Source organism: Triturus cristatus, chromosome 4_1 (genome assembly GCF_964204655.1).
Source record: "Triturus cristatus chromosome 4_1, aTriCri1.1, whole genome shotgun sequence".
Lineage (NCBI taxonomy): Eukaryota > Metazoa > Chordata > Amphibia > Caudata > Salamandridae > Triturus > Triturus cristatus.
The window spans coordinates 1,295,323,605-1,295,467,783 of record NC_140585.1 but is presented as its reverse complement, the minus strand read 5'-3'; positions in this window follow the sequence as shown (position 1 = coordinate 1,295,467,783).

Here is a 144,179-nt window from a genome sequence, read left to right as displayed (position 1 = left end):
GCAGACAGGCTTATCTCAGAGTAAACGTTTAAAGCATTTGTAAAAAACACACGCAATAACGCAGTGAATACACTATACATGGACACCATACCAGTTTAGAAAAAAAAGTATCTTTATGTTAACCAAACTAGACAAAAATAACAACAATCCAACATACATATATCAAAATATCACTTTTTGAATGATTAATGCAAAGATAAAGCTCATAGACCCAAAGAGCTCCAACTAGAGCTATTACACCGTCATGACAGGCACAAAGCCAAAGTACTGAGCTGACCGCGAGGTGCACTGGCCAGCCACAAAGTCACACTGACCCCAAGTAGCAGTACCTTGGAAAACAAAGTCGACAGATGGTGCACAGTGTCATGGAGGTGAGGTGTCAATGGGCAAGGCAAGACAGGGTCCTTACTGCCACAGGTGAGGGAAAGTGTCAAGTCTGCGAGTAAGCAAGGTGTCAAGTAAGGGCTGGCAGAGCAACAGAGGGTGTTAGCAGTGAGGCATTGGTTCCATTCAGCAGTGTGGTGTTAATTAGTCCAAGAAGTCACCCACGTCAGTAATCGGCTCTGCAATGACAAGATGAAGGCGCTCTCAGTGATACATGTCAGTGCGAGCGCTGGCGTCAGAGAGGTTGATAACTTAAAGGCCTCGCCATGCATCCGCGTGCGTCGGAGCTGCAGTGCCGCCGGGGCGGTGCATCATGCACTTCAGGGGTGGTGCCCACAGACTCGGCGGCGGTTGTGGCGTCACTGTGGCATTGCTGACGGCATTAAGATTGTTTTTCTTGGGTTGCAGCACCAACCACACAATTCCAAGGGCCCAGGAGCTGGAAGTGGCACCTTTTGCCAATCAGGAGTCCAGCAGAGGAATCCAGGTGCTGTTTAGCAAGTTGCAGGTGATGTATTTGTGTCCCTGAGACTTCAGAACAGGCGTCAAGCTCTACTTCAAGCCCTTGGAGAATCTTCTCAAGCAGGATACCACAGCAGGGCAAAAGTGAAGTCCTTTCCAATGCCCACAGACAGAGCAGAAACTGCAGGCCAACCCAGCAAAGCACTCACAGCAGAGAGGCAGTACTCCTCCTGACAGATCTTCTTCTTGGCAGGGTCCTCTTAGTCCAAAGGTAATCTAATGTTCTGAGGTTTTTAGTCTAATATTTATACTCAATTTTCTCCTTGTAGTCTCTGTTGCAAGTGTCTCTGAGCTCAGTAAAAACCAGTGCTGTCCTCCCATGTCCAGCTTCTCTACAGGACGTGGAGAAAGCATTATGCAAAGCAGACACAGCCTATTCAGGTGCTAGTGAAAACTCCTCTCACCACTCTAAATGCTGAAAGGTCTATTCAGCCTGGCTATGAGTCACCCAGTGAAGACAGAGCACACCTCAACTCCCTTGTGACTGTCTATAGTGAATGCACATCCCCAGCACCTGGCACTCCGAAACCAGACGATGAATACACAAACAGGCATAGGCACACAGGATGGTTAAACAAGAGAATGTACACTTTCTAAAAATTGCATTTTCAAACAGACAACTTAAAAGCCACATTACCTGAAAGGTGTTTTATTAAATTCTGAGTTCAGAGAGCCTAAACTCCAAATCTCTAGTTTTTCCTAATTGAAAGCTACACTTGTAAAATGTTACAAGGCAGTTCCAGTGATAGCCTATGGGAGAGCTTGTTCTTGCAATAGTGAAAAATGAAATATACAGTATTATACTATAAGGACATGTAAGACACACCTGTAAATGTCCTTCCTTTAACATACACTGCACCCTGCCCATGTGGGTACCTTGAGCCTACCTTTGTGGTAACTTACATGTAAGAAAATGGTAGGTTAGGGCCTGGCAAGGGGTCCCACTTTCCAGGTCAACATTGCAGTTTACAACTGCATGCACAGACACTGCAGTGTCAGGTCTGATACACATTTGAAAGGCTACTTTTGTGGGTTGCACAATCAGTGCTGCAAGCCCACTAGTAGTGTTGGATTTACAGGCTCTGGACACACACAGTGCACTTTACTAGGGACTTGCAAGTAAATAAAATATGCCAATCATGGATAACCAATCATAATCACAATTTACTCAGAGAGCACTTGCACTTTCACACTGATCAACAGTGGCAAAGTGCCCAAAGCATCTTAGCCAGAAAAAACAAAATCCAGCACACAGTCAAAAATGTAGGATGTAGAGACAAAACGTCAGGGGAAACCACACCAAGGATGTAAAGTCTAACACCCACCCAGGATTTCTTTAGTAGGGTAGCTTCTTTTAGGGCTAATTTTGTCTCTTGTAACAGTATTACATCACTCTTGTATTTATGTGTGTAATCTAGAATTTTCTGTATTTTTGTTGAGTGGCTTAAGCCATTAGGAGAGTGACTCTTTAGGTTATGCATGAGAAGGCATTATGAGTTAGTTTGGAGTTGACTCATGTGTCATGTGGGTAGGAGGGAAAAGGAAGGAGGGGTGAGAGAGAGGTAAAGAGGAAGGAGGAAAGAAAGAGAAAAGATATGGGGGAAAAAGGTATATAGCATAGAGGTAGTGTCAGAAGATGTGATATATTGCTGGGTAACCAAATGAGGATGAGGTACCAAGCTGGCTTGAAGTAGGGAATGGGTGGTGGTGACCATGGGTGGAGGGGCCTGGAGACACGGAGTTGAAGGCCGTTCCCTTAGTAGGATTGAGAGTGAACAAAGGATGTGAGTTAATCAGTGTAGCCATGTGACATTCTGCTGGGATTATTTCTGTATAATATTGCATATGAGGTGCATTTGAGGTAATTCTGAGGTGAGTCTGTAGTTTCGAGGGCAGTTAAGTTGAGAGCAGTTGATTGGTTGCTCTTGCATGTAATCATGTTTATCTGTGGTTATCAGGTAGAAGTGAGTGAAGGTAGAATAGATAAAACCTGGTAAAAATACATCAACACATCAATTAATGGAATTAGCAATTATTAAAATGTACTTTGTTACTATGCAAACAAGCAATTGTTATTGAGGTGTATCCCTAAGATTGTAACTTGAACCCACTAGGCATGTGTCGGAAAATACCCATGAGGTCCCAGATGTCTCAGTGTACAGGGTAACTTAATGCCTGAGCATACTGACATTGGAGCGTAACAGCAAAACCGGTGAACAAAAGTTAATTAAAAAAAGTTAATTAAGTTATAAAAGTTTTTAAGTAGGCTTTTGGATAGACTATTCGGGTATGTAGTTATACTGTTCTAACTGGTATGTGCACACCAAGGGGAACAACCTTTACAACGCAACTTTTACAACGCACTGCCATTACAACGAAACTGTTACAACGCAAATGCATTGACAACGCATGCCATTACACCGCAAGTCTTTACATCGACTTGCACTAGATGGCGTGCTAACATTAAAAATAGTGTAGTTTACTATCCAAACACCTTCCCTACTGTTACGTGGACTGGAGTTAGAATAGTAAATTACACTTTTTTAATGTTAGCACGCCATCTAGTGCAAGTCGATGTAAAGACTTGCGTTGTAAAGACTTGCGTTGTCACTGCATTTGCGTTGTAAAAATTTCGTTGTAACAGCATGCGTTGTAAAAGCATGCGTTGTAACATCATACATCCGCACACTAATGTACACATTATGTACACAATATGTACTCATTAAGAGTTGCAAAACTTTACGTTCTGTGTTGTGTGATAAGGAGGTCTAGTGTTAGAAAGGTGTTGGTTAGTAGTGGTTAGCGGAACAGGCTAGCTATCAATATTGTATAACAGCAGCTCGGGCACATAGATTTTTAAGCAGACTACTAATGCATTTTAAATGCGCAGTTATAGACAGCCTTATTGGTACTATAACCGTGTTGGTTTTTCAATGTATTATGGTGGCAAGTGCGCTGTTCTAGCCAATATTCAAGTCCTGAAGTTCGGAGGGTTCTGAGGGCAAGCTTTCTGTGCAAGGCTGTTAGGTGTTGGTATTAGGGATTACAGCCGGTTAGCTGGTTAGTGGAGTAAGGTTAGTTAGTCATTTAGTTCTGAATTTTCTGTTAGATTTTAGGAGCTCATCTTCAGATCCTGGAGATGTCGGCAATAAAGGAGTCCAGGTCCCTGGGGTCTTCAAAGATGGTGGTGTTTCCATTGTAGATTACCTTGAAATGCACTGGTCCAATGAAGGAGAATTGTATTGTTAAATCCATCAGAGTCTAACGTTGGAATGCTTTCCTCTTTTTGACAGTGTCTTTTGAGAAGTCTTAAGAGATTCCAGTGGGGGAGTCTTGTCATGTGATTCCCTTCATTGTCTTTAACTGGGTGAGGATTGCCTCAGTGTGCGAGTAACAGAGGGGGGTAAAGAAGAGGCCCTGTGGAGCTTCAGAATTCTTGGGGGCGTAGGATGGTACTATGTGAGAATGCAAAATTTCAAATTCTTTCGCAAAGTTTTTTCCAAGGACTTGTGGGATCCACTTTTCTATGAATGCAGCACAGGAAGAGACTTGGTTCTCTCCTCCTTCTGCAAGCATAAAACACGCAAGTTGCCCCTTCCGTTTCTGTCCTCCAGTTCCATGAAACTCTCCTCCAGGCAGGCCATCCTTGCAGAGGATGTTGTGATTGCTTAATTAGTGTTGAGTATTTGGTCTTCCAGCTGACCAATGCTTGTTTCTCCTTCTGTAACTCTCTCTCCCATCACAAGCATGTTGTGTTTCAGGGATATTAGGCCAGTTTGCATAGCTTCTGTGGTAATCTTTGTGGATTGCTCAAGGGTGTGGAGTTTGTCGACCTTTTGCAGAAATAGCTTGAAAGTTGCACTATTGTCTGCTTTTGATTTGATGGGGGAGTCCGGGGTGGGAGGCTCTTGAAGCATGAAGAAATCCACATAATGTTAATAATATGTTTTTTGTATACTTGAAGTGTAAAAAAGGTGAGTTCTTGAACATAGGCTAAATATATCAGAATCCACTGATTTAATGTCATTATTAAAATTTCTTTACCATCTTGCCATTTGTGAAACATGAGAATATCCACATAACGGTATTCATTGGATTTGTGATACCTGCCATTTTTAACAAGTGAACCATCAGGATATATATTTGATCTGCATTCTTTTGCTGGTTATTCAATTGTTAGCAAGTAACTTCTACCACTGTGCCTAACCATCTTCCCCCCACTATCCTGTAAAATCCTTCTACTTGAAAAATTAGTTTGAAGCCATTTAATTCATACTGTAATTTGTAACATCTTCTGCTAGCTACAGGTTGTGCGTGGAGCCCAAAAAAAGTTAAAGAGGAAACAGCAAAAGGTTACATAGTATCCTTAAGTGTTAAAAACTGGGAAGGGTTCAAACTATGTTACAATGATAAGAAATGTAATAGCACTAAATACTGTGGCTCTAAAGGACACTAATCTCCAAATAAACTCAACGTCACAGGCATGTCTAAAAAAAGGTCTACTTTAAATATTGGGTTGTAAGTGAATACTCACTCGCATAGACACAAGAGCCAGAAAATATCTACTGCACAGTTGCCACATGTCAAAGTCCAGGCATTTAGGAGAGGCACTCCATGAAAAACAAATGGCGCGCTTCGAGTGGTAGTTCAGCAATATTTCCTGTCAAGAGAACAGTGGCCCTCAAGAGAGTGGCTCAAAACATTGATTTTTCACATTAGAGATATGGGTTAGGGTTTGGCTGCAGACAGATTCTGTAGGGCAGACATGTTGTTTCAAACATATATAGAATTGGATTTGAGTCGGCTCCTTGCTGATAAATGGAGTGTTTGGTTTTCTGTCTCACTTTCCTGCTGCTGAATAATAGCTTTCTTCCTTATTCTTGTGTTTGTTCCACCCAGGGGTAAAAGATGGAGCAGGACCCTACTGTTCTGAAGTTCAAACTGTGTCTGCTCCACCTTCCGCATCCTTGCCATTTCCAGAGCACTGCCGGCACAAGCAGCAAATGTGCTCTTTAGCACCGATGTCTGCTCAGGCACACACTTACCTCCCACAGACACCTGCCGCCTTAGAGTACCACCACTGCATGATGCCACCCCCACTCTCGATGTATCCCCAAACAGTTACATTTGCTTGGATAGTGCTCTGTGCTAGGGCAAAATGTGAGGTATTCTTTTGTGCCAGAAACCATCCCTACCATACTCTGTCACTAAGCAGAAAGTAGAGGGCGGATATATATCTAAATTAAAGCATACTGTCTCACTATACTTTCCACACACAAGGTTTTCCTTCAGCACCCAGTAACTCAAATTCTAATCACAGCTTTTCCCGAAGGCACCCTGGCACCTGGGTGTCTGTAGAATGGTTAATAATGTTTTGGTAGTGGGTGGGTGTTTTATGAACATACTGCACGTCAGTTAGCATGTGATGTCATCAAGAAGCCCAAGGCTCTGCTACAGCATTGTTGTTCTGTGATGAGACTTTAGGGAAGTCTAAATGAAGCCCTTCTTCTGCACACAGGCCTTTCTGCCAGTGTAATGTGTCATCCATTCTTAGTGGTGAGGCAGGACTCTTTAATCAATGCAGGATGCCTATTCTGGTCACGCTGTATTAAAATTGTTCTTGCCAATGCTCTGTTTCTTTTTAGACATGGCTGTTCTGCTTCTGGATGATTTGGTGAAAGTTTTGCAGTATGTTTCCATTAGTCCATTGGTCCAATCTCTTTTGGTGCAGTTGGAGAGGGTATTAGGCATGGGTATGCTGTTACTAAAGTGTCTCAGGAAAAGTAGGAAATTTGCCCTTTCAGGTAGGTGGTACTAAGGAAGGTTGACTAGGTAGTGCTGTTCTATGATGTTCCCCAGTGGAGTCGAAATACCATACCATTCAGGGCTTGAGTCGGGGTACCACGCGGGTGGATGGTGTCCCCCCCCTTATTTTACCGGGAGCTCGATAACTGGAGCAAATGGAGCCACACATTCACTCTTTGACTTCTCTGGGGCGAGATCGGAGCTCATTCAGAACGCTGCCAACGCGCTGGCTTCTCTGATGCAATCGCATCTAAGGGGTGAGCGAGGGGAGGCAATGAGTCTAATGGTGCAAGCCACCTTTCGTGACGTCACTTCATGTCATGACGTCAGCGTCCCCCCACTTCTTTTTTTAGGACTTGTGACCTGATACCATTATACTTGGTAATTTGTCGTAGATATTTTTGGCACTCCTTGTTAAAAAAAAAAAAAAAATGGGTAGCTGCTGTATTGCAATCACACATCCTAAAGCTTATAGTTATAAACTTATATAGTACAGTGGTGCTCACATGGTACCTAATGCCTGCTAGCATAGGGTGCACATGGATTATTAAACAGTGGGTTTATGATTTCTGAATTATAACTTTTGATACGGAAACACACTTTACAAAGTCCAGCAAACAAAAGTCAACAGCTGAATTGTGTTGAAAGAGTGCAGAAGTGTTTATTCCAGAGACAATTCATTGCAAAATTACACATGGTGCTTTTTGTGAACATCAGTGGCACCCAACATGTGCTCCATCACAACTGCAACTATTCCAAGGCTGCAACAGTATCCAGAAATGTATAATACATTTGCAACCTTATCTTAACAAAGCAAAAATGTATCATGTCCAAAGTTATCAAGCAGGAATATAGAGAGACAGGAAAAGTCTCATTAGAGATAACTATAGGCATTTATGACAAACAGTCTAAACAACCAAATAAAGTGCGGAGTGAGGTAAATAAGGAGTAATGGTATTAATAGAGACTCATACATTACTATTTAACCCTTTCGCTGCGGCGAGAATTCCGCCGCAGCGCTGGGGGGTGCGGGGGGGCAGCGCGGTGGCGCTGTGCTCATGACGGAGCCACTCCGTCATGAGCCACGGTTGAGCTGTGCTCATGACAGAGCGGTTCCGTCATGACTCCGCCCAGTTGCGTTGTCCCCCCGCACAGGCGGGGAAACAGCGCCGCGGAGCGGCCGCCAACGGTCGTGGCAGGACGGAACCGCTCCGTCATGAGCACACGGCAACCGTGGCTCATGACGGAGCGGTTCCGTCATGAGCCGGGAAGGGGTTAAAGAATCGATCCAGTTCTTCTCCTGAGAAGAATCCCATTATTTATAAGGGGGTACGAAGCTCGTCGACAACATCGCTTGGAAAACAATCCTGCAGAATAAGGACTGAATAGTGGGAACATTGGTAGATTCCCAACCCCACTTACACCAAGTCAGCTGTCCCCAGTAGTTATCAACAGCAGGAAAAAACTTTTAGAATAAGTGACTCATTGCCTTCGCTGGTTGATTTAATGATGTTTCATGATTAGATGACTGGTTGAAAAAGTTCTTGTTTTGAAAATCGTACACATGAAAAGTCACAATTGTTTGCAATTTTCTTCTCTTTTCTTTGAAACTTTGTCACAGTTGGTTATGTTAAATGTGTATAGTAGTTTTAAGTGTATACAAAAATGAAGAAGGTGGTCCTTCTATGACATGTTATGAACTACAATATTTGTTGTAATAAATTATGGCACAAGAGTGAATAAACACAAGGGCCAAGATAATTTAAGTGATTGGACCCTGTTTTGAAATAATTCATCTTTGAAAAAAGGCAGCTAGAACATATTTTTTCAGTTACATAATAGAGAGTCCCATTCTGACTGCCCTTCAGGGCTCGACTCCTTTGTATACGTTAACTTTCTAAAAGTGACATTTTCAGAATTGCAATTTAAACTCTGACTTTACTGTAAGTTTAGATTTTAAATTGCGATTCCAGAGACCCTAGACATGAAGAGTTATCTCTTCCCAATTGTGAATTACACTTATAAAAAGTAATAAGATAATCCCAATGTTATCCTAAAGGAGAGACAAGACTGGCAGTAGGGAAAAACCTAACTTGAGAGTGTTTAACTACCAGGACTCGTGAAACTTAAAGGTACATGTCCAGCCTTTTGACTACATTGCACCCTGCTCTGTGTGTTGTGTTGGGCCTCTATTGGAGTGAGTTACACAAATACAAAGGGAAGGTTTGGGCCTGGCAAAAAGGTTTATCTTGCCTGCTCGAAAGGTCAGTGTAAACTGGACACACATGCTCTTGAATTGGCAGGCCAGAGCCATGGTTAGAGGGCTACTTAAGTGGGTGGCACAATAAGAGCTGCAGGCCCACTCGTAGCCTTTAATTTGTAGGCCCTGAGCATGTGTAGTACACTTTATTAGGGGCTTCAAAGTAAATGAAATCTGCCTATTGGGAATTAACCCATATTACCATGTTTTATAGAAAAAGTACATGCACTTTAGAACTGGTTAGCAGTGGTAAAGTGCTCAGAGACTCAAGGCCAGCAAAAATGATGTTAGAAAAAGTGGAAGAGGAAGGCAAAAAGTTGGGGGGAGACCATCCTAAAGCTGTCGGGTCTAGCAAATGTTGTTGTAGTAGCTGTGTTTATGTTTTGTATGTGATAGGAGGCTATCTCGTTTTACTCTGATTATTTTCTTTTTGGCCATGGTTAATACCTCCTTCAAATAGCACTTAGAAGGAACAGTTCTTCCAGTGCTCCCAGTTCTTTGTGAAACAGTTGATCATCCCTACAGTTTCCTCTAAGAGTTGTTTTTTCACCAAAAGGTAAAGCTTTGATCTGTGAGATAGGGTGTGCACATCAAATTGTACCCCGTATGTTTCCTGCATATTCTTGATTCAATTGTTTCCCCATCCACATGTAAAACCACATCCAGATATTCAATTTGTGATTTGCTATAGTGGTGTGTGAAAGAAATGGTATATTATTTCCTACAGAGGTTCTGTACAAATACCAATTGTTTATCTATGTTACCAGTCCAGATCATAAATGAATCATTGATATATCTGCCCCAATATAATACATGTTCTGATAGTTCTGGTGGACAGAGAGTCCAAATGTGAAACGTGAATCTTGAGACATACTTTGTAAGTAGTAATTTTTTACTTTTAGTGTATGACTATATAAGTATTAACACATTAGGTGATTTCTCTTATTCCTTCTGGTCACCTATGGGTTCATAATGTAATCTTATTATTATATTGGACTACATGGTAGTACACACTTTTTTCACTTTGAGATCTATTGGTAAATACATGCAGATGTGCTTTCATAACATGCATTGGATAATAATGCATGTGCTTTTATTGTCTTTTATGACATGATCCTCACAGGTAATCTTTCTGGGCAGACACAGAGGGGCATATTTAGAAGGGCATTGCACCACCAGAGTGTCACTTTTTATGGTGCTCCGGTGGCACTGTGCCATGCTCCATATTTACAAGGTGGCGCTAAATCACTTTGCGTGACTTAATGCCACCTTGTAGCTACAGCCCTCCTCGCCGCAGTTTTCTGTGTGTGCAATGGGTGCTACTGTGGGCGTTTCCATGCAGCGCCCATTGCTTTTTGACAGTGCCCCAGATTTACAAGGATCTGTAAATCTGAGGCAGCACCAAAAATTAACTCCTTTAAATGTGGCGCTACAAGGAGAAATAATTTTATTTCTTCCTGTTTGTTGGTCTTTCTATGTGTTCTGCGTTCTGCAGCACACAGAGAAGGAGCAAAATTCCATTAATGATTGTTTTTGTGCAGGAAGGTGTCCCTTCCTGCACAACAACAATCGTCCCTGCAATGCAAGCACCCTGGGTGCCTGTGCTGGCACTTGGCACATTTTTTAGCATCAGCACAAGGGAAAACACAGGGGTGCACCATTTTCTCATAAATATGGGGCATCCCTGCATTTTTTAAATGATGCAGCGTGGCGCTGCTGAAATGCCTTCAGTGCCACAGTGCACCATTTCGTTGTAAATATGCCCCAAGGTGTTGAGACTTTTTCTGTGTCTCTATTCGTGCTTGATAATTTTGGACATGATACGTTTTTTATTTGTTAAGATATGATTGTAAATGTATTGTCAATTTCTGGGTACCTTTGCAGCCTTGGAAATGTCGCGGTTGTGACTATTCAGGTGTCAGCTGCCATTGTTGTATAAAGCGCACAATGAGGCTGCAATGGAATTTTGGACATTTTTGACCGCATTTAGAATAAACACTATTGTACATTTTTGACACGATTTAGCTGTTGACCTTTGCTTGTTAAACATTGTGAAGAGTGTTTCAGTATCAAAATGTATGATTTTCACACAACAAACATTGTGGGTTACCTTGTCTTATCTAACTGAGATCAGAAATCTAAGGTATGGCATTTGGTTATGTCAATCTTGTCACTTCTTGTATTTACAGCATTTCCATCGAATTGAGTGATCTTTATTGATCCCACCCTCAAAGAGTAGTTACCCTGAAATATTAAGTTACAATAATAGGATGTGGCCAAATGTAACTGAAATGTTTCTGTGTTTGATATTTCCCTGTTCAGATTGAAGATGGTCTAGCAGTGTAGCAGCTGCAAAGAACAGGTGGATTGATTTGCATTCGGGTTGAACTGCTCTCATAATGTCAGAGACAAGCTAATCAAAAAATGAGATATGCTGACCAGTGAAATTCTTGGTATATTAGAAGCGTTAAGTCAAGTACTTTTATCACATCTTCTTATTTCCATACCATTTTCTGTGAACCAATCCTACCTCATACACCTTGTATACATTCTAGTCAGTTTGATAAATAAACCTCTTCTCTTTTCAGCATGAAATGTTAGTCATTGTGCACACAGCGCGGAAGATTCTAAGGTCTTTTGAATTTTTGGATTAATCATATAGCCTATTGACGCATTGAGGTAGAAATGAATCACACCATGTTTTCTTAACCTGAAAATCCCTGTAAAAGTCAAACTACTGGTAACACAAATGCATATGTGGACCTATAACGTGTGACAGAAACGAACTAAAACTTTGACCATTTGATGTCACAGTTTTGACCTGTTCCTTTCATGTGAAATAGGCCCACGAGAATGTTTACCTTTTCAATATGCAAAAGTGTGGGAATCACTATCATGGGATTTCTGCCAATGTCCATAACATTCAATGATTCTCGTCATATAAATGAGAAAGACTTGTGTTCTTCTTAGGTCCCTTCCTCGGATAGCTTTAGCGGTCTGTCGGCCAATCTATTTATTTTTAACATATATTACATATACATAGGGTGGGCTTGGGTCAGCCCTTCATTGATGAGCGACAACTTTCTTGTCTGCTCATAAATCAATGGTTTCCCTCCCTATTCTTGTTTGTTCTGCTCTGGAGAATGCCAGTCTCACATGGCCAGATGTACAAAAGCTTTATGCATTCCTTAACGGGTTAAATCGCAATTTTGGCCCATTAAGAAATGCAAAACTGACTTTTATTATGTATAAAGGCCAAAAAACTGTTGCAATTTGTGATTTTTAGGGAACCCCTATTTGCAATTCCTAAAACACATGTACAAAGCATTTTCTAAATTTGAATTGGGCATTTAGGAAATGCTATTATGATTGACTCAACGTCAATAGCAACCATGTGCAAAATTTTTAAAAAATGCTTTTAAAAAGGCATGAAGCGCACATATGAAATGTGCACTGTGAATTTTGAGATGCCTCCATGGGAACTTTAAGCTCAGAGGCACCCTTGGGTTTGGATTTTCTAAATTGCGATTTCCTATTAGAAAATCCAAATTTTGGAAATGCAAAATATTTCATAGTTGGCAATAGGGGGATATGGAGTAGTGTTTCCTGTTTGCAATTTCTTAATAGCGATTCCTATTTTATAGAAATCACTATTAGGAAATCGCAAATTTTGCACATACCATTTGGCATTTCTCAAATAGTGATTCAGACGGAATCGCTATTTAGGCAATGCAACAAAAAGAATTTCGTACATCTGGCCATAGTGTTCTTATCAGATGAGTTGTATACTTTTCCCACATTCCTCCGGGCTCCTTTAATATCAATATAAGCTTAATATTCTACACTCCATTGAGAATGTGTTTCTCTACATTTTTCTACATTTTTCTCATGATATGGCTTCTTTCTCCTCATACACCCCATGTTCCTTTCAATGTCCCCTCTCCGATGTTCCTGGGCATAATTTATTTGCTTTTATATTTTTTTAGGAGAGCCCAGCATCAGCACAGTGCGTCCTGGTCACTCAATCCATTGTGCTTCACGTACACTTGTTTTTAATTTTTTTACACTTTGATTCACCGTCCCAACATAGCCCCAGTGTTAGACCTGGCTTTCTCAGCAGGTTCACAACCAGACTGTTTGCTTTTTGGCCTCCTGTTTTTGACCTTGTTTTTGTTGGTTTTAGGACTCTGGCCACTTTACCAATGCTATTCAGTGCTAAAGTGCATAGGCATTCAATTTAAATTGTGTTTATGGATTGGTGTTCCCATGATTGGCTTATTTAGTTTAGTAGTAAGTCCCTAGTACAGTGCACTTTGTGTTCCCAGGGCCCGCAAATCAAATGCTTCTAGTGGGCCTGCAGCACTGATTGTGCCGCTCACACAATCAGCCTTTGAAGGGGTTCTCAGATCTGCCACTGCAGTGTCTGCACGCAGTTGTGACTGCTATATGTCAACCTGGCCAGTACACCCACTTGTCAGGTCACAAACCTTCCCTTTTCTTACATGTAAGGCACCCCTCAAGTAGGCCCAAGGTACCCCAATGGGCAGGGTGCAGTGTATGTGAAAGTTAGGACATGTACTGGTGTGTGAGAAACATGTCCTGACAGTGAAATACAGTGTATTTCGTTTTTTACTATTGAAAGGCTATCTGGCCCATAGGATAGAATGGGAAATACTTTGTAACATCTTACAAGTATAACTTTCCATCGGGACAAGATACAGAAATAGAGTTTAGGCTTTTTGGACTCATAATTTATCAACACATCTTTAGCAAAGTTGTTTTTCAAATTGTGTGTTTAAAAATGCCACTTTTAGAAAGTAAGCATTTTCTTGCTTAGCCATTCCATGTGCCTCTGCTGGGATGTGTATTGACTGCCTGGATTTGGCATGACAGGGGCTGGGGATGTGCATTCACTGCAGACAGCCAATGGGGGGGGGGGCTGAGGTGTGTCCTGCCTTCCCTGGATGACTGCAATTAGAGTAGTGGGAGGAGATTTCCATGCACCTGAATGGGCCCTGTCTCCTGTGCACAATTTTGTCTCCACCTCCTGCCAGGAAAGTGGACCACAGAGGGTACAACTGGTTTGGACTGAACTAAGAGACTCTCTGTCACAAGAGAACAAAGGAACATGTTGTATAAATATTGGGGTCCGACCCCAGAACTTTATATTACTTATGGACTCAAGAAGAACCTCTGTCAAGAAGAAATGTTGTGAAAGCTGAAGGACAAGTACTGCCCCTGTGATGTGTGCAGTTTGGGATTGGTCTGCAGTGGCTGTGTCTGCAAAGGAGAGGACACAGACCGAAGTGTGCTGTGTATCCTGCTGAAAAAAGATCTCCAAGGGCTGGGTATAGAGCTTGCCTCCCGTTCTGTAGTCTCAGGGGCACAAAGACTTCATTCTGTAAGTTCTTGTGCATCTGGAACTGCTGTTTCAACTGCCACACAGGAGAAAAGCAACACCAATGCCAGCGGGCAACACAGAAACCTGCAACGAAGCCATGGACACCGCTCGTGAAGTGCACAATGCACCGCCCAACTTGCTCCCCATCCCAACGTCTGCTGACACCACACCATAACGACTCTGATGCTGTCACCGAGGCCGCTGCCTGCATTGGAGCCGAGGGCACTGCTCGTGATGCTCATGACGCACCGCCTCCCTCACACTGCAACTCCAACGTCACCAACGAAGGTGCCTCATCCTCACGGGGTCGATACCTGACGTGGGTTACTTCTCGAATCCATTGACCACGTACCATCGTAAGGAACCGACACCTTGATGCCACTGTGAAATCTTCTGCCCAGCAACAGTAAGGAACCGATGCCTCACCTCCCCTGTATCGCAGTAAAGAACCAATGCCTCACCTCCTCTGTGGTCGTTAGGAACTGATGCCACCCGGCACCAATGAAGTATCACCTCCCCGACACCATGCACCAGCTTTGTTTTCATCGTTTTCAAAAGTTCTGTTCTTTGGGGTCTGTGTGACTCCGGGCCCGACACTGCGCACCACGCAGTCGGCGCTGTAAATTGGAACTTTCATCTGTCACAATGTCATAATAGCCAAAGGTGGAGCTATTTGTTGATACAAGCTTTGTTGTTGTGAATAATCAGTTTTTGGTGATATTGTGATATATGTATGGTGGATTTTTGTCGTTTTGGTCTTGTTGTGTTTAGATAATGAATTCTTATTTTTCTAATCTGGTGGGGTGACCATTTATGGTGTTTTCACTGTGTTACTGTCTTTGTGCGCAAATGTTTTACACACTGCCGCTGAGCTAAGGCTGCCTGCACGTGCCAAGCTACCAAGGAGGTGAGAAGGGGGTCTATGGGCATAACCTCCTTACCCTTACTAGAAGCAAGGGTATCTACTTGGACACAGGTGCAAACCATGGCCAACTAGAGACCCCCATTTCTAACATCCAGCCATTTTGCATCAATAAATTCAAAATTGTAGCCTGTATCAAGATGCATGTGCAAGTGTCACAATGCGCACATGCGTGTGAGTCACCATACATGTGTGCACATGTTTCACAATGCACATGTGCTTATTCGGCACAGTGCATTCAAATGTAGCAGCAGCCGTCCTGTAATGAGTTTTCTTTCATTAGGAAAAAAAAAACATTCCAAGATTGCCATCCTTGCGTGCATATGCATTAATGAAAGCACATTCACACGTCTGGATAGAGCATTGGCAAAGCCATTAGCTCAGCCATTCAGCCAGAGAGTTTTTAAGGCATGGGCAAAGAGGGCCCTGGCTCAGGGCCCCAGCCTTTTAGGGGGCCCTCTGATAGAGCCAGCTCTGTTCTTTCCATGATGACCTTGAATAATTCTTAACAGATTATTTTACATACCGTTTTCATTTTAATGTGAGTGATGTATTGGAGTCAATCAATCAATCAAGGCATTTGTAGAGCGCACTACTCACCCGTGAGGGTCTCAAGGCGCTGAGGGGAGGGGTGCTTCTACTGCTCGAACAGCCAGGTCTTGAGGAGGCTCCTGAAGGTCAGCAGGTCCTGGTTCTGTCGCAGGTGGTTGGGGCAGGTGTTCCTGGTCTTGGCGGCGAGGTGGGACCCTTGACCCTCTGGGCCGGTCGCTCCACACACTGTGCACACTCCCTGTGAGTGAGCCCAAGCACCCCCCGCTCTGCCGAGTTTGCCGCTGCCCTGCAGCTGAGTTCCTGGGCCTCTTTATTCTGTATTCTGCCCCTGCATTTTGTTGTCTGTATTTCGTAATTGGTTCTATGCCTCTGCATTTTGTATTTTGTTTTCCTGCCTGTGTGTCTTAACCTCCTGCGATTGTTTCCCCCTGTTGCGCCGCTTCTGTGCCCCGCCCCTGCCGTGTTTCCCGCCCTTCTCCCCGCTCCCCGCCACTGCTCCCCTGCGGCCCCGCCCCTTTTCTTTTTGTATCCCTTCCCATTCACCGCCCCGCTCCCGCCTCCCAGCTGCTCCTCCCTCCCACTTCGCCATTTATGGCAGAGTGCACACGTACGCGCAGCGAGCACGTGCAGCGGGCGCACCGAATGTGCGCCGAAGGCGCGGCAAAGGCAAGCCCGCCTACGCCCGTCCGCGCCTGGACCGCGCCCAGCGCCAGAACCCCTGGCCCCCGCAGATGCCATCCCACCCGCCAGACCTACGACGCCGCCACCCTCAACGCACTCAACACCGGCCGGACCCCCGGCTGCTACCGAGCCACCCCGAGACGCAGCCACGGTCCCTTCACCTGAAATTCCTGCAAATTCGCCTGCATCCGGACCTGTACCGCACCCGCCAAGCCGAGCACCAGCAGCAACCACCTGAAGTGCATCCTGCTCAACACCTGCTCCGTCCACAGACACGCCGTGGAACTCTGGAACCTGCTCGACACCACATCTCCAGACGTCGCCTTCCTCACGGAAACATGGATGAACGCCTCCTCAGCGCCCGACATCGCCATCGCCATCCCGGACGGATTCAAGATCACCCGGAGGGACCGCGTCAACCAGACAGGAGGAGGCATCACCATCGTCCACAAGAACACCATCCGCATCACGACCAGCTCCGACGACACCCTCACAGCCGCCGAACATCTTCACTTCCAGATACACACCGACCCCAAGACCATCCTCAGAGGCACCCTCATCTACAGACCTCCGGGACCACGCACACAATTCAGCGAAGACATTGCAGACTTCATCAGCCCACACGCCCTCTCCTCCGCTGACTACATCCTCCTAGCGGACCTCAACTTCCACCTGGAGAACAACAATGACAGCAACACCACCACCCTGCTGGACAACCTCGCCAACCTCGGACTCAAGCAACTGGTGAACACTCCCACCCACTACGCCGGCCACACGCTTGACCCAGTCTTCTCCTCCAGCAAGTACATCTCCTTCAGCCACTCCACCGGGCTCCACTGGACAGACCACAGCTGCGTCCACTTCAGCTTCAGAAGGACCACAGCCCACCACCACCCGCAACAGGTCACCCGCCAGAGCTGGAACAAGATCATCACCGACCAGCTCACCACTTCCCTGAACCAGAATCCTCCCACCAGCTCAACGGACCCCAAACAAGCTGCCAACAACCTCACACAGTGGATCACCAACTGCGCTGACAACCTCGCACCCCTGAAAAACCATCCCAGCAGGCCCGGCAACAAGAAAGCTTCCTGGTTCAACGACGATCTCAAGAACTCCAAGAAGAACTGCCGCACCCTCGAGAAAGCCTGGCGCAAAGACCCGACTACAGACAACATGACTGCCCTCAAACACGCCACCCGCAAACACCACCAGCTGATCCACACCACCAAGAAGACAGCATTCAAGGAATGACTGGACAACAACTCACACAACAGTAAGGAACTCTTCAGCATCGTCAAAGAGCTCTCCAACCCCGGTGCCGGAACCAACGACATCACCCCATCGCAAGAACTCTGCGACTCACTCGCCTCATTCTTCCACAGCAAGATCGCCGACATACACAACAGTTTTGGCGCGCAGACCACGCACCCAACCACCGAACCGACGCCCCCCACCACCACCCTCCGCGCCTGGACCCCGGTCAGCACCGAAGACACCATCCACACGATGAACACCATCCACTCCGGGTCACCAACTGACCCATGCCCCCATCACATCTTCAACAAGGCCGACTCCGTCATCGCACCCCAACTCCGCGACGTCATCAACTGCTCCCTCAACACCGCCACCTTCCCGGAGAGCTGGAAGCATGCGGAACTCAGCGCCCTCCTGAAGAAACCATCAGCAGACCCCACGACCTCAAGAACTACCGCCCCATCTTGCTCCTCCCTTTTCCTGCCAAAGTCATCGAGAAGACCGTCAACAGACAGCTTGCCGCCTTCCTCGAGACGAACGGATCCCTCGACCACTCACAGTCCGGCTTCCGAGCCAACCCCAGCACCGAGACCGCCCTCATCGCAGCCACTGACGACATCCGAGCCCTGCTCGACAACGGGGAAACAGCGGCCCTCATCCTCCTGGACCTCTCCACAGCATTCGACACTGTCTGCCACCGCACCCTAATGCAGCGCCTCAGTAACATCGGAATCCAAGAGAAGGCACTAGAATGGATCATCTCGTTCCTAGCAGGAAGAACCCAGAGAGTCCGCCTCCCCCTTTCAGATCCAAGGCTACCGAAGTCATCTGCAGCGTTCCGCAAGGATCATCACTCAGCCCCACCCTCTTCAACATCTACATGAGCCCCCTTGCGGCCATCGCACGCCAACACAACCTCAACATCATCTGCTACGCGGACGAAATCCAGCTGATCCTCTCCCTCACCAACGACCCAGCCACCGCCAGAACCAACCTACATGAAGGGATGAAAGACGTAGCCGAGTGGATGATGAACAGCCGCCTGAAACTGAACTCAGACAAGACGGAAGTCCTCATCCTTGGATCATCACCCTCTGCCTGGAACGACTCCTGGTGGCCCCCGGCCCTGGGCAACGCACCCAAACCAACGGACCACGCACGCAACCTGGGCTCCATCCTGGACTCCTTCCTCTCTATGACCAGACAAGTCAACGCCGTCTCATCATCATGTTTCAACATCCTACGCATGCTCCGTAAGATCTTCCGATGGATCCCCACCGAAACCAGGAAGACGGTCACCCAGGCACTCGTCACCAGCCGACTGGACTACGGAAACACCCTCTACACCGTAACCACAGCCAAACTACAGAAAAGACTCCAACGCATCCAGAACGCCTCCGCACGACTCCTCCTGGACATCCCCCGTCACAGCCACATCTCCGGACACCTGAGAGACCTGCACTGGCTCCCCGTCAACAAGAGAATCATGTTCCGACTCCTCACCCACGCACACAAGGCTCTCCACGACCTGGGCCCCAGGTACCTCAACGACCGCCTGACATTCTACACTCCCACCCGCCATCTACGATCGACCAGCCACGCCCTCGCCGCCATTCCACGCATCCGAAGAGCCACCATGGGAGGAAGATCCTTCTCCTACCTGGCAGCCAAGACATGGAACTCCCACCCCATCCACCTCCGTCAGACCCAAGACCACTTCTCCTTCAGGAAGCAACTCAAGACCTGGCTTTTCGAGCAGTAGCAGACCCCCCTCCCCAAGCGCCTTGAGACCCTCCGGGTGAGTAGCGCGCTATACAAATTTCGTGATTGATTGATTGATAGAATGATCTGCCGCCGCCGGTCGTTCTGTGGATGCATGGAACGGTGGCGAGGGCTAGGTCGACGGAGCGAAGCTGGCAGTTCGGGGTGTAGAATGTGAGCCGTTTGTTGAGGTATGTCGGTCCAGCGTTGTGGAGTGCTTTGTGAGCATGGGTGAGGAGCTTGAAGGTGATCCTCCTGTACAGACATTTGGCAAACAAATGTCTGTTTTTCAACTCCATACAACATCCATAAATGCAGTTTATTTTAGATCATAACAGGACCTCACATAGGAGAAATGGCAGGGGATCACAAAGATTATTCGCAGTAATATTAGTGAGATGCTGCTGGATTATGATAATGAAATCACACATCACTATCCCTGAATATTAGATGTAAATACATTTAAAATTTGGACGAGTGTGCCTGTACACTCTCAGTGACCTGGCCAAAGAGAGCATGAAAGAGCTGAAATTGGATTATAAATTCAAAGCTGTTACTAAAAGGGACCCCCAAAATATGTTTGGCCCAGGGCCCCCGAAATTCTTAATATGTCTCAGCATTCAGCACCGAGACCTATTGACTTTGCCAGTGCTTGTCATATGCAGAGTCAGCCTGCTGCATGAGAAAGTGAAGGATTCAAAAACTTTCCTATGCATGATGTCTGGTGCTAATAGGTTCTCTGATGTAGACTGGCATTCTAGGTTTCATTATAACAACTCTTCAGAAGCCACTTTTAGCCAAATACTGCATTGTGAGATATAGGATGTGATGTGATTGTAATAAGGTAGTTCAATTTTTAGCTATGAATCCCCCTGCTAGATATTGATCAGTTTGAAGCCCACCATAATGAGTATTTTGGTTTGTACAGCTGTCTGATTTACAATTAATCAAGATCATGCAGAGGGGGGCGTGGCACTCCAAGGTAGCTTTTGACTGGGATAGAAGAAGAAAGCTCGAGCCTTCCTTTCTTTTACATAAAGACAATTGCTGCCAGCTTCGTCCCACCTAATAGAGTAAATGAGTAGAAACCTAGCCACTCTTGGCTTGAATTATGTATAAAGACTCACACTTTGACAGAAGACATTAAGATAGACCATGCATCTCTTCCTTTCCTTTCATCTTATTTTTTCTAGTCGTTGTCCTCATTGCTTGATAACCTAGGGGGGTCATTACGATGGCTGAAGGCCCGCCACTGAGGGCCTTCAGCCATCTTCAGTGGACCCCCCCTAAGTGTGGTGGCGGCCCTTCCACCATCGGAAAGCAATTTTCCCCCACCACATTACGATGGCAGGGGAATCTAACCGTGACCATGGTGGGCGCAAAGACCACCTGCCACGGATCCGCCACAGTGAATTGATATGTTTGCCTGTCGGATCAGTCTGCATACGTAAAATGGTGGCAGTGCCTAGCAAGCACTGTCTGCCAAATTACGATGCTGTGTACAGCGAGCCATTCCAAGGCGGCAAAACCGCCATGAATAGGCGGGTGGGATTGGTTTCAGGGGCCCGTTGCGGGCCTCCCTTGTGTTGGGGGAGGTGTGGGTGCACTGGGTCCTTTCACTACACAAAGTGGCAGGCACCGTGTGGTGCTTACCACGTAGTAGAGTGAAATACACCACCTGAATTTTTGACATTGCGGCGGGTGCTGCAGTCAGCAGCATCCGCAGCAATGTTAAATTGCAAGATGCCACTGCCATGGTGGTGATTGCATCCTAATTTGGTGTGCGGGACTGCCGCATGCATGGCGGGCGGTCGCAATCACCACCACTATGGCTGGCGGACTCACGTACCCCCGCCATCGTAATGACCCTCTTAGTGTTTATGCACTGTTGTAAAAAATTCAATAAATAAAAGTTCAAAAAAACAAAAAGACCTTGCAAAGCTTTGTGCATTGAGCTTCTGAATTCTGCCACTTGCCTGATTTGGGAACCAAGCAGTTAGTTTTGCAGCGGTGTTATGGCCCGGGATCTTCAAGCCGATATAAAGTTTGTCAGTGTCACTTTGGACTTTTTGAATGTTAATTGGTGTTGGGCCACTGTAGTACCATCACCTTAGAATTGTAGAAAGCCGGAGATTTTCAATATGAATCTTTCCACTCAAACAATCCTCTTGGGCTTTTTGAACATGTAAATCTTAAATCCACAATGTCCAGCGGCAGGTAGCATTACACTGCAGGTTGGAATATGAACAGCATTAAAGAGCTTTGATGTCACCAGTGGGATGTCTCAGCCAGGGGAAGAGCAGCTGGCCATTGTCACAGTAGTCGCTGTGGGAACAAAGCTTGGGATTGAAGGTGCCAATAAATCTCTGAAAGGTGGTTGTATTCTCTCGGAATAAAAACTGGGATTATTGAATAGAGGTTCCCTGCCAAAGAAATGCCGAATAAAGACAGTGGGCCCTTGCAGCAAGCATACTGTACCAGAAATATTGGTGGGTCGCTTATTAATGGGGAAATAGCCCTCATAAAAGGCAGTCTGTGAAGGATGTTGAACAGAAAAAATACGTTTCTCAGAAAACGTGCTTAATGGATTGGAAAAAATAATTTTGAGCTGTTTCTTTCACTATAAACAGCATCAGAGCCCCCTCAGCGGACATACAAAGATTGATGAAGGGCGATAATTCACAGAACAAAAATCAAAGAATGTCACTTTTGCGTGATTATGATCACAGCATGCCTATCCTCTTTTAGAAAGGCAATTTCTTGATTGCAGATTAAGTCCAATTTTAGCAATCAGTCCCACGATGGAAATTAGCACATTTTTCCGTGTTGACCTCCGAGGTCACAGTTGCAGCGCATAGGGGACACCAATAGAAACTGAACAGATGGAGCCTACAGCAGAGGACTCCATTTACTGCAGGTTTGTGGACATGACATTCACCCTGGCATGTGCTTGAAAGAAAGTACAGCTTTACAAGGTCAGGTGTCAAGACGTTTCAGTTGGGATTACCACAAGACCAGAAAACCTCCTAAAACAAACTGAGGATATAATAGCAGTGGTTGCAGTTTCATAACGAACTATGCTTGTTTTTACACGATCATTATCAGAGGAACAGAGGTGATACAACATAAGAGAAAAGAAACCCACATTCTCTTCATTTTCAAGATATAAACACAAGGACAAGTAAAATAAGTTTACCTTTAAAGTAGACCTGGGAGAAATTTAAATTGCACAGGTACAATTCGCATAATTTCAGGATTTTCGAATTAATGCTGGTTATATAACATTCCTAAAATTATGCCAGTATGTCACGTCATGTAATTACATGCTGTTAGTCGCAAAATTTAACAGCCACACGAGGAAATAACCTAAATGGTCAGAATGAACCTGCTATTGTTCACGCCACTTGTGGTTTTCACACTCATTTTTACCACAAAATGCATCTTCATGTCAAAAATTGACGCAAATCGAAATTCATGCTAAAATATAGCACTAAATGATGGATGTGCATTTTGATTAATTACGCATAATTTTGTGTAATTATCTAGAAATGTTACATAACTACGCAAAAGCTAATTGCACAAATTTCGTACAGCACTACTTTCAAAAGCCATATGTTGTTTCCCTAGTTTCATGGTTTCATGCGTTATTTTCTTAAGCTGTGTTGATGATATGTTGGTAGGCATTCATTCAAATATTCATACCTTATATGAACGTTCAAACATTGATGAAGCAGTGTACACAGAAGAGATAGTTGCCCGAATAAGGGAGTAAGACAAACAAATTCCACACAATCATGCTTCAGAGTCGGCCCTACACACAAAAAATTCAAAAGTGAAAGAGAAGTTCAACCTCTGCTCCACATAAAGCGTACCTTGAGGGGGCGGACAAAGTTTTAGCCCAGTTGCAGCTTTTGAGGCGTGAACCAAAAATACAACTCTTCAAACTAAAAAGAGAGCTTGCGTTGCAAACAACGAACGTTGTCTGCACAAGCCTTCAAATCCCAGGGGCAGATTTATGAGCCCCTTGCGCCTCATTTACGCCGCCGTTGCGTCACTTTTATGACGTAGCGGCGGCGCAAATCCTGCGCCATGCTGCGGGGTATTTACAACGTGACGCATCTGGCAGATGCGTCACGTTGTAAAGCCCTGCGCCACATGTAGGCGTTCTGGAGCAGGGGGGGGGGGCGTTCCGGCGCAGGAACGCCTCCTAAAAGTGGCTGAGTGAAATCTACAAGATTTCACTCAGTCACTTTTAAGGCCATGCTGCGTCAAAAGCCTGCGCCTGCTTGAAGCAGGCGTAAGGATTGATGCAGCATGTATGGGATAGGGCACCCCCGAGACTTGCTGGAGCTGCGTCGTGCTTGCGACGCAACTCCAGCAATGCGCCGCCTTTCCGACAGGAGATAAGTCACGCATCTGCCCATCCGAGTGCCATGGTGCGCCGCATTGTAAATGCGGCGCATCAATGGTGGCGCACGGGTGGGCAGATGCGTCGCAACACTTCTGGCGCATCTCTGCTGATTAGCAGAGATGCGCCAGACGTCATAAATCTGCCCCCCAGTATTTTATTTATTTATTTTAGAGTGCAGTGCAAAGTTTTAACAGTACCTTCATTGAATATCACGGTACAGAAGGGGATGCTTAACGCTCACTTCTGTCATATTCTACTACCATTTACTTAAGACACTCGCTGCTGGAATTCCCGAATGACTTTTATAACCTGAGCTGATGTCTCCCAACCACAGAGGCAAGGTACATCTTTGCTTTAGAGTAATACCGGTGCACGAAGGCCAGGGTGCCAAGCTATGTGCTAGTGGGAGTTAGAAGCAGTCGCGGCTCCTCGATGGAGTGCTGCGGGACGGTGGGGCGGGGCAGGTGAGGGGCAGGGTGGGGGGTAATAAACTCATGCATACAGCCGATCAGAGTTAAGTACATAAATAAATAAAACAAATTACATTGCGCGCGCTGTGGCGTTGCAACGCGCAATGTAATTCATTTAATTTATTTATTTATTTCTGTACTTGACTTCGGTCAGCCATATGCCGGAGTTTACTGACCCCGCCCTGCCCCTTCCCGCCCCACCACCCCGCAGCACTCCCTCGAGGAGCTGCGACTGGTTAGAAGTTTAAAACTGTTCTAGTCTTTGCGCATCCAAACAGAGGATATAGGTTCAGGAATTAAAATTAAGGTTAATTCTTGCTTACAAAACTATATCATAATATTGTATCCGTGATATTGAGTATCAACTTATCTCCAATATAAGTGCACGTAGGGAAGCATATATTTAATCTTCTTAACATATCTGCTTACCTTGGTGATATGTTAGTAGTCAATGTAATGAATACAATATTTCGACAGGCTGATGATACAGCTACGACATTATGGTTTAACACTTGTGTCTAACCTTCAAAGGTGGTCACCATGTTTGTGATGTTGGGGCCCTAGGCCCTCATGCTCGGAATGACGGACACAGGACACGCTCTTGGTTAGTGGGTTAACTGGCCACGAGCACGTGCGCTCGGCCCTTTTATTAGCCTAGTCACCTGACCCAGTGACGTAGGTGGTGGGTGGGTGTAAAGTGTATGACTTACACATGTGAACACTAGAACGTGTCCATGCGAGGACACTACATTCCTCCCAATTTTTAATAACATAAACCCAGAGTCAATGTTCAACCTAGGGGAGAGAGAAATATATATACAGATGTAATACAGTGACTAAACTTCTGCAGAGTCACTCACGCTTCAGCAGCCTGGAGTCACCGACGATGTTCTTCCTTTGCCGGACGATGTTCTTCCTGTCACGGACGATCACCAGTTCACTATGGCACCAGTCTGGGCGCTCGATGGATTCAGTCTGTTTGACGGCTCTGCCTTGAAGTTGTTCTCACAGTCTTTTCTTCGATTTACTTTCTTGGCGACAAACACAGTTGAGTTCTTGTGGTTCACCGCTAGATGTTGCCGTTCATCTTTTAGTCCAGTCCTTTTCTTTATCTGTGGCGTGTGTTCTGTTTTGCAGAAAGACGGGTCATTCGCAAGACACCCCTCTCACCAGGATGCCCCTCTCACAGGTGTTCCCCTGCCACGGGATATCCTTGAGGCCCTCTTCCTCAGATCTGGCCTGGGTTAAGTGTCCTGTATCGTGTTACTCCCATGCCGATAAGTGCGGGTGCGGAGGAGACGACAGGTCTCACCTCAGATGCCGCAGTCAGACCTGGAGGGTGGCTGTTGGCTCCTGTCTTTAGCACGCGATGTCTTCATCCTCCCGGGACCTTTGCTGTAGGGCGGCTGACGACCATCTCTCGTCGCGGGGATACTCTCTCTCACCGGCATCCCTGAGGCCTTTGCCCCTGAGTCACCACGGCTGGCATTGACCAGTGTCCGTGTAACCCCAAAGGTGGGTGTTCCGAATGGTCCAGCCTGCTCACTTATGCAGATTCCGGGTGTGCTGAAGGCATCGTCAAACAGATGGTCTTTTCTCCGTGCCACGGGGGTTCTTCAGGACTTGCGCACTGTGTTCTGACGCTTGTCACCTTCCTTGTCTTTGAGGTGTGAGTAGTCTTGCCACACTCTTCTCTCCTTCCTCTATTTCTTTCTCCGTGAGGGTGTCATGTCACTCTGACTTCTTCTCCTTCTTCTTGCAGTGGCAACCGTGCCACTCAGATCTTTCTTTCCCCTTTTTCTTTAAGTGGCAGACGTGCCACTCCGATGTCATCTTCCTTCTTTTCTTGTAGTGGCAAACGTGCCACTCCGATATCTTCATTCTTCTTCGCTTCACGACCTACTCTGGACCATTTCTGTTCTCCTCTTGGTCTGGCCAGGCTTCTCCATGCAGCGCGCGCACTCTGCACGTGTTCCCCCTGGTCTTGTCCTCGTCCGAGAACACTCTCTTCATCATCTCAGCATTCCGAGTTAGGGTCGTGACCTTCTCTTCATCTTCTCCTTTTCACCAATTACTTTGGTTGAAGTTCGTGGGGCCATGCTCATGGTCCGCTTCGTTCTTCTCCCTTTCACCAGTTACTTCGGTTCTTCTTGAGCTTCTTGGACCTCTTGACGGTCCGCGCTGCCGATCACTGGCAGGATATCTTCGGTCTTGCGTCAGACCTCTTGCTTTGTAGCTTCACTGACCCGTGCGTCGGTCACCTCCTTGTGCAACTCCTGGCAAGTCGGCTTCTGTGGTGCGACCATTTGGCAGGTCGGCTTGGCCTTTGTGGTGCGACCGTTTGGCAGGTCGGCTTGGCCTTTGTGGTGCGACCATTTGGCTGGTCGGCTTGACCTTTGTGGTGCGACCGTTTGGCAGGTCGGCTTGGCCTTTGTGGTGCGACCATTTGGCTGGTCGGCTTCACGAGGTGCATCACGTCGTGTGACTACCTGTGTCCGCTGCCTTGTCAGGCGCTGGTGCGTGCTACTCTTCGTACCGTCGTGGTACATCTTCAGTGTAGCGTTGCTCCTTGTACCATGATCTCTTGACGTGGTGGCTTCTTGGCGCCACTGGGTGTGGCTCGACATCCTTGCCCACCAGTGTTGGATACTTGCTGCGCCCATCCTCTTCAGTGGGTTCCTCTCCTGTAGGCGCTGCAGTGTACCTTCCGCGTCCGGGGTACATCTGCGCTGAGTCCGTTTGTTCGCTCAAGGGTTCGCTCCACTTGATGCGGTGACAGTTCCTGCGCTTCTGGCGCATTCCTGTGCGCCTCCGTCGCGTTCCCGTGCGCTCCCCATTGCGCATCAGTCAGCCTTGCAGTACGTGCCTTGCTGCCTCTTCTTTGCGCTGCGATCAGTCGGTCTCCTGTGGCTGGATGCCCTTGGCTTGCTGCAGGCTTGTTTGTTTCTTTGTTGCTGCAGTACCACCAGTGGCCACTGGGTGGCAGTGCAGGGTATGCTCTTCACTTGCTTCATTCAGCAGCAGCCTTCTCTGCTGCACATGTTTTCTTTATTGTCCTTTTCTCTTCTCCAGGCAGAGTGCAGACGGGCCAGATCTACAGCAGAGCAGTGGAGGGCAGGACACGGGCTGGACAGCAGGTACGTTTTTCATTTACTTTCTTTGGAGGCAGGGGGCACAGGCTTGGGGACTGCTCAGAGGGAGAGGCTTTGTTCAGTGTTTGTGCGAGTTGGGGAGGGTGTGGCTTCCTCCCGCTGATTCTCCCGGTACATTCGGGGCTTCAGTGGGCATGTAGGCAGTCATTGTGCTGTTCGGTGACGAGGCATCACTCCATGGGGCATAATGGCAGGCAAGGCCCTCGCGCACATGTTGTGGTTTGCCTTTGGCGGCACTGGCCGCTTGCCTGCTGTTCTTTTGGTGCCGCTGGGGTCCTGCAAGGTGGGGGTCATGCTCAGATGGTCGGCGGCGGCCATTCTTTCTTTTTGCAATCGCCCTCCCTGCCCGCGGCAGCTTCTTGCAGTCTTCGCGCGGCAGGGAGGGGTGTCGGCGTGTTCCCTTATGCGGGGTAGGCACCCGCTGGTCTACTTTGTACGGTGCTCCCTCAGATGCGGGGTAGGCTCCCGCTGGCTCCAGCTGACCGGGCTCACAGTCCTTAGTCGACTTCGGCCGCCTCCCTGCATTTTCGTGCCGGTTGAGTCTTCCCGCATCGGGGCACCTCGCGCTTCCCCGCGCTCATTTTAAAATCGCACTTCGAGGCACCGCCAGCCAACCGCTGACCGCACTTTGTTCTTCCCGCCCTCGGCAGCTCATTCATTCCTCGCTGGCCAGGGCGGGGAAAAGAGGTGATGCCGCTATGCTTGGCAGTGTGTTAGGGCAGGTACGGGGTCGCTGCTCTGTGCTGCGGGTGGGCTCCGCTTTTACTTTCAGTTCTCCCACCCCCGCGGCAGGTCCCTTCCCTTCACGGACCATGCGGGGGGGTTTGCCGGTGCCGCTCGCTTCTCCTCACTGGGGCAGAACGGGGTGGGCTCCCGCTTTCGTTCCGCTTCTCCCGTCCCTGCTGGGCTTCGCTCAGCGCGGCTCCTCACCTTTTGGCCGGCGGGCCTTTTCTCTTTCCGCGGGTGGGCACCGCGTGGTTCACTCTACTTGCGGGGGCCGCAGCCGATGCGGGTGGGCACCGCTCGGCTTGTCATTACTTCCGGGCACCTCCAGGCACAGCGGTAGGGTCGGGGTGGGCACCCGGCCTCCCCCTGCAGAATGACGGCGTCGCGGCCGATGCGGGTGGGCTCCGATCGGTCCGCTTGTCTTCGGGGCGCTTCCCCCTCCACCAGGGTCACAGCGGCAAGCGCCTGAGGCGCGGGGTGAGCTCCCGGTCGCCTCGGGGCACGCTGCGGGCTCCGCCTCGCCCTGCCGGCTTCTTTGCGCGTCGCGCCTTCTTGCAGAGGGGGGGTGTCCTCAGTGGGAGCACTCCTCTCCCCCTCACGAACAGCAGGGCCGCTGCGGCACGCTGGGGCTCACATCCTTCGTCGCCAATGTGATGTTGGGGCCCTAGGCCCTCATGCTCGGAATGGCGGACACAGGACACGCTCTTTGTTAGTGGGTTATCTGGCCACGAGCACGTGCGCTCGGCCCTTTTATTAGCCTAGTCACCTGACCCAGTGACGTAGGTGGTGGGTGGGTGTAAAGTGTATGACTTACACATGTTAACACTAGAATGTGTCCATGCGAGGACACTACACATGTTTCTCCACTTACTGTGATTCACCAACATTTCAGTGAATTGTTCTGGACTTGCACGATCTCTTCTGCGCTTGGCTCACTAGGGCTCTGGATGTTTTGATACCTGTTGTAACAACGAAGATCAACCCTCGAGTGTCAAGCCCCTGGTATGACGATGCTTTGCGCGCTCTGAAGGGAGCCTGTAGACGGGCGGAGAGGGCCTGGCGGAAGACATATGGGGCTGAGTTAAAAGCTACATATGTCGCGTCCGTCAAGCTCTACCACCGGGCCATTTGTCGTGCCCGAGCGGCATTTTATGCCGAGGAATTCCGGAATAGCACTAACCCGTCGAAGGCCATCTTCAAGGCGGTGAAAGATCTTATGTCTAAGCGGGCTATCTCTATGGCTGAGAGTTCTGTCACACACTGTGAATCCCTCGCTTCCTACTTCTTGGGGAAAGTCCAGTCTATATATCGGACTTTCCCGAGCACTGGTACAGCGATGGGTAGCCCTAAGGAGACACCTCACCAGCCCGCCCTGCTCTCACTTCCCCCCCTTACCTTGGAAGGGTTTGACAAACTTGCTACGCAAGTTAAATCTGGGTCTCCATCTGATCCAGTGAGGCCTGCTCTCTTTCGAGACCAGACCTTTGTGGGGCGCGTGGCTATACGCTCTATTGTCAATCTCTCCTTAGAGACCGGGGTCGTTCCCATCAGTTGGAAGCGGGCGGTGGTGTCTCCGATTATTAAAAAATCATCTCTTGACCCGTCTAAGCCGGAAAGCTACCGTCCCATCTCGCTGCTGCCTTGGCCAGCTAAGTTGACAGAGGCCCATGTCAATCTGGCCCTGTCTGAATACTTAGCCCGGTCCAATGCCCTCGATCCCACACAGAATGGCTTCCGTGCTGGCCACAGCACGGAGACTGCCCTTCTGGTGATGGTGGAACATCTCCGTGCAAGGTTGGATGCTGGTCAGACGGCGGCGCTGATTTTGTTAGATCGCAGCGCCGCATTCGATACTGTATCCCACAGCATCCTCCTTGGGCGGCTCGAGGAGATTGGTATCGGCGGCCTGGCGCTGCAATGGTTCCGCTCCTTCCTAGACAACCGCTCCTTCTGTGTTTCCATCCCACCCTTCAAGTCCAGGTTCCAGTCTCTGGCCATGGGGGTTCTGCAGGGATCCTCGCTGAGTCCCACGCTGTTCAATCTCTACGTGAGACCGCTGGCTGATGTCGCAAGGCAGTGGGGCCTAACCATGGTCTCATATGCCGACGACACACAGCTGGCGGTTACTCTCAGCGGGGATGCGGAACAGGATGCCCCCAGGTTTCAGTCCGGACTGAAGGTGGTGGCCAGCTGGTTGACAGGTAACTGTCTCCAGCTTAATGCCACAAAAACAGAGGTTATGGTTGTCGGGAAGGGAGTGGAGCTCTGGGGCGATCAGTGGTGGCCTTCGGAGCTGGGCCCCACTCCGACCTTAGTGTCGGAGGTGAAGAACCTTGGGGTCTGGTTAGACGCTGGTCTGACATTTATAGGGCACACCAAAAAAATCGCAGCCTGTTGCTTCGGTCTACTAAGAGGCTTACGGCCGGTGCTTAAGTTCTTCGATGCCCCTACCAGGCAGCTTGTGGTCCAGGCAACCATCATCTCCCGTCTGGACTACGCCAGCTCTTTGCTGGTGGGGGCTAACCAGGCTGAGTTAACCCGTCTGCAGCGGGTGCAGAACGCCGCTGCGAGAGCCATTGTTGGACTTCCTAAGTTCTGCCCGGTGTCTCATGTCATCCGCTCCTTGCACTGGCTTCCGGTGAGGAAGTGTATTATCTTCAAGGTCTTGTGTCTGACCTTCAAAATCCTTAGAGGCATAGGCCCTGAGATCCTGGCCAACTCCATCTCTTTTTATGTTCCCATCTGCAATCTTCGATCTCAAGGTCAGGCTCTTGCTGTTGTCCCCAGATTTAGGCTCAGCAGGATGGGGGGCCGGCCCTTCAGGGTGAGAGCCGCGTCAATTTGGAACACCCTCCCAGTTGAAATTCGGCTGATAGAGGACTTGCTGCCGTTTCGTAGAGCCATAAAAACCTTCCTATTTTAGCTCCCTTGTTTTAGTACTTTTCTGTTGCATCATCTCCATGTTGTGTTATGACTGCTCCTTGTCTCTGCGCCGGGATGCTCCTTTGCTGGAGTCGCTGTGCGCTTAATAAATTGTTATAACATAACATAACATAACTTGCTGAATTCTCACAAAGCAATTGAGTGTTGTTGGTGAAACTTCAATGGACCTGACCAATACAGATTTGTGTATTCGCGAAAAATAACTGTACCCAGGTTTTGCTAAAAAAAACACACAGTGCAACAGTTATGCAGCTTCCCCCTTAGGCATTATTTCAGGCCACTTTATGTATTATTGTTTACCTTATGTTTTATTTATTTATGTATTATTTTATTTTTTTATTCAATAAAATCTTTTGAAAAAAAAACTAGTACAACACAAACATTGTTGATTGCACGGAACAAGGCCCTCCCCGTAACTTACATCAACTTTGCAGTTCATTTACTGCATCCTACTATTTCCAAAGGGTATTTGGTAGTAACATCCTTTTTTGCGTTTGCTCTACTGTGAGACACAGTCACATATCTGCTGGTTAGTAATTTTATGTGACCCAAATTTCCAAGAGTTCATGGTGGACCATATTAAAGCACATATATTTCAAGTTTTAGCAAATGGTCTCTTACTACTGATGTGGGTACAGAGATAAGCTGTTTTCTTTTGAAATAGCCACAGATATTCTCCGATTTGCTAAACAATTCTCAATGAAACAAAGCATCGAAGAATTCATGATGAACTGTTGAGATTATTTACTATATTCTGATATACGAGTCAATTGTTCAGGTATGAGCCTTTTATTAAATAATGAGAGGCCGAACTGTTCAATCGAGGTAAAAAACTTTAGCTTTGTTAGACTAATATTGAAAAAAAAAATGCTTAATTAGTGAATTATGAAAGAAAACGATAGTGAACGGCATCAGATGTGGCTCGTGCTAGAAAGACCACAAGTTGGGGCAAGTCAGCATGCTTGTTGTGGTTAAAAAAGAGGTGGTATGGTCGTTGCTGGCATTGTCCTTAAAGGCACCGCATACCTGAAAAATACTAACTCCACACTCAGTAAATAAAGAACTGGGTATTTTATTGTGTTTCCGTGTGGAAACATAGCAGGAGTAACATGGCAGGATCATTGTTGTTCATGATCCTTTCTGCAGGGCCATTCCCAAACATTTTGACCTTCCTCCTATTTTTTTCTGAATTTGTTTTTGTTGGCCCTGGGACTCTGTTCACTTTACCACTGCTAACCCGTGCTAAAGTTCTTGTGCTCTCTCCTTTAAACATGTTACTAGTGGTAAATACCCCATTGCCATATTGACTTTGCAAGTAAATCCCTAGTGAATTAGTACTATATGTACTCAGGGCCTGTAAAGTAAATTAATCTAGTGGGCCTGTAGCACAGATTTTTCCACCCACCTAAGTAGCCGTTTAAACATGTCTCAGGTCTGCCAATGCAGCCTGTGTGCTCAATTCTAAGCTGCCATTTTGACCTGGCAAATTAAACATTTTGTTAAGTCCAAACCTTCAATTTTAATACACATAAATCACCCATAGGCAAGGCCCTGGATGGCCCAGTGGGCAGAGTGCAGTTTAATAATAAAAAAATGGACATGTACTTTTTAAGTTTTACATGTCCTAGTAATGAAAAGCTCTTAAATTTGTTTTTCACTACTGCGAGGCCTACCGCTCCCATGGAGTAACATTGGAGTTACCTTATTACATTTAATAAGCTCCAAATGGAAACAGGTAACTAGCTAATGTTTGGTGTCTTTGGAATTGCAATTAAAAAATCTCCATTAAGTCGGATTTTTAATTACAATTTTGAAAGCTGGCATTTTCCTGCCTTAGCCATTTAGTGCCTTCAGACTCTACATTGGATGAGTGGGTGTAACTGAAAGTCGGGTTTTGTGTTCACATAATAGAGAGCTTAGATGTGCCTGGATGGGCCATCATTAGCCAGCTGGCAGGGCAGGGCTGGTCACTGCCCTACTTATACATGAATAGGCTGTGCTCTACCTCCACCAGTTGATGACAGTCACAGAGGATGGAAATTGGGGGGTTGAGGTGGAGGAGCACGATCAGGACCTGGACAACAGCCCTGAAACACAGCTTTAAGGAGAGAAGGATGATCCATCACCTGAGTTGGAACACCCTACCAGAACAGGAACAGTGTGTCCTCACATAGTCTGTGCCCAGAGGGGATGGGGAACAGGAAGGCAGAGGGAGCGTTCTGGCCACAGATAGTCCAACTCATAATGGAAGAGAAGGAATTGGCCATGGAGGCCGAGGAAAGGAAAATGGCTCATGAGAGGAGACTCACAAAGATGGACATAAGAGATAGGCAAGCAGGGCCCAGCAGCAATGGTGGCAGCACACACTCAGTGGCTGAACGAGAACAGAAGGTTTGCATATGTTAGGATCTGGTGGCCAATTAGGTAGTGGGAGATGAAACAGATAGATGTTTTTCTACTTATGAGTTGAACATGAGGGTGCAGAAGATACCATATCAGCACTGGGGGGGGGGGCTTGTGGAAACATAGGCCTCTAGTGGGATGGGATACACTCCTTACACTAGAAGTAGAGGATCAAACTAGGTACACCCTATGAATGCCATACGTCTCGCTCAATTTGGACTGACTCCTGAGAAGTACCACCAGTGATTCGGGACAGCCACAAGCACCCAATGCAGGCATGGGTGGATTTCTCTACTCTGACAAGGCACTGAATGGCTGGGTGAAGTGCAGCAAGGTTATTGATTACAACAGACTGCACAACGTGATTCTCAGGGAGTACATGCTCTACATTTTGTTTACAGAGCTTCTCCATCACCTGGTGGACAGCAGGCTGACTGACCCCAGAAAATCTACTGAGTAGTAAGACCTCTGGGTCAGAACCAGTGTGTCAAAGAAAGTAACTGGGGGTGACCCCAAGAAAGGTTGTGCAGGTACCCCCAGCAGAGTGAGGGAGAGGCTAAATATGATCCAGACAAGTCCCAGAGTAAGGTAGGGAGAAATGGTTCCCAATCACGTTCTGAGAAACAGGGGGGGTAGTTCTGGTGGATGGTGACCCAGTGTGCCCTATGTTTAACCTTCCTGCTTTGAGTGCTCTAGTTAGGACACAAGTAGGGAGACTCTGTCTTTTCTAAGAAGCCATTCACTGGTGAGACCTCTACAGGTGTGGTCAATGGCCTTATGGGTAGGTAGTCTCCTGCGACAGGTCATAGGCCATGATCTCCCTTAGCTGGGGATAGACTCAGATGATGATCTTGTGATCCCTGTGGGTGGGAGTCATCACGTCATCACTTCTACAAGGTGAAAGTGAAAGGGATCCTCTTCACTGCTCTGAGGGACACAGGAGGTAAGCAGACCATGATACTGAAATGGATAGTTTCTCAAAAGCAGTACACCAGAGAGGTGTGTAGGGTAACTCAGGTCCAAGGGCAGGACGTTTTCCACAGTATGGCCCTGGTATCTCTGGAGTGGGGTGGGGAGGTCACCCAGAGGAGGTTCATCGTTAATATCCATATGGCCTTAGATTGCATTCTGGGAAATGAGCTGCCACCGGTGTCAGGAGAGTTGAGAGGAGCAGCCACCTGGGTCACCCTGATAGTTCAGTATTCTGGAAGTACCAAGCAGAGGGTACAGGAGCCTGGATGGAGAGGCTGGGAGACAGAAGATTTACTCGTCCTCTGTTCTGCCTCAGGGTACAGACCCTGGGCTATCTTCCTCCTCTTATTATTTATTCAATTAATTGTTGTTGTCTTTAGGAGTCTGTGCACTTTAACACTGCTAACCAGTGTTAAAGTGCATGTGCTTTCTCCTTTAAACATCGTAGAGGTGGATTATACCCAATTGGCATATTTAATGTACTTGAGAGTCCCTTTAAAAGTAGTACAATCTGTACCCAGGGCCTGTAAAATAATGCTACCAGTGGGCATGCAGCACAGAGTGTGCTGCCCAGTTAAGTAGCCCTTTAAAGATGTCTCAGGTCTGCAATTGCAGCATATGTGTGCAGTTCTAAACTGTCATTGACCTGACAAAATAAACCATTTACGAGGCCCAAATCTTCCTTTTTAATACATATAAGTTACCCCTAGAGTAGGCCCTGGTCAGTCTAGAGGACAGGGTGAAGTGTATTGAAAAAGTTGTACATGTACTTTTAAAGTTTTACAAGTCGTGGTAGTAAAAAAATCTTACATTTGTTTTTGACTACTGCAAGGCCCACCTCCTAATATTGGAGCTACCGTATTACATTTAATAAGCTACAATTTCCAAATTGCAATGCGTAAACAGTTATGTCAAATGTCAAATGTCTTTGGAACTGTAATGAAAAATCCTCTCTTTTAGGTAAAGTAATACAGTTTTGAAAATGCAACTTTTAGAAAGTTTGCTTTTTCCTTCCTTCCTTCCTTCCTTCCTTCCTTCCTTCCTTCCTTCCTTCCTTCCTTCCTTCCTTCCTTCCTTCCTTCCTTCCTTCCTTCCTTCCTTCCTTCCTTCCTTCCTTCCCTCCTTCCTTCCTTCCTTCCTTCCTTCCTTCCTTCCTTCCTTCCTTCCTTCCTTCCTTATTTCCTTCCTTCCTTCCTTCCTTCCTTCTAGTGCATGCAGACTGTCTCTGGGTCACATGTGGGCGTAACTGACAGTTGGGCTTTGTGTATTCCTCCTAGACAGCCACACATAATAAAGAGCTTAGGTGTGCCTGGATGGGCCATCACTGGTAGGATGGTAGGGCAGAGTTGGGCACAGCCCTACTTACACTTTGATACGCTGTGTCCTGCCTCCACACAAAGGACTGCATACCCCCTGTTGTTACTCTGGAGCCAAGGCAGGGGAGGTAGGAAACCTCTATAAACTTCTCCCACTTCAAAGGAGGCACCAGGCATAAATATTGGACCTCAAACACAAACTGTTCAGTACTTTTCTAGACCTGTATGTACTCTTCGAACGGGAAGGATTGCTGCGTTGCTGAAATGACTGCCATTCTGCTGGACTGCTGCCCTGCTGGACTACTGCCTTGCAGGACTGCTCTTTGCTGGATTGCTACCTTGGTCTCCTGTTGCCCTCCTGCCAGGGTCAAAGGGATTTGGACCTGCACCTGAACCCAGGAATCCCAGATTGACTCCAAGGGCTATTCTGTTGGCCTCCTGTTCTGAGTCACAGGGAAATAGCAGGCTCTCAACCACCTGAACCAGCACCCAGATCTAGCTCGAGCAAGTCCCTGACCCCCAAGTGGAGCATCTCAGGTCCTGGACGCCTGATGTGGTGTCAGAGAGGGTGAATGGACATTTCTGGGCTCTTTACAATCGCAAATGGGCCTGTTGTTGCCAAAACCCTGTCACATGCACTGCCATCCAAAGTTCAGTCAGCACAACCCTTCACACTACAGCATCAAACCCTAATGGGGAGCGCAACCATGAAGCTCAGGCCCGACTATTCGCGATGACAATGGGGTTTTTATGATACAGCGATGACCATTTGCAATGCATGACCTGATCTTTGGACTACATCGGCGATCGTCCGCGATCCTTCCCTGCTCCTGGTGGCCCCCTCCACCGCGAACAGGAGCCTTTGCCCTCAACAGAGAAAATAACTTGTCCGCAGGACTCACCTGGTCCCTATATCCAATCTGCACTCCATCATTGCCAGCCTGTACTTGTAACTGTCTCCCAGTCACGCACAACCAGATAGCCACTACTGGTGCTTTGGGCGTTTTGGTGTTATTTTCAATTAAATATTTAAAATTACATATCTGCAGTTCTACTGATTGGATTTTTGTTATTTCAGTCTTGATTTATGCATTAGATCTTGCTCTATTGTTCTAAATTGATGTTTTTTTTTTTTCTGTGTTGTGTTTTCACTTTATTACTGATTGAAGTACTGCATGAATACTTTACATATTGCCTCTAAGTTAAGCCATACTGCTCTGTGCCAAGCTACCAGAGAGTTGAGCACAAGTTAATTTGGGGTTTGCTTGTGACTTCACCCAAAAACACGTTGTTGCTTGAGTAGGGCTTTACCCCCCTCAACCAGCAACCCAATTTCTTACAATTATCAATACATGGATATCGGAAATGAATCCATGCCATTGTTGATGCCTATCTCATAGCTTTTAGTGCAACTGCAACATTTGTTCCCATACATATGAATCACTTGTTTTGGTGCCCCCTCGTGTGCTTCCAGCACCGTTCGCCATAACTCAATAGCTGAATGTCGTTTCTGTACACAGTGAGTGATCCGTTTAGTGTAAATCTTGGTAGCCATAACGTACTGTTATTTTCCAAGACATATTTCTCCACCTGTGTCGCCTGTATACAGATCGGATTTCAGCTGCATTTCAAAGTATATTTGTAGCATTGAAAGTGTTAGAGTTACTCTGGGCTCACTGTTCTACAGTTTATCTATGTGATATATTGTTACATGCTTCACATTATTGTTTGTTGAATTGTGAGGGATATTTGTTTTTTCCAGCCAGATTCGACAAGTTGGCCCTTTAAATTCAAAGTTTTGCCTACATTGTTTATTTTCCAGTGTGTGTGTGTGTAGATATTCATCTTTATTTTTTGTGCAGGAGATTGTAGATTGAGGCTGACAAAATGTTTCAAGGAACTCTTCTCTGTTAGTTTTGGGAACAGACTTACTCCTCTGCAGGTTCTCCTATTGCTCAATTTATCAGTAACTTTTGCTAATTGTTTAATAACCTTTTTTTAACATTTATGTAGACTCTTACATATTTTCTGTACTGCAGACAGTTTGAAAGTTGCATCTCTAAAGTGTTCTGGTTATTTATTTTGGAGCATACTATTTTTAAACAATTGTTATTCATTGAATGAGTGAATTCAAGCTGAATATCCTTTTTTTTAGCCATCTAAGAAAGCATTTGAGTTCCTGTCCAGATCCAAACCAAACAGCATCATGAATTTATTTTAAATTTGAATATTGTCACTGCAATTGATTTGGTTCTCTAATTGGTCTAAGTTCTCTGCCAGTGAGGGAAGTGTTGGCCCCATTGAAGTAGGCGTAGATATAAATCTGATCCTAGAACAACAACAAAATGACCTAGTAAAAACAAGTCTCATGCAGTCAATTTTGAAGTTAAGGGGCATGTTGCGCCATTCTGATGATCGCAAAGTTTTCAGCGTGGTCTTAGCATGCTGTAAAGGGCCTCTATGTTCAAGCTCACCATTTTTATAAAAAAATGTTTTTATTGAGTTTTCACGATCATATAGATACACGGAAATAGTGAAGCAATCCCTACGTAAGGAATTGTGAAGGGTTACATAAAGCGTACAGCACCAAATCATAAGGTATACATATCGTACATATATCAATGTGTCATCGTACAATCAACCAATAATAATGAACAACATTGGAACTGCGATGGGGAATGATGCAACCAGGACTTTGGAGGGGGAGGAATGGAGGTAGATTGGAGGGCAGTGAGGGATGTATTGCATTAAACAAATAACCACAGAGTTATAGGCAGGGCAGGAAGGACGGCTAGTGGTAAATTTGCATGATGTGCATTATTGTGGGGAAGGGGGACATGGGGCTAAGAGGTAGACTTGAGTGTTGAAAAATGATGGTCGAGATGCTCGCAGGGGTCTCCCTGTGTTGGTGCAGTGTGGTATCTAGCTACTAAAGATAGATAATTCGGTGACATGAGTGGTAGGAATTGTGACAGAAGGTTTTCCCATTCCTGGGATACGGGGTGCCTGCAAAGGTGGTGTGGTTCCTCGTACCGGAAGGCGGTTCCCTCTGCTGTTCCCCATTTACGTACCACACCCTGCCATGCAGCTAGTGGCATATCCATATAAATAATTCCCTATTAATAATGATTTACATTTAGGAGTAATATGTTTAGGCCTGCATTGTGTCATTTATGAAGGTGGGTGATACTACATGGAAAGAAAGGGTGGAGGAGAAGATGGAGAGGATTGAAGGAAGAGTTTGATGAGTGGAAGAGTGTGAAAGAAAAAATGGTGAAGATGAGTGATTGGTATAAAATCAGACTTCCTTGTCGGGGGTCTGGGGGATCCAAGTTTACCAAACCCATGAGAATGATTGAACTGTTTGTGCTTATGATATTCAAGATCAACCATTAGGTCCATCATCGGTCCCAAATTTGACAGGAAAATGGAGCATTCTATCATGGAATGCTGCCAGGCTAAAAGCCGAACTCATAGATACAGACTGGGGTACTTTTATTGACAATTATTGAATTGAAGATTTCCCCCCGTGTGCTAGGTTAAGAATATGGGTGAAGAACTCTTTAAATTGTACAATCAAGGTATTGCAAGTCTCCTCTCCCGACATACTTGGTCTTTCTCTCCAAAAAGGAAATAATTGTATTTTTCTTTATATTTTTTATAACAGTCCCTTGAGTGTAAATAGGGAATCTCCTACTTTGGTGATTTTAGATAACCATCTTAGCTCACTACCTCCGGAAGCCCTAGTGATAGGTGCAGACGACTTTATTGTGACATACGAACCGTTGGATAAACATGACCAGTCTTTAACTGAGGATGAAAATATGGTTTCGAAGGGTTCCCAAAATAGGCTTCACCTCAGTAAAGAGAAGTTCTAAGCTGGCCCTCCAGTTTATGGTATTATGCTGAGATCATGATTGAGGGCATGCAATGGGAGGTCCCAGTCAGACCAGGATGGTGCCCTGCCCTTCAAGCACCCCAATAGTACGAGCAGAATCAATTACATAATATAATCCCTGCATGTTTGGTCTTTCATGGTTGACATGATGGCAATCGAGAGGGGCGACAGTGACCATAATGCACTGAAACTGATGTGGACAGGTCTTGTTTGACCGCAGAAAGATGCAATTAAACCCAGTTCACTGGGATATTTATCTATCTCTAACAACAAAAAGGCCAAAAGTGGGAATTTGTGTAAGTTTATCCGGGTCTCTTGAAACAGGCCTACTTAAGAGTGGGAGATGCTCTGGAAAACATCAGCAAAGACACTCAACCAAACTCTGTAGTAAAAAAGCATGAGGACCTGTTTTCTAGATTGAGGAAGTTGATCTCTACCCAACCTAGAAAAGTGAGAAGGGATTGCCCCACATCACACCCATGGTTTAACACCCAGCGAAGTAAAGTTCCTACTCCTAAATCATATAAAAACTAAGCAGAGACCAACATAACATCCCTGAGACCCGTAGGAAATACAAGGAAGCCATACTGTGAGCCATTGCTGATTGGGAAGAGGAGGTTTGGTCTGATCTGACCAAAGCAACAAAATCATGGGATACAAAAACATTTTGGAAAATGTTATAGCACATAGTAGTTCCCCTTCAACCAGCCATCTAGCCTTCAATGTCAATGGGTTGATCATTTTGGGAAGCTTTACTTTGCTCCAGTCAATGTGGGAAGTAGTCAAGGCTGTAGTGGTTTTTAATCACATAAATGTTTACAGCCAACTAGACCAGCAGGAACTAAAAAAGTCTAGCCCATAAACCCTTTATGGGCCATTCCAGTTGGGGGAACGGACGGCGATACTGACCCCATTAGTATGTTAGGGAACTTATAACCCCTACCGATAACTAACCTAGACTCCCTAAGGGCCTTGAACTCTATCATCCCAATAAAAGCGACAGGCCCAGACTGTATTATATCTGACTGCTATGCAGCTGAAACAGATATCTGGGCAACCTATCTAAACGTCCTAAGGAGGGCAATTCTCAAAGGGATTGCTATTGCAGAATCCTAGTGCAAAGCTTAAATCATCTCAATTTATGAAAAAGGGCAGCGAGATGAGGCTGCAAATTACAGACCAATTAGTCTTTTAGACGGGCTCCAGGAGCTTTTTTGCTGGCAAGTTTTAGAGAAACTAACTGACTGGGCCAATCTAAATAATATTTTCTCAGACTTACAAGCAGGTTTTAGGCCAAAAACAGGCACCCTTGTGAGATTCTTAACAATAGACTGGAAAAATATAGTCCTGGGTAAAGGATGTCTTTATGTCATCTTCATGGTCTTAAAATTTACTTTCGATATGGTCCAGCGAAGGAAACCTTGGAAAATCATAGAAAAATGTGAGTCCCAGCTAATATTTTGGATATCCTTATAAGGATCCACAATAATATTATGGCACAAGTTAGATAAAGCAAGAATGGGGAATTAACAGATGCATTTAGTATAGAAAGGGGAGTACTCCAGGGGTGCATTCTAGCTGCTACTCTCTTTGCACTATTTGTAAATGATCTGGATGACTTTTAAAATTTCCCCCAAAATGGCGCCCTAAAAATTAGGTCTACATAAATTCTGATACTATTATTTGCAGATGACACGGCCTGCAAGCAATTTGAATCACTTTCTTCAGTTCTGTACTGATTGGGGTCTAGAGATAAAGATAAGTGTTAGACGGACCGGGAGGGTCGGCCGAGGACAAGGGGAGAGGTCTCCGGGGAGAGCCGTCTCCAGCGATCGTACAGACCAATAACTTACCCCCCACAGACAGATACCACACCAGGAGATGAGTTAGCGTTCTTTATAAGCACTTCTTAAGCTACGATGAAAAGGTACAAGGAGGTCTGGACTCAGGGGTCCCCTCGATTCAAGTCTCTCAAGATGGGAAAAGGGGGTAGCGGGATAGTCTGGTTACCAGTCTGGTAGTTGAGGTGGTATGGTGGGTAGCTCACAATCCTCGAGCTTGGTGGTCTAGCTGGTACGGGCCGCGGCAGCGCCAGCAGGTCCCAGTGAAGATGGTCGATACACGGTCCGCGGCAGCGCCAGCAGGTCCCAGTGAAGATGGTCGATGTACGGTCCGCGGCAGCGCCAGCAGGTCCCGGTGAAGATGGTCGTTACAACGGGCCGCGGCAGTGCCAGCAGGTCCCGACGAGGATGGATGTTGCAGAAGGCCGCGGCAGCGCCAGCAGGCAGGTCGATAGTTCACAAGATAGGGCTACGGCAGCGCCAGTAGTCCGTCAAGGCTGAGTTCTCTCGGTGTCTCTCGACTCCAGGATACAACTGCCTTCCTGCTCCGGAGCTGCTCCAGTTATAGGGCAGGTGCCCTTTGATGTCCGGACCCTCGCACTTGGAGGTCGGAGGGTCCGGGATGAAGGTGTCCAGACACCCAGCGGGGGGTGGAGCCGGTGCCTGGGGGAGCTGGAGGCGATCGTCACCTGGCGGGGGAGAGTCCTTGGCGCTTCGTTCTCCCATTGACCTGCCAAGTGGTCCGCTCACCTCCTGGGTGGATGGTGGTGCCGGGATGTCGGGCCGGCCAGGCCCAGGGTTAGGGTCGGGGGGAGGCCACGCGGCCTCGTGGCGCAGGGCCCAAGATGGCGGCTTGACCCTTCCGAGGGAGCCGGTGGTGGCTTGGGCCCGTGATACATGGAGGTCCGAGGGCAGGAGTTCCGTCGGGAGACGGGGTGCGGGTGATTCTCGTGGGTCGCGCCTGGGGGGCCGGGGCTTGGGCCCTGTCATGCGGGGAGGGAGCAAGCCCTTCGTGTGGCCTGTCCAACATGCGTCCCCCCCAGCTGAAGGCGGGGAGAGTCACCCATCTCCTTGGGGACTCTCCTCGTCGAGGCGGAAGAAGCGGGACAGGCCATCTGCGTTGGCGTGGTCTTGGCCCGGTCGGTGCTCCACGGTGAAGTCCATTCCCTGCAGGGAGATGGACCAGCGCAATAGTTTTGGGTTTTCCCCCCGCATCTGCATCAGCCACTGCAGGGGTCTATGGTCGGTTTGTACCCGGAAGTGGGTACCGAAGAGATAGGGCCGGAGCTTTTTGAGGGCCCACACCACTGCGAAGGCTTCCCTCTCGATGGTGCTCCAGCGCTGTTCTCGGGCCAGGAGACGTCGGCTGATGAAGGCCACCGGCTGGTCATGACCCTCGGGGTTCACTTGGGAAAGAACCGCTCCGATGCCGTGGTCGGAGGCGTCTGTCTGTACTACGAATTCCCGACTGTAATCGGGGGCCTGGAGCACAGGGGCGGTGCACAGGGCGGCCTTCCGCTTTTCGAAGGCCACTTGACAATCGGGGGTCCAGTTAATCCGCTTCGGTTAGTTCTTGGACGTGAGACCCGTGAGGGGCCCCACAATGCTGCCGTAGTCCCTCACGAACCGCCGGTAGTAGCCGGTGAGCCCCAAGAAGGCTCGGACTTCGGTCTGGGTGACGGGGGGCTGCCAGGACTGGATGGCAGCAATCTTAAGTTGCAGCGGGGCCACCAGCCCGCTCCCCACCTGGTGCCCCAGGTAGGTCACGGACCCTTGACCAATTTGGCATTTGCCGGCCTTAATCGTGAGGCCGGCCCGCTGGAGGGCCTGTAGGACCTCCTGGAGGTGGAGGAGGTGGTCGGACCAGTGGCGGCTGTATACAGCGATATCGTCCAGGTAGGCAGCGCTGAACTCTTCGAGCCCCGCCAAGACCTGGTTCACAAGACGTTGAAATGTAGCGGGGGCGTTCTTCATGCCAAAGGGCATGACCTTGAAGTGGTAGTGGCCATCGGGGGTAGAGAAGGCGGATCGTTCTTGAGCCCGGGGTGTGAGACCGATCTGCCAGTAGCCCGCTGTTAGGTCGAAGATACTGAGGTAGCGGGCGGCCCCCAGCCGGTCGATCAATTCATCCGCTCTGGGGATAGGATGAGCGTCGGTTCGGGTGACAGCGTTCAAGCCCCGGTAGTCGACGCAGAATCTCAGTTCAGGTGTGGTGCTGGGGGCAGCGGCTTTGGGGACCAATACAACCGGGCTGGCCCAGGGACTGTCCGAGGGCTCGATGACCCCGATCGTGAGCATTTTGGCCACTTCCTCTTGTATGCAGGCCCGTACCCGATCTGGTACGCGGTAGGCCCGGTGTCGGATAGGGGGACTGTCCCCGGTGTCCACGTCGTGCAAGCACCAAGGGGTGACCCCGGGAGTGAGGGAGAACAGTGAAGCGAACCGCAGCAGGAGGTCCCGGCAGCCCTGGCGTTGCTCTGGGGTGAGGGCATCGGAGAGCCGGACCCCGTCCACGGAACCGTCGTTCTCCTGAGTCTTCAGGAGATCCGGGAGGGGTTCGGAGTCCTCCTCTGCTCCACTGTCTGTAGCCATCAGGAGGCTGAGTTCTGAGCGCACAAAGTGTGGTTTGAGTCTGTTGGCGTGGAGGACCCGAAGGGGGTTCCGGGGGGTCCCCATGTCGATGAGGTAAGTGACGGGGCTTTTGCGCTCGACCACCTTGAAGGGCCCCGTCCACTTATCTTGCAAGGCACATGGTTCGGTGGGGGACATCACCCACACTTGTTGTCCAGGTTCGAACTCGACGGAGGAGGCATTTTGATCATACCATCTCTTCATGTCTTCCTGGCTGGCCTCGAGGTTCGCCTTGGCCATCTCCCTGAAGCGCCGGGTCTGATTACGTAGGGCCAGGAGGTACTTGAAGACGTCTGGAGGGGTCTTTAGGGGGGCCATCTCCCAACCTTCTTTGACTAGGCTGAGGGGCCCTCGCACAGGGTGCCTGTACAGGAGTTCGAAAGGGCTAAAACCGAGGGACTTCTGGGGAACTTCTCGGTAGGCGAAGAGGAGGCACGGGAGTAGTACATCCCACTGGCGACGGAGGGGCTCTTCCAATCCCCCAATCATCCCCTTGAGAGTGCGGTTGAATCGCTCCACTAGTCCGTTCCCTTGGGGGTGATAGGGGGTCGTGAATCGGTAGGTGACCCCGCACTGTTGCCAGAGGGACTTCATGTATTTGGAGATGAAGTTCGTGCCTCGGTCGCTGACGACTTCTCGGGGGAAGCCCACCCGGGAGAAGATCCCCATTAGGGCCCGGCCAACCACCGGAGCTGTTACAGTTCGTAGAGGCACCGCCTCGGGGTAGCGGGTGGCGTGATCCACCAGTACCAGGATGAACCTATGTCCTTGTGCCGTGCGGGGGTCCAGGGGTCCCACAATGTCTATTCCTACCCTCTCGAACGGGGTGGTGACCACCGGGAAGGGTTGTAGAGGGGCCTTCAGCTTACGGCCACTCTTCCCGCTGGCCTGGCACGTGGGGCAGGACCGGCAGTGGTTCAGGACGTCGTTCCGCATCTTCGGCTAGAAAAAGTGGGTCACTAGGCGACTGTAAGTTTTGTCTTGGCCCAGGTGTCCAGCCAGGGGGACATCGTGGGCCAGGCTGAGCAGGAAGTCTCTGAAGCGGAGAGGTACCACCAGTACTCGACCGGCCCCTAGCTCTGCGATTCTCTGTTCGCTGTATAGCAGGTCGTTCTCCCAGTAGACCCAGTGAGTTCCGGTGGAGTCCCCTGCGCTCTGGGCGCTGGCTTGTTGGCGGAGTCCCTCGGGGGAGGGGCAGGTCTTTTGCTCCTGGCGGAACTGTTCTTGGGTGGGCCCCCCTTCTTGACGCCACTGAGCCAGGCCGGGGACGTCCTGGGGTTGCGCGTCCCCTTCGGTCGTTGGCTCCGGGGGGTTGGCCTCGTCGTTGTCTTCTACTAGGGCGACCGGGGGCAGAGGTGCTGGCCATTCCAGTTCTTCTGGTCGGGGAACGGCACGGGCGGCCATGGACCGGGTGGTTACGCAGGCCCAGTCCGGGAGGCCCAGCATCCCCAGGTGCTCTCTTCTCTCGACGGTGGCCCACGGGGAACTCTCAAGGTCATTCCCCAGGAGGCAGTCCACGGGGGCATCATCCCGGACCGTCACTTTCAACAGGCCGGAGACCCCTCCCCATTCGAAGGGGACGCAGGCCATTTGACACAGACTTTCGGAATTGTCGGCTGAGCGGACGGGGCAGAGAATGTTCGGCAGGATCTGCTCGGGTTTCACCAGGTGACAGCGGACGGCCGTCACACTGGCGCCTGTGTCACGTAAGGCCTCGGCCCGATGCCCATTAATGGTCACCCACTGACCGTATTTCCTGGTGTTGGCGGGTAGGGGAGCCCGCGGGACTATGTCTTTTCCCCCTAGGCACGCTAGAACCATGGCGGCCGGTTCCCACTCTTGCTGGGCCGGCTCATACTCTTCCTGTTCCTCTGATAGTCGTTCTTCCCCCAGGGCGGCGGCAGCTACCTGGCGGGGCTTGGGTGTTTGGTTCTGCGGGCAGCTCGGGTCATTGGCGTAATGGCCGACTCGCTGGCATCGGTGGCACGTGACATTGGCTCGGAACCCTGGACGCATCGGGGGGTTTCCCCGGCCGGCCGGGGGCGGGGTGCTGGCCACGGGTGTTGCCGGGAGGGTGTCTCTCCCTCGCCCCTGGCCTCCTCCTCCTCCTCCCCGAGGACGGTGCTGGCCTTGGTAGCTTCGGTTCTGCTCGTGCGGTCCTCTCCGGCCCACTCGGGTGCTCTCCCATCGGTCAGCTTCAGCGGCGAGCTGCCGGGGGTCGGTCAATTTACTGTCGAGGAGGTGCTGCCTGAGCTCGACGAAGCAGTTGTTCGACAGGTGTTCCCATACCATAAGGTTAAAGAGTTGTTCGTAGGTCGTTACATGGCTCCCCTTGATCCAACCCTCGAAGGCTCGGCTGAAATAGTTTACGTACTCCACCCAAGTTGTACCCGGGATCCGGGTGCAATCTCTGAACCTCTGGCGGTACATCTCGGGTGTGAGGCCGTAGCGGGTGAGGAGGGCAGCCTTCATGTGGTCGTAGGACGACATTTGGTGATCTGGGAGCTGCAACAGGGCATCGCGACCTTTGTTGACGAACCTCCCCCATAGTCCAGCTCCCCAATCACTCCGGTCGATCCGGTGGGAGGTCATGGCGATCTCGTAGGCTTTGAACCACTGCTGTATGTCGTCTTCTCGGACATACTCTCGGACAACATCCTTGGGGATGTGGACTTTTTTCTCGGTTGCCCCTGGGGTGTGCGGTCGCTCAGGCACCCCCGGTTCTTTATTCTGTTTCCGAAGTTCTATTTCCGCCAGTTTGCGCTCGTGTTCGAGTGTTATTCTTTTTTCCTCAAGCTCTCTCTGTCTCTGTTTTTCTTCTCGCTCCTCTCGGAGCCGCAGATGCTCTAGATTTAGTTTCTGCTCGGCTAACTTTAGTTCACCGTCCATCTTGAGTCGTGCCATTTCCAACTCGTGTAATCTGGTCCTTTCTCTTTCCTGGATCTCCTCCTGCGAGAGGCCCGTTCCCCGCTCCTCGGGAGCCGTGGCGTTCCCCTCTGGTGCGACACTGTTTTGGTCGGAGGATCCGGTGATCCCAGTTTCTGCCCACGACTCAAGGGCGCGCTTCAAATCATCTTTGGTACTCAGGCCGGTGGTAGCAATGCCTAGTTCCATGCAAAATTGTTTAAGTTCGCGGTGGCTATATTCTTCCAACTTATCCATTTGGAACTTTTCATTGGAACCGCTATCTTTGGCTGACATCGTGGTTTTGTCGTGGGGTGAGCTACTCTCTGTACGATTACGCGTTGATTCGGATCGCGCCGCTGGCCACCAATGTTAGACGGACCGGGAGGGTCGGCCGAGGACAAGGGGAGAGGTCTCCGGGGAGAGCCGTCTCCAGCGATCGTACAGACCAATAACTTCCCCCCCACAGACAGATACCACACCAGGAGATGAGTTAGCGTTCTTTATAAGCACTTCTTAAGGTACGATGAAAAGGTACAAGGAGGTCTGGACTCAGGGGTCCCCTCGATTCAAGTCTCTCAAGATGGGAAAAGGGGGTAGCGGGATAGTCTGGTTACCAGTCTGGTAGTTGAGGTGGTATGGTGGGTAGCTCACAATCCTCGAGCTTGGTGGTCTAGCTGGTACGGGCCGCGGCAGCGCCAGCAGGTCCCAGTGAAGATGGTCGATACACGGTCCGCGGCAGCGCCAGCAGGTCCCAGTGAAGATGGTCGATGTACGGTCCGCGGCAGCGCCAGCAGGTCCCGGTGAAGATGGTCGTTACAACGGGCCGCGGCAGTGCCAGCAGGTCCCGACGAGGATGGATGTTGCAGAAGGCCGCGGCAGCGCCAGCAGGCAGGTCGATAGTTCACAAGATAGGGCTACGGCAGCGCCAGTAGTCCGTCAAGGCTGAGTTCTCTCGGTGTCTCTCGACTCCAGGATACAACTGCCTTCCTGCTCCGGAGCTGCTCCAGTTATAGGGCAGGTGCCCTTTGATGTCCGGACCCTCGCACTTGGAGGTCGGAGGGTCCGGGATGAAGGTGTCCAGACACCCAGCGGGGGGTGGAGCCGGTGCCTGGGGGAGCTGGAGGCGATCGTCACCTGGCGGGGGAGAGTCCTTGACGCTTCGTTCTCCCATTGACCTGCCAAGTGGTCCGCTCACCTCCTGGGTGGATGGTGGTGCCGGGATGTCGGGGCCGGCCAGGCCCAGGGTTAGGGTCGGGCGGAGGCCACGCGGCCTCGTGGCGCAGGGCCCAAGATGGCGGCTTGACCCGGCCGAGGGAGCCGGTGGTGGCTTGGGCCCGTGATACATGGAGGTCCGAGGGCAGGAGTTCCGTCGGGAGACAGGGTGCGGGTGATTCTCGTGGGTCGCGCCTGGGGGGCCGGGGCTTGGGCCCTGTCATGCGGGGAGGGAGCAAGCCCTTCGTGTGGCCTGTCCAACAATAAGTAAAACAAAATATATGATATTAAACTCCCATAGGACTTCCCAAACAAATGTATTGGCAAACAACTTCCCCTTGGAGAGAGTTTTTCAGTTTGTTTACCTGGGGATAACTGTGTCCCACAAATTAAGCTGGAAGCTCAAGATAAGCAAGTGTGCTCTTAAACTCCAACAAAGAGTCTGCGGGGAATTCTCATGCAGGCCAAAAGATTGAAATCTAACCCCAGCCTTAGAACTATTTAAAATGAAGGCAAAGAGTGCAGCCCTCTACGGAGTGGAACTGTGGGGTCATTCAAACATAAGGCAATGAACTCAGTCTGTCTTTTTGCTAGGCAGTTACTCAATTTCCCACAGAGTATCCAATACATCCCCTATTGATGGACCTGGGTTAGTATCCCATTTCTTTTATTATACAATTGAGGCCCTTATTGTTCTGTTATATACTCTGCACAACCCCTGAATTGAAGCCTTATAGACTGCCCTGCAGGCATCTTTTGAACACCCCAGGCCATTTCAGGATATTGTGGCTGTTATACCTAACAAGTATGTTTAAAGCTCTTGCCCTGGATTCCCTCTGGGACAAACCAGAAGAATCCTTTAAAATACCCAAACGCCTGATAAAAAAGCGGTGCAGGCAACCCCTGCTCCCAAAGGAAAAGAGCACACTAATATAGTGGGCCTCCATTGACCCAGAAACCAGGAGAGACGCGTTTTGGCCGTAACAACAGCCTTTGTCAATCTGGTGAGCGCCATTTTTCTCATTTATTATATAGTGACAACTTCATAGATAAAGTAAAAATACTTAATGCTGAATCAAAATAAAATACAATGCCTAATACATAAAAGTACGTTGCAAAATGTGCATAAATAAAATCAATCATGTGGTAACACTGTATGGTCACTTAAACTTACAAAATAGTAATCAAGGACGTAAACTGCACCAATTATCCTTCTGTTGCCAATACAAGTGTGCTCCCTTTATATATACCAACATCACATTGCACATTATTATGAAATATAAAATAACGTATTTTGTACATTAAAACCACTTCTATTCATTAAAAATGACTAGCGCAAATCACCTCAAGTAGCACTCATGTCATATGGGCTGTTTCTATTTGTATCGTGGTGTAGACGTTAATTGCCTTGACTAATTACATATTCTGCTTGCCACACATTTGCTGAACAACATAGTTCTAATACAGTTGTGTCGAAATACATAAAATCCTCTTTGGCTCAGAAACAAAGTTAAGTAATTGTGCATGTTCTTCCAAGATGTAAACAGTCCTGTGTACAATTGACATCACTTAGAGCCCTCCAACTGCCACACCACTGTAAAGAAATCTCGACGGACTACTAGTCCCATAGTGCCAGAGTGAAGCATCATCATTGTTACATAACCAGGTAAGGCAAGTAATGAACATGATTACAATACATATTGTGCTGCACTGTTTAAATATAGACAAGCTATGAAAGTCAATGCAAAATAAAATCTCACTGATTTTGAATTGCTCTCTCTGGAAAAATGAGACAACCTTCGAGTTTATTATGTTCAGCATGGAATGCGCTTATAGAAGTAGATCCAAGGCATCCTGCTTCTCATCACCGTATAAATATCCAGCTGGGGAAATCTCAAACTAGTTCAACATCCCAATGTAAATCACCTCGCGGGGTCGGGGGAGATTGATAAGCACTGCAATCCTCACCAAACAAAGCAAATGCTTATATGGGGCCCAGTCAGCAGACCTCCCTCGGCCTGCTGAGTGAAGCTGTAGTGTGCATGGCAAAACTCCGTCCCCATGCTGAAAATCGGATGATTTCCCCACGCCACTTCTATGTCTCCCATAATGCCCATCCTTCATATTACTTGTCCCAAGGCTTGATCTGGGGCCTAGTCGGTAAAGCACTTCCATGCTGACTCCTCCAAGACGCGGTTACTCCAACTGCCCAAAACAACTGCTGGTGCATGAAGAACATCAACCGCCGATGTTCAGTAATAATAAGCACATCCCCTGCTCCCAAAGGAAAAAAGCATGCACACAAGGATTGCAGGAATACGGCTTATTTATTATAATAAGGGGCCTCCCTCGCCCCAGCAACCCGGAGAGACGCGTTTCGGCTTGAACGACATCCTTTGTCAATCTGGTGAACGCCATTTATCTCAGTTAATGTATAGTGACAACTTCTTTGATAGAGTAAAAATACTTCATGCTGAATCAAAACATATATATATATATGGATCAAGACCGCGAGGAAACAGTCGAAACTCGTAATGCTGGTCACTAGCTATGTATCGACTGGTTGCTACGAATTTTGAATAATGAAATAAAGCACTGCATTTTTGAAACTACACCTGGTGATCCATACCTGTTGTATCCTTGCCATAGGAGGTGGTGAGTCAGGATCGTGTTGCTATATATATATACATATATATATATTACCTACTGGCAGTCGCCAGTAGGTAGTTATAGTTAGGACCTAGTTTCCATAGGAAAAGCGTTTTTTGTTTTCCCAATAACTTTGACGCCGGTTGACGAATCTTTGTGAAATTTCCAAAACTCGTGGGGCGCTCTGGTTAGCTCCTATCTTGAAAGTTTCAGGGTGATTCGGCAAGCGGAGGCCAAGAAAAAATGGTGGTCCCAAAACGTGTTTTCTCCGTGTTATTTCCCATAGGAAACTTTAGACACTACTACAGCCTGAACTGCTGAACGGAATTACACCAAATTTGGCAAAAAGGTAGCCCTTGGTTCAGAAAGAGACCTTTTTTAAATGGCGTAATTCCATTAAGTAGTTGCTGAGAAAATCAAAAAATAAAAATATCGATATATAGAGGCACGGTGGATCCACACACCCTGCCGATCATGAGCTGCATTCTAATTGGTTGCCAACACTTCAAACCAGGAAGTGTTGGCAGCCATCTTGTGCCACGGTAGAACCGAGGCACAAGAAAAGAGAAAAAGAAACGCACAAACAAGAAAAAGGGGCAGGGTAGTAACCCCCTGACCCCCTAGGCCTGTTTAGGGGATCCCAAAAGGGCCCCCAGGGCTAAAAAATCTTTTTTTAAACAAAAATAGGCGAGATGCGCGTAGGATCCGCAGATCCGACCGCGAAAATAGAAAAAAACGAAGCGTGGGCTCCCACGCTCCATTTAATTGATGCCAGGTCCCGGGGGCAGAAAGAAATGTGTGGGGGGGCTCCAGTCCCCCCCACAGCCCCGGGGACCACCACCCTCGGCGCTTGTTTTTTAAAGATGGGGGTCCTCTAAGGCCCCCCAAGCCCTGGGGACCGCCACCCCCCAGGGCTCTCAGTAATTATAATCACGGGGGCACACTGCCCCCCCGCAGCCCCGGGGACTGCCACCTCCCGGGGCATATTTTTTTAAAGTTGGGGCCCACAAAGGCCCCCCAAGCCCTGGGTACCGCCACCCCCCAGGGCTCTCAGTAATTATAATCACGGGGGCACACTGCCCCCCCAAAGCCCCGGGGACTGCCAACCCCGGAGCTTCTTTATTAAAAAAAAAATATACCTGTATGGGGGGCTTGAGCACCCCCACACGCCCCAGGGACCGCCACCTCCCTGGGGCACTAATATTTAAATGTGGGGGTCAATAACAGACCCCACAGCCCCGGGGACCACCACCCACCGGGGCTTTGTCAATGTTGGGAGGGGACCTCCTGGAGCCACTGATGGCCCTGGGGACCGCCACCCCCCAGGGCTGGCTCCTCCAGTGTCCCGTGGTGCTGATGGAGCGGGTAGTACAACATTTTGTATACCTCCCCCATTTCAGCATGTTCATACTAATTAGAATAATCTATTAATTATAATAATATTAATGTGTTTTGAGTGGTACTTAATTAACTATACTAATGTATGAATTGCACGTTGTATTTGCATTTGAATTGCAAAAATAACTTGTAAACTAATATACGTATGCATACTAATACTAGAAAAATAGAATATTGCATGATATATGTTGCTTTTGTGATGTAATTGTAAGTTGCACCAGATGACATCATTGGGTGAATATGAACGCTTTAAATGTCGCCATTATGCGAGATAATTACACACACATAGGGGAATTAGTGAGGGTTAAACAGTTTATACGTTATTTCCATGTTTTAATTATTTGTTTGTGTTTGTTTCGCTTAAGTTGACCAATTGGGCCTATGTAAAAATGGCCGCCCTACGGACCACGACGAGACAGCTACCATTCCATGAGGTTTCAGACCAAGTGCGCATGCTCCGGGCTCCTGAACAATTGGCCTCAAGATGACCTACACAGCATGTTCTCAGACAAGGTCGTGACTGGACTAGGGCCAAGAACTTTAACAATGGACAAGTTTTATAAGCCGGATGGATCAAAGCAATGCCAGCTCCCGCAGGATGCGGGAAGCCAGCTGGGACTGTGGGGGCATTGGGGCTCCCCCCACGGTCCCCATCAAAGTGGCCAGGCCCCAGGGGATGGGATCCCCGGGGCCAGAGGTTGCCCGGAAGGGGTGCCACCCGGCCCCCCCTCCCCAAAAATAATTTTGGAAAAAAAGAAATCATGCAAAGGCCGGCCCCGGGACATGGGGTCCCCGGGGCCATAAATGGCCTGAGGAGGGGGACCACGCAGCCCCCCTCCAAATATATATATATTTTTTAAAACACTGGCCATGCCCTGGGGGATGGAGTCCCCGGGGCCAGAAGTTGCCCGGGAAGGGAGCCACGCGGCCCCCCTCCTGCATAATAAAATAAAATAAAAAATAAAACGCAAAGGCCGGCCCAGGGGATAGGGTTCCTGGGGCCATAAATGGCCTGAGGAGGGGGGCCACGCAGCCCCCCTCCATAATAATAAAAAAAAATTGGGCCATGCCCCGGGGATGGGGTCCCCGGGGCCTGGAATTGGCCACGGGAGGGGGGCCAACGCGGCCTCCTTCCCGTTAATCGATTTCTTTTTTTTTTAAATGGGGATCAAGCCCTATGGGATGGGGTCCCCAGGGCCCAACAACAGTAAAAAGAAGGGGGGCCACACAGCCAGCTTCCCAAAAAAAAGATTAAAAAACAACTCGCAATCGTGCCGGAGGCCCCGTCCCCTCCCATCAACACTCTGCAAATGCACCCTGTAGCACGTTTTAAGTTGAGGAATTAATTCCCCTTCAATACTGGGGGACAACTAGCCCATCTGGTACCTCCAGTAAGCACCACAGGGCTGCGTTGGAGAGAGGTGGTCCAGGCCATGCCCCTTTTTACACCTCTCTGCAACACAGTTCTGTGGTGCTTACTGGAGGTGCTAATTGGACCCCAGGGACCCTCAGGACTCAGGGGAACTTAATCCCCCAACTTTAAAAGTGCCACGGGGTGCATTTGCATAGTGGTGAAGGGAGGGGGCGGGCCTGAGTAGACATGTGTGCAAACAATCCCTGTGGCAAGTTTTAAGTTGGGGAATTAATTCCTCTTCAATCCTGAGGGTCCCTGGGGCCCAACTAGCCCACCACGTACCTCCAGTAAGCGCCACAGAGCTGCGTTAGGGGACCCACGCAAGCCATAACTCTCCGGGTAGCTAGTTTTTTAGACATTTGTGGGTGTGGTAGGTTGCCCTAGAAGTCCGCCGATCCCGGGGACAAAAATTCATGGGACCCCCCTTGCAAAACCAGGTTGCTTTGTGATAGGTAATTTTGATGTTGCCTCAATAGGTTTTGGGCCCTTGCCTGTCGCGGGCACTACGCGCTACCCACACAAGTGAGGTACCATTTTTCTCGGAAGGCTTTGGGGAACGTGGTTTGGCTGGAATTTTGTGGATCCATGCAGCTTCCAGAACCTTCCACCACAGAAATGTGAGGAAAATGTGGTTTTTTTTCGATACATTTTTAGGTGTGCAAGGGATTTTGGGTAACAGAACCTGGTGAAAGCCAGTCAAGTCACCCCATCCTGGATTCCCCTGGGTGACTAGTTTCCAAAAATGTATAGGTTTGCTAGGTTTCCCTATGTGGCGGCTCACTAGGGCCCAAAATCCACATGTAGGCATATTGCTAAAAACAAATCCGTGCCTAGTCGGCTTTCAGCCGCCCTGGGGGGACATCGGGGGGTGGGGTTGCCCCGATATGTCCTGAAGGGGGGCATAAACACTGTGGCTATTGTTTTGGGGGTGGGGGCATTGGTATGCCCATTCTGGGCAGCCCCCACCTCCACTCATAATAAAAGCCAGAGTAATCGTTGGCGTCTAGTGGGCTTTTCCCCCCCCCGGGGGGAAGATTGGGGGCTATTGCACCCATCTTCCCCCCAGGGGGGCGGAAAGGCTATAATTTCTGCGGGTGGGGGATGGGGGCTTTGGCATGCCCACCAAAACGGGCATGCCAATGACCCCACCCTAATTAAAATGTGCCCAAAAAAATCCCTGGCTTCTAGTGGGCTTTTTGCCCCCGGGGGCAGATTGGGGGCTACTGCCCCATCTACCCCCCGGAGGGCAGGAAGGATGTAATTTTTGGGGTTGGAGGGGATAGGGGCATTGACATGCCCGTTTTGGGCAGCCACCACCCTAATTCAAATTTGCCCCGAAAAAATCCCTGGCATCTAGTGGGCCTTTTGCCCCCCCCAGTGGGGCAGATTGGGGGCTAATGCCCCCATATGCCCCCCAGGGGGAGCAGAAAGTCCACTAGACCCCAGGGATTATTTTGGGTGGGGGCAGCCCAAAATGGACATGCCAATGCCCTCACCCTAATTAAAATTTGCCCAAAAAAATCCCTGGCGCCTACTGGGCTTTTTGCCCCCCCAGGGGCAGAAAGGCTGTAATTGTTGTGGGGGAGGGGTGGGGGCCTTGGAATGCCCATTTTGGGCAGCCCCCACCCTAATTCTGATTTGCCCCAAAAAATCCCTGGCATCTAGTGGGCTTTTTGCCCCCCAGGGGGCAGATTGGGGGCTGCTGCCCCCATCTGCCCCCCAGGGGGGGGCAGAAAGACTGTATCTTTGCTGCGGGAGGGGTGGGGGCATTGGCATGCCCATTTTGGGCAACCCCCACCCCTAATTAGAATTTGTTTTTAAATCCCTGGTATCTAGTGGGCTTTTCTGCCCCGCCCGGGGGGCTGAAAGTCTGAGATTTTGGTGTCGGGGTGGTGGCATTGGCATGCCCATATTGGGCAGCCCCCACCCCTAATTGAAATCTAAGTGTAAATCCCTGGTATCTAGTGGGATTTCTGCCCCCCGGGGGGGCAGATTGGGGGCTACTGCCCTATATGCAGAAAGAACCAAATTGGCCCACATTTTTATGGGGGGACAAAGGCCCTTGCCCAAGGGGCCGCTCCCCCCTCCTTGGTGTCTAGTGTGTGGATCACTGCTGGGGAAGGCCCTCCTGGGGCGATCCCCAGCAGGGATCCACTGGGGAGGGGTACCATTGGAAATGTGCGATTCTCCCCTTTCCAATAATACCTCTCCCGTCTTTCTACATGCTCAGGGGGCTGAGATAGCCCCCTGAGCACGTAGAAAGTGAAACGGTTTATTTTAGTTTCGGTTTCTGTGAAATGACGACAGCGCGAGGTGCGCACTGATCGTCCTTTCACAGAAACCAGGGAGGGGGCCTCGGGAGCTGGGGAAGCTCTTTCCCAGCTCCTGAGGCTCTGGGGGAGAAAAGGAAACCCTCTGCTGTCTGCAGCAGAGGGATTTCGTGCCCCTGTCCTCATTACGGAATGGTTTCCGTCATGAGCACAGGAGCACCAATGCTCATGACAGAACCATTCCGTCATGAGCATCGAAGGGGTTAAGTCTTCATAAATCGAATGAAGTTTCCTTCAGAGAAACCTCAGAATCAGAGGTTGAACTGCCTGATGGAGAACAGACGGCATGAAGAAAGGAGGAGGAAACAACACCCACTTTTTTTCAGGAGTACCAATTATTCAGGCAAACAAGACAACGACCGACACAACGAACCCATCCCCCAGAAAAAAACAATGAAAAACAAGAAGGTGGAAAAAAGGAAAAGGCCACTTCACCCAGCCAACGGATCACACGATGGAAGTTAGGTGGCAAATGGAAACATTAAAGAAGCAAACGGTTGTTAATTTGTCAAATAGACAACTAACACCAGAAGAAGTTCAGGTACTAACATTCTGCCTGACTGCCCAATTTGATTATGTGAACACACGTATAGATCTATATAGATTCACAAGGAAGATGAAACTCATGAAAATACATCTCCTACATCCGAAAAAAATGAACACAACAGCATCAAACTTCTCAGAAGACAGAAATCCACTAACAGGAACAGACCTTGATACCCTGAGAATAATAAGGAAATTAGAGACTGACAACAACATCTTGGACTATGAGAACACATTAGGATTTCTTGAACAAGTAGGAGTCACCCAAACAGGGGCACAGAGTAATCTAAGTTTGAAATCAAATTATATTCTCCAAACGGCCCATGATGGAATTGACACTTTTCATGAATTAGTGACTGAAGAACTTTAAAAAACTGCAAGCAAACGGTCCCAATCTTACAAAAAAAATGTAACCAAGAGTCAATGGAAGGCGATAAAGGATTTAAAGAATGATGATGAAATAATAATTAAAGCATCTGGCAAAGGCGGCAACGTTGTGTTGATGGAAAAAAATCCTACCAAAAAGTGGCCTGGAGACAACTGACAATGAAAGAATGCTACAAAATAGTCACATGAACTATATATGAAACAGGCATCAAGGAATTTCATGAGCTTTTGAATAAATGGAAAAGCAAAGGAATATTGGGGGAGCAAGATTTTAGATTCATGTATAGCGAATTCACAAAACTGCCAACCTTTTATCAGCTCCCAAAGGCTCACAAGAATTTAATTGATCCCCCAGGATGACCAATTGTGTCCTCAAGAAATAGCTTACTTGAGAATGCTTCAATATACATCGATTTTTTCTCAATCCCCAGGTAAAAGACTTAAGTTCCTACTTGAAGGACACAAACAATTTCTTGTGTATCATAACAAATATTGAATGGGAGCCAGACATGTTCTTAATACCATTGGACATAACAAGTCTCTATACCAGTATTGAACATGAAAAGGAACTTAAGGCAATCCAATTTTTTATTGAAAAAAGAAATTTAAAATATTGTGAACACAACATAATGTTGATGGAATTGATATCTTTCTGTCTGAGGAACAATATTTTTCTGTTATCAGGTGTACTTTATCGCCAAAAACAGGGGAAAGCCATGGGCATGTGTTTCGCCCCCAGCTATGCGAATGTATACGTGGGCTGGTGGGAGAAGACATGGCCTGAGCGGTCAGAAACAAGAAATGGCTGGAAAAGGTTGCGTTGTGGGCTCGTTACATAGACGACCTCTTCATTATTTGGAAGGGGTCGTATGAGGAAGCCATCTGCTATGTTTCAGCACACAACAATAACAATCTCAAACTTCAGTTCACAGAGTGTATTAGTTGCACACATGTACCCTATTTGGACTTGTTAGTTTATATTGAAAATGGTACCTTGCACACAACACTCTCCAGGAAACCTACAGCTGGAAACAGAACAGCTCATGCTGATAGTTTTCTTCCCAGAAGTGTAATCAGTAGTGTCCCCTATGAAGAAATAGTAAGGATGAAACGTAACTGTGCCACAAAAGATGAATTTGAGGAATCAAAAGAGGAAGCATTTTTCAAATTCAGAGAATGAGGGTACACTGAGGGAGCATTAAAGGAGGCAGTGAGAAAATCAGACAGCCTACAAAGAAAGGATCTGCTAGTAGCGAAAACAGGAAACACAGATGAGACCCAAGAGGAAACTAGTGCACTAAGAATGATTACCGAATATACCACAAGTTCATCTGAGGTGTTTCAGATTTTCCGGAGGAACTGCAAAATCCTGAAAGCAGACACAATCATAGGGCCACATATCTCCCAAAGCCCACTAATCACAAATAGGAGAGGTCCAGCCTTAAAAGACCACCTGGTTAGAAGCCATTTTTTGAAGGGCCCAAAAAAAAGAGATATGGTTATGTGTTTTTATCCATGCATGGGCTGTAAGGCATGTAAGAATAGCCAAAAGGTAAAGGAATTCCAAACACCAGGCTGGAAAACGAAACGTAAAATCAACAAATTAATGAATTGTAATTTTGACTACACTGTTTAATGCCTTATCTGCCCATGAAAAAAATATATATAGGAAGTACGATCCATCCAACTAAGAAGCGAATCCTTGAGCACATGTGGGCCAAAAAAATCATGACCAAATGTACCCAGTGGCACGCCATTTCCAGGAAAAACATAAAATTAATCAAAACTTATTGAGATACTTCTGCTTAGATCAGGTCCCCAAAGAAGAGCGAGGGGGGGATAGAACAAAAAAATTGAGAAAATTAGAGACCAAGTACATTATTGAACTGCAAACTAAAACTTTACAAGGTTTGAATAATGAGGAGTTATGGGTCCACATTCCATAAAAAAGCAAGATTTTTGTTGCAATTTATTATTATTTTATAAGGATTGACAACGCATAGGAGAGTAATATATTGGAGGTATACTGTAGTATGGTAATTAATTCATTATGGTAGAACATAATTATTATATGGTAATAATGAGTTTAGTGTCATGCAAGAATTGCCCATTCAGGGCTGAATTGAAATACAATCATGATGTGATAATAATGGTTCATATGTTGTTTAAGAATCGCCCATTCAGGGCATAATGTGTAAACAATGGAAAATCACATTGAATGAAATATATTTATATTTCTAAATATATATATATTCACTGAAAAAACCATAGGTTTCAGGCACGTTACAGTTAGGAATTAGCATTTAAAAAACCTTAGAAATTCACTGAAAAAAACATAGGTTTCAGGGGCGTTATAGTTAGCTGGACTTTTCACTCGTACAAAACCATTGAAATTCCCCTGTTATAGTTAGTTCAGCTAACTATAACTCGTGCACCCGCAATGCACTGCTGATGATGTCATATATTACATCACTCATGACATGGTCAGTGACATCACTCATGACATCACTGATGACATCTCAAACTAGCCCACTAGGTACCTCCAGTAAGCACCACAGAGCTGCGTTGCAGATAGGTGTAAAAAGGGGCGTGGCTCAGAACACCTGTCTGCAACGCAGCTCCCTGGCGCATACTGGAGATACCTGTTGGGCTAGTTGGCCCTCAGGGACCCTCAGTATTGAAGGGGAATTAATTCCCCAACTTACAACTGGCTAGGGGGCGCGTTTGCAGAGTGCTGCAAGGAGGGGGCGTGGCCTCCGGTGCGATGCCGGTCATTTATTTATTTTATTTTTTTAAGAAGGAGGGCTGTGGGGCCCCCCTTCTTTTTCTAATTTACTGGCCCTGGGGACCCCATCCCCCAGGGCCTGCACCCTAATTTTTTGTTGTTGAAAAAAATACATTTGGCCCTCTCAAGGCCTTAATCGGCCCTGGGGACCCCAACCCCCGGGTCATGGCCTTTTTTAAAAAAAATTCTTTAGGAGGGGGCTGTGTTGCCCCCCTCCTCAGGCCACTTATGGTCCCGGGGACCCCATCCCCCGGGGCCGGCCTTTGTTTTTTATTATTTTAAAAAAATATATATTTATAGAAACACCTAGGACATGCTGGACAAACCGTATGTACCTATCACCATGACGATTTGCGTGAAATTCATTAAAAGGCGACTATGCATAGAATGAATCCACATGAAATGTATTTACACCGCTAGTGAAGCTCTGACGTGTCTGATGCCCTACCGTACCTAAACCCGGCGCCCCCGCCGGTGGGTACTCTCCAAGCAGACACCCTAGTCATTTATTTATACAAACATGGGTAGCGCTTGACAGGCACATTTAATACACACACACACCAAGCCCTTCAAAGGGGATTCGAACAAACTATGCAAGAAACCCCCCTCACGGTTAATAAAACACACATCCACTGCCGGATGTGTAATACTTTTTATTTTACTCTCTGGAAAGGAGACAAACCTCACTTGAGAGTCACAGCGTGCTCCTGGCTGAACCCAATGCTGTGTTACACCCACCAGTGCCCGCCGAGTGCCTCACACCTCTGTGTTGTATTCCACCACCTAGTGCGTATGCTATGACACTCGCTAGCCCATGTGCACTGTAACACCACCCCGTGAATATGTCATGCCACACTTGCCTTCGCACAGGTTATTTTGCCCCATCTAACGTGCCTTCCTCGATGCCTATGTTATAACGCACAGCGCTATGCCATACATATTACAATCTGGGATCCATATATTTGTCACAGTGCATATGCAACGTTACACTCCCCAGTACATATTTTATATTACAGCTTTAGAGACTAGTTAGGTTACACAACACTGCCCTGTGCATATGACACTCCAAGGCGCATATCGCATAGCACGCGCTAGTGCCTGTGCTATCTCGCGCTCTCCAATGAATCTGTCATTGCGCACAATGTATTGCATATTATATTTCACACCCCGGTTCATCTTATATCACACTTTTTGGTGCATAGTTTATACCATATACTATATCTAGTTTTCATTTTCAATCGTGCTCTCAGGACTATGTTCTATATAACACTGCGTCCACCTACCCTTTTCACAGGCATTACATTTTGCGATGGTGTTGGAGGGTCAGGGGTGTTTCTGCCAAGTGAGTCACAAACGACCTCTTCTTCCTGAATAAAAGTGAGATTATGCTGCATACTTGTTCATATTTTAAGTAGTTCGCAGAGACAAACATTTTAAAAACAATAAAGTTCCTAATACCCACCTTCTCTGAACAGTTAGCTTGCTGCCCCATCCACCTCCTCCCTATCCTCTGTTGTCTGAATCCATGGACTAGCCTCCTCCCTCCTGCCATGCATGGTCTGATGTGCTGCCACTGCACTCCATTTAGCATGATGTACCAGTCCACTCCTCCTGCCCTCCATTACCCAATTCTATGGCCCATCATTGACCTTGTGCTTAGCCTCTGTGCTTAGCTTACTGCCCCTATTCTCCTTACCCCTGCCCTCCGATGTCTTTGTGCATGCCCCTGCACCATCCTTTTTGCCCACCATGTTCCATGGACCTGCCACTCCTATCTACTCTGAGTGTTCTGTTGAGCTGCCATTCCCCTCCCACCTGCCTAGCATTGTCAGATGACTGTAACCTGTCCCTGGCACCTCCACCCTGCCTGTCCATATGCCATGCCCCTATCCCCTTCCTCCTGTCCTCCATGGTCCATTTTACCGCCACACGCTTCTGCCTTCCCTGGTCTGTTGTGCCGAACTGCTCCTCCTGCCTGCCCGCTCAGCGTGGTCTGTTGTGAGGCCCCTTCCCCTGAACTCTCTTGTCTGTGCCTAGGTCCTGACCCTCCCTTCCATCCACCATGGTCCTTTGTGCATGCCCCTGCACCCTCCTTCTTGCCCATCATAGCCATTGTGCTGCCATTAACCCTGCCGCTTGCCATGCATGGTCTTCTGTGCTGCCATGGCCCCTCCCATCTTCCCTGTGTGGTCAGCTAGCTGCCACTGACCCCCTCCCACCTTCCCTTCATGGTCTGTGTGTATGCCATCATAGTCTCATTGTTGCTCTCCATGGTGTGTCTTGTTTCTAGTGCCCATCCTGCCTGACCTCCATGGTCATCTTGCTGCTCCTGCCCTGCCCCCTTGCCCCCAGCCCTCTGTTTCCATGTGCAGACCCCTATTCCCTCCCTCCTGGCTTGTCTGTTCCATTGTAATCCCCCTGATCCGTCCCTCCTGCCCTTTATGGTCTGTTATGCTGCAGCTTTCTCTCCTGTCTGTCCATTATGGTCAGCTAGCTACCATTGCCTCTTTCCCCTCTGTTCTCTGTTGTCCATGTGCATGGTCCTGTCCCCTCCCTATTGCTTTCTATGGATTGTTGTGCTGCACTCCCGTCCCGCATGTGCTGTGTGGTGTATTGTGCTGCTGCAAACCCTGATGCCTGCCCTGTAGGGTCAGTTTGGTGCACCTCTCCATGCCCCTCCTGTCCTCTGTTATCCGAGTCCATGTCCCTACCCCAATTCCTCCTGCCTACCATGATCCAATGTACCATACTTGCGAACATTTTGAACTTGCTAAGACGGAGACTTTGAAAAAAAACTGGGGTATTAATTTTCTCCTTTGAGATACACTGAAGAAGAGGAGATTGTAGACAGGAGACAGATCAAATAAAGCCCATTTGAGCATAAAAACATTGGACGTTTCCTGGCTGAAACGGGTCTGTTGGCATGTATGGTTGTACTACCACTGCCTCTTCCTTCTGCCCACAATGGTCTATTATATTGCCACAGCCTCTCTTGCCAGTCATGTATTGTTGGTTTGTTGCCCAAGCCCCCCTTTCCACAGCCCTCCATAGTCTGTTGTGCTGCAACTGCCCTTCCTGCCTGCCCAGTGTGGTCAAATTGTTGCCTCTGCACTCTCCTACCTGCCTTCAATTTTCAGAGTCCGTGACCCTGGCCTCTGCCTCTCAACAGTATCCCAATGAACAACTAGATTGCTAACATTCTATATTTGTTACAAAAGTGTGGAACGCCTGACGTCATCTTGATGTAATCAAAACTGTATTACCTAGAGTATTTCCTTTAGAAATTACATATATGAGAAGGTCTTATTTGCATCAAAATTATGGTTAGTGCTCTAAAAAACTAAAATGAGGACATATTTTCTGAGTTTTCAAATAGCGACAAAGAACTTTTAAATTATTTGTAATCTTTATGGTTTTTTTATCCAGTTGACCACTTGATTAAATGTTGCACCTAGGGGAGAGGATGTGGTGTTACTTCCAGAGCTGCAGACTTTGCAACTGGGAAACCAGGTTGGAGTTTCTGCTTCAGCTCAACATTCTGTGATTCTGGTCAAATCACTTAATCTCCCCATGTCTACAACCAAAATTAATTTGATCTTGTGTGATGTAACCAATGTTCATGTAAAGCACTCCAATACCTGACACGTCTGCACTATATAAAACTGCAAATACACAAAATATAAGGGTTTTGAACACTTCTGTCATTGGGCTACATGTGGGCTACATCTGGGTGATATTTGTGCTGCATTTGGGCACTTTTGTCTCTGGTGGCCATCTTGGGAGATTTATTTGTTTTGAAGTTTCCTAATTTCCTCATTTACTGCAGTCTCCTCAGTAGGAAATGCTTTCAGTTTTTTACATTGATTCCATCAAGAAGGTATTCAGATATGTCACCCATTTGCCATAAATTCTGAATGTTAGAACTCTAGTTGCTCATTAGATCACTGTAGTAAAGCTACTGCTCACCACAGAAGTCTGCTGCTGGTATTAAAAGTGCATGTTTCAGTCTGCATATCAGAATTTTTTAATGAAATAGAAGAGAATTTGAGAATTCACTCAAAATGTGCCCTAATTTTTCTTTCTTCAGCACTAATCATAATTTCTATGGCAAAATGAACCCCCTCATTGTGTTCCTTTTTAAATTAAATGTTTTAAGTGTTACCAGTTTATTCCAATCAAGATGGCTTCAGGTGTGCCATACTTTTGTCATAAGTAGGACTGTTAGCACTCTAGTTGTTCTTTAGAACACTCTGGGAAGCTGCAGTAGAACACAAAGGAATCAACTGACAGTCTCTGCCCTTGTTGGATGTATATGTTTTACTGAGAATGTCAGACTTCATTCTCACATGACTGAGAAAGATAATGTGAATTTACAGAATTTTCAGTGAATTTCTAAGGTTTTTTAAATGCTAATTCCTAACTATAACGTGCCTGAAACCTATGCTTTTTTCTGTGAATATATATGTATATATATATATATATACATATATATATATACATATATAGATTTATATATATATATATATGTATATATATATATATATATATATATATATATATATATATATATATATATATATATATATATATATATATATATATATATATATATATATATTCACTGAAAAAACCATAGGTTTCACACACGTTATAGTTAGGAATTAGCATTTAAAAAACCTTGCAAATTCACTGAAAAAACCATAGGTTTCACACATGTTATAGTTAGCGGAAATTTTACTGATAAAAAACCAGTGAAATTCCCCCGTTATAGTTAGTGCAGGCAACTATAACTCACGCGACCGCAATCCTCTGCTGATGCTAATACTGTATTTAGACACTTATTTGCCCATGTCTTCTTCCATACATTTTTAGCTATACATATATTACAAATATTTTTTTTTCATAAAGACACATATGTCATCAGCAGAAGATTGCGGTCGCGTGAGTTATAGTTGCCTGCACTAACTATAACGGGGGAATTTCACTGGTTTTTTATCAGTAAAATTTCCGCGAAATTATCGAAAAAATAAAAATTCCATTTTTGGCATTGGGGGGTCTTTGGGGACTCCCTCAACATGGCTGTGTGGGTGGGAGCTGTCTAAACAGCCCCTTTACATGTTTTTTGGATTTATTTTACAACCTAACTCTCAGTGCGAGAGAGAAAATGGCGGCCGATGCTTCCTGGTTTCAGCCGATTCGAATGTTTACTAAGATCTAAGAGCCAATCAGAATCGCGCTTGCGCACGCAACCGTACGCGTACGGTAAGCTTACGGTAAGCGTACCGTAAGCTGGCTCAGATATATATATTGATTTAAAGGCTATTTTCTCAGAATCTACTGAACAGATTTACACCAAACCTACAAAAGGCACTTCCTTGACCTGAGGACTACCTCTCTGCCAAATTTCTAGTAATTCTGTTCAGCCGTTCGGGCTGTAGCCCTGTCTAAAGGTCCTATGGAAAAATGCATGGGAAAAACGCGTTTTGGGACCCCCCTTTTATCTCAGCCCCCGCTTGACGAATCCCCCCGAGACTTTCAGGGTAGGAGCGGAGCGTAGCGCCCCACCTATTTTGAGAAATTCGCGAGGATTCGTCGACCGGCGCCAAAGTTATTCAAAATGGAATGTTGCGGATTTCCTATGGAAACAGGGTCCTAACTATAACTACCTACTGGCGACCGCCAGTAGGTAATATATAGATATATATATATTACCTACTGGCAGTCGCCAGTAGGTAGTTATAGTTAGGACCTATTTTCCATAGGAAATCTGCAACATTCTATTTGGAATAACGTTGGCGTCGATTGATGAATCTTCACGAAAGTAAGCGCTCTAGTTGTTCTTAAGAACACTCTGGGACATTCTGTCATTGGGCTATACTTGGGCTACATCTGGGTGATATTTGGGTTACATTAGGGCTCTTTTGTCTCTGGTGGCCATCTTGGGAGATTTATTTGTTATGAAGTTTCCTAATTTCCTCATTTACTGCAGTCTCCTCAGTGGGAATACTTTCAGTTTTTTATTTTGGTTCAATCAAGAAGGCATTCAGATGTGTCACATATTTGCCATAAATTCTGAATGTTAACACTCTAGTTGCTCATTAGATCACTGTAGTAAAACTACTGCTCACCAGGGAACTCTGCTGCTGGTATTCAAAGTGCATGTTTCAGTCTGCATGTCAGAATTTGTTTATGAAATAGATGAGGATTTGAGAAGTCAAAATGTGCCCTACTTTTTCTTTCTGCAGAACTAATCATAATTTCTATGGAAAATTGAACCCCCTCATTTTGTTCCTTTGTAAATTAAATTTTTAAGTGTTACCACTTTATTCCAATCAAGATGGCTTCAGGTGTGCCATACTTCTGTCATAAGTAAGACTGTTAGCGCTCTAGTTGTTCGTTAGAACACTCTGGGACATTCTGTCATTGGGTTATACTTGGGCTACATCTGGGTAATATTTGGGCTACATTTGGGCTCTTTTGTCTCTGGTGGCCATCTTGGGAGATTTATTTGTTATGAAGTTTCCTAATTTCCTCATTTACTGCAGTCTCCTCAGTAGGAAATACTTTCAGTTTTTTACTTTGGTTCCATCAAGAAGGCATTCAGATGTGTCACACATTTGCCATAAATTCTGAATGCTAGCACTCTAGTTGCTCATTAGATCACTGTAGTAAAGCTACTGCTCACCAGGGAACTCTGCTGCTGGTATTCAAAGTGCATGTTTCAGTCTGCATGTCAGAATTTGTTTATGAAATAGAAGATGATTTGAGAAGTCAAAATGTGCCCTACTTTTTCTTTCTGCAGAACTAATCATAATTTCTATGGAAAATTGAACCCCCTCATTTTGTTCCTTTGTAAATTAAATTTTTAAGTGTTACCACTTTATTCCAATCAAGATGGCTTCAGGTGTGCCATACTTCTGTCATAAGTAAGACTGTTAGCGCTCTAGTTGTTCGTTAGAACACTCTGGGACATTCTGTCATTGGGTTATACTTGGGCTACATCTGGGTAATATTTGGGCTACATTTGGGATCTTTTGTCTCTGGTGGCCATCTTGGGAGATTTATTTGTTATGAAGTTTCCTAATTTCCTCATTTACTGCAGTCTCCTCAGTAGGAAATACTTTCAGTTTTTTACTTTGGTTCCATCAAGAAGGCATTCAGATGTGTCACACATTTGCCATAAATTCTGAATGCTAGCACTCTAGTTGCTCATTAGATCACTGTAGTAAAGCTACTGCTCACCAGGGAAGTCTACTGCTGGGATTCAAAGTGCATGTTTCAGTCTGCATGTCAGAATTTTTTTATGAAATAGAAGAGGATTTGAGTAGTAAAAATGTGCCCTAATTTTTCTTTCTGCAGCACTAATCATAATTTCTATGGCAAAATGAACCCCCTCATTTTGTTCCTTTTGTAAATTAAATGTTTAAGTGTTTACTACTTTATTCCAATCAAGATGGCTTCAGGTGTGCCATACGTTTGTCATAAGGAAGACTGTTAGCGCTCTAGTTGTTTGTTAGAACACTCTGGGACATTCTGTCATTGGGCTATACTTGGGCTACATCTGGGTGATATTTGGGCTACATTTGGGCTCTTTTGTCTCTGGTGGCTATCTTCGGAGATTTATTTGTTATGAAGTTTCCTAATTTCCTCATTTACTGCAGTCTCCTCAGTGGGAATACTTTCAGTTTTTTATTTAGGTTCCATCAAGAAGGCATTCAGATGTCTCACACATTTGCCATAAATTCAGAATGTTAGCACTCTAGTTGCTCATTAGATCACTGTAGTAAAGCTACTGCTCACCAGGGAAGTCTACTGCTGGGATTCAAAGTGCATGTTTCAGTCTGCATGTCAGAATTTTTTTATGAAATAGAAGAGGATTTGAGTAGTAAAAATGTGCCCTAATTTTTCTTTCTGCAGCACTAATCATAATTTCTATGGCAAAATGAACCCCCTCATTTTGTTCCTTTTGTAAATTAAATGTTTAAGTGTTACTACTTTATTCCAATCAAGATGGCTTCAGGTGTGCCATACGTTTGTCATAAGGAAGACTGTTAGCGCTCTAGTTGTTTGTTAGAACACTCTGGGACATTCTGTCATTGGGCTATACTTGGGCTACATCTGGGTGATATTTGGGCTACATTTGGGCTCTTTTGTCTCTGGTGGCTATCTTCGGAGATTTATTTGTTATGAAGTTTCCTAATTTCCTCATTTACTGCAGTCTCCTCAGTGGGAATACTTTCAGTTTTTTTATTTTGGTTCCATCAAGAAGGCATTTAGATGTATCACACATTTGCCATAAATTCAGAATGTTAGCACTCTAGTTGCTCATTATATCACTGTAGCAAAACTACTACTCACCAGGGAACTCTGCTGCTGGTATTCAAAGTGCATGTTTCAGTCTGCATGTCAGAATTTGTTTATGAAATAGAAGAGGATTCGAGAAGTCAAAATGTGCCCTACTTTTTCTTTCTGCAGAACTAATCATAATTTCTATGGCAAAATGAACGCCCTCATTTTGTTCCTTTGTAAATTAAATGTTTTAAGTGTTACCACTTTATTCCAATCAAGATGGCTTCAGGTGTGCCATACGTTTGTCATAAGTAAGACTATTAGCGCTCTAGTTGTTCGTTAGAACACTCTGGAACATGCTGTCATTGGGCTATACTTGGGCTACATCTGGGTAATATTTGGGCTACATTTGGGCTCTTTTGTCTCTGGTGGCCATCTTGGGAGATTTTTTTTTTTTAATGATTCCTAATTCCCTCATTTACTGCAGTCTCCTCTGTGGGATTACTTTCAGTTTTTTATTTTGGTTCCATCAAGAAGGCATTCAGATGTGTCACGCATTTGCCATAAATTCAGAATGTTAGCACTCTAGTTGCTCATTAGATCACTGTAGTAAAACTACTGCTCACCAGGGAACTCTGCTGCTGGTATTCAAAGTGCATGTTTCAGTCTGCATGTCAGAATTTGTTTATGAAATAGAAGATGATTTGAGAAGTCAAAATGTGCCCTACTTTTTCTTTCTGCAGAACTAATCATAATTTCTATGGCAAAATTAACCCCCTCATTTTGTTACTTTGTAAATTAAATGTTTTAAGTGTTACCACTTTATTCCAATCAAGATGGCTTCAGGTGTGCCATACTTTTGTCATAAGTAAGACTGTTAGCGCTCTAGTTGTTCGTTAGAACACTCTGGGACATGCTGTCATTGGGCTATACTTGGGCTACATCTGGGTAATATTTGGGCTACATTTGGGCTCTTTTGTCTCTGGTGGCCATCTTGGGAGATTTATTTGTTATGAAGTTTCCTAATTTCCTAATTTACTGCAGTCTCCTCAGTAGGAAATGCTTTCAGGTTTTTTTACTTTGGTTCCATCAAGAAGGCATTCAGATGTGTCACACATTTGCCATGAATTCTGAATGTTAGCACTCTAGTTGCTCATTAGATCACTGTAGTAAAGCTACTGCTCACCAGGGAGTCTGCTGCTGGTATTCAAAGTGCAAGTTTCAGTCTGCATGTCAGAATTTTTTTAGGAAATAGAAGAGGATTTGAGGAGTCAAAATGTGCCCTAATTTTTCTTGCTGCAGCACTAATCGTAATTTCTATGGCAAAATAAACCCCCTCATTTTGTTCCTTTTGTAAATTAAGGTGCCGATTCCGATACGGTAAAAAAATTTCCCGTACGAATCGCATCTGTAGTTTTTTTACGTACGAATCATACAAGTCCCGTACAAACGGGCAAGTACAATTCGTACGTGGAAAATACATACGAATGACATCGAGAAAAATCCACGACACGTCCCCGGACAGTTTTACGTATGATTCGTAAAACTGAAGTCCGAGCGCACAAGTACGATCCGTACCGCCCGTCCGAATATACAAACGCAGGTAATACGCTCCGTCCGAATATACAACCACATGTAAAACGTCCCGTTTGGAGCAAACTGTGTACCACCCCTACCCCGGTCACACCTGGGCGAGGGGTATGAGTCGTACGGCCCCCCCCAGCCTCCCACCCCTCCCGTGTACATCCGCACCGTACCCCAGCATCCCCCCATGTCCGCGCCATACCCCCACCCCCTGTATGTACGGTGCGTTCCCCCTGTATATACGGTGCGTACCACCACCCCCCGTATGTATGGTGCGTACCCCCCGTATGTACGGTGCGTACCCCTGTATGTATGGTGCGTACCCCCGTATGTTCGGTGCGTACCCCCGTATGTACAGTGCGTGCCACCACCCCGTATGTATGGTGCGTACCCCCCGTATGTACGGTGCGTACCCCCGTATGTACGGTGCATACCACCCCCCCATATGTATGGTGCGTACCCCCCATATGTACGGTGCGTATCCCCCATATGTACGGTGCGTTCCCCCTGTATATACGGTGCGTACCACCACCCCCCGTATGTATGGTGCGTACCCCCCGTATGTACGGTGCATACCCCTGTATGTATGGTGCGTACCCCCGTATGTTTCGGTGCGTACCCCCGTATGTACAGTGCGTGCCACCACCCCATATGTATGGTGCGTACCCCCCGTATGTACGGTGCGTACCCCCGTATGTACGGTGCATACCACCACCCCCCGTATGTATGGTGCGTACCCCCCATATGTACGGTGCGTATCCCCCATATATACGGTGCATACCCCCCGTATGTACGGTGCGTACCACCACCCCCCATATGTACGGTGCGTACCGTACATACGGGGGGTGGTGGTACACACCGTACATACAGGGGTACACACCGTACATACGGGGGTACACACCATACATACGGGGGTACGCACCGTACATACGGGGGTGGTGGTACGCACCTTACATATGTGGGTACGCACCGTACATACGGGGGGTACGCACCGTACCTACGGGGGGTACGCACTGTACATACGGGGGGTGGTAGTACGCACCGTACATATGGGGGTATGCACCGTACATAAGGGGGTACGCACCATACATACGGGGGGTACGCACCGTACATACGGGGGGTACGCACTGTACATACGGGGGTGGGGGTACGCACAATACATACGGGGGTACGCACCGTACATACGGGGGGTGGGGGTACGGCGCGGACATGGGGGGGTGTAGGGGTACGGCGCGGGCATGGGGGGGGCTGGGGGCACGATGCGTACATCACTGTATTTAGACACTTATTTACCCATGTCTTCTTCCATTAATCTTTAGCTATACATATATTACAAATATTTATTTTTCAGAAAGACACATATGTCATCAGTGATGTAATATCTGACGTCATCAGCAGAGAATTGCGGTCGCGTGAGTTATAGTTGCCTGCACTAACTATAACGGGGGAATTTCATTGGTTTTTTACGAGTGAAATGTCCAGCTAACTATAACTTGTGTGAAACCTATGGTTTTTTAAGTGAATTTGCAAGGTTTTTTAAATGCTAATTCGTAACTATAACGTGTGTAAAACCTATGGTTTTTTCAGTGAATTTCAAAGGTTTTTTAAATGCTAATTTATGTATGTATTTTTTATTTTTTTATGGGATTTTTAGCATGCGCGCACGGTGCAGGAACCTCGCTTAATTTTCCGTGAAAAATGTTTTAAAAAATTTGTACGTGTTTTTTCCGCGTGCGCGCACAGTGCGCGCACTCCGCGATTTTTAGAAGAATAAGTAAAATCATTTTTTGCCCTTGGGGGTCCTTCTGGGACCCCCTGACAAAGGCTAGGGGGTCAGGAACTGTCCACCCTGCCCCCTTTTCACGTTCTCCACCTTTGTTTTTCACCCCCTCAGACTGCGAGAGACAAAATGGCGGCTGACACTTCCTGGTTTCGACCGATTCGAATGTTTACCGGCATCTAACAATCAATCAGAATTGCGCTCGCGCATGGCAGGGTGCGCGCACTGTGCGCGCACGGTGCGCGCGTATAGATATTTATATGCCTTTAAATGCTATTTTCTCAGGAAATACTGAACAGATTTACACAAGACCTTCAAAAGGCACTTCCTTGACCATATGGCTACCTCTCTGCCAAATTTCACGTAATTCTGTTCAGCCGTTCGGGCTGTACCTTCGACTAAATGTCCTATTGAAAAATGCATGGGGAAAACGCGTTTTGGGACCCGCCCTTTTTCTCGCCCCCCGCTTGACGACTCACCCCGAGACTTGCAGGGTAGGAGCTGAACGGAGTGCTCCATTTGTTTTTAAAATTTCGCGAGAATTCGTCAACCGGCGCCAAAGTTATTCAAAATAGAATTTTGAGATTTCCTATGGAAACTAGTTTGTAACTATAACTATCTACTGGCGACCGCCAGTAGATAATATATATATATATATATCAGATTTCCTGCTGAGGAATGTTATCATAGCAGTTTACATGTCTGGTCCTGGATTTACAAAGGCTTTTAATTCCCCTAACCTTTTAAACCACGAAATACACAAGTTGTGTGGCCCCGGCTGTCAAGTTTGAAGCTCGTGCACGTTGCTGAAAGTGAAAGTAAAAAACTAAATAGAAAATGCAGATGTGCAAGTCCGGAGATGTCCTAAGCACCCTTTTGGCATTCTTCCTTGACAGGCAGCCGTAGCTGTGTGTGTTTTTTCTCACGGTCAGTACAATTACCACTTTCAGAGTCTGGCGGAGAAAAACTAACGCAGCGGAAACAAGATCGATTGAACCTCTGAGAGCAGTCTATGTAGGGGAGGCTGCCGGTGAGTATTTGTTGAATTGTATACAGCACCATGTAATTTCCACGAGGCGCTGCAGCACAGTTTTCATTCGATTTTTTGTAATACTTTATGTATATTGGCCCGATGCAGGTCTCCTTAACATGTGTGTTATGGTATTATAACAGGCATTTGGTTGCTCTTTGGCCAGGGATTCACCATGCGCTGTTCTTGTTGAAATTAAATATGTTTCTCTTAGTGTTTTGTTTGGATCTCACTATCAGCGAAGATTCTGTAAATAATATTTTCAACGACATACTTTTAAGGGTTATGGGGAGCGCTGCAAACTGTTTTGCGGCTTTGTGTGTTTTTTTTACAGACACTGGTTGTAATTAAGGGGCATATCAACAACAAAAGGCGATAATTATCTCTAAGCGCACTTAGCGCTAGGATAATTATCGCCGGCTAGCGTGAATTTTGATCGCTGAGATAGCGTGCTATTAGCAACGCTTATCTCAATAGCGATAAAAATTCTCACGCTAACAGGCTAACATGAGATTATCGCTGGAAACCCAGCGATAATCTCACGTTACCTTGTTGATAGCGACAGGCAAACTTAGCCATGATATCCTCCTTCCATAGGATATCATGGCTAAGTCAGAAAAATACCAGACGTAAAAAAGCAGCGTTACCGCGGTTAGCGCTGCTTTTTTTGTCTCTAACAGGGTTAGCGACATTCTTGATAATAGGAGAAATGTCGCTTAGCGACATTTCTCCTATTATTTTACTCTGGAACGCCCCCTTTGCATCTCATTAGAGATGCAAGGGGAAGCGTAGAGTAAAAGGGTGCTAACATGCAAATTTGCATGTTAGCACCCTGTTGTTGATAGGGCGCTAGTTTTATCTCTCCTTTTTTGGCTTTTAAAGCCAAAAAAGCAGAGATAAAGCCCTTGTTGATATGCCCCTTAGTTGTTTTTGCAGCGCTGTAGGAAGGGGGTGCGGTGGGTGCTGGCTGCCCCGGGTGTCATCTCTGAAGGGGGTGACAAGTTGCTTGCTTGACACAATCAGCGCAAAATCTTTTCCCTAAATGAAGTATTTCTTTGATCTTTGAAAATGGCAAAAATAAGCTTTTTCCATCCCGTGGAAAGCAAAGCGTCTTCTTCACTTTTTACGTGCATGCCTTGATCATGTTATCTTGTCAGGATACATCACTGTCCGTCTTGGTGATTGGCAGAAAGATCGGTTGCACTCTACGAAAATACAATAAAAAGTTTCCTGGCTTGTCTGCGAATATGCTGAGCTCTGCTGCCTAGCAGCGCCACTGCCTTTTTGAAAGATTTTCCTGGGACTTCAGGAAGTACAAAAAAACAATACACATTGTAAATACACAGAAATTAATATGCGGATACCACCGTAGAGAAGCCTAACCAGCACATAGCTAATCACGGAAACATGCCCGTTCCACTACCATCAGCAAACTCAATAAAAGTAGGTTCGAATGTTAATCTAGTAACTAAGCAAAGGCAAGAGAAACAGAAAAAATAGATACTAGCCATTTTAATAAATGGTGCACTCGTAGAGCTACTGTTCGCTATTTTCCCAATTTGTGCTACCTCAGGCAGAACTGTTCAAACGCGAAAGCTTCATAAACGTAAGGCCAACTGCCACTGGGCGTACTCTCTGCCACATCATGGGCCATGCATCTAATTTGTGGACCACACGTCTCATTTCCTAGTGCCAACCTTCAAGTATCCTAAATGGGCAGTATGGCATCTGGCCCACACAGGCACCATCCCAAAAACAACTCACAGAGGCGTGTACACTACTTTGTAGTGCATTTACCACGCCGGTCCTTTTTATTGAATCAGGAAGAATGCCAGGTAGGCTCTCTGGATATGCCTAATTTGGCTCGTTCCGTTCATCTCTGGACACTCACCTGCCTGAGGGGCCATGCTGCCACACCATAGTTATCCTTCGCAGTCATACCGGTGTATGCGCTTTGGGATGGCGTCTGTGGGAGCCAGGTGCCATACACCTGCACGAAAAGACTTGTCAAACAGCAGCTTCCACTGTCATGCACTTTTTCAATGTGGGGGGGGTGACATGAAATTTTCCGCACCGGGTACCATCTGACCTTGCTACGCCACTGTGTTTTTTTCAAAAATGTCAAACTCAAGACACGCTATGAAATAAGAGTGTCAAAACCTCTTGATCGCACAGTTTAATTATTATCTGGCATGTTTTTAAATCACCCCCCCTTGGCAGAGGGTAGGGGTTGACGGGCGCTAATGAAACATTTGAAGCCTCTGAGGTGGTGTTTGATTGTAATTGCTAAGAGGTGCCTCGGTCGTGGGCTTCTGAGCTCTAATCAACGTCCTGCAGCTCACCAAAGCTGACAATCTCTCAGATGCAGATCCCCCTACATGGCCGGTGTGGACTGGCACCGAAACATCTGAAGACACCCACAGCTGCCTTGTGCCCTTTGCCCTCCGCACCCTCTTTCTTGCGAGACTGCCTTCCCTGGTTGGCCGGGACGTGAGAGCCTGAGACCGCCAGCTCAGCCCGCACACTCTATCTGGCTCCTTCCTCCTCCCCATCTTTTTGATGCAGAGCTCAGAGGAACTAAAGGTAGGGAAACACCTCCTGGTGCAGATATGCAGAAGCAACCTGATACCGTCACCTCTCTAGTAAGCATTATTTCTCCACAATGCAAATCTCATGTACGAGTCTGACCCATTATCAGCCTTTTATGAGGGAAAGTTTATCAAAATGTCTGCCCCCATGGCAATGGGGTTTTGCATATATATTGCTCCTCTGTTTATCCATCATGTGCTCTGGGCACAAGGGCTTTTGAGCAGGAGAATATCAGGAGCTGGGAGAAGATCATGAGACGGAGATTTAAGGACAAGATCGGGAGTCAGGGCTAGATCGGGAGTGAAGGCAGGATTCGGAGAACATTCTCTGCCAGAGGACGATTAGGATAAGATCAGGAGTCAGGAGAAGATCGGGAGTCCGGGGAAGATTAGGAGTCAGGGCGAAATCAGGAGAAGATTGACTACACTGGAAGTTTAGGAGGAAATCAGGAGTAGCGCGACAGCAGGAGAAGGGCAGAAGTCAGGAGAAAATCGGTAGATCGGGAGCGAAGGCAGGATTTGGAGAACATTGTCTGCCAGGAGAAGATTAGGATAAGATCAGGAGTCAGGAGAAGGTCAGGAGTCCGGGGAAGATTAGGAGTCAGGGTGCAATCAGGATAAGATTACCTACCAGGGGAAGTTTAGGAGAAAATCAGGAATAGCGCAACAGCAGGAGAAGGGCAGAAGTCGGGACAAAATCGGAGTCAGGAAAGATCAGTGGGATGGTGGTCCCTGAGAAGATGCAGAGATCTGGGGGATGGTTGAACACTAGGAGAAGATCCGGAGCCCGCAGTACCTAGAAGAGCAGCAGACTAGAGGCTAGCAGGGCCCTCAAAGTGTCAGAGAATGTCCAGAGGGGCATCTGAATTTGTGGGAGCAGTCCTTTTCTACCACTGGGGGTGTCTTTGAATTCAATTGACTGGTTGTATGGGTGTTTCTGATTTGCTGCACCTGAGATCGACTATGGGCTACAATTCCTGGAAACATCAATACACAAGATGGATTAGGGGGCAGGGATCCGGTGGTGTCTGCAATTAGGAGGGATTCTAGGACTTCTGGGATATCTGTGATTCAAGGGCTCCTAAAATTTGTTTTAGACTTTTTGGGGTTTGTATCTAACATGTCTGACACGGTGGCCCAGATGAAGTTAATGGATTGGCTAATTGCCCAGGTGGACAGTAGTTGTTATCCAGGCCTGCATTGGGAGGGGAGAATGCAGAGAAAACCATCTTCCAGATCCCATGGAAGCATGCAGCCAAACAGGACTACCGGTAGAAGGAGGATGCAGCCCTTTTCAAGGTAAGGAACCAAATGAACGATGGTAATTTTCAAAGGGGCATTATAGACTAAGGGGTAAGCAGAGAAATGCAGCGCTCTTCAAGGTATGCGACCTTTGAAGGCATGAGTTATGGGATGCGGCAAAATGAGCATCCTAGATGGAGGTGGGGAATGGGGAATCTGCCTGTTCAAGGTAAGAAAATGTATGGAAGCCGGAGACTTGAGGCACAGTAGCATGGTGTCCCAGGAGAAGCGAAGGCCAGTCTGTAGGTCCTCGCCCTCCTGAAGGCTGGAAGCGTAGTGTGCAAAGCAGCAACATGGGAAACACATAGGAATCCAGGACATAGTACTTCATGGCTATCTTCAAAGTCAAGAAGGCAGGGAAGAGAATACAAGAGATGTGCGAAGCAGCGACATGGGTGTCATGGAGCATCAATGAAGGAGCAGGATGACAAATCTGTCGCTAGGGTAGGGAACCCAAGGAAGGCACTAGGTGGAAGAGGTAGCAAAATATGAATGATAGAGCAAGGGATGAGTGTGAATAGACATCCCTCTTGCAGGTAAGGGAAGCACGAAAGGCCGGAAATGGGCGAAGAAACAACTTTCACTTCCTGAGGGAGCAGGGCACAAGGGGATCAGTGTAGCTGTCATTAAGGTAAGGGATCTAAAGAAGACTGGAGGTGGGCAGAACTACAGCACAGCATAATAGCAAGGGCAAACCAAGCTGTTTCTCTCTTCAAGGTAAGCAAAATAGAAAAAGAAGACAGTATAGGTGCACAGCAAAGGCAGAGGCGAAATAGAGCGAGAAGGGACTGAGAAGGCATTCCCTGGGGGAGAAGTGCATAGATGTCGAAAGTTGCAACGGAAGCAAGACTCGAGGTGGAAGCCGCATCCTCCTGAAAGGTGAGGAACCTATGGAAGGCAGCAAATGGACAAAGGAGCTGAGGGAGGTACTAAAGGGAACCTGGGTTAGGTGAGTTCTCTTCAAGGGACAAAACATAACATAGGCTGGGGACAAGCAAAGCAGCACATCTGCATGTCAGAGGGAGCAAGGGGTGAATAGTTGGCCTAGTGAAGGCCGAGATGTGCAAAGTGGCAACGTAAATGTCCAATAGGAAGCTTGATTTAGTAGGAGGGCACCGTCCTCTTCAAGGTAAAAACCTAAGGGGATCAGGGAATACGCAAAGCTGCAAAACCTTTTTCATGAATGAGGCAAGGAGCAGAAAAGCAGGACACAGCTCTAAGGTAAGGAAGGAAGACTGGATATGTGCGATGGTGTAATATAGGCATCTTAGAGGGGAAAAGGATGCAGCTCTCTTCACAGTAAGATCAAGGAAGTCAAACAGTGTTAAATACCTTGCCATAATTGGCGTCGATGGGAAATGGCTGGAGACTCGACAAGCATACATGCCACTTACAAAGAGACTGACAGTAGTAACATCTGAAGAAGTAAGGGCATATGGTTTACAATTAAATAAGTTAATTGAGATCCATCCCTAATAGTTATTCATATCTGAAAGCCAGGCCCTAACATATACCTGCAAAATATTTTACTAATTACAGTTTATTTTTTACTTGCTCTAACCCATGCATATTTCACCAGAGAGCTCTGCTACACTGACTGACTCAGAGATCTTGTCCGTCAGCCAGCCTCTCCACTGATAACTCTGACTGCTATTCCCCAAGATAGCTTAACCTCACCATACTCCATCTTCCTATCTACTTTCCACCAACAATATCGCAGCGGCAACTCAGTCTTCCTCCTCTTCCTGATAACCTTTCCACAGACCCGTCACCTCCAATCACTGACGTTACCAAAGATGTACACTCACCCACCCACCACCATTCCCATGGACAGGTTTCTTCCACTGAAGTTTCTATGGTTGATAAGTCGCCATCTGCAATATTCCTGTGGGACATCTTGAAACTAGTAATACAACTGACAGGTCTCATCCACTCCACAACATTACCATGGCCACCCTCCGACAGACTTACCAGCTGTTCCACCACATCGGCACAAAGAGCAACCAGTAATCTCTTCTCATCAACTGCAATTTGCATGGATAACTTCCTCTGACAGACCAACATTCCCATGGACAACTCAACCCACTAGTCAGTGATCCCATAGGGTGCTCTACTACTGCTATGATAAAGTCACTAACTATACCCTTTAATTCTCATACAGTCCCACAGACTCCACCCACTCCCTCCCTCCCATCATGGGTGTGCCATGTACAGGTGGCTGACTACCCAACAGCAACAGAGACAAATAGAACATTGCAGGTATACAAAGCTTAATCAATGTCTTTATCTGGTCAGTAGTCATAAGAAGGAGATTTGACAGCCTCTGTGTTCATTCAGCCTTCATTGAGTTTTAAGGCTGGTCTAGGTGTCACAGACTGACACCATGATGGCATCTTCAGAACCCTGCCCTGTCCTTTGGCCATCTTGGGACAAAGCCTGTCTCAGCTGATGGTGTAAGTTAACCTGCATCAGACTAAATGATCTCATGTTTGTCTTCTTCCAAGGCTCAGGAAATCTTGGTTGACCTTCAGATAAAAAACAAAATCAACAACTTCAGTGATTTCTGCATTTTTGATGCACATACAGACATACAAAACGATACCAAAGGGGATGATGGACAGAGTGTTTGAACAAATCAAACACTCACCCCCAGTCAACTGATCTGGGTTTAATCCATCATCATTCTTTAGCTTACTCCACCACCCCAGTTCAGACATGGCCATATGCAAATCAGTCTGACCCTGTGCCTCATGGAAACAGTCCAGCCCGAACTGCCAAGTCATGTCTTCCCTGGACCGGAAACAAGCATCATGGGACCGGTTTCGGGTTCATAACCATCATCAGCCAGGCTATCTTGAATCCAGTGGCAAAGTGAGCAAGGGACCCACGTCTGGGCATACCCTGCCAACTTAGGGTGAACAAAGCGATACCAAAGGGGATGATGGACGGAGCGTTTGAACATATCAAACACTCACCCCCAGTCAACTGATCTGGGTTTAATCCATCATCATTCTTTAGCTCACTCCACCACCCCAGTTCAGACATGGCCATATGCAAATCAGTCTGACCCTGTGCCTCATGGGAACAGTCCAGCCCGAACTGCCAAGCCATGTCTTCCCTGGACCGGAAACAAGCATCCTTGGACCGGTTTCGGGTTCACAACTCTCATCAGCCAGGCTATCTTGAATCCAGTGGCAAAGTGAGCAAGGGACCCACGTCTGGGCATACCCTGCCAACTTAGGGCAAACAAAGCGATACCAAAGGGGATGATGTTTTTGCATTTGTCACCCCGAGTGGGAAGGGTATGCCCAGACGTGGGTCCCGTGCTCTCCATGCCACTGGAGTCAAGCTATCCTGGCTGAAGAGGGGTGAAACCCCGAAACCGGTCCTAGGATGCCTATTTCCAGTCCAGGGAGGACCTGGCTTGGCAGTTCGGGCTGGACTGTTCCCATGAGGCACAGGGTAAAGACTGATTTGCATATGGCTGCGTTCAAACTGGAACAGCATGGTGAGCAAAAAAACGATGAATTTAGGCCCAGATCTCTGTACTGGGGTTAATGTATGACATTGTTCTGCATTCCGTCCATCAACTGTTGTTTTTGCATTTGTCACCCCGAGTGGGAAGGGTATGCCCAGACATGAGTCCCGTGCTCTCCATGCCACTGGAATAAAGCTATCCTGGCTGAAGAGGGGTGAAACCCCAAAACCAGTCCTAGGATGCTTGTTTCCAGTCCAGGGAGGACATGGCTTGGCAGTTCGGGCTGGACTGTTCCCATAAGGCACAGGGTCAAGACTGATTTGCATATGGCTGGGTTCAAACTGGAACGGCATGGTGAGCAAAAAAACGATGGATTTAGGCCCAGATCTCTGTACTGGGGTGAATGTATGACATTGTTCTGCATTCTGTCCATCAACTGTTGTTTTTGCATTTGTCACCCCGAGTGGGAAGGGTATGCCCAGACGTGGGTCCTGTGCTCTCCATGTCACTGGAATCAAGCTATCCTGGCTGAAGAGGGGTGAAACCCCGAAACCGGTCCTAGGATGCTTGTTTCCAGTCCAGGGAGGACCTGGCTTGGCAGTTTGGGCTGGACTGTTCCCATGAGGTACAGGGTCAAGACTGATTTGCATATGGCTGGGTTCAAACTGGAACGGCATGGTGAGCAAAAAAACAATGGATTTATGCCCAGATCTCTGTACTGGGGTTAATGTATGACATTGTTCTGCATTCTGTCCATCAACTGTTGTTTTTGCATGCAGACATACAGACATGGTACGAGTTTGGACTGCAAAAGGGGTTAGATTGAGTTCCCTGGATCGTTCTGCAGCTAGCATCACTTGTGTGTGCTCTTGCGAGTACCCTGCTGGAGCATCCACGCATCACTTGACTGTCAACATCATGATACCAAAAAATCAACAGTGGGATAGGTTTGCCATTTTTAGAACTCAAAGTAAAATATAAAAGTAAATAAACACCCTCCAACTGTTGTATAGATGTCAAAAACTGCATGACAGCAGCACATAAAGCATCCAAACACGAGATTAATTTCAAAGAACACACACGTATAAAGTACCCCATCATCAACTGAGCCTTCTACATTATTCGGGCAGTGATTTTGAAGAAACAGTTGTAACAGAATTGAAGTGTGTGGTGCTGGCATAGAAGGAAGCCACCCTTTCCTTGGGTGAACAGCAGTTTTGGATCAGTGCACATAGTTGACAACCTGTTCTAGATAATTTTCAATCCATCTGGCAATACCTAGACTCACAGAATGAAATGTGTAGATATGTTTCTAATCTGACTGTCTATAGTGTCTTTCTACAGGCCTGGGCCATCTATAAAATGAAGTATCGGGAAGGTACTGATAAAGCCGACCCCTACACTTGGAAGACGCGTCTTTGTTGCGCTCTCAACAAAAGCACAGATTTTGAAGAGATCCCGGAATGCAGTCAGTTGGATATCTCAGAGCCATACAAAGTTTATGAGGTGTTGAATGAACAACCCACAAAGTCTGGTAAGGGAAACAACCTTTTACACTCAATGGCATTTATTCTTCCACAGTACTGTTTTCGATTATCTTAAATCCAACTATGTGGTATTTTGTTACATACATTTTGTTTTAGGTCCTTTTAACCCAAGTTTGTTAGGTGGTTCCAATCCTTTGGCTTTATGGCGCATATATCTTGCCTTTGGACTTGGCTCAAATCTTCGGCACTGGAATTTCTCTCCTTTAGCTCTGACATTGTGTTGCCTTTTTGTGAAACCATTATTCGGGTACGTGGTTGACTTGGCTTCATCCCATTTCTTTGGCATTGATTTCACCTGTTCTGATATCAGATTTTTGGGACAGATTTTGGTTAAAGCCGAGGCTAGATATGATCTAGATGCCTGGGTTTATTGGACATATACTGACTGCTTGACACAGGGGAATCTTAGTTAGCTCACAGGTCCCAGATATTGCTTTATGTTAGTTTGGTACCAGATGCGTAGGTCAGTTATTACATTTTTTGGAAATGAACAGGCTTACTTTGCTAGAGAATACTAGAGTATGTTGAATTGTCCACCTTCCTCACTCTAGTGTACTGCTTTTTAATGTGCATGCTCACATGAGTATGATTTGCAGCTTGATGGATCTTTGCCAGTCACTTGCCTCTTGTGCGCTTGCTGTTTGCATATTGATTGAAATTACTTTACTCAGGGCACTAGTCTATGTTCGGTCACTATCCAGTTCCATTTTCCTTGAGTTTGGGCTTTACGGAATTAGTGCATGATTGTTTGTGATCTTGAGACGTCCAGTCTCTGCCTTGCACCCACATTAGCAACTGGCTATAGTAATGTTCTTGTAGGAAGCTGGCTCTGTATATGCTATACTAAAATGAGGTATAGTGTGCCCAGAGTCCAGTGGAACCCCAAAGGTAGGCAAAGGTAAAAGTAGATAGCACCTTACTCTCTATTTATGGTAGTGTGGGCGAGCAGTAAGGCTTTATCAGAGGGTAGTGTTAAGCATTTGTTGTACACACTCAGGCAGCAAATGAGGTCACACACTCAATGACTGAACTCAGACCAATTTGTTTATATCAAAAATATTATTAAGGTATTTTAATTCTAGAAGCAAGTCAAGCCTGGTGCAGGTAAGTGGTTTTATACTTTGCAGTAAACAGTACAGTTGAATGCAGTTGTATATACCTGGATTTGGTTACAGATAAATCACTTGTAAGGCAGTACTTTGAAATACTGTACATAGGCTTTGTAATTACTTTAGTAGTATTGGTTATATTGCTTTGAAAAATACTTTTCTTACACAGTGTAGTATACCTGGATACTACACTGGGACATTTCCTGAATAAAGGTAAGTAAATGCAATTTTGTTATTCGAACACAATTGTATAGGCTTTCATAGATTTTCCAACTCCACGCTTAAAAACTTTTTCACAAGAAAACAATCAATGTTATCCTATGTGAGGAAATAGAGCTATTGGTTAACAGGTAAGTACTTTTTTGTGGGAGTTGGTTTTCTGGGGTTAGATTCAGGGGTCCCCCAGGGTCAAGGATGCACTCTCAAAGCACCCTCAGTGTCACTAGGGTGCCCGGGTGCAGAGTGCTGAGGCTCAATGCTATCTAACGGGGGATAGGGGGCCTCCTGTTGGTGGCTGCTCACAAGCAGGCCACAAGGTTGTGGGAGCAAAGCCCCTGGTGTTAGGCTCAGGGCAAAGGGGGATCCGGTTTAGCACACAAAGTACATCGGCAGTGGCGCAGGGGCGGCTGGGTGCAGGGTGATGATTTGGTGTCGGGAGCCCTGTTATTTGCAATGGGGATTCTCTGGTTTCAACAAAGACTACAGGCTCGGGGACGAAGATCTTCTGGTGATGACCACCAGTTGGAGAGGTAAGTTGGGATGCCTGGGGATGCTCGGACACCATCGTTTGGGCCACCCAAGGCCGTGGGACTTCGTGTCCAGGGGGGTCTTTTGGGATCGGGTTTTCTTACAAAGATCTATTCGCGGTTGTGGGGGTCCTCCGGAAAGAGACTGCAGGCATCGTCAGGAGTGTCGTGGCAGGTCATAGATCACCAGATCTCATATCAGGTTTGCCGGAGAGACCTCCTCGTTGTGTTGGGCCACTCGGGCCATGGGTGTCGGGTGCAGAGTGGTGCAGACCTGTGGATTTGGCCCGAGCCAGAGTCTGTAGGTGAGCAAGTCCAGTGCTCACGGGAGACACAGTCTTTCTTGGGGAAGGCAGTGCAGGTCCTCAGGGTCCTGAGGTTGCTGGTTGCAGGACACACCAGGATTTCACTTCTGCAGGTTGGAGGTGGGGACAGGCCGGGTGGGCTGGGACCAAGTCAGTGGGCGTCCTCCTCTTCTTAGCTTAGGCATGGCTTTTTCGGTCCTTCTTCTTCTTTTCTTCTTAGTCGGTTCTTGTCTGAGGAAGCAAGGTTCAGGGTTGCCCCTAAATACTATATTTAGGGTCTTTACAGGTAGGTAAGGGTTGGGACCAATGGGTCCCTTCCTTGGGGTGGGCACACACCCTGTTAAGCCACCCTCTAGTGGGAAGGGGGGCATATGCCTCACTCTGGTTGGCTGGGTCCCCCCATTTGCAAGATGGCAGGGAATGAGAGTTGTGCTTCACCTCGCCTCCCCCACCTGAGGGGTGGGGTTGGCAAAGGTGGGCACACCTCCCTTCCTCAATTTGTTTTACCGCCGATTCTCCCACCCAAAGTGGGGGGTCAGAACCGGTGGGGGTCAGTTACTGGAAGCAGCAACAGGCCTGGGGAAGCTCACAAAGGCAGCAAGCCTTTGAAGCTTCCCCTTCGTGGACTCTGCCAATCCTGGGGGAGGAGGCATTGCAACTCGTCCCAGAATGTGCATTATTTCAGACCCCCGGGGGCAGCAGACCCTCGACCCAGGGGTCCAGAAACTTGTCTGGTGGTGGTAGATGGTGAGCAGCCACTCAGCCTGGACAGTAGTGTTAGGTAATTTTTCAGGAGGCATCTCTAAGATGCCCTCTGAGTGCATTTTTCAATAAATTGAAAACTGGCATCAGTGTGGGTTTAATGTGCTGAGAAGTTTGATACCAAACTTCTCAGTTTTCAGTAAAGCCATCATGGTGTTGTGGAGTTCGTAATGACAAACTCCCAGCACTGTATACTCTTAATGGCAGTACTACACTTACAATGTATAAGAATTGGCTTAGACACTGTAGGGGTACAGTGCTCATGCACCTATACCCTCACCACTAGTATAGTGCACCCAACTAGAGGGGTGGCTGACCTATGCCAGGGCAGTGGGTTGTAGGCATGGCACACAGGGATGTGTGCCATGTTGACTCTTCACTTTGTTCTGCACCAAAACACGCAGCCTCCAAAGGCAGTGTGTGTATGTAAAGGTACAGGGCCTCTAAAGGTGGCACAATAAGTGATGCAACCCTTAGAGGTCTTCCATGGCCAGTGCCCTTGGTACCTGTGGTACAATTTACAAGGGACTGACCAGTGACCAAAGAGTGCCAATTGGGTTTTGCTTTTAATGCAGTTTTAGTGAAAGAACATAGGCCCTGGGAATCTGTTTGACAGGAGCCCAGGGCACACTCAGTCGAAGTACATCAGCTATTCTTCAAAAAGTAGGGGCTACCATGAAGAAAGAGGGAACTTTCTTACAGTTCCTTATTAAGAACCCTCTTTATCGTTGTCAACACAATTCTTTTAAAGGACCTGATTAATCTGTTCTCATAAAGTAAATGGTGCTTTGATAAACATTTTATTATTTCCAGATTTCTTCTTATAATTGCTCCATGCATTTTGCACCTCAGTGCTTAATAGGAGCTTTACATAATTGCAAAGACTTGTACTGGAGAGCAGAAGTATACAAAGTTGTTATATAACCTAGTAGACTTAGTAACAAACAATGAAAGTATATGGACAAAGTCTCAAGGGACAAACATGAACCCGCCCTAGAAACCCATGCACATAAATGAGTAGTTAATGCAAGATCCATCACCAAAGGCAAATCTAATGCAGGTTGCATTGACCAAGCAAGCACTTAAACAAAAACAGAAGCGAGATACGTAGGCTGATGGCGCCCTCCATGTCAAAGTCTAGAGCAGTGTTCAAGAATAATGTCCATGCCCTGACCACAAGATAGATTACAAGAAAATCAAAGTGCACAGAAGGGCAACAAAGAGTGCAGAGGTGTCATCCGGTATTAAATATGTGATGCAGGAAGCGGGCACATGGTTGCATCCATAGGAAAGAGGCAGAGGGTAAATTAACAGAACCTTGTGCAGAAGAGGCATAAAGAGGTGTAAGGATCCACTAACTAGAAAGAGATAAACTTTGGAGGTAAAGTGGGGTTCTCAGAGAAATAGTACTGATTAGTATTTAGACAAAAACAAAAAACTATGTGTCAAAAAACAGAAAATGCATTCTTTGAATCACTGGAAAGTCTAGAGTAGCGTTAACAAGGGTGTGCAAGAGGGAGGCCATGATAGGAAGGGTTAGAAAGGAAAGAAAAAAGGTAATTGTATAAAGGCGAAAAGTAAATTAATACAAAGGTAAAAATGTGAGACGTATACGAGTAACATGTAGGAGTAAGTGATGTTTATTAAAGGCAGACTTCCTTCTGCTTTTTTCTGAATATGCTTACTCCTTTGCTTATTTCTGGTCTCTACTACAGGTCTTTGAAATTATGTAAAGAAAGCACATTTAGGGTTCTGAATACAGTGTAGAACATTTCCATAGCCAGCTGCTAATGTGCGTCAAAGGAGGAATCTGGCCATCTCTCAAGGACGCAAATGGCAGTGTTGCATATGTGTATCACACAAGACAGTGGTCAATAACAAGGGCACCATTTTAGAGAAAAAAGGCCTCTTTATTTGGACATGTTAACAGCTCACCCTAAAAATTGCAGTACATATTTATAAAATCCTTGCCTTGCTAATACATTGACACCCTATCCCTCTCACCCGATACTTCCCACCACCTATAACTCTCCCAACCAAAGCACCACAGAATCCACTAGCATCCAACTCTCTCTCAACCACCATATTTTAACACCGCCCAAACCTTGCATTACATGCACCCCATGTGTCAGCATCTGCCCTGTGATGCACCAACGCCTCCGTCTTCGTGCCTCATTCCTGAATTGCCTTGCAGCTACCTGTCTCCAATACACAGGAAAATCAGACCCAAACCTGAACACCCCCATAAAGCAAAAATTTAAATATTCACCATAAAATAGATACCTTATCAGAGAGAGGGCAGGTGGGGACCACCTCAAAATTCTCCCTGGAGGAGAAACAAACAATGTCAACGCCATAAACATGATGCCAATATCCCTAAACGGGAACTCTGTTATATCTAATAAGTAGTGTTTATTACCCACGAATGATAAACCTACACCATCTTGCCTGAACAACCAAATGTTCTCCTGTGAAATGGGCCCACCCTGTACATAACAATGTTCCGGTCGCCACAAAATCTTCTGATTTCTTTGTTTACCTTCTTCCTGCTTTCTCCATTACATTGTGTTTCAGTGCCCAAGGCCACAACTTTCTTGGAATAAACGCTGTCTAAGCTAAAAATAACTTTGACCATAAACTACATATCCTGGCCAGACCACTCTTCATCATTTTAAATGTTGCTAGACTGGACAGCTCACCAAGTCATTTACTATAGGTGAATAAAAATATGTCTGGACATGCCTTACCTTGACAGTATTGCTTGTAAGGAGATGTCATTCTTGCCTCATCCTCTATTCAACCAAGTAAGCATCTGTTTCCAGTAGAAGAGATCTGCCAACTGATCTCTTCTCAGCATGTTTAGCTGCCCAGTGCATGAACGAGTGACCAATAATCCAAATCATAAATATCACCACCCCTGGTCCTGCAAAACAATCTGCAAGATAAATCAACAAAAAACACTGGAACATCCGTCCATGTAATCATTGTGTCCCAATGTCATGTATCGCAGGCAAGATTCTGATGACCACCTGCGCAAAATCTTGATGTGCTCCACCGACAAACCGATTTCGTTAAAGTCTGTAGATGTACCTATCCTGAACATATGAGTTCAAAACGTTCATGCATGTTCCTCATTTTATTTGTTTGACTTTGCACATGTCCACCAACAATTGAAAGGCAGTAAGCATCTTGCCATCCGCATGACAAAAAACTAGGGTCCCTTGCTTTCAATGGACACAACGCCTCACCAAAAGCCTTCCAAACTGTCAAGGACGAATAGGACACTTTCCCCGCATACTTTTACTCCTTGTGCCATTACCCCGCAGTTTATACACTGCAAAATCTTTTACAATGCAGGGCTTGACAACACAATCCATTACAACATATTCCCCATTACAACGCAATTTACTATTCTAACTCCAGGAGGGCGCTACTTTGGGGAATGTTCTGTAATTGTTTGTGGTGTAAAGCCCTGTGTTGTAAAAGATTTTGCGGTGTACAAAATGTGGGGTAATGGCAAGCGGAGTAACGCATGTGGAGTAAAGGATGTTTCCCGTCAAGGACCAATATACCTACTCAGGACCAAAATGGAATCCATCAACGCCCTTACCTTGCCCAGCAGCCACTAGAGTATCAAATGACAAACCACAGCAAGATTGAGGGGGTGGGGGTTAGGATAGGAACGCCACAGAACAGACCCTGTAAGCTGTTACTTACAGTGTGTCTAAAATCTCTTGATCATCAAGAAGTCAAGATAGTAATGGGAAAAATACACTCCTACTGTCTTCAGATGTGTCTGGTTATTTAGCAGAACTAATATGACAGATCTCCTGGTAGTTATGGGATGTATGAATGGGAATACTTGCAAAGCAGAGCAGATACCCTTTAAAAACAAATACTGTTAACACATGATCAAGATCTTTGCCAAAATACTAAGAATAAGGGCATTCAAACCATGTTCCCTTTTATGTTGTTTAAGTCCATCTCCAATAGGGTTTACTTGGCAGTGACAGACAGCAGAAAGAAAGCAATCAGATTGTCCCATAAAAATTGGGTGGGTGGTTAGATGGGTAATCTCTGACAGCATGTACTCCTTCGGGACATTGGAGGAGTAGGTTAGCGAAAGAGCCAGAGTAGGCTCCATCGTCGACATACTTAAGGTCTGTCCGCCTCTAAATCGGTCTGGTGGATATTGAGTTTGGGGCAGATGGCAAGATACTTACAGACTTTCAATTGTTGGCACTTATATGCAAACTCTAAATCTGAATGAACATTGTGGCTCTTCTCTTTGAGCACCTCTCAAAGTCAACAAATCTTATGAGTCTCCACAAGCCACAAGAGACTCACTGTGCAGTAGCCAAAGGCACCAAAAACTAGGCTCAATGGAAGTCTATGGAAAAGTAGAGAAGTTGTCCTATCTGAATAGACCAGTGGTATTCTCCTTCTCTTAGGTCATGCCCCAACCTCAACTCTAAGTGATCAAGCAGCCCCAACATGCAGATGAACAGTATTTCTGCAAGATAAAGGGCAGCACTCCTACACACATGATGTAATAACTGGTAGTATTGTTCAATACCTGTCAGTTGGTTTTGGGCAGGCCCTCCTTTTATATCAGGGTTTCTCCCAAGATGGCTGCCACTGACATTATTCTTCTCACATCTTGCAAGATTTCGGCAAAAAATTAGTTCACATTTGCAGACTTCCAACCTATTTATAAAGCAGCAAGAAGGCCATCTTTTGACTAGCCGGCACCCTTGACCAATGTTTGAGGCCACACCTGTTCCTTGTGCACAACACTGCCCCAATTAGATGCTGCGCATGATGATGAGGCAAGGGTTGCAATCCATTTTTGCTGGACGGCGTTGGCTGTGCACTTGTGGTCGTAGTACAGAAATCCACCGTACCTACAGGGGAGTGCAAACCTTGCTTGTGAAGTCCTCACAAAAAACACCATTCTTCCTTTCCAATTTTTGTGCTGTTTTGGACCAACAAAGCCACAATTTTAAAACCAACCCTTGTAACTAGCTTATTTTATGCAAATCCCTTCAATCGTTGCACTGCCTATTAGCTATGACACCCTAAAACCTCCAAAAAGCAGCCATGACATACATAACCTAAACAAACAATACTCAAACTCCCATATGCAAACCACCATCAATTCCCTCAGCATATATTTTAAGTTCAGCATTACCACTGTGATGGAGCCTCAGGCTCATCACTTTTTGTTTTGTTTGTTTGCCCATCCTTGAGGAATTTTTCTGCCCCGCTCCCCTGCCGATGGCTCATGTCCCCAGATAACTTTCCGTAAAAGGAAACTCCTCACAACTTTCCTGTTTTTGTATAGGCTGACTGTAGTGAATACACTTGAGCATTTAATGAAAAGTAATAAGTTTAATTATGTACTCAACCGGACGCAAAGGAAATGCATCCTGCCAGGAGCAAACGGCAAAATCCAGTACCAAGTATCGTTAAGATTTTGAAATATAACACACAGTTTAACTTATACAACAGGCAGCTCGTACTAAGTCTACACAAGCTTAGTATTTTAAGTAAAAACAGGTTCTCGTTCTGCTTTATCCTCGTGATCACTCTGAAGAGCAAGAGACACGAGACAAAGCAGAACGAGACATAGAACACTTAACATCTCCTTCTTTATACAAACATTTTTAAAAAAACTGATTCACATACATAATTACTCAAGGAAATAGGACGTCTGAATTCTTTTCCTTCTGACGTTGACATTTTTGCCTTGAGACGATCCATGTTGAACGCAGACATTATCTTCTTCAACACGATGAGCACGTGAAACATTAGAAGAGTCATTTACAATCTTAAATTGATCAGCAACAACACTGTCAGATTTGGGAGCATAATGCGACTCTCTTGAGGTTCCAGCACTTTCCATCTTCTAAGATAACAGCTTTTTTCCTCAAAGAAGCAATGCGCTGAGGAAGGAAGAACTTGCTAACTCCTTTCTTTGTAAAACCAGGTTTTTTGATTCTAACCCATTGACCAACAGAGAGTTTGAAATTTTTAGTACTATGTTTAGCATCGTAGAATTTTTTTATACTTGTCATGTTTGAGAGACAGGTTATTTTTAACATCGTCAGAAGACCAATAAACTTTACTAGAATTTTTTATCCACCCGGGGTACCACTTGGCTCTGGGATTTCTCCCCCTCATGAGCTCAAACGGGGAAAACTTGGTATAATCAACGATGGCAACTCTGTAAGGCCACAACGTTTTAAATTATTTGAATTTCCCACGGAACAATATTTTGACAAGCTAATTGAATGGCACCTTTTAAAACTCTGTTATATCTTTCAATTAAACCATTTCCGCTGGGATTATATAAAGAAGTAGTCTTGTGTGAAACACCACATTTAGATAAATACTGGGTCATAGCTTCCGAAGTAAATTGCACAGCATTGTCGCTGATTATGTTTGCAGGTGTACCTTCTGATGTGAAAACCTCAACAAATAATGCAATAACAGTCTCGGTATCCAATTTCTTAATGACTTTGAGAACAGGCCATTTTGAAAAAACACATCCATCATAGAGATTATATATTTCTCTGAGCTGCCAATAGGACCCATGATATCTACGGCAACACACTCCCATGGAGAGTTAGGACATAAAAAATCACTCATGGGGGGTCTGAGGGCTTTAAGAGTCTTATCAGCCGAAAAAAACAAGTTGCAATCTCTTACTAATCTCTCTACAGAAATATCTAAACCAGGCCACCAGAATCTGCTCTTGACAATGCATTTTGTTTTAAAGATTCCTAAATATCCTTCATGACACAACGTAAGAATGTTTTCTCTTAATGCAGAAGGAGGGAGAACCTTATCACCTCTCATTAAATTACCATCCAATATGGATAACTCATTTCTGACCTCCCAAAAAGGTTTAATTTCACTAACATCAACTTTACGGGGCCATCCTTTACTAACAAATTCCAAAACTCTTTTTATGCAATCATCAATAGATAAAGCATCATCCCATTCTTCTTTTTTGAAGGATTCCACACCATGGTCCCATAACCATGCGACCTACACACTGTCCATAAGATCGTCCTGGTTTTCTACCATTTGGACTGGCAAGTGAGAAAGAAAATTGGCAACCGCATTTTTCCTTCCAGGCAAATATTCAACCTTGTATAAAAAATCTGGAAGCCTCATGGAAATGCGAGATAACCTAGATGACACGTTTACCATACCAACGTTTGTCAGAACTTTAACAAGTGGTTTATAGTCACATTTGATAGTAACTTCATTTCCCCAAATGAATGTGCAAAAATGTTCTAGTGCCCAAGCACAAGCAAGTGCTTCACGTTCTATTACCACATTACCGAGTTTCAGCTGGAGACAAAGATCTCGAAGCATATGCTACAATAGATTTGACACCATTTTTATCAACCTGTGAAAACACAGCACCCATGCCTGTACCACTAGCATCTCTAGTGATTATGTTTTTTCCATGAGGGTCAAGACCTAGAAGTGCTGGTGCTAATACTATTGCATTCTTGATATCAGTGAATTCTTGCTGGCACAAACTGGACCATGTAAATTTACTTTTTGACTTTAAAAGTTCTCTTATGGGAAAAGTTCTGTGTGAATTTCTTTTCACAATCTTGGAAAAGAACTCTACAAGTCCCAAAAAGGATTTGACTTCATCTTTGTTTTTGGGACTTGGTGCATCAGTGATTACAGAAACTATGGGGTGAATACCAACAGCACTAATTTCATGTCCTAAGTAGAATACACTATTGGCAGCAAATTTATACTTCGTAGGTTCAATCGTTAGACCGAACTTAGTTAACAAAGACATGACGTAAAACAACTTTTCTTTGTGATTTTGGGTATTCTTGCCCATTATCAAGATGTCATCCTGAAATATGAGTACATACTTCAAATGGCCCAAAATTTTGTACATTAAACGTTGAAATACAGCGGCCGCAGATGCTAAGCCGAAAGGCATCCTTGTGTATTGGAAACAACCTATATGAGAAATGAAAGCTGTTAAAAGTTTACACAAATCAACCAAAGGGATTTGATGGTATGCCTGGGATAAGTCAATTGTAGAAAAAACTTCCATTCCCTTAGATCTTGTAATCATTTCATTAATTTTGGGTAATGGAAACTGATCAATCAAGATATTATCATTTAAGTGTCTTAAATCAATGCATAATCTGAGTTTTCTATTGGATTTCCTGGCTGCGACCAATGGTGAAACCCATTGAGAGGCTTCAATCGGTTCAATTACCCCTTTATCTACTAAGCTCCCTAGTTCTTTTTCAACCTCCTCTCTGACAGAAAAAGGTATATTATGCAGTTTATGAACTTTCGGCGAGGTATCAGGTTTGAGACGAATAAGATGTTCAAAACCCTCAATTTTTCCAAGTTTGCCCGAACACACTTCAGGGAACTTTTCATTTAATATTTTGCTTAGAGATTCTCATTCATCTAATACAAGAACTTGTTCAATCCCGTTAGGATCTAAAATAATATCCAGCTTCCTCTGGTCTTTCCACCCTAGCACAGAAGGACCATTTTTTGATACATAAAGCTTACATAAGGCGCTTCTATTCTTAAATCTGAACACAAGATCCCTGTAACCCAAGAGATCAATCGGTTCACCATTGTAACTTATGGGTGCGATATCAGGTTTAGACAAATCGGGTCCCAATTTCATGACAAACTTTTCTGACCACACTGACTCATTTACAATGGTGAAAGGAGAGCCAGAATCAGCTGCTATGTAAATGCTGACACCACCTAAAGAAATGTAACACATTGGTTTACTAGAATCATTATCATGTATAATGTTGAGGACCACCTTACTCATGGAATTAGATGAATCATCTTCACTATCCTCCATTATTAGAAGATAAATAACCTTCTTCAATATATTTGACGTTTTCTCTTTTAAAATTTCTAGCATGACATACTTTACTGAAATGGCCCATTTCCTTACAAATTGTGCATCTTTGCTTAATGGCAGGACAACTTTTATATCATTAGATGATTCTTGCTATCACAACGATAACACTTGAAGTTTTTTTCATTAGTAGACATTTTTTTCTTTACTAAAATCTTGGAAGATTTGTCTTTACTACGATTAGAAACAATTTTGGCTACAGTTTCTTGCTGAGTGTCATCAGTACATTCTTGTTTAAGTGCTCTAGCGCACCTACCTGAAAGTTCAGCTTTCCTAGCAATCGCTAGAACATCCTTAAGCGCATTGTCACCATTTACCCATAATCTATCCTGAACGGAAGAATCATATGCTTGCATTACCACCTGGTCTCTAATTAATTCTTCTTCAATGGCACCAAATCTACAATCAATAGCTAATTTTTGAAGAGCTGTTACAAAGTCATCAAACGTTTCATTTTTTAGTTTTTTCCTTTTGAGAAATTTGAAACGTGTGACACCAATGCAAACTTTTGGAGAAAAATAATGATCTAGTTGTCTGATGGCTTGATTGAAAACATTATCATCCCCAGAAACCGTTTCTTTGTTTAATTTATTATATACGCTTAAACCTTCTTGCCCCAGACTGTGCATTAACAAACCTTTTTTCCTGTCTGCATATAATTTATTAGCATGGTCAATGGTGAATAAATAGTTAATAAAGTATTCTTTCCATTATAATCATGGAACCGGGGATCACCAGGAACACATAGGAATTCCTTTGGTGGGTTAACTGTGATGTTTGTAACAGGAGTAGCCATAAAGATTTAGAAATATGACCAAAATGAAATTTGTAATCCTGCAAGAAAATTTAAAGTTAATTACACATGAAATGCAAAAAATATTATGAATGCTGAGCAGAGTGGTAGACAAAAAAAAAACTTTGTTAAAGCGTAATGGAATGATAAATGTCAAAGCAAATAATTAGATAAAAATGACCAGAAAAAGGTATCCAGAGGTAACACTCACTGAAACTTCGTGAGTCAATGAGAATACTTGTTGAAAGAATGACAGTTTAGTTGCAGAAAAAATGTCATGAAGACTGCAATTGCAAAACTGGGATAGTTTATAAAATAATAATAGTCAAATTTAACTTCGTGCTTGGCAAGAAGCAGTTGGCTGAAAAAATGATTAAATAGAAACTTTGCCAATATCACCCTTGCGCAGGTACTAACGCGCACGGTTGCTTGAGCTGACTTTCAGAATAACGGTTGGAAGTCTGTAACAACCATGTGCTTCCTCATGCGCGCACAAGAATGGACATGCTCTCTCTTCCAAAATGACAGATGCTTAGTTTAGCTGCAATAATTTGCCAAATATCGTAAAGTTAAAGCAGAAAAATGCACTTCACAATGTTTCAAATGCAGAACAAAGCTTCTGCACTCAATGTGCCGCAGTCAATTCCCAGCGAAACACATGCGCGCACAACAAAGTTCACTTGCTTCAGAAAGCGCTTGCTCCCAAAGGCCAACACTAATGCGGTTACCTCACATGCGCCGAAGAATGTCGCTGAAAGCTCTTTCCCCCAAACGTGAAGACAGAACAATTCCTCTTACCGCAAACTCTGTGAGAAGAATGAATAACGATCCTGAAGTCACCGCAGAAATGTAAACAGAAGGCGTAGCACAGCGGCACAACAGGACGTGAAAGGAGGAGCGTCAGAGTGATGGCCAAACAGAAGATAATCCAATCTGGAAGAAGTTCAGGGGAAAGGCGGGTCAAAACGAAGAGGCACCAATAGCAATAACGGTCTCAGATAAAACCGATGACTCGAAGAAAGCTGCAATTAGCTCCAGCTCGACGAGAAGAAAATGTGCAAAAACTGAGAAAACTGGGTGGATCCAGTCCGGTTGAGTTCCCAAGTCGCCAAAATGTAAGTGTAGTGAATACACTTGAGCATTTAAAGAAAAGTAATAAGTTTAATTATGTACTCAACCGGACGCAAAGGAAATGCATCCTGCCAGGAGCAAACGGAAAAATCCAGTACCAAGTATCGTTAAGATTTTGAAATATAACACACAGTTTAACTTATACAACAGGCAGCTCATACTAAATCTACACAAACTTAGTATTTTAAATAAAAACAGGTTCTCATTCTGCTTTATCCTCGTAATCACTCTGAAGAGCAAGAGACACGAGACAAAGCAGAACGAGACATAGAACACTACACTGACGTTTTTTTTTTAAATCATCTACTTTATGAACTTAATCACATCCTGCCTTCAATGTGCCCTTTCACCCAATGGCGGATTCCTTCCTGTCATACCACAGGCTAGAAATTATAACTATGCATGTTATATGCCTGCCTCGTAGATGCTGCTAAAGAAATTTCTGCCAACTGTAAGACCCTCAATCTCCCGGGTCCCTGACCTCTTGAGAAACTGCGGTCTTTTGTGTATCTTCTCCTGGAGCCAATCCACAGAACCTTTGCCACTGTGAATGAAACAAAGCGTCCACAATGTTATTGTTCAAACTCAACACATGCCTGGCCCTGACAACATTAGACATCAAACATCCCACATGAAGTGCTGTAACAACTTTAAAAGCATTTTGTCTTTTACTCATTGTCTGTTCACCAGCGCTACAACTATCTGATTATCAACATTAAATGCAACCTCTCTGTTGGCAAATTCTTTGTCCCACAATGTAAGCAGCAATGGAAATAATTCAAGAGAATCTACCTTAGTCCTGCCCTATTTGGTGCCAATGCTCAGAGCACAATCTGCCTACAATAACAATTCAAAAGCATCCATTCTGGCATCCGAGTATATATGCACCTACCACAAAAAACCCTCCTTGCTGGACCACATTGTAAATCCATTGAAATGTCAAAAAATATAAGCCAAATCTTCAAATCTGCACTTACTGCTGCAGAAAGTCTGGCACTCTTGTGGCAATTTTGCCCCTGAAATGGCAAAACCCAGGTGTTTACAATACAATCTTCCTGCCTCTACCACGCTACATGCAAAGATTAGGTGGCCCAACATCTTCTGCACTGTCCTCAAATACAATCTAGCTGCCTCTACTGCCATTTCCAGTAAACATATAAATGTATCAACTTTTTTCTTCAGCAGTCTAGCCTCCTTCTTTACTATATCTAGCTCAAGCCCAAAGAAACTCAGTGTTGTGTCAAGACTCTCCGTTTTCTCAGATGCTAAGGGATCTCCCAGGTCAATCATCAACTCCATCAGGACCATGGCGCATTCCCCTGTTCCCACTTTACCTACAGATAGGAAGTCATCCAAGTAACGTGTCACAAATTAATAGGCCAGTGCTTGCTATAAAGCACTATAGTAAGAAACGGCTCAAATAATTTGCTTGAAATAGCAAAGCACATAGGTAAAACTTTGTCAACAAATATTTCTCCCTGAAAAGCAATACTGAACAATGAAAAATCCCTTGGGTGTGCAGGGAGCAGTCTGAATGCAGATCTTTTTTTTAAACAAACTTTATTGCCATTTTCGTTATATACAACTAAACATTGTCTTTATACGTGACATTGCATTGAGCATTATAGGTGATAGATGGATTTAATGGATGATTATGGAAGAGAAGAGATCATAATATCATAACAATAGTTTCCAATTATACAATGCTGTTATGCCAGGATAAAACAGAAAAACTTTGCCCCTGCGTTTCCTGCAGGGCTTAGGTAATTGTCTACGATGCATACCACCTAACAACTATAGAACTCCCTCCCACCCTCCCCAAATTTTACCCCCACTGGTAGCCCCTGTAAATGTATAGGACATGAGTGTTGTGCAGGCTACCATTCTGTATTCATGTGTGATGTGCAGATTATTGAGAATGGGTTGCTTATGTTCTAGTTCATGTCCCATGGGTGCCCGTGGGCTCAAGCACCAGCACCCCAGGAGTCAGGGTTGTAGTAGCTAGGACGCATATGTAGGTTGCGCCAGTTAATAGTCCTATTACAAGTTTTTGTACTGTCTCTCTGGTCTCCTCCGGTAACGGAGTGTCTAGGCAGGGGGGGGTCACACGTGGTTACACATCCGGTACGTCTAGGACCTTAAATGCTTTAATGAGGGCGTCCCATTCCAATGCTATCTGTTTCTTTTGCAGGCCTCTGTATTCTTCCCTACAGAGTGCATTGCTTTCTGCCATTGCCCATTTAATAACTTACTCCGGCCAGGATAAGACAGTGAAGGGGGAAGGCAGATTTTCATTTCCTTGTGATTTGCTGCTTTGCTTGGAGCAGTGCCAAATCTACAAATTTGGTTTGTGCTTTGCTGTTCTTTGAACGGGGATAGATACCTAGTAGGCAGCTATCTGCTGCACAATGAGTGGCCTTCCCTATCGTCCTCCCTATGTCCTCCGTCACGATTCAGTTTTGCAGTCAAAAACGTGCACGCATTGCATTGCTTTGAATGGCAACATGTGCACGTTTGACGATTCCCTTGCAGGAGTGAGCTTTCAAACCATCTGTTTGTAATTAACAGATGGTTCCTGCTCACTCTCGCAAGGGAAACAGGTGCAAGCCCCCTCCTTTCTCCCCTCCCCCTACTGCCTCTAGTCAAACTTTTTTTTTTTTAACTTTAATCGCGAGGCACACACGCTTGTTTTAATTAGTGTGGTGCGCACCACGCGCGGCCAGCACCACTCGCGTGCTTGTTTACCCTCTGTATTCGTAGTTTACTTCCCGCCCACCCCAATGCCCTGCTCTAGTTACCTGTTGGGCTCTTCCAGTGTGGGGCAACGTCATGAAAGTCATGAGGAAGGCCTCAGGGAGCTGGAATCCAAGCCCCGGTGCCCCTCTCTGCTTCCGAGTCGGGGGCTTGCCCGAGCCAATGCCAAGGTGCACTCGGTTCCCGGTTCCCCAAACCCAATGTCAGCCATAGACCATGGCCAGGTGGGTCAGCGAGAGGCTGGAGATAGGCCACGGATTCCACAGGGCGCTGGAGGTCCAGGGCATTTTGTACCAAGGGAATCATTGAGTGGCCATGGTTGGCCCGGGCGACTTCTTAGGCCGAGTGCCTGCCTGCATTGAGTGAGGCAGCAAGAGGCCCAAGCACCCGCTCAGCCCGGGATCACTTTCGGTTTCTATTTCCAGCTCTGCTCTCGTTTCCACGTCTCAGTTTGGATGCAGGGCAGAGTTACAGCGGGTGCCATCTTGACAGTGGAGGTTTTTCGCGGGGCAGTCTTGGGTTTCAGATAAGGGAGCATCCTTCAACGTGATGTGGCGTTGTGAAACACACACGCAGGCTGACGCAGCATTTCATTGCGGGGCATAAACAGTCACGGGTTACTAGATCCGTTCTGCATCCGGATCGGTGTATCTGCTGGGAGTGACTAACTCTCAAGCAATGGAAACTGTAAACGGCGCCCGATAGGTCTCAAGCTGGATCAGGACCAGTCAGTGCCAAACAGGACAGCAGACTACGCCAAAGAGTCTGGCAGTGCCGAGTAACCAATATGAGAGGATGTGGTATTAGGACCAGAACAGGTGACTGCGGGTTGGGACTGGCAAACCAGGTTCGAACCCGGAGTCAGCTTTGCATCCTGTGATTCTGGACAACTCACTCAATCTGCAGACACTATATAGATGTTAACAACATCAGAGGTCCGATAAGTTGTTGGAAATGTCAGGTACAGATACCTTTTAACGACCATTCCAAAATAAGGGAGCCTGTAAAAGAAGCCTGTCATCAGGCGCTCATTAGGGGGGGCTTAATTAATGTGCCCTCCTTAATCAGATATGCTTTAGATATTAAAGAACTGATCATGGATAATGAATTAGATTTTTTATGCATCACAGAAACTTGGTTAAAGGAGGACTGTAATCCGGATATTGTGGTCGCCTTGCCCCCCAACTTCAGTAAGTGTAGGAAAGACAGAGAGGATGGCATGGGAGGGGGAGTAGCCATTATACACAGAGAGACCTTACAATGGAAGACCTTTATCCTACAAGGGCCAAAAGGAGCAGAAAACATGGGCTTCTGCTGTACTATAAATAACTCCTTTTCCTTTTCTGGGGCTTTGTTATATCGCCCTCCAGGTAACAGTAATCTTTTCCTGGAATCCCAAGGAGATGCTCTCAGTGAAGCATTGCTTAGATATTCAAATTTTTCATTGCTTGGAGATGTTAACTTGCATTTGGAATGTAATAACAGCCCAGGAGTTTCATCTTTCCTAAAAATGGTCACCCTACTTGACATGAAACAAGTTGTTCAGGGACCAACACATAGAGCAGGACATACGCTGGATGCTGTTTGCACCAACCTTACATCACTTCAGATAGAAAACCCAATCCCACAGGTGTGGTCTGATAATTGCTTTATTCCTTTTGCCTTTTTAATCCCTAATAAGGACCATGCAGTCATGAACAACAATACGGCTAAACCGAGGCGGAAATGGCATTTATTAGCCTCCAATCCTTCCTTATTAGCAATAGCCCAAGATACGGTTCCAACACTTACGGGGGAACCAAAAGAGGACTTGCACAGGTTCCACAATTGGATAACATCAATAGGGAATGAACTAGATCCCCCTAAGTGCTTTGCTCGTATGACTAAAAGAAAAATCCACAATGACCCTTGGTTTTCAAAAGAGCTGGAGGAACTTCATCTGCATTGTAAACAACTTGAACGCAAATGGCGAAGGGGATATGAATTAACCAATTTGCAAATTTTCAAAACGTTTAGGAAACAATATCACTTGGCTATTAAAATAGCTAAAAAAGAATATTTCCATAATCGAATAACTATGGCAAAGCACAACCAAAAAGAAATATTAAAAATTGTAAAATCTTTTACAGATCCCAAAGCTTTACATTCTGAGATCCCCCCGTCCCTTATGCTATGTAACGAAGTTGCACTCTACTTTGAAAACAAGATTAAGACCATCCAAAGGAATTTTGAGATGCATAGCCCCCAGGATTTATCCGAGGGAAAGGTGCTAGACCATAGAATGGACAGTCCTGTCCTTCAAGTTTTCCAAACTGCCTCACTAGCCCAGACTAAAGAGGCGATATTAGCCTGTAAATCAGGCTCTCCATTGGACGCATGCCCTCTGACTTTTTTTACATCATATTATCGATGTTGTGAATCCGGTGATCAACAACATCGTGAATTCCTCCCTAGCTACCGGCATAGTACCAGACGAATGGAAATTTGCCATCGTGAAGCCACTTAAGAAAAAAAGAATGTAGATTCATCTAATTTATCCAATTATAAGCCTATATCCCTGTTACCTATTTTAGGTAAGATCACAGAGAGAATAGTTTATAATGAACTCTCTAGCTTTTCGGAGTCCACATTGAGCTTTCATCCCCACCAATCTGGATTCCGCTCAAAACATTCGACAGAATCAGCATTACTCGAGATATCAGACACCCTAAAATTTATAACGGATAGTGGCAGGAAGGCAGTCTTGATCCTTTTGGATCTGTCTGCCGCATTTGATACCATCTCGTATAATATCCTGCTAGCCAGACTGAGATCTTGTGGCATTTCTGATTTCGCATTGGCATGGATTACATCTTTCCTGCCAAATAGAAAGCAGGTTGTTTCTCTGGGATCCTTTCTATCGTCGGAACGCACCGTTATTACAGGTGTCCCACAGGGGGCTTTTCTCAGTCCACTTCTATTTAATATATATATGGCCCCACTCATTTCGTTGATCTCGACATTTGGGATCAAAATTACATCTTATGCTGATGATACCCAGCTAATTCTGTCACTGGAAGAGAAATCCACGAAAGCCGAAGAAAATGTTAAAGATTGTTTTACGGCAGTCATCAAATGGATGCAAAATAACCATCTCTGCTGTAATACTGATAAGACAGAATTCCTTCCGATTGGAAAAAACAACTCTTTCCAACCAAAGGATTGGTGGCCAGATGATACTGCAGCCCCCCCATCAACGGTGGAGGTTGCAAAAAATCTGGGAGTATGGTTTGACTCTTCCCTTTCTTTCAAACCTCATGTCCTAAAGGTAACAGGGACTTGTTTTAGCCTTATCAAAACTTTGAAAAAATTCTTTAACTTGATCCCGCCTGGTGCGAGGAAAACAGTAGCAGTGGCTCTTATACTATCAAGGCTGGACTATTGTAAAAGCCTCCTGGCAGGGATTAACAAAGCTACCCTGAGGAGACTACAAGTAGTACAGCATGTAGCGGCCAGATTGGTCCTAGGGCTTCCTCGTAGAGCGTCTGCCTCTGCCGCCCTGAAGACTCTTCACTGGCTCCCGATTCATAAAAGAATTTGTTTAAACTACTGTTGACAACGTTCAGAGCATTTCACCGCTTGGGTCCTGTATACCTCTCTACAAGATTCAAACCATATATCACAACGAGGACACTTAGATCTAGCTCCGCAAATCTACTTAAAGCGTCTGGCTTCAAATTGTCAACCAAAGGAGGGAAATCAGCAGCGGTATTGGGGGCAAAGTCTTGGAATTGTATGCCAAAGGAACTTAGAGCGACAGAACAGGAAGATCAGTTTAGAAAGGCCCTAAAGACTTGGATCTTTGGGAAAGCAGATGCCTGCTGTCTGGTCCTGATTTAGCTCTCAAACTGATACAGCTGACCTTAGTCATCTACAGCGCCAGGAGACTCCATTAGGAGTGACAGCTGCGCTATATAAGCTACACTTTTCATTTCATTTCATTTCATCTCGCTGTGCTTAAAAATAAATAACCAGATCTTGTGTAATGTAACTAGTGCTCTTTTAAAGCACTCCAATGCCCCTGGGCAGAGTCCTCGTTCTATAAAACTGTACACATGAATAAAGACCTGCCCAGAAGCTGCGCTATTCACATAAAAAATATAGGAGCCTGCGGGTGTACCGCCAAGATAATAGCACAACACTCCAAATAAGCGCTTGCACAGCAGCCTTGAAACTACAAAGGCTCCACTAAATCCCTGACCTAATAAAATTATAGTTTTCGTGGCCAGAAGTGTCACTTCAGTGCCGCACACAACTGTTGGCGCTTACACGACAGTAAGGGCAGCAGTATGCTGGAAAGTGCTAGTCTCGTTTTCAACAAGCATTGGCATAGCCAATAGGTCTCGCCTTTGGGACCTTATAAGTGTTTAGCCATGCAACACTTGATGTTGTTGCACCAAGGATATTGTGCTGGATAACTAAACACTTATAAGGTCCCAAAGGCGAGACCTATTGGCTATGCCAATGCTTGTTGTATTTTCAATGGATTTCCTCTCTGATAAGACCTTTGATGCCTCATCCAAATCCTTTTTGTCCTGTTTTCTCTCATCCTCCGTCCCCACTGGTTTGTCATCGCGCCCCCTCCTTTTTGTTCCTACAGCCCCACACTGTCCTCCTACCCTCCCACTGACCCCAATTGAGTATTTTCCCTTCTTTAACTTTTCTCTTCAAACCTCTACTTCTGACCAACATTTCAGTGCTATGGACGTACCTATTTGCATGTTTGCCATTTCTTTAGGATGCTCTCATACTGCTACACCCACTTTTCTCCCTCCATTTCTTTATCTGCAACCTTGTTTTTTGTTGTCTGTCCTTGAAATATTCAGACTAAAAATGTTGAGCTCGCCCGCGGTGCACCACCTGTTTTCCTATATTCTTTTTGCTGCACTTTGCCAATGATGTATCTCTCCCTCCTCAAGTTTTTCCTCATTCTCTTCCAAATAAAGCTCTTTATCCTCACAGTGTCCATTTCCCTTTGCCTTGGCACTTACTCCTGGAAACTCACCTTCACCCACACTACCATCTTACACCTCTCCATGAATGTTTTCTGATGCATTTTTCAATCCTATTTAGTGTGACTCGTGGTGGTGGGATGGATGATCAGGCCACTCACTCTTTTCTTCTGGTGCTTTGAGGTCGCTTCCAACAGTACCCTTTGCTGCTCACATTCTCTAGCCTTATTTCCCAGAACCATCGCCTGCTGTCCCCCGATTGCTCCAACATAGGAGTGATGTTGTCCCGTTACCTCTCTCAGGCACACTAGACTACCACCTACTTAACGTTACTTCCTCAGATGGGATCCATATCCGCACACCTCCACTTTGTTCTTTTAGAGGCCCCATCTGCTCTCCCATATTTGGGGTTGCATCAATAAATCTTCTTATCCCATGAACAATTCCTTCCATGTGGCCTGCCTACAGACTCTACTGACTGTCCCAGAACGCCTTTACCCACATTAGCTGTGTATTTTTTATTAAGTGTTGCCATCTGTATTGTAGCCTCCTCAACCATCTGCTGGTTGGTTATTTTATATTTTCTTTTAAAGAGGATGAGACTAAACCACTTCCCCATTTGCCTTCCTCCAGTGTTCACCTATTCTTTGAATATTGCCTGCCAGCGGCCTCTCTGGTGACGCCTGCTGTCTGGTCTGTAGCACTGCATGTCATTCCTGGGAGTGAAGCAGGCCACCCTCTCCCTACCTCCACCCCTTCCCGCTCCTTCACTTCAATAGCAGTCCCACTAGCTTCTTTTGCCTGCCACTTTTGAAGACAACATCTCCTCCACTTTAGCTCTCCCTCTGCCTTGCACTGCAGCCTGCCCCTCCCTGCCACCCTGATGGAACCTGCTGTTCTTGAAGCGAGTCAACTTGCTTTTTCTCTTATTTAAAAGGCACAGTGGACAAACCCTGTAATTTCTCCCCACACCCCAAGCTTACCCTTAGCCTTAGCTTTCCTACCCGGCGGCCAAAATGCTAAAACGCTAAAATGGCGGCCGCAACAACACCTGCCACCTCCCTCCTGGGTCTGGATAGACCCATTCAAGCCTGGGCCAGCATCCCAGGTTTTATGAAATCTTCCTTAACATTTATCTCTAATAACACGTAGTGCTTCCCTTATAGCTGCTCTGTCCTCCATCCCTTCTCTTAATACAGACCAACCAAGTGCTGGGCAGCCACAAACGCCTCCCTGCAAGACCATAGCCAAGAGTTAAAGTGGCACATCGTCCTTGATCCCTAGACTGGCATCACAACAAACCCTGCACATGGGTACACTGAACTATCCTGGCGACACTCCCCCTGTATTGCATTACATGCCCGATGCACCACAGGGGAGACGTCTTAAGGACCTACTCTGCCCAGGTCCCCCATAGTATCAGAATACTACAGGAGTGCACAAAAGACATTACCAAGATCTCCATAACACTAACGATTACCTTCAATAACTTTAAGGAGCGCTGCTTCAAATTACAAATATTCCCTTCTGTTTCTTGCTGATTTGATACAGGGTTTATAGCTTTAAGATAGCATCTTAAGTTTGATCACATTACTCATGGCTTATGGATAGTTATCATATATACTTTTTAATTGACCCTACTTATTTTATCACAAGGTGCTTGGATTCAAGGCCTTTATGATGTATGCTGCACACCTTTGTATTCATTAATCTACACTTTACTTTGGGTTGACACCAGAGGTTTAGCCCTAGAATTTCAGTTCATTGATTGACCTATAATATTTTCCTATATGTACTAAAATTGCTATTGATTTTATTTCATGTCAGCTATTTGCAAAATGATATGTGTTTTCTTTTGTCCTTGATTAGGTTTGATTGTTTCCAGTTCAGTAGCCTTTTTACAGTTTTAGCATAGTGTAGCATAAGCACCACTTGGGGCAAAGTAATGCACTGATCTTTGAAAAAGTGGGCCCAGGGTACAGAAGCGACAAGGCTACTCACAGTATCCACCCCCTCTGATTCCTTCCTCTTACAACAAAGTGCTACTGTTACATGATAGTCTCCATATTTGTTAATACACCACCATTTGCCTGGCCAGCTATGCACTGTTCTTCCCCCGGCACCCTCTCCTGTGGAGTGAATCTCCTTTACAGAACAATACCACTTCATCAAATTTGCGTCTATGTCTTAAGAGGCAGCCATGTTGTGGCCAGGAGAACTAGTAATATAGGGGGATTTTTGTAAGTACCAAGCACATTGACCCTCTGTCTTTGGGGTAGGAACACAGTGTTTTTGTGTTGTAAAGAAATAAGGCAACATGTTGGTTTCTTTAAAATAGACAGAAAAGCCTATCCAACATGGTTGACTCATTCAGACTACAGGAGTTGGAGTACATTGAGTGTTGTGACAAGATCCGTTGCACGTTGCAACAAAGCATGTGTGATATGAGGATGGTGCAGCACAACAGTTTTGTTGTTACAAAGATCCTTGCCATTCTTGTCACTCATCTCAACTGAAAATGAGTGGATGCTGCACACAGACACACCGTACATACCCATAGTAGCACCCACACATCACACAATCAAATGCACACCTTGACACAAACCAACACACAGTCATACCCCCAAACACATACCACTGCGCACCTTATAACTTTATAGTAACACACACGACGCTCATATCAAACCGATACACTTACTTACTATCATGAACCAACAAATAAACACATCATTCTACAAATGTGCACCATTACCCAATGCCATCTCTTTTTTTGTCTTCATACCTCCTACACTCTCTGTTTTGTGCTTTATGCATTGCAGCACCTCTACCGAGAATGAAACAGATATTCAGATAATTAAACAGATAATTGTCTGGGTCCTTATTGCTGCAGACATCTGGTTGGGTTCTTCACTTTGAGGTACGCAAATTTAAGCATAATTATGGGACATTTTCTCCACCTGATGGTTGTGTATTTCACTGCTTTTCCCCAATCAATACATTTTGGAGTCTTTAATTAAGGATTTTCAGATTTGTTGTCTTGCCAAAAAAATTAAATAGAATAACAGTTTCTTTTTCATAATTGGGATTTGTACATGATCCCTTGGCACACAAAAAATTCTCATTGCATTGCTGACCTCCAGTATTCATTCAGGGTAGCCACATTTTTATTACTTTCTTGTTTCCATTATGCTTGCATTGCTGAACAGTGTCTGAAGATACGAGTATCATTTGCCCTCATCTGCTTACACTTTGGCCATGCTGTCTCCATGTTGGCTTTGAGTGTTGCCAGATTTTCTGGAGACCAATACAGCCTGTAAGTAGTGAAACAAGCATTTGCAATGCAATAGGTCACGCATTTACGAGAGTTTGAGCTTTTGGCATTGTAAATGACAATGGCTTTTATTTATGTGTTATTTCAAAAATAGATAAATAAAAAGCATTGTCATTTACAATGTCAATAGCTTAAACTCTCTCAAATGCGAGACCTACTGCATTCCAAATGCGTTCGTGCTATAATTTGTTTTAAAAAGCATTAGGAGAGAGTGTGTCCTGCCTTGTAGTGCTCGGAGGCTGTAATTAAAATCTACTGAATAACAACACACGTAACAGGGGGTGTCGCCATGGGAGGTTACAAAATAAGACAAGGCGGTACTAAGGAGGGACTACTATGCCTATTAACCAATGAACAGCCACAGTTTACAGTGGACAATGACATAAGCCTAATGAAAAATATGGGCGGAGAGTGGGCGGAGCTTCAAGCCCCTACCTGAATACAGCATGATTCGCAGAGCAGGGCATGCGCTGCTCAGATTCAACCTAAAAATGATGCCCCTAAAATGATACAGTTTTCACGCTGCTATAAGTCTATTGGTATTTTGAAGTTATTCTCGATCTCCAGTGTTAACAGGCATCCATTCCACGCCTTTTCTGGTCTTTTCACGTCAGGCTGACTTATGTCCTAGAGAAAAGTATACCGTTTTGCTGTTTCCTTGGTTCTGTCACTTAGAATAATTGCACTTTGCAATCCAAAACTAAGCACCTTCTATTCTTCACACTTAATTTCCTTCACCCAAGTGGAAAGCTGGAAGTACTTAAAAACCTTGATGAGTGCCCCATAGGAGCATGACTTAAACTGTCCCAAAAATGTATATTCCTTTTGGGAAGGAGATCTCCTTAGAGTACTAAACACAATTGTCTTATAGTAGTGTTTAATGCATCACATGAGCACTCTGGAGTACTTGTTGAAGACCAACGTTTTTCACACTGTTGTGTTTTACATTCCATTTGTTCATTATAACTTATTTCATATATGTGTACAGTGTACCATTACATGTTCTCCTTTTTCCACACCTTCCCTCCGCCCTCAGAACTTGTGCGCTCCATAGAAGGTTATGAGGTTCTATATTGACAGTTGTAATGTTAAACGTTATTCTGCATGAGCTCTCCTTGATACTTGATGCAAATAAAACCCCTCTCTTCATACAGCTATGATTGCGTTGCATCAGGAGCTAGATTTGGGGACTAGGACGCAATTGTTTCTGCGTCCTTCCTTTGTTTTGTTTTTCAACATTCCCTTTGTAGGAGCAATCTGCCATCTTGAGGGAGCATTGTGGCACACTTCTCATGTGTCCTGCTGTTGTTACAGCCGCTTTGGGGAGTGTCATTGCACACTGCCTCCAATGAAAAATGCGGCTTCGAACTGTCTTGGACTCCATCGATGGCGTGTGTGAGGCATCAGCGGGGCTGCTCTGCAGGTGGTGAAGCAGGTTCAGAGCTGCTTACTGTGCCTCCTTTGCCTCGCCCAACAACTGTTTTCCTCCATTCTCGCCACACTTTCTACTCCTCCTGTACTCTTCCGTATTGGGGTGGAGCATCATGCAACCGATAAGGGCCAACATGCCGCCCCCAAAAGTGGTGTGGGGGTTCAGGACTGGACAATTCTCCCTTCAGAGCCAACACCTTGCCCTTGCTTTCCGAGTCTCATTTTGAACAGAGATCTATTAGACATCATCTGCCACAGATCAAGTGTGTTCCTCTGAGGAAGCAAAGTGATACTTGACTGGTACATTTCACTCATATTAAACGGAACCTTTTCTGCTGGAATGTTTGTTTTTCTCCATCCATCTAATACAGTTGTTACTTAAGCCAGTTGCCGACACCTGTTGCATTTACTAGTCTTTGGCTGTGTTTGGTGTAGTTTACTCCTACACTGACACTAATATTTGGCCACTTATATTAACCCATTGTTCAGTTTAATCCACCAAAGACATTTTTTCAAAATAATAGAGATCCTCCTGTTCCTTGCAAATGTTGGAGGGAAACATTCCAAACATATCTCATGGCCGTTGACACCAATAACATGTTTGTGAAATGTAGGATGGGCATCCTTCTGCATTTCTTGGAGACAGAGGGTAAGGACATTTTCCACACACTACCAAAAGCTAACGTATCTGTAAGGCAAAGAAGATTTTGATGACTTTGAAGACGCTTTACTGAGGCTAAAAAATAGATTTAAACTTACAATAAGCATCATGCAGGAGCACTTACACTTTTATACAAAGAGACAAAGGGAAGAGAAATCTTTTGCTGAGTTTATTGCAGCTTTGTGGGGATTATCTACCACCCGGTAATTTTGGGGAGTCAACTGATGAGGTGATACATGACTAATTGATGGTCAACACTAATAGCAAACACATGTAGAAGCGGTTGTGGGGGTAGGAGATTCCACACTAGTGTAAGTCAACAAATTATCATAGGTAGTGTAGCAGTCAGTTTCGTGGGTGTGAAAGGTCAATGAGAAACAACCTGTCAGCAAGTCCAATGAAATATGTAGTGTTTTCGACAGAGCCAGCAAAATAGAACCTGTCAGACAGAAGAAAAGTGAATCAAAGTTGCCCTCCTTCAAATGCTGGAGGAAATCACACATTGCTTCTTATAAGTACTGCCTACCGTCTGGAAGAGAATGCATTATTTTTGGGTATATAGGTCATTTTAGACACAAAGAGTGGCTCAAATTTCGACTGACATCCCATGGGGGATGAACTTCCAGAGTACTCATCACGACTGCTCGACCGTCACATGACCCGTAAAGCCACTTCCCTCACATATTAAAAAACTAACAAAAAATTTACCCGATACGCTCCTACAACTACAGGAAAAGTGGACACTAGATGTGGAGGGGCTTGACAAGGATAAATGGGTAGCAGCACTGGCCATACCTAGAGAGCTAGCCATCAGGGCAGGGTTAAGGTTGATCCAACTTAAGACACTACACAGGGTCTACTATGCCTGCACTACACTCCTGAAAATGGGTAGATTGTGCACTGAGAATTGTCACCGTATGTGTAATCAAAGAGGTACTTTTTTCATATTATCTGGGACTGCCCTGCCATACAACCCTATTGGAAGGTGGTAGTAACCACGATGAACAAGGTATGGGAAGTGTTGGTGACCTCAATGCCGAAATGGTGCCTTGCAATCTTGCCTTGCCGACTTAATCCTCCAATTTACAATACACCATGGGGTGCGTTTGCACACTTGTCACATCAGGCCCCGCCCCCTCCCTTCACCAATTTGCAAACCGGCCCTCTGGTGCATTATAAGTTGGGGGATTAGGTCCCCTTGAATCCTGAGGATCCCTGGGGTCCAACTAGCCCACCAGATACTTCCAGCAAGAGCCACAGAGCTGCATTGCAGAGAGGTGTAAAAATGGGTGTAGCTTCGTACCACCTCTCTGCAACGCAGCTCTTTGGCGCTAACTGGAGGTACCTGGTGGGCTAGTTGGCCCCTAGGGACACTCAGGAGTCAAGGGGACTTAATCCCCCAATTTAAAATGCGCTAGGGGGCGCGTTTGCACAGTGGTGCAGGGCGGGGGCGGACCTGATATAACAAGTTAGCAATCCTGCTGTGTGGGACTTACTGGTGGTAATAAAAGCAGTAGTTGGCCCCCAAGGTTGATGTTGGGGGCTAACTACTCCTCCTGTTACCTCCAGTAATTCCCACACAGTGGTATTGCTGAGAGGTGTTCGGAGGCCACGCTAACCTTTCTCCACTACTCTGGAAACGTGACTGGTATGTTTTAGCATTTAAAAAACCTTAGAAATTCACTAAAAAAAACATAGGTTTCAGGGACGTTATAGTTAGAAATTAGCATTTAAAAAACCTTTGAAATTCACTGAAAAAACCATAGGTTTTAGGGACGTTATAGTTAGAAATTAGCATTTAAAAAACCTTTGAAATTCACAGAAAAAAACATAGGTTTCAGGCACGTTATAGTTAGAAATTAGCATTTAAAAAACGTTAGAAATTCACAGAAAAAAACACAGGTTTCAGGAACGTTATAGTTAGTTGGACATTTCTCTCGTAAAAAACCATAGGAATTCCCCTGTTATAGTTAGTTGAGCTAACTATAACTCGCGCCCCCACAATGCACTGCTGATGACGACACATATTACATCATTCATGACATGGTCAGTGACATCACTGATGACATCACTGATGACATCTCAAATGACATCACTGATGACTTTACTGATGACATCATCCAAGTGAAAATCTGATCCACCTCCTCACATTCTAATATAACTTTTGATACACCCACTGTAAAATACAGCCTACTATTTTGCAACCATCGACACACCAATACCAGTTACTACATACGCACTCACTGATTCCTAGGTCTTCACACACATCCACTCATTCAACCATACAATTAGGGGTGGGCGGAATTTGCGTAATCGCGTTACGCAAATCTCCGCGAAACGGTAAAAAATCTCCGCGAACAAGCAGAAATTCCGCGAACACGCGGAATTGCTTGTTCGCGATACTTTTTTCCTGTTCGCGATCGCTGTTTGCGTGCTCGGGGTGAAATATCTCGCGAACACGCATATTGAGAACGCAAACAAGCAAAAAATTTCGCGAAGTCGCGGAACGCAGATTTTTGGGCAATTTCGCGTTCTCTGCGGAACGCGAAATTACCCAAATTTCGCAAATTCCGCGAACGGAACGGAATTTACCGCCCAGGCCTACATACAATCACTCATCCAGAGTTACTCACACACCTAGTCATTCATGCAAAGAGTCAATCACACTTCCATTTACTCACCTATGCAGTTATACGCACACCACATCACTTATTCATACAGAAACAAACGCATACTTACTCCCTTCTACAATCACTGATACAAGTACACACTCATCCATACAGCCACTCTCACAATCACTGACTCTTACATGTAGTCATTTATATACTTCAACTTTTATATACACTTCCCTTTACATATGTAGTTACTTGGATATGTACCATTGAGACATCCATTCACTCACCAACACACCCATACACACACTCACCCACCCATACAGCTGTTTCCACATGCACTCTTGAACCCATACACACAGTGAATCAACCACTCAAACATCTATGCACAGACTCACACACCTTCCACCCACACACACGCCTAGGCACCCATACAAATACTCAGGCAACCAATCGATAACCCATATAGACACTCATGTAGCTACTGACCAACACATGCAGCAGCTTATACAACAACAGACAGACTGATACAGAAATTCACACAGTTTAGTCACTAACCCATGCATTCAGTAAGACACATGTAATCACATCAATGATGTCATTTGAGATGTCATCAGTGATGTCACTGACCATGTCATGAGTGATGTAATATGTGACGTCATCAGCAGTGCATTGCGGGTGTGCGAGTTGTAGTTAGCTCAACTAACTATAATAGGCAAATGTATCTGGTTTTATATAAGTCAAATGTCCAACTAACTATAATGTCCCTGAAACCTATTGTTTTTTCAGTGAATTTCTAAGGTTTTTTTCAATGCTAATTTCTAACTATAACGTGCCTGAAACCTATGGTTTTTTAAGTGAATTTCGAAGGTTTTTTAAATGCTAATTTCTAAGTATAACGTCTCTGAAACCTATGGTTTTTTCAATTAATTTCAAAGGTTTTTTAAATATCGAACTACTGTAGTGTATTTGTCATTAATACTATTTTTTCTAACTTTTCAACTACATAAAATAAACTGCAAAAGTACTATGTAACGTACTACATTTCACAAATTACAATGAGTTTTTAAATAATACAAGACAATTTAACATTCAGATAATAATTTTTCTCCCTTTTTTTGCTGTTATCAGCTACTACTTAACTTCACTATTCACAGTGATGCCAGTGTAGTTTCATCATAAACAGCAGAGAAAAAAAAAGCAATCAACTAGATTGTTAAAAAAAACAAAAAACGAATTCTCTCAAATATAATACAAAATCAACATAAATAACACATCCAATAGTACTTCAAATGTTCAAAGCTTACCTTTACTTTGTAGATTGTCTGCAAATTTACCCAATATGCCCGATAATGTATCAAAAATTTCGCTTTGAAAGCATACAGTATGAGTTCTTTCAAGATCTTACGTAGTTTCTCTGCTCATTTTCCAAATATGCCAGATAATATATCAAACATTTCGCTTTGAAAGCATCTAGTATGAATTCCTTAATGATCTTACATAGTTTATCTGCAAAATTTTTCCAATACACCACATAATGTATCAAAAGTCTCGGTTTGAAAGCATCCAGTATGAATTCCTTAAAGATCTTACGTAGTTTCTCTGCACAATTTTCCCAATACGCCAGATAATGTATCAAAAATTTAGCTTTGAAAGTATCCAGTTTGAATTCCTTAAAGATCTATACACCTTCCCATTAAAGCCGAATAGTGTATCTAAAATCTTTATTTTAGAAAAATTAAGTCTGAGTTGGGTAATTCATAAGGCAATCTCGGTTTCATTTCCAAGTGTGTTTCATTACAGTGACTCCAACCATTATTACACTTTAAATAAACTGTATAATGTCCACTTGTAGTAGTACTTCCAGCATGGAAACAATAGCAACTGTTGCAAAAGTTCTTCCAGAAATATATACTTGATTAGCAATAACATTTTTAATTTTGGTTTCCACTTTTCTTCCATTTGGTCGACAGCATTGCAGCATTATAATCAAATATTTTCCATATCTTTGTAGGCATAATGCAGATAGCATTCTTGATTTACAACAAGAACACATCATCTCATGATCAGTTTCTTTTACTAATTTGGAAAATGATACAGATTTGCAGACAGGTATTGTTAAATATAAAAATCGTTCTCTGACAACTATAGTGCTTGAAGTTAACAAACACTCTTCACATTTATGTTCCCATTTGTAACTGAGTCAAAATAAACTGTCAATCTGAATTCCTTCATCTTCTAGTACTCCAAGCATAGCCATCAGAAATTCTTGTGCATCTTGCTGTATATTAGCACTGAACGTTAAAGATCCAGTACATGTATCCAACAGTCGGCGAATATCAGAAGCAGAATGAATCTTACTTCTATCAGTTCTCAATTCTTGAAATAAAGTGTGGAGTGCAGAACATAAAGTTTTTTCCTGACTTTCCATAATTTCACCACAAACATCTTCAAGATAAAATATAACATTTAGAATGATATTACCATAGCAGTTGACACCAGAAGCATTTTCTAATTGGTATCCAACAACATCATCACTTTTTTCTGCTTCTTTACATCTTTTCTTTCCTGTTGATTTTCTTTCTGCTTTTCAACCATAGTTAACTCTTCAACATATTTGCGTTTTGAACACACAACACGTTTCTCATAAATAAGATATTCACCTAAATGGGGAGCAAAAAGCCTTCTCAAACGATTATATTCTCTTACACAATTAACATCAGCACTAACCTTGTTCTCATCAAAATCAATTAAATACAAACCAGACAACATTCTAACTTGAGATAATGCAACATATACTATTCCCTCTTTAAACACAATTTTTCCAACATTTACCAAAGCATTATCTACACTTAAACCTTGTGATTTGTGAATAATTATTGCATATGCTAAAGAGAAGGGAAACTGTTTTCTATGAACATGCAAGTCTTTTATAAGCAAAAAACGTGCGGCAGAACATGTAATCTGTTTTACCTCTGCAATCTGATCAAATTTAACTTTCAAAAATTCAATTCCATTTCTATTTTAATATTTCACAAAATCAACAACTTTCCCCATTGCTCCATTCACTAAACCTTCTTCTACATTCAGATTACGCTTCAAAATTACCCGACAGTTTAAACATACATCTAAAAAGAATTCTAAGCCAGCAGTTTTTGATACAGACTTTTCCAAATAATCTAATTTAGTCTGTAGTTTTTCTGAAAGAACAATTGTTATTCCTTGATGCTCTATTTTATCAATAGCTTCAATGTGAACTATTTCTTGATTTTCCAATTTCATAAATTCTCTATTAAATGTATAACACTCTTCCACTATAGGCATTAAGCAAACTATAGACTTTTTTTCTTTTATTTTCTTGTACATTACTTCTGCTGGTTTGTTTTCATTTGTAAACAAGTTCTTTAGTAGACGACTTTTGAAAAGCTTGTTTGCCATGTTTGCTTAGAACACCAATTCTAACATCTTTTAGAATATTTGCATAATCTTCATCTCTTGCTTGTCACATATTCTGAGTGAGTTCTTTATATTCAAAATGTAACCACAGATTCACATTTCCAATACTTCCCAAAGATTTCTTAGTGTCTTCATGTAATAGAGTTTTAAACACTGGTTCTCCTTTTACATGGGTTACTTGTAGCAGATCTCCAAATACAATTAAATGTTTTCCCCCAAAGAGAACGTCGTAATCTGTTTTTAATACCTGTTGTATTCTTAAGTGTACAAAAGCAGGCATTAAGTTTGAGACCACGCTCACCTCATCAATAATTAAAAGTTTCATATTCTTTAGCACTCTTGACACTTCATAAGAAGCTTCTCCAGACAACTTCTGATATTGTAATTTATTATCATGCTCCACTGGTAACATCAATAATCTATGCAAAGTAACTCCTTTAACATTGTGTGCAGCTAATCCAGTTGGAGTTGTTACCACACAGCATAAATGTGAACCAGTAGTTTGTTGAAGATAACTGGTCAAAACTTTAATTAAAAAACTTTAACCTGTCCCAGCTTGACCAATGATGTACATCAGAAGAGGTTTAAAAGATGAACACAGACATTCTTTTTTTCATGCAACAAACGATGTTCTATCCGTTCTCTCACTTGCACATATATTTCTTTCTGTTCAACATTTACTTGTTCTTCTAACTTTTCCAATGTTATATTCTCCTTGTGTGCTTGTTGCATTGCAATTTTGACTTCATGCATAGCAATCGCTGCTTCATTTTCCAGCATAGGTTGTCCAAGAGGATCTTGACAACATGGACCACTACTTTGACTATCTTGAGTACTTTTGTGAGCTATTTCAGCTACAATAGTCTTTTTCTCTCAACTTCATCATTCAACATTTTTAAATATGTAGGGAAAATTGGACATCGAATGCTATCTTTAAAAGCATTAAAAGAATCTTCTTAGCAGTCAAACTCTCCAAGTAATTCACTTTCGCTACGCCATGGTTTAAATATCTGCAGAAGTGCTAAATAGTAAAATTCTCGCTTATCTGGAGTTTCACAACTAAGTTTCTTGTGGTTTATAAGATTACCCTTTGCATGTTTAATTAAACAACCATGACATCCAACTACTGCAAACTTTCCTTCTTTAAAATTCTCTTTAACATTTCTTTTGAAGCTGTAATGTTCAAGTACTTCATACAGACATAGCTGTTCCAGATGTGGACTCCTTTTCGTATAGTATGTGTCCAACATATTAGTTTTAAGAATGTCTGTACTATCTGGCTCATTTGCTGCTAATTGTTCAATTTCTTCCAATGATTTCAGCACTCTATTTCATTTGCAGGCAAGATCTAAACTTACCCAAATGATTCCTCGTGACTTTGAATATAAACTTGAAGAACACAAGCGATCTGAACATTCATACGATCCAATTTCTCAGTGGGAAAGCATTTTCAAACTAAAGCTGTACAATTTTTTGCTAAGACTATTCTCTTGTGCAATTTCTTCCCACATTTGTTTCATCTCTGTTTTTTCAGATTTTGTTATGTATGATGTAACATAACGTGCAACAGCAATTGAGCTATCCGCAACATACTGGATGTCCATGCTCGCATTCCACATTTTTAAAATGACTGGATTGTGGTCATTGACATACTTTGACAATTCTGTTCTTTTTAAGTTGTAGGTATTCTTTGGAGAGTTATTGTGTGCCTCACAGAAGAAAAAAAAGAATTTACTCTTCCTTTACAAATGACTGGACGGGGAAAACCAAACCGACATTTGGTGTAAAATTTTCCTTTAGACTTGTATTTTCTTCTGCAGTACTTTCCACAACGGTGACTTTGGAAACGTAAAACTTGCTGTCTCAAGCTTCTATCTCCACCTTCTCTTGGAATCTCACATGTCACATACTGTTCGATGAAAGACAATACTGTTTCATCAGAATCAGTTCCAAATTTAGGTGCATCCTTGACCCATAGTAGCATATGTATATGAGGTGCACCTCTTGCTTGGTACTCCTTTCTCCAAAAGAAATCAGTAACTTCTCCAAGAGGTGGATTCTTTTTATTACAGATAAAAGACATCATACATTGAAACTTATGATTAAAATATCTGCACACATTTACAGGATCCAATGAACACAGTTCACCAGGAGTCTTTATTTCTACATTTTTTTATATTAGAATTTGCTTCTCTTAAAAACTCAAGCAAATCTTCCCATGCATACTCTGCACAGCTAAGTGTGACAAACCATGTTGGTGTACCTAAGTTCCGTAACATACACTTGAGTTCTCCATGACAAAAATACCAATACTCATTTGTTCCATATTGACATGCCATCAAATTGATTAACTGTGCTTCTAAATTTTCATCTGTTTCTTGAGCTTTCTCCACAAATTCTTTCGCAGAAAGAAGTGATTCATGAACTCCAGTTTTAAGTCTATGATTCACTGCATACGAGAGATAAGACAGATCACTTTCAAACAAAAGTGAAATATGTATGGAATGCACTGTCGAAATCTAGGATCTTCAGAATATAATCTTGTTGACCGATATTCTGAAGCTGGAATCCGTACAGGTTGGTCATCATATCGTCCACCTTCTCCAATAGGAAACAACTGTGGAAAACAACGAGCTTCCAAGCTTTTCTCCCATACACTCATTGGAGTTCCCTGTGCTTTTTTCATTTGAAATAACTCAATGCTACTTCCTATCACTTCTTTTGAATGCAAAGGACATATTGTACAATGTTCATAAATGTCTGCAGTCCTTGACTTGTCCACTTTCTCTATTTGACCCCTTGAAATTTCAAAATCATCTTCTGAACTTATTACCTGTTCATCCACATTCACATTTTTGTAATAAATATTGTTCTCTATAACATATAAGGTAGCCTTTTCAACTTTCCACAAATTCTTGCCATATTTTCCGACTCTTTGTGGGTACACCATTTACTAAAATAACTACTGCCTCATCTTCCTCTTTCTCTCCAGCAACAGTTTCAATGTTTTTCTTAAAATCCAAAGGTAAGGTACACCACTCTTCCTTTCAGCCCTCTTTGCAAGTCTGTTGGTGGCAGTTTACCTGTTTTAGGCTTCTTCAAAATTATAGTTTGAAAAGGATGAACAGATTGAATTAGAACCGACTCATACATATTTAATTTGGCCAGCTCCTGCGGAATAGCTACTAACTCGAACTTATTATTCACTGCTCTAGCAGGCATTTTGTTCTCTTCTAATTTGTTGTAACAATATTTACAGATACATTGATCACTACCTAACTCAAGTCGACCTTTAACAAACAAGTAAGTTGCAAATTCTTCCCACTTACCATTGTTCTCCTCTTCACTTTTCAAATACAAATCAACATTCCTACTTTGACTTTTATAATGAGTACGTCGACAACAAACACAAACATAGTTTGTTATTTCAGAGCACACTAATTTAAACGTTCCAATTTCTTCTTCAAACTAATCAGTGCTAATCACTTTCCCATCTCCTCCAACATCTGTAATTGTCAAATTTTCACTTTCTATGAACTGCTCTTCTGAACCAAAATATTGCATTTCAATATCATTACACTTTTTTTGAACATCTGATAAAGAACCACATAAAAGACTTCCATTCAGTTCACTTAAACTTAATGCAGGACATTTTACATAGTACAGTTTCTTTACAAAGTTCCGCATGGTGTACTGCTTAGAGGTGGGCGGAATTTGCGAAAATGACTTTCGCAAATTATCGCGAAAATGTTAAAAATCTCCGCAAACATGCGGAAATATCGCGAAGATGCAGAAGTTTTTTTCCCGCCCGTTCGCGGTATTTTCTGTGTGGTCGCGGCTCGCCAACTTACCCATGCGGTTGCTCGCGGGTGCGGCCATCTTGTTTTCACTCTTCTCGCGGTGCATGATCACGAGAAGAAAGACGTGATTGCGCAACCAATGACATTACTGCGGGCGCGAACTGTCGCGAGACAGCGCAAATGGCTACCAACAATCCAACATCTCGTGGAGAACGCGACCGGATCGGGAAAACTTGTCGGCGAATGCGGGGATTCAGGTAAGGCGATCGCGCGCATGCGAGAATGTATTATTTTACAGCGCGAGCAAGAAACAAATTATCGCTAAGCTGTGGAATGCGGAAATTTTGACATTTTCGCGCTCTCCGTCGAACGCGAAAATATCAAAATATCGCAATTTCCGCGAGCTGAACAGAAATTTAGCCCAGGCCTAGTACTGCTAACATCCTCAAATGATGAAAAACACTTTTACAAACTTTTCTTGAAAGACAAGCCAGAGAATGCCCATACATCTCAGTATATTGTCTTACATTACATGGATCTAGTCCTTGTAACAACTTAGGTGCGATTCCAATGCATTAAAAAAATTTACCGACCGACTGGTATCCGTATTTTTTTATGTACAAATCGTACAAGTCCCGTACAAACGGCGAAGTACGATTTGTACGTGAAAAATACATACAAATGACCTCGGGAAAAGTCTATGACACGTCCCCGGACAGTTTTACGTACGAGTCGTAAAACAGAAGTCCGAGCGCACAAGTCCGATCCGTACCGGCGTCCCGAATACACAAGCGTATGGAAAACGTCCCATACGGAGCGAACTGTGCACGACCCCTACCCCGGGTACACTTGGGCCCGGGGTACGAGTCGTACGGCCCCTCTCAGCCTCCCACCCCTCCCCCATACGTCCGCACCGTACCCCCAGCCCCCGGTATGTACGCGCCATACCCCCAGCCCCCCGTATGTGTGCGCCATACCCCCAGCCCCCCGTATGTATGCTACGTACCCCCAGCCCCCTGTATGTAAGCACTGTACCCCCAGTCCCCCGTATATATGCACCGTACCCCCAGCCCCCCTTATGTAAGCACCGTACCCCCAGCCCCTGTATGTACGCACCATAGCCCCAGCCCCCGTATGTACGCACCGTACCCCCAGCGTACGGTGCATACATACGGGTGGCCGGGGGTACTACGAAAACACACACTTTGCCTGCCTCACTAACTTCTCACATCCCCTCTTTAATAAGAACATAAAAGCTTTCCAATTACTTTTATATTCCTATACTGTACTTCACATGGAAATATAGAACTTAAGGTTCTCACCACCCCAAATTAGCTCTCTGGTATACTTTCTCAAATAGAAGAAGTACAGGTATTCAGTATCTGTCATTCATGGCCACTTTAAAACAGTGTACCTATAAACAACTCGACAAAACACTATGTTTCTAAATTAACGTATTACACTTAAACGCTCCTTTACATTTCTTTGGCTAAATGTACCTTTGTTTAAAACACCACCAGAGAAGGGTGTTGAAGTATGCTCCACAAAGAGTAACTCAAAGCTTTGTTATTCTTTATTAAAAAACCCGCCTGTCAATGCTTTTCGCAAGCCTTTTCAACGCCTTAAGAGGGTAGCTGGATGAGTATAATACGTTGTATTTAAGATCGGGGGCGGACGATGCACGGAAATAAGAACGTATAGTTGAATAAAGGGCGAGTGGATGCATGGCCAGATGCATCAATGGATAGATACATAGATCAATGTATGGATGGATGGAAGGATGAATGAATGCAAAGACCAGTACTTATGATAGACGGGTGGGCTGATAAATGCTTAGGATTGATTATGGGATAGATATATCTATGCATATATAGGCGTATCGCTGCATGAATGGCACAGTGCTTACTATGGGCGAGTGCGCTCATAGATGCTTAAGATAAGCGGACGAACAGATTTATGTCTATATATAAGTAGGAATATATCCATCAATTAAAAGATGGTTGAATGGCGCAGTGCTTAGGATGCATGGATACTGCGCTTTAATTGGGCCGGGTCTGGGGACCGGCACTTATTTTCAGGCAGCCTCCAAACGACTTTCTACCAGGCTCTATTTCCGGCCTCTCAAAGATAGTCAATTTTTTTTTTTTTATTACTCTGCAGTGACAGCATGCACATCGATGTACGCATGCTTATTTTGCTCACTACTGAGAACTGGAGACATCATGCTAACTTACCCATGTTGTAGAAGAAAGGGAAATCCTTTAAACAATGTTTTTTTCCGAACCTACGATAATTGGAGAGGATTTTCTAAAGCACACAATGATACTTATCTTGATTTAGACCACGCCCCAACTTGCATAGCCCACACCCCTTTAAGAGCTTTGCCCCCCCTTTTAGAGCCCCCCCACTTTTTTTCTCCCACTTAAAACCCTAACTACACCATAGTAACAAACAAACAGTGTAACCGTCCATTAAAATCTACAAAGGCACCAAGTTTCATAATTTTCCATCAACTCTACCAGCCTTCTACCACAGTACAAGAGTGTCTATCAGCATGAAGATATCTTATCCACAGAAATGTTGTTTAAAAAACCTTGCAAATTCACTTAAAAAACAATAGGTTTCACACATGTTATAGTTAGCTGGACATTTCACTCGTAAAAAACCAATGAAATTCCCCCGTTATAGTTACTGCAGGCAACTATAACTCACGCGACCGCAATCCTCTGCTGATGACGTCAGATATTACATCACTGATGACATATGTGTCTTTCTGAAAAATAAATATTTGTAATATATGTATAGCTAAAGATTAATGGAAGAAGACATGGGTAAATAAGTGTCTAAATACAGTGATGTAATATCTGATGTCATCAGCAGAGGATTGCGGTCGCGTGAGTTATAGTTGAAATGTCCAGCTAACTATAACATGTGTGAAACCTATGGTTTTTTAAGTGAATATATATATATATATATATATATATATATATATATATATATTACCTACTGGCGGTCACCAGTAGGTAGTTATAGTTAGGACCTAGATACTATAGGAAAATGGCAACATTCTCTTCACAATAACTTTGGCGCCGATTAATAAATCTTTGTGAAATTTTCAAAACTAATTCTTTGTTGAGTTCAGCTTCTATGTTGAAGGTTTGGGGGTGATTCGTCAAGGGAGGGCCAAGAAAAAAGGGGGGTCCCAAAGCATATTTTTTCAATGTTAATTTCCATAGGAATCTTTAGAAAAGGCTACAGGTTGAACAGGTGAACGGAATTACCCCAAATTTGGCAGGGAGAAGGGTCTTGGTCTAGAAAGCACACTTTTGTTTATTTGGTGTAAATCCGTTGAGTAGTTTTTGAGAAATATTGAAATTTACAGATATCGATATTTGGGAATTCTGCCATCTGATTGGCTGAAGCGTTACGAGCACAAACTTGCTGCTGATTGGCTGCGAGCGTTTGCAACTAGGAAGTGTTGCCTGCCATTTTGTGATTCCGTTGAAGTGAGTAAGGGGGAAAAAGGGGGAAAATGTGGGAACGAGGAGGGTAGGAGCACTGTAACCTCTGTGGGTGTTTAGGGTGTGCTATAGAAGGGGTGCGAAGTGAAATAACCATACCTACCAGTGTGAAAGTGCTAGGCTACAAAAATTAAGTGAGGTATTGCCTAGAGTGTGATGTTGCTAAGGTGAGGTGGTGCGGGACTCGGGGATTAGAGCATGAGTCTAAATTGTATGTCTTATGCTGTGAAGTCATGTGCCGTGGCCGCTGCAGTACAGCTGTGGAAGTAGTGTCAGCATGTGTTTATACCTACTAGGATGACCTACTGACCCCTACTGGTCTGAAAGTTCTGGGGTACGGAAAATATTATAGGTAGTGTGTAGAGTCTCATGCTACTAAGTTGAGCTGCTGCCGGACTCGGGGATGAAAGCATGAGCCCAAACTGTGTGTCATATGCTGTGAAGTCATGTGCTCTGGCCACTGCGCCACATCTGTGAAAGTAGTGTCAGCATGTAGTTATAGCTACTTGGAGGAACTTTTGTTTCGAACATTGTAACTTGTGTATGGTGCTTAGGAGGTGTTATATAGGGAGTGTGAAGGTAAATTCATGTGTATGAAATGAATTTGTTATTTGGAAAGTGGAAAGTGGAAAGCACTGACTCCTACGGGTCTGATGGCGCTGGGGGCGTAAGGTGAGGTGCTGCTGGAGTTGGGAATAAAGCTGATGAACTACTGACCCCTATTGTGAAGTTTTAACGTGCACGTGCCATTGAATGTTTGATAAAATGTTGCAAAAGTATATCGTTAGGTTAAAAAAAAAGATGAACTTTTAACCTGCAGGTGTCGTAGAAGGTTCTAAAAAGTGTGGTGATAAAATAGGTTGAACCTGTGACCTGTATGTGGCGCGGAATAACTAGCTTTTTGGAAGGAAAATTCAAAATTAACCAATGGAGGTAAGTTTTGGAATGTTGTTGAAGGAATTAAGTATTTTGATTTGTTCTTTACATGTATTTATGTGTGGAGCTACAGAGAAATTGTGCCATTCCTGGTTTCATTCTTGATGAAGTCGGAGCTTTACATGTACTATGTGAGAAAGAGAGAATTGTATGCGTGTGTCATTTGAAATCTGGATAACAACTACAAAGGTGAGTTAGAAATGAACAAGGTGTGTTATGTGTTTTATAGTATTGATTAAGTATTTGAGGTGATGTTTTTAATTTTGAAAGTATTTTTTATTTCAAAGTAATATATTGTTAGTAAAGTGTGGTGTTTGATATTGGTTATGAAATATGCATACAATTTGAGCTGTTTTATATAATTATTTTATATATGTTTAGGAATTTTTCGTAGAGAAGAAGTGTAGTTTGTCATCTTTATAGGACTGTATTGTTTTGAAAATGAGGTACTGCGTTAATTTGAGTTTGTAATGTATTTGGGAAGATAAAGAAAATGTTGCACGTTTGCAACTGATACTTTTTGTGGAAATAGTGGGGTGGGGGATGGTGGTAGGAGACGTATGTGTTATTAAGTTAAAAGCGATAAAACCAAATGTAGAATTGTTATGTGGGCAGGTTGTGGTCTTATTTTTGACACTGAGAGGTAGGTTTGAATGTAAGTCAGGGTAGGTTGTTGTACAGTGGGGCTATGTACAGTGTTTGGAGATTACATGGAGAGGAGATGGAGATAGGAAAAGTGATACGTTGCTTTTATATGTACGCATAGTTTGAATCATGTGATCCTAAGTTGAGATAAATATGAATATGTGGTTTCTGGTTTGTATTTGGGAATAGTGAATAGTTTTTGAAGTTTCTGACTAGTGAATAATAAAAAGGTAGATATACTAAAATATATGGTAGTAAACGTATTATTGCCTGTTCTTATGGAATAGAAGTAGTTGGGGAGTGCTTCTTTAGAAGAGATGTTTTATAAATGTGTGAGAGATAAAACAAAAATGTAATGTGTGTTATATTTTCTGTATGAGTTTGTTGACATTAGAGAACTACATGTGATTATAAGTGATACTATTTGTCAGGCTGTGTCACTGTGGCGGATATATGTAGGTGTGAAGTGGTTCATGTTTTACTGATGGTGAGCTTCACTGTCCCTTTTGAGACACTTGTCAATTTATTTATTCCATTTAATATCTTTAATATAGATACAGTAAAGGGACTGTATATCAAAAGTTTGGGAATTAGAACTTTGTTACTCTCCCCATGCCCTGCTATACACTCTACAGAGTGTTTAAACGACTTTCGTAACATATAGATGTCTAGCTAGTAAAGGTGGTGTAGTTCGACAGGGCACATTTATAAACCGTGCTATGGGATGGTTTATGTTTTACCCGCCAATTTGCATGTTTGAATAGTTTTTGTTGATGAGCGTTTCGGCAGACACCTGTTGCATTAAGTCTATGTATGGCTATAGTGGCGTAACGGGAGTGCTGTGGCTCGTTGTTTGATTTCATAAGGTTAAGTAAGGGATGGGTGGGGGAGGGGGAGGTACGTATGTTGCTGATTATAAGACGGATACTTATAATGTGGGCATGTATAGTTACTAAAGGTAATGTAGTTTCACTGGGCCCATTTATAAACAGTGCTATGGGATGGTTTATGTTTTACCCGCCAATTTGCATGTTTGAATAGTTTTTGCGGATAAGTGTTCCGGTAGACACATGTTAAAATTAAGCCTGTGTATGGGTATAGTGGCGCTACTAGGAATGGGAGGTTTCTGTTTGATTTCGTACTGTTAACCAAGGGCGGGGGTGGGTGTTGGGGAGGTAGTTATGTTGCTGTTTGAAATACAGAATATAGTAACATGGAGGTGTGGAGCTACTAAAGGTGATGTAGTACCACTGGGAGCACTTATAAAGCACCCTATGGCATGGTATATGTTTTACCCACAAATTTGCATGTTTTAATACGGTTTGCTAATGAGCTTTTCAGGAGACATCTGTTGAAGTTAAGGCTGTGTATGGCTATAGTGGCGCTTCTATGTTTGCTTGGGCTCTTTCTTTTATTGCGTAATGTTAAGCAAGGGTGGGTGTTGAGGTGGTGTAGTGGTACTATTTATAAACCGTCTTATGGTATGGTGTATGTTTGACTTGCAAAGTTTTAATAGCTTTTGCTGATGAGCGTTTCGGCAGACACCTGTTGGCATTAAGTCTATCTATGGGTATAGTTGCGGTAATGGGAGTGCAGGGGCTCATTGTTTGATTTCGTAAGGTTATCCATGGGTATGGGTGGGGTGGGGGATGTGCGTATGTTGCAGATTATAAGATGGACATTTGTAACGTGGGCATGTGTAATTAGTAAAGGTAATGTAGTTTGAGTGGGCCTATTTATTAACCGTGCTTTGGTATTGTTTATGTTTTTCCCGCGAATTTGCATGTTTGAATACTTTTTGTTGATAATTGTTCCGGCACACACCTGTTAAAATTAAGCCTGTGTGTGGGTATAGTGGTGCTACTATGAATGGTGGGGGTTTCTGTTTGATTTTGTACGGTTAAGGTAGGGCGGGTTGTGTGGGGGAGGTGGGTATGTTTCTGATTAAAACACAGAATTTAGTAACGTGCAGATGTCGAGCTACTGAAGGTGATGTAGTACCACTGGGAGCACTTATAAAGTGCCCTGTGGCATGGTATATGTTTTACCCGCACATTTGTATGTTTTAATATGCTTTTCTCCTGAGCATTCCGGTAGACGGTTGTTGAAATTAAGTTCTTGTATTGGTATAGTGTGTTTACTAGGTTTCGTGTGGCTCTTTCTTTAATTTTGTGAAGTTAAGGAAGGATGGGGAAGAGGGTGGTGCAGTGGAAGTGTGCCCATTTATGAATCACTTTATGGTATGGGATATGTTTTTCTGGCAAATTCCCATGTTTTAATACGTTTTGGTGATGAGTGTTCCAGCAGACAGGTACAGAAATGACACAACATTGGCGCCGGTCGACGAATCCTCGCGAAATTTTCAAAACTAATGGGGCGCTATGCTCCGCTCCTATCCTGAAAGTCTCGGGGGGATTCCTCAAGCGGGGGCTGAGAAAAAAGGGGGGTCCCAAAACGCGTTTTCCCCATGCATTTTTCCATAGGACCTTTAGACACAGCTACAGCCCGAACGGCTGAACAGAGTTACTTGAAATTTGGCAGAGAGGTAGTCTACAGGTCAAGGAAGTGCCTTTTGTAGGTCTGGTGTAAATCTGTTCAGTAGTTCCTGAGAAAATAGCATTTAAATCAATATATATATCTGTGGCAGCTTACCGTGCGCTTACCGTGCGCTTACGGTAAGCTTACCGTACGCGTACGGTGCCGTGCGCGAGCTCAAATCTGATTGGTTGTCACATGACTGTAAACATTCGAATCGGACGAAATCAGGAAGTGTCGGCCGCCATTTCGTGTGTTTCACACAGAAAAAAAAAGGGAGATAACTTGAAAAGGGGGCAAGGAAGAGAGTTACAGACCCCCTAACATTTGAAAGGGGGTCAAAGAAGGACAGAAAAGTACAAAAAAAACATTTATTATTTTTAAAAAAAATCGCGGGTACGCGTACGGTAAGCTTACCGTACGCGTACGGTAGAAAAAAAATAAAAAAATAAATAAAATTCAGATTTAAGTGTTTAGATATTAGGGGGCTCTAAAAAGAGCCGTTGTGTTTATGAAGTGATTTTTTAGTGGTGCCTACAAGTAAGTACCGATGCAGAGTCTAAGGTTCAAGAGGAAGACTCTGTTCCCTTCATCAGTGAAGTGTACTCCATCTCCTCTATAAATGTCTTGCATGTCGTAACGCAAGTTGTTGTGGTAAATGGAACCCATACCATAGTCTCTGGGGAAAGCAGAAACAGATTTGTTGACGTGCTTTCTTGCTTTGTCAATCTGCGGACAAAAATGATTGGACCAGTTCCATTTTTGCCTATGGCATATGTTAGAATACGCAAAGGCAGTTTTAGGGAAAAGTGAAAACAGTTGTGCAAAGGTCTCCTTCATAAGCATTTCCAGACCTACCCCAGTCAAAGTGCCTAGGTCATTGCCACCACAGTGCACTATTATGAGGTCAGGGTGTTGGATTTGCATGAAGGATTTCACCAATGGCATCAATTGGTGCCACTTTAACCCTCTCTGACCAATCCATTTAATGTCTACATTTGGCAAAGCAAGGTCTCTCACCATACCTGTTTTCTCTGCATACTTTTCACTCCAGAAGACATAGCTGTGCCCTACAATCCACACTGTGAACATCTTCCAAGGAGATCTGGATGCACTCAGGAGGTGTATTTCAGTAGAATGGGAAAAAGAAATGAAAGACAGTTTGGAAATGGAGGCATACATATTTTTTCAAAATAAAAATAACTCATTGGCTGTTTCATACCATTCTACACTAAAAACTAGGCTGTATGTGTCAATTTATAGAAGCATGTTTTGTATTGGTACAGAAAAATGTGTTACCAAAGAACAGTACTATGGATTTGCTGTTAGGTTTGAAAAGTCAAGCACTCTTGCTCTTTGGAAATGAAACATTGTGTGGTGAACTTCTGACCTAACTCTACACAGCAGTGTTCCATGAGCTGTTGCTATGGTAGCAGGCAGAAGTCAAGTTGGGGGAAGGGTACTAGGCTGAAGTCAAGTTGGGGGAAGGGTACTTTTGGAAAAGGGTTGGTTTTCAACCAATAGAAATGTGTGATTACATTTGAAAAAAAGGGGGAAGCACTGAGATTTGAAATTTACATGTATATGTGTGGAAAAAGAGAGGGAAACATTGCCATTATCTGGTTCTGCTGAGAGGAGAGAGGTGTACAGAACAGAGATCCTGGCTCTGATAATCTGCTGTTTGAGTGCCACATTTCTTTCACAACTAACTAATTTTAAAGGTGAGTTATGAGTTTGAGAGGGGATGTATATGGTAAACTAAGAAATGAATAATAGATTTGGAATTCCTTTTGTTGAAGTTGTGTTTATCATTTTGTGTTTTGGGAGAAATTTAAATGTAAGGAACATGTAAAATAATATGGGCTATGTTTTCACCATAAATTAAGGTGTACTGGTATAAATGAGGAATACTTTTAGGGTTTGAGGTTGCAGTCAGTAATGCAAATACATTCAGCATCACTAAGGCTGGTTGCCCTTGCTGGAGTGTAGTCAGTCACCCAGGTTACACATGTTGCTGGTCTCAAAAAGCTGTTTGGACATGTGCTGTTGTCAGAATCTGAAAAGTGCATTCAAAATGTGTCAGACTGTAAAAGTACTTATCACTTGCCAAAAAAAGAGTAGTAAGTTTGCTTTCAAATTGGTAAAGAAATTTCGTTTTCTGCCTAATTTCAAAGCATGACTCTGTGTGCAAAGAGGAATTATAGACAGAGATTTATTGCGTATTACTCTGGTAATTTTACAGTTGCATTAGTAGGAAAGGGGGAGCTATTTTTTCTGCAGAAGCAGACTCTTAGCACACACCCAGCTGCTTATCCTGTAGAATCATGCATAGTATTCACAATCGAGTGGGGTTTGAGGTTGCAGTCAGTAATGCAAATACATTCAGCACCACTAAGACTGGTTGCCCTTGCTGGAGTGTAGTCAGTCACCCAGGTTACACATGTTGCTGGTCTCAAAAAGCTGTTTGGACATGTGCTGTTGTCAGAATCTGAAAAGTGCATTCAAAATGTGTCAGACTGTAAAAGTACTTATCACTTGCCAAAAAAAGAGTAGTAAGTTTGCTTTCAAATTGGAAAAGAAATTTCGTTTTCTGCCTAATTTCAAACCATGACTCTGTGTGCAAAGAGGAATTATAGACAGAGATTTATTGCGTATTACTCTGGTAATTTTACATTTGCATTAGTTGGAAAGGGGGAGCTATTTTTTCTGCAGAAGCAGACTCTTAGCACACACCCAGCTGCTTATCCTGTAGAATCATGCATAGTATTCACAACCGAGTGGGGTTTGAGGTTGCAGTCAGTAATGCAAATACATTCAGCATCACTAAGGCTGGTTGCCCTTGCTGGAGTGTAGTCAGTCACCCAGGTTACACATGTTGCTGGTCTCAAAAAGCTGTTTGGACATGTGCTGTTGTCAGAATCTGAAAAGTGGATTCAAAATGTGTCACACTGTAAAAGTACTTATCACTTGCCAAAAAAAGAGTAGTAAGTGTGCTTTCAAATTGGCAAAGAAATTTCGTTTTCTGCCTAATTTCAAACCATGACTCTGTGTGCAAAGAGGAATTATAGACAGAGATTTATTGTGTATTACTCTGGTAATTTTACATTTGCATTAGTTGGAAAGGGGGAGCTATTTTTTCTGCAGAAGCAGACTCTTAGCACACACCCAGCTGCTTATCCTGTAGAATCATGCATAGTATTCACAACCGAGTGGGGTTTGAGGTTGCAGTCAGTAATGCAAATACATTCAGCATCACTAAGGCTGGTTGCCCTTGCTGGAGTGTAGTCAGTCACCCAGGTTACACATGTTGCTGGTCTCAAAAAGCTGTTTGGACATGTGCTGTTGTCAGAATCTGAAAAGTGGATTCAAAATGTGTCACATTGTAAAAGTACTTATCACTTGCCAAAAAAAGAGTAGTAAGTGTGCTTTCCAATTGGCAAAGAAATTTTGTTTTCTGCCTAATTTCAAACCATGACTCTGTGTGCACACAGGAATTGTTTTTAGATATTTAATTTGTGATGGTGTTATTGTGATTTTCACTTGTAGGAAAGGGGTACATAGCATTTTAAGATTTGAAAAGATCATAAAAAATGTAGTAATATATTTAAATAAAATAAAGGAATTTTTTTTTAGTTTTTTTCAGGTATTGCTGAAGAGCAGTGAACAAAATTTAAGATGCCTACAAAATCCAGACTAAGGAAAAACCACAAAAAAAATCTATATTTGAAGACAACTGGAGGACCTAAGTTAGTTGGAGATGCTCATGTTGGGAAAAAGAGAAAGGTGCCGATCACGATCCGGCAAAAACCGGGTACGAACCGTCGGACGGAGCATAATCTCCGCCCGACGCGTACCCGGTCGTCAAATTTTACAAACAAGGAATTACGATTCGCACGGGTACACCATTACCTTACGATTCGTAAAAAAGCCCGACCGAACAAAAAACACCTACCAATGCGATCCGGGAAAGCGCCGACCTGACGTCGGGACGCACGCAGCCAGCCATTCACGACCCAGGAATCACGATTCGCACCGACGTCACCCCGCACGGTGAATATTTTGCGGCAGCCAAAAACTGCCGGGAAATCAGGACGACGCGAACAAGGACCACCAGTACGCGACGGACAGACGACGCCGCGAACAAGGAGGACCAGTACGTGACGGACAGACATGGACCCGAACCTACGAGTCATCCCTGCCCTCATAGCAGTCCACCTCCTCTACAGGTTACGACGCAGACGCCGCAGAAGGTCAGAATAACTAAGGGAGGGGGGAAAGTGGGGTGGGGTGGGGGTGGCACGACCAGGGCAGGCCACAAAACAACCACATGAGTCACACACCACACATGGCCTGGACATACCTGACTCCCATGCCCTGGTCACCACGAGGGGGTGGGGGCGTGTCCTGATAAGCCAGCGACCGCCACAACGGAAGTCCGTCACCACGCGAACCGGCAACACAACCAGACAGGTACGTCCCGTACCCACGCCTGAAGAGCGTGGGTACGTGTCGGACCACGCCCACACACGTCACCCCAACAATGGCGGGACGGATCGCACCCACGTGGCAAAGGCCTGGGTACGGGCCGCACAAACATCACATAGCGTGGGGACGGATATGTATGGACCCTACCCCCACCCCGTATGCAAGGAGCGTACCCCCCACCCCAACAGTGCAAGTACGACCCGTACCCCCACCCGCGTATGCAAGGAGCGTACCCCCCATGCCAACAGTGTAAGAATGACCCGTACCCCCACCCGCGGACGTACGGAGCGTACCCCCCATGCCAACAGTGTAAGTACGACTCGAACCCCCACCCACGAATGCAAGGAGCGTACCCCCCTGCCCAACAGTGTAAGTACGACCCGTACCCCCACCCGCGGACGTACGGAGCGTACCCCCCATGCCAACAGTGTAAGTACGACTCGAACCCCCACCCACGAATGCAAGGAGCGTACCCCCCTGCCCAACAGTGTAAGTACGACCCGTACCCACACCCGCGGACGTACGGAGCGTACCCCCCATGCCAACAGTGTAAGTACGACTCGAACCCCCACCCACGAATGCAAGGAGCGTACCCCCCAGCCCAACAGTGTAAGTACGACCCGTACCCCCACCCGCGTATGCATGGAGCGTACCCCCCATGCCAACAGTGTAAGTACGACTCAAACCCCCACCCACGAATGCAAGGAGCGTACCCCCCTGCCCAACAGTGCAAGTACGACCCGTACCCACACCCGCGGACGTACGGAGCGTACCCCCACCACACCAGTGTCAGTAGACTCGTACCCTCACCTCGAATGCATTGTGCGTACCCCCACCGTGTATGTGCCAAGCGCACATATCCAGAAATCGGAGGTGTGTGTGCAGAGTCCTCCCAGCAGTGCCCTGAGACAGGAGGGGTGGGTGCCTATCACTCCCAGCACTGCCCAGAGACAGGAGGGGTGTGTGCAGAGTCCTCCCAGCAGTGCCCTGAGACAGGAGGGGTGGGTGCCCATCACTCCCAGCAGTGCCCAGAGACAGGAGGGGTGTGTGCAGAGTCCTCCCAGCAGTGCCCTGAGACAGGAGGGGTGGGTGCCTATCACTCCCAGCACTGCCCAGAGACAGGAGGGGTGTGTGCAGAGTCCTCCCAGCAGTGCCCTGAGACAGGAGGGGTGTGTGCCTATCACTCCCAGCACTGCCCAGAGACAGGAGGGGTGGGTGTGGAGTCCTCCCAGCAGTGCCCTGAGACAGGAGGGGTGGGTGCCTATCACTCCCAGCACTGCCCAGAGACAGGAGGGGTGTGTGCAGAGTCCTCCCAGCAGTGCCCTGAGACAGGAGGGGTGGGTGTGGAGTCCTCCCAGCAGTGCCCAGACACAGGAGGGGTGGGTGTGGAGTCCTCCCAGCAGTGCCCAGACACAGGAGGGGTGGGTGTGGAGTCCTCCCAGCAGTGCCCTGAGACAGGAGGGGTGGGTGCCTATCACTCCCAGCACTGCCCAGAGACAGGAGGGGTGTGTGCCTATCACTCCCAGCAGTGCCCTGAGACAGGAGGGGTGGGTGCCCATCACTCCCAGCAGTGCCCTGAGACTGGAGGGGTGTAACACATGTGTGTGAGGCCAGAATTATCCACATGCATACTGGCTACAAGGGAACATGTCCCCATGAACTCATGTCAACAGACTCCACACACAAGTACAGTGATCACCAAGGATGCCACGATTGTCGCAGGTGGAGACATGGCCCTGCATGCATGGCCAAAGTAGAAGGGCTCCGTCACACACACAGCTCATGTAGACACAGCTCTGCGCTAAACATTGGGAACACCCTGCAGGGAAGAAAGCTGGGTACACAGAGGAAGGAATACACCCTTGGACAAGTGCACCTTGCAGTAACTGCCTACATGAACAAAGAAAGTTAGCCAACACCTTGTGATGGCACACAGATCACAGGGTCCCACCAATGAGCAGTACACTACTACATATCCCACACACCCAAACCCTTACACACCACCCAAAACCATGTAGCAGCCCCACCAACACCAATACCAGCATAGCAGTAGTGTGATAATGAAAACAAAATTAAGCTTTATTCAGCAGGAGCACAATGTCCGTGGATCGCAGGCAGTTCAATCTTCACAAAGCCCATAGGGCAGTCAATGATTCTCAGCTGGATGGGGGACACAGTGGGATGCGTGTCCCCTACCTTGCCTGCACAGTCAAATGGCATCGTCTTCCACACTGGTGAGGGCATCAGGGGGGGGGGGAGCAACAGGCACCGCAGGGACATCAGGGCAAAGGGGCGGTGTTGTGGGTGCAGGGATGGAGGAGTCCACCACAGGGGGTGGGTCAGTGCCAAAGGCGGAGGCCAGGATGGCACTACACACCTTTGCAAGGTCCTCCAGGGAGTCCCCTGCACCCGAAGGGACCTCAGGCCCCAAGGAGGGGGGGGGGTCAGAGGGATGGGTCGCAGCGCCACCGGGGGAGGGTGGAGACAGGGGGGGAGACTCAACCACCCTGACCGGGGACCTCCGTGACCGCTTGCGTGGTGGTGTAACTGTGGGGCTCAGGGACAGAGCGGCCATGAAGGAGTCCTTGGGGGAGATGTGGCCAGGAGAGCTGAGGGGAGGGGATTTGGAGGGAGTGGACTGGGTGGAATGCGGACTCCCACTATGGCTGCGTGTCACACGTTTGCCCCCCGACCCAGTGGGTGTGCCTACCTCACCCTGTGTGTGCGTGTCAGGAGGAGTGTGGTGGACCTTCCCTGCTGGTGTGGTGCCCGTGTCCGTTGATGTGGGTGCATGCCGACGTCTGGGTGTACGTGTGACAGGCATGGGAGTGGGAAGTGTGGATGGGGCAGGGGTAGGTGGGGGGAGGTCGCGCTTCAGGAGACCCACTGCTGCAGTCAGTGTGGAGTCGATGGACCTCAGCAAGTTGCGTTGGTCAGCCTGCGATGAATGAATGCCCTCCAAGAAAGCCTCGATGTTGGTGAGGGTTTTGCCGTGGGCATGGAGGACATTAAGGATCGCAGCCTGACCAACCTGCAGTTGCCGCTGGATGTCCACAGACTCTGCATTGGCGGCAGCAGTGGAGACAGGGGCAGGGGGCGCGGTGCCTGGCAGGAAGGAGACATGCTGTGACCGGGCACGCTGGGAAGGGACACGAGCAAGTGGGAGGCGGCTGGTGGAAACTGAGGGGGCGGTGCGAGGTGTTGTTCCGCTGTCAGCTGCTGGTGCAGCCTCCGCCCACTCGGCGACATCGTCCCCGGACCTGTCAGCTTCGTAGTCTGATGTGCCAGTCGACAGGTCCTCGGCCACACTCTCCTCCGCCTCTGTCCCACTCGATGTGCCAGACCCGATGTCACGGCTGGCACTGGTGCTCGGTCCCTCCGCCTGGTCTGTGTCCATGTCTCCCTCTGTGTCCCCCGACGATGCTGTGGGCAGGGTGGAGAGACAGAAATTATTCAGACACCTGTACACATCTGTCACATGAGTCCAATCTACATGGGTAACATTGCATGGCCTGAAAAGGAAGATCCCTAACATCTACTGAACAGGGTACCGATGTAGGGCATGAAACACACAGTTGGTTGAGCCACCATGCCACTGAAATACCATGGAGAGCATGAGACAATAGCTAAACACAGGAAAAGGAGTCTGACATAGCACCCAGGTCCTGGGGACAATCCAGCACTGCATCTGCACCACACAGCGTTGGCGAAAATACCGATGACCAGGGACCATATCCATGAACTTGAGACACATGCTGCATAGGTAATGCTGAAAACATGCACAACATGACTCGGTCACTGCACATTGCGTGTGTGTCCAGGCACATCACACACTGCCCAGACCCAGCAAGTGGTAATCAGGATTTAACACATAGGCATTGCCCGCCCCAACAAGACCCTACACGAGGCAAATTGTGGAGACACAGGTGGCACCAACATCTCATGGTCTGGGTGATACACACAGGGGCAGGCAAAAAGCAAGATTGGACGTCAAACAGCCAAGGTGCGCCTGTACAAATAATGAGGTACCAGTGCCCATCCTCAGATGAGTATAACAAGACACACAGGCACTGGCAACTGTGAGTATGAAGAAGGACAATCAGGTCAGGCTGCACAGTGGACACCTGTACAAATTAGCACGTCTATATACATGGTGACAGGGGACAATGGCACAGAGCACAACTTACGCTGTAGACACTGACAGTGGCCACGTTTATGATGACACATACACCACTGAGGAAAAGGTGCCCCAGGGGACAGTAGTGGGCACGCAACTACATGCTACTGAATGGTAATGACAGCAACACACGTCACCATCCCTGCACTATGTGTATCGCACAGTCATGCACATCATGTCACAGGCCACTACATAGGACATGCGCGCTGTAAGGCATGACACATGAGAGACCAACTCCCATGTCTGGAGTCAGCATCAGTGCCAACTGACATGGAACCCACATGCAGTGAACTTGACAGTGCACAGGCAAGGTCCCACAACCTGTTACACACCACCCCCACACATGATGCTACAGACATTGTTCCCGTGGACAAAGCGCCAGCCTACATTACCCTGTGAAGGAGTGACTACACACAGACCAGGGAACACATTGCAAGGAGGGGAAGGGTGGCAGGGGCACAGCGCTATACTGGGGCAAACAGGATCTGCACAGCACCTTTAAACCCTGCCAGTGGATTCATGCTACTGTGCCCTTACAAATGCCGGTGACACACAACAAACACACATGTACCTACCCCCTTCCGGCTGCTGCATCGCCTGTAAGCGCCTCTCAAGGTCTGGAAAGACCACCGGCAGCACACGCCTGTGGAGGTGGCTCAGACGGCGGCGGCCGCGGTTCTTGTGGCTCTCAGGTGAGTCCCCCAGCAGGAGCCGTGCAATCCTCCGCGTCCAGCACCGGATATCCTGCCAGCGTTTCCTCACCTGGGCCAGGCGCCGCCTCCGACCATCCACACCCCTCACGGCACTGACGGCGGTCAGCCAGATCTGCTCCTTGGCAGTGGCGCCTACCTGTGAGGAGGAACAAGTGACACCACATCAATACACCAGCTACATGTCACAGAGAGACATATGGGTACAAATTAGCTGGTAACAACAAGGCATGTCATGCAGCCAACGCATTGCACCTTTGTCATAGGGACATCATCCCCTGGTGAGGGGAAAAGCACTACGTGCCACAGTGGGTACACAGGTGGAATGATGGCAATGTCACAATCAATGATCTAGGCTCACACTGTGCATCACACCCACCCCTCCTGGCTCAGGGCACTGCTGTGAGGACTCCACACCCACCCCTCCTGGCTCAGGGCACTGCTGTGAGGACTCCACACCCACCCCTCCTGTCTCAGGGCACTGCTGGGAGGACTCTGAACCCACCCCTCCTGTCTCAGGGCACTGCTGGGAGACATCAGGCACCCCCCCCCCTGGGACCCCCCCGACAGTACATGGCATGTGTGTTACACCTGGACGCAATGGCAGAAGTCACAGTCACCACATAGGGACAGTCTGTGGCAGTGGCCTATGCACTCACCTGATAACCTGGTCGCCCATACAGCATGGAGTACTGTGGGAGGATCACATCCAGCAGAGCCATGTTCTCCTCCAGGGTGAATGGCTGTGTCCTCTCCACAGCCCTTGACATGGTTCCAGGGAATCAGTAGCAGCAGCTGGGTCGACGAATGCAAAGATGTGCAGGCAAGTGCTCCCTCATGGGACCTGGCTGCCTTATATGTGCCCTTCTGCCCAGTCTCATGCACAGGAGTACAGAGAGATTGGTCACTCACATTTGCATCCTATGTTTCCACCAATCCCTTCAAACCTAGCAGTCTGTGGGTTCTCTATCGGTTTCATTCTCCTGCATGATGTCAGCCCCACAAACACATTGCAACAAAGTAGACAAATCCCAACTGACTTCTGCTGTGCACCTTCCAGAACAATTTCGAATTTTGAACTTGGTCTCCATGACAACCAGCATGCATGTAGGCCTCAATACTTGTCCCCTATGTAATTTGGAGCATCACACACAGGTACGGTGCGTGTGGGGGCCCTAGGGCACCCCAAATGCATGGCAACGGCCCGTACATGCATGCCTACGCTCTCCATCACTTTTGGTCTGCACGCGTATGCGTACCCGTAGTGGTACGGACCGAACACTCGCATCTACGCTCACTATCACTATGGGTCTGCACGCGTATGCGTACCCGTAGTGGTACGGACCGTACACTCGCATCTACGCTCACTATCACTATGGGTCTGCACGCGTATGCGTACCCGTAGTGGTACGGACCGTACACTCGCATCTACGCTCACTATCACTACGAGTACGCATACGCGTGCAGACCCATAGTGATAGTGAGCGTAGATGCGAGTGTACGGTCCGTACCACTACGGGTACGCATACGCGTGCAGACCCATAGTGATAGTGAGCGTAGATGCGAGTGTACGGTCCGTACCACTACGGGTACGCATACGCGTGCAGACCCATAGTGATAGTGAGCGTAGATGCGAGTGTACGGTCCGTACCACTACGGGTACGCATACGCGTGCAGACCCATAGTGATAGTGAGCGTAGATGCGAGTGTACGGTCCGTACCACTACGGGTACGCATACGCGTGCAGACCCATAGTGATAGGGCCGTACACTCGCATCTACGCTCTCTATCACTATGGGTCTGCACGCGTATGCGTACTCGTAGTGGTACGGACCGTACACTCGCATCTACGCTCGCCATCACGATGGGTACACATACGGCAGCACTCCCACAGTGATTTGGGAACATGCACAGGCCCTCTCAGCAGCAGTACTGCGGATTTTACACATCACTGTGGTGATAGGCGACACACATGTCGGAATAGGGCGGACATACTTGTCCATGGATGGACATACTTGTCCAGGAATGGACACCAAGGCATCGTCTGTGCATTACCACATGTGTGGGGCACAGGTGTCACAGGCTGTGATGTGGAACATGCCTCCTGAGTGGAGAAGGCACCAGATGTATGATGAGATGTGTACATGTGTACTGTGTGAGGGTGCAATGTGTGCCAGGCATGCCCTTGACTCCTTTGACATGTGTGCATTTGGGACTGCGCACTTGGGGTGAGCGTCACTGGCATGGCACGGACACCAACACACGGAAGTGTCCCATGATGCCCGGTACAGGGGTCATGACACATGACTCATCACTACCCACAGTGCACAATGTGACTATGCCATATATGTGTCCGGGATTTACATCGGGTTGATGTTGTAGCACCCTCAAAAGCTGCAGCCGTTGCAGCAACCAACATGTGGCTGTGTGTAGATGGTCATTGCACACTGTTCCGCACACCATGCCACATGTGTTATCGGATGTGAGGTGCACATGTATGCAAGGGACACGGAGTAGCGTGACAAGGCCATGTCAGCAAACTCACAAGGAATGTGTGGGGAGTCATGACATGTGCACCTTCATGGCAAGGTGTGTGGGCTGGACTAGTGTAATGTCATGTGACCTGTGGCTCAAGTGTTCCGCTGCCAGTCTCTGCAATCAGCATCACACTTCTGCTGATGTGTGGGTGTATGTCACTCCTGTCTTGCGTCGGGCAGTGCACTTGCACTGGGACACAGCTATTTTCATGGCGTGGCATGGGGAGGTTCTCAATCACCGTGTGTAGCTGGGTCTTGGAAGGAGTGTCACCTTGCATCCATACGTGTCCTGGGCATGTAGCACATGCCTGACTCCCTATGTGGCATGTGTGTATTGCCAGATTTACATGTGCTCAGTAGACATGAGTTGTTCTCGTAGTGCACTCACTCTTCCTTGTCACTTCCAAATTACTGCAGAGCGCCTCCTGTTGCCCGAAGAATTCCAGACTTGGCCACCATGCAGGAGAATGACAGGATCCGGCTCTACCGCTTCACCCAACCGTTGATTCTGGAGCTGACGGCGAGACTGGCACCACACCTGCAACCGCAGCACAGGTATCCTACGGCACTGACACCCCAGCTGAAGGTAATGGCTGCCCTACATTTCCTTGCCACGGGTACCTTCCAATATACCATAGCTCATGTTGGTGGCATGTCCCAGAGCATGTTCAGCGGTGTGCTGCATGATTTCTTGGAGGCCATGTTGATTCACCTGGATGACTTCATCAAGTTCCCAACCCCTGAACAGATGACTGAGGTCAAGCGTGGTTTCTATGCCCTGGGAGGGATGCCCCATGTCATTGGGTCCATAGATGGGACACATGTAGGTTTGGTACCACCACACGCACGGGAGGTGGCGTACCGCAATCGGAAGCACTACCACTCCATCAATGCCCTTGTGGTGTGTCTGTCCAACATGGTGATTTCACATGTCTGTGCTCGTTTTCCAGGATCAGCACATGATGCCTACATCATGAGGCGTAGCGGGATGCCTGATATGATGATGCAGCTGCGCAACGAACGGGCATGTGTTGTTGGTGGGTACAGTCTGTCTGTCCTGTATTCTGTTTGGCCGACCAGCACTACCGCTTCGCCAGTTCTAACGATATCCATGTGCTTTCCATTTAGGGGACGCTGGCTATCCCAACATGCCTTGGCTGCTGACACCTCTCCGCAACCCCATCACGCCGGCCCAGCTCCGCTACAACACCGCCCATGGCCGGACAAGGCGAGTGATAGAGAGGACGTTTGGCATGCTGAAGAGCCGATTCAGGTGCCTCCACAAGACCGGTGGCGCACTCCCATATGCCCCGGCGAAGGTCTGCAAGATCTTCATGGTCTGCTGCATGCTGCACAACATGGCAGTTGAAAGAGCTGTGCCCCTCATCCTGGATCAAGATGACGAGGACCATCCACCCGTGGAGGACGAAGGGCTTGGCAATGGGGCTAGTGATGTGGAGGATGTGGAGCCGCAAGAGGACATCCGGACTCGGCTCATACGCGACTTCTTTGCTTAGTGGTGAGTACCAGGGTCTGAGTGTGCACGCATTGGTCCCCGTGTGGCATGCGTTGTGATGTGTGTCTCCACCTGCATGTATGGCACGTGGGTCAGAGGTGTGTGTGGGTGTGTCACTGGAGTGATGGTGGCAGTGATGGTAGTATTTCCCCAGGCATAATTGTGACCTAGCATGTTGTCATCCATACATGTGTCGAGTAAATGCACATGCAAGTGGCTGTGCTTTTTGTGGCTGACTTCTTGTGTGTCTCTCTTCCCCAGGTACCTGCGCATGCCGTCTTCTGGTTGCATTGTTGTGGCACTGCTATTCCTCATGGACATGGCATCGTGGGCTGACTCAGCGTTACAGGCACGGACACGTTTGGAAGTCTCCATGGGGTAAGGGATGCATCTGGGGTGTATTGGGTGTGGCAGTTGTTCACGATGTGTGCACACTGCCCCGGTCGGGGTTTGGGTCCTCTGCAGACATGTGGCATCCCCATGGGACACGACATGCAGCTGGGTACACCTGAATAGATGGGCTGCCTGGTTGTCAGTCATCAGTGATGGGATAGTGGATTGTGATGAAGGCATCAATGTGTGTGACACTGCCCTCGGACACATACAGTTAACATTGTCTTGACATGGCGTGGGACTTCCACATCAGCGGATGTATGGTGTATGGCAGTCTCTCCGTGAGCAGCTGTGGGTATTTAGCTGTTAGCCGACACTTGTGTGCCAGTTCCATGGCTATCACGCATTTGTGCTGCAGAAGGGGGGTGCCAGTGTTGGAGCCACATGTTACTCCACATGATGTGTTCATGTGTACTTCAAGTTGCCTCTGCAATCCCAAACACATGACTATTAAAGGTGTCCCTATGCCTCCAAGGTGCCTCTTCTCAGTCAATGCTGGTGTGTTGGCACGGTGCATCCTGCATGTCTGGCATGGTATTCCCTGATTGTGGCTATGTGTCAATGTGTCGAGTGGCAAGATGCAAGCTGTGTGTGTGTGCTGAGACTGTGTAATGGGCATGATGTCCATGACTGTGTGGGTATTGTGACATGTGCCATCCCCATGCATCCAACGTTGTCCATGACCCCATTCTCTGCATCCACCGGACTCAAGCTTGCAGGACATGGTTCTGCCACCTGTCTACACATACCTGGGTGCCCCCCAGGACACGGGCCAGGATCCCTGACCTCTGCGCATGACTGTTGCTGTACTCAATGTGTCTGTCAGCACGGTTGTTCGGCCACCCCCTCAGCTGGTTCTGACCATCACGGGTGTGTATGGTGCTCCATGTCTGTCTTGCCTAGAAAACTGTGACCCATGTGTCCTGTGCCAGACTCAGGCCCCAGGGTGTGGATGGTTGAAGTGAACAGATGACTCAGGCATGTTTAGACTGTACAAGACACATGTTAGGTAATAATGCTACCAGCAGGCATCTACTCTTAATAGTGTGATTTATTATTGGGGGGGGGGGGCAAAGTGAGGGGCTTTCCGGGATTAGGGAATCCAAAGTTCAGTAGGGGAGTTGGTGTCCTTGCCATTGGAAATCCTCAGAGTCCATGCCACAGTCTTTGTCAACATTGGTCAGCCAGTGACCAGCAGGGCCATGTGGCAGAGAATGTCTCTTGATGCTGTGATGCTGTTGCTCCAGTGGGCCAGGTGCCAGGCCAGGTGTCCTGGGAGATGGTGATGTAGCAGCCACCCTCACGGTCCTTTCCGTGGACGACCCGGCTTCCTGCGGGGAACCTCAGCAGCAGGCCGTGACGACGTCTGGGATGCTCCGTCGGATGTTTCCTCCTCCTCCTCATGATCCCTCCCTGTGGGTGGTGATGTTCTCCGCCTTCTGGCACAGGGAGGGTCGGCCATGGTGTCGGCCATCCGACGGAGTTCAGCGTGAATCCCCTGGGACGCCGTCACTTGCTGAGCCTGTCTGTCCTCCATCCTCCGTTGGTGTAGCTGTAGACAGGCTATTAGCTCCGCATGTTGCTGGGCCTGCTGGACCTTGATCCCCTCGAGGACGGACACAACCTGGGCCATGCCCGTGGTGTCCTGCCGGTATGAGTCCAGGATGTTACGGACATGGGAAAATACCGGATCCCCAGCCAACTGGTCAGGCTCGCGCCTCCGCCGTCCTCCACTCCCACCACCCCTGCCCACTTGCGTCTGGCCTGCACTTGTGGGCACATGGGGTCTCCGGGACCCCTGAGGGGTGGCATTGGCGTTGTCGCCTGCCTCCTCCTGGGTGCCCGGGACACCGTGTCCCTCCTGGCGAGCCTGGCTGCATTGTGGTGTTGGGGCAGGGATCCTGGGTGTCTCCTGGGATGTGGCAGGAGTGGGGGTGGTGGTTGGCATGGTTGTACCTGACGCAGGTGCTGCAGGTGGTTGGACACCAGAGGGGCCAGGTCGGTCGGGGTCGTCCGCAGAGTGGTGAGAGTGGTCGCTGCCGGTGGGATCGGTCTCCTGCAGATCCGGGTCCTGTGAGTGTTCCTCCCCAGTGTTGGGGGGTGCAGCACGACGTTGACCTGTGTGTGAGAGAGACAATGTTAATTTTGATCCATGCAACATCCATGTTTCATCCGTTACAAAGTTGGCACATTTCCTCTTGGAATTAGGATCTGTCTTGCATTCCACTCACAGTGCACTTGTGCATGTGTGTGTCCCTTGGGCACCAATTTGGCCCCTTTAACTATGTGTGGCACAGTCTTACTTGCTGCGTCAAGTGTGACTGCAGTCAGCAGTGGAGTGTGCATGTGTGCCGAGCTATGCATTTGCGCCTTCCTTGTAGCACTGTACATGTGCACATGGAGTGGATCCACACACTCATATGATGCAGGTGGCTGTCCTTGTGCTCGTGTACAGGTTGTAACATGGCCCTGCGTTTTGCCATGATGAAGAGGGGGGGTTCTGGCACTGGCCACCCTTGTCTACATGCACGCAGTCCACCTGCTGACGAGCAGACATTCCCACACACCAAAGGACTGATTTGCTCTCCCTGTGTCTCCCTCCTTCTCTGTCCCCCTCTCCCTCCCTCTCTGTCCCCCTCTCCCTCCCTCTGTGTGTCAGCCTCCTCCCTGTGTCCATCTTCCTGTGTCTCCCTCTCTCTCTGTCCCCCTCTCCCTCCCTCTCTGTCCCCCTCTCCCTCCCTCTGTGTGTCAGCCTCCTCCCTCTGTCCGTCTCCCTCCCTCTCAGTCCCCCTCTCCCTCCCTCTCTGTGCCCCTCTCCCACCCTCTGTGTCCCCCTCTCCCTCCCTCCGTGTGTCAGCCTCCTCCCTCTGTCCGTCTCCCTCCCTCTCAGTCCCCCTCTCCCTCCCTCCCTGTCCCCCTCTCCCACCCTCTGTGTCCCCCTCTCCCTCCCTCTGTGTGTCAGCCTCCTCCCTCTGTCCGTCTCCCTCCCTCTCAGTCCCCCTCTCCCTCCCTCTCTGTCCCCCTCTCCCTCCCTCTGTGTCCCCCTCTCCCTCCCTCCGTGTGTCACCCTCTGTCACCTTGGCCCAGCTTCCTGGGCACACACTGTTAGCAGATCTTTGAGTGGCCCTTGGCCTGTTGATGTGAGTTTGTTTCTGATCTCCAGGCACCCATTTTGTCTGCTGTGTGTCTGTGCGCTGCTGCTGTGGTGGTGTGTGCTGCCACTCTTTCACACTGTTGGCTGTTCATTAGCTGCTGGCATGTGCAAAACAGTGCCTTCACCCCCATGTGTTGATGCAAGGCGTCCGCCATTTGCTGGCAAGTCATTCCTGTGTTGGGACACAGTGTTTGTCTGGCTGTGACCTAGGCCATATGGGCAGAGGGCATTGTTGTCTGCTTTGGAGTCGCACTATGTGATTCTTGGTGCCCAGCCTCCCGCCATCCGGGTTACCGTGTCATGTGTTGTTGTCTTCTGTGGCCTGTGACTTGACATTGTCCAGCTGGGTGCATGGGGCATGGTGGCAGCAGTGGCATGTGCCTGCTCATGGAGTGTGGTTGAGTGATGCGATGGCTTGTGGTGGTTGCGTGCCTGTTATTAATTTTGGTTGTGGTTGCAGTTCCCCCCATGTGAGGTGCGTTGTTTGTGTACTCACCCGGGTCTCGGAGTCCTTCTACTCCTTCAACTGCCTCCACCGGCAGTATGGCCATCACCCTCTCCTCCCAGGGATGGTACTGTACGGCTCTGCGGGAGGGCCCTCCTCCGGTGGCGTTGGCCTGGTCGTGTTCCTCCTGCCTCTTGGCTCTGACCCTCCTCCGCAGATCGTACCACCTGTTCTGGCAATCCTGCTTGGTCCTCCTGGTGTCCGCAACAGCATTCACAGCATCAACGATGGTCTGCCACATGGCTGTTTTGGCTGCCTGGCTGGTGCTTCTGACCAATGTTCCAAAGATCTGTGGCTCGACTCTGAGGATTTGGTCAACAAGGACCTCCAACTCTCGGTGACTGAACTTTGGATTCTTGGTAGTGGGCATGGTGAGGGGTGTGGCTGGGGATGGTGTGGGTGTGGGGGGGGGTGTGGTTGTTGGGGGGGGGGTGTGGATGGTTGTGTGTGTGTGTGAATGTGATGAGAGGGTGTTTGTGAGGGTGGTCGTGTGAAGGTGTGCAAGTGTAAGGTGTGGTGTAGCTTGTAGTCTGGTTCTGTGGTGTCTGGCAGCAGTGAGTCTGTTGCAAAGGCTCATGGTTTGTGTGTGTGGGCCCTTTTTATTGGTCCATGGGTGGGTGTGGCAGTTTTTGAATTTTGGGTGGGTGTGTTATAAGGAGTGGTGGTGTATTGGGCCTCTGTTTGTTTTTGGCAGTTGCAGGTCAGTGATTG